General features: G+C 38.2%; 7 protein-coding genes across 11 annotated transcripts; 2 read left to right on the forward strand and 5 right to left on the reverse strand.

The window, feature by feature from the left end:
* Positions 1-443: 443 nt before the first annotated feature.
* rsf1a (remodeling and spacing factor 1a) lies at positions 444-26,887 on the reverse strand. 2 transcript variants are annotated; one of them, XM_028464234.1, is made up of 18 exons: positions 26,733-26,887; positions 16,393-16,484; positions 15,325-15,417; positions 15,042-15,247; positions 14,355-14,473; positions 13,910-13,981; positions 12,593-13,640; positions 11,873-12,041; positions 8,948-9,124; positions 8,448-8,552; positions 6,276-6,355; positions 6,040-6,088; positions 5,132-5,244; positions 4,960-5,015; positions 3,436-3,592; positions 2,786-2,994; positions 2,442-2,633; positions 444-1,874 (listed from the first exon to the last, which is right to left on the reverse strand). In XM_028464234.1, exons 3-18 carry the CDS (start codon positions 15,355-15,357, stop codon positions 1,393-1,395), a joined length of 3,267 nt encoding a protein of 1,088 aa, XP_028320035.1. In that variant the 5' UTR covers positions 15,358-15,417; positions 16,393-16,484; positions 26,733-26,887; the 3' UTR covers positions 444-1,392. The 2 variants fall into 2 exon arrangements, with proteins under 2 accessions (XP_028320035.1, XP_028320034.1); XM_028464233.1 differs by lacking the exon at positions 26,733-26,887 and adding an exon at positions 20,475-20,687.
* Positions 22,310-32,467, forward strand: LOC114474161 (pannexin-1-like). 2 transcript variants are annotated; one of them, XM_028464235.1, is made up of 8 exons: positions 22,310-22,527; positions 25,127-25,363; positions 26,818-26,933; positions 28,760-28,947; positions 30,213-30,491; positions 30,560-30,782; positions 31,959-32,193; positions 32,294-32,467. In XM_028464235.1, exons 2-8 carry the CDS (start codon positions 25,183-25,185, stop codon positions 32,377-32,379), a joined length of 1,308 nt encoding a protein of 435 aa, XP_028320036.1. In that variant the 5' UTR covers positions 22,310-22,527; positions 25,127-25,182; the 3' UTR covers positions 32,380-32,467. The 2 variants fall into 2 exon arrangements, with proteins under 2 accessions (XP_028320036.1, XP_028320037.1); XM_028464236.1 differs by having other exon boundaries at positions 25,154-25,363.
* A 4,756-nt stretch (positions 32,468-37,223) lies between these two features.
* On the reverse strand, positions 37,224-44,516 carry LOC114475051 (galactose-3-O-sulfotransferase 2-like). Its single transcript, XM_028465751.1, has 4 exons — positions 44,252-44,516; positions 43,507-43,614; positions 39,359-39,713; positions 37,224-38,695 (listed from the first exon to the last, which is right to left on the reverse strand). Exons 1-4 carry the CDS (start codon positions 44,263-44,265, stop codon positions 37,736-37,738), a joined length of 1,437 nt encoding a protein of 478 aa, XP_028321552.1. The 5' UTR covers positions 44,266-44,516; the 3' UTR covers positions 37,224-37,735.
* Positions 44,517-48,118: 3,602 nt separating this feature from the next.
* Positions 48,119-52,721, forward strand: aamdc (adipogenesis associated, Mth938 domain containing). Of its 2 annotated transcripts, XM_028465008.1 has the most exons (5): positions 48,123-48,157; positions 48,245-48,306; positions 49,639-49,778; positions 51,103-51,198; positions 52,163-52,721. In XM_028465008.1, exons 3-5 carry the CDS (start codon positions 49,647-49,649, stop codon positions 52,301-52,303), a joined length of 369 nt encoding a protein of 122 aa, XP_028320809.1. In that variant the 5' UTR covers positions 48,123-48,157; positions 48,245-48,306; positions 49,639-49,646; the 3' UTR covers positions 52,304-52,721. The 2 variants fall into 2 exon arrangements, with proteins under 2 accessions (XP_028320810.1, XP_028320809.1); XM_028465009.1 differs by lacking the exon at positions 48,245-48,306 and having other exon boundaries at positions 48,119-48,157.
* Positions 52,722-53,518: 797 nt separating this feature from the next.
* ints4 (integrator complex subunit 4) lies at positions 53,519-76,998 on the reverse strand. The gene is made up of 24 exons (XM_028465007.1): positions 76,882-76,998; positions 74,305-74,499; positions 73,013-73,130; positions 71,488-71,594; positions 70,555-70,669; positions 70,398-70,483; positions 70,275-70,325; positions 68,480-68,568; positions 68,237-68,357; positions 67,157-67,228; positions 66,896-67,070; positions 66,214-66,419; positions 64,347-64,489; positions 63,321-63,436; positions 63,101-63,234; positions 61,664-61,830; positions 61,008-61,101; positions 60,850-60,930; positions 60,642-60,772; positions 60,080-60,139; positions 58,194-58,353; positions 57,019-57,162; positions 54,530-54,650; positions 53,519-53,854 (listed from the first exon to the last, which is right to left on the reverse strand). The coding sequence occupies exons 1-24, from the start codon at positions 76,933-76,935 to the stop codon at positions 53,667-53,669; spliced, it is 2,928 nt and encodes a 975-aa protein (XP_028320808.1). The 5' UTR covers positions 76,936-76,998; the 3' UTR covers positions 53,519-53,666.
* A 2,243-nt stretch (positions 76,999-79,241) lies between these two features.
* On the reverse strand, positions 79,242-95,246 carry LOC114475071 (beta-1,4 N-acetylgalactosaminyltransferase 1-like). Of its 2 annotated transcripts, XM_028465776.1 has the most exons (13): positions 95,097-95,235; positions 93,445-93,533; positions 89,726-89,871; positions 88,554-88,697; positions 87,853-87,959; positions 87,735-87,772; positions 85,651-85,714; positions 85,417-85,530; positions 85,227-85,313; positions 84,399-84,580; positions 81,780-81,923; positions 81,359-81,587; positions 79,242-79,841 (listed from the first exon to the last, which is right to left on the reverse strand). In XM_028465776.1, the coding sequence occupies exons 3-13, from the start codon at positions 89,869-89,871 to the stop codon at positions 79,654-79,656; spliced, it is 1,443 nt and encodes a 480-aa protein (XP_028321577.1). In that variant the 5' UTR covers positions 93,445-93,533; positions 95,097-95,235; the 3' UTR covers positions 79,242-79,653. The 2 variants fall into 2 exon arrangements, with proteins under 2 accessions (XP_028321577.1, XP_028321576.1); XM_028465775.1 differs by lacking the exon at positions 93,445-93,533 and having other exon boundaries at positions 95,097-95,246.
* Positions 95,247-105,357: 10,111 nt separating this feature from the next.
* On the reverse strand, positions 105,358-114,539 carry LOC114474749 (beta-1,4 N-acetylgalactosaminyltransferase 2-like). The gene is made up of 12 exons (XM_028465254.1): positions 114,486-114,539; positions 113,650-113,795; positions 112,783-112,926; positions 111,928-112,034; positions 110,466-110,503; positions 109,146-109,212; positions 108,410-108,523; positions 108,251-108,337; positions 107,827-108,008; positions 107,580-107,723; positions 107,233-107,461; positions 105,358-105,941 (listed from the first exon to the last, which is right to left on the reverse strand). The coding sequence occupies exons 1-12, from the start codon at positions 114,486-114,488 to the stop codon at positions 105,748-105,750; spliced, it is 1,455 nt and encodes a 484-aa protein (XP_028321055.1). The 5' UTR covers positions 114,489-114,539; the 3' UTR covers positions 105,358-105,747.
* Between the last annotated feature and the right edge of the window lie 10,692 nt (positions 114,540-125,231).

Below are 125,231 nucleotides of genomic sequence, written 5' to 3' on the forward strand. Positions count from 1 at the left end.
TTGGCGATTGAAATTTTTTTGTAATTTTTTCTGCCTTATTATAGCCATACTTTCAATTTTTGGTGTTTGAAATTTTTTTGGTAATATTTCATGCCTTACTTCCATTTTTTGGCGCTTGAAATTTTTTCTCCATTTTTTATGCCTTACTATTTACCTCCAATTTCTGGCGTTTGAAATTTTTTCACCCATTTTTTTTCAGCGTTTGACAATGTTTTATTCTTTTTTTCATGTATTACTGGACTTACCTCCATTTTTTTGGTATTTTGATTTTTTTTCCCTTAATGTTATACTTTAGCCCTATGTTTATTATTTGGCGTTCGAAGTTTTTTCGCCCATTTTTACTCCATACCTACATTTTTTTTACCTTCGAAAACCATGAGTTTGTGTTTCACTGTGTGTATTAAACAATGGGTGTGTGTGTGAGAAAGAATTTGAGTCGGACGTTTGGATCAAACACTCTTTATTGGCCGTGATGAGCCTTTTTTTCTTTTTTTTTTAACTGAACAGTAAGACTCGCACACGACAGACGACAACCTAGGTACACACACACACACGCATACACACACACACACACGTCCGTTAGAGTCTCTCTGAGGACGCCGTCAGCAGCTCTCCTTCATATAGAAAATATAACACTATACTTTACAGAGACCATCGTCAGGCTTTACAAAGCCCAACTTTAGGATTAGTTAATCCTACTCTCAAGCTTAGGTTTAAATGAAAGTGATGGAAATCCCATCATTGAACTGTGAGTTTCAATAAGCAAACACTGGTTTAATATCAGTCACATTTAGCCTTAACTTTCAATTAAAAACTAATGTGGACTTTTATTTTGAAAACTAAATGAATAAGAATCAGATTCAGTGGTTCTTAATCAGATTTAGTCAGACTGAAGAGAATTAAGGTTTTAATGCAAATTATTAAGTCTTTATATCTGAGAAACCTTAAAAGTGGCAAAGATTGAATTTAAGGTTTGAAAATTTATTCTATGTCTGACTTTTTTTTTTCAAAAAGAAGAAAAGAAAGAAAAGGAAAAAAAAAAGTGAAACTTAATATGACGTGTTAAGTTTAGGAATTATTGTTAAAGAAGTCAAGTTAGATTATTTCTTTATTCTTTTCTGTTGCGTCTCGTCTCGTTAAAGGCTTTGAAACAGGAAGTGATGTCACAGTGACATTAAAGCAGCATTTGGTTGCTTAGCGTCACAGTTTAATGACGCGATGAAGTTTATTTTACAGAGCGTTTGTTTCTGTCCCTGAACGCGTTTGTGTTTATGTTTGTTTACATTTGTTTTAAGTGCTCTGAGAACGACGACGGCTTTAAAACGAGGCGCGAAACGAACACGCGACGATACGACAGCGAGGAAGAGGACATCATCATCATCATCATCATCATCAGGAATCCGTCAGGGGGGCGTTACAAACGTCCTGCAACTTCTCAGACGTCCGATGTTGTTGTTTCTCTGACGGTGTCGGACTGCGACTCGTCGCTTTCTCTGCTGACGACTCTTCATCCTCCTCGTCATCGTCATCCGAGTCGATCCGGTTCAGTCTTTTCCGGATTGGTCTGTCTTCCTCAGAGGAGTCCGACTCCTCCTCTGACTCCTCCTCTTCCTCGTCCGTGGACGGCCGTCGTTTCTTTAACATCTGAGCGAGTCTTTGTCGGCGTCGCTGAGACAGAATCTCCCTACGTCGGCCTCGACCCATCCTCTGCTCCTCCCCCTCCTCTCTGCACCTCCTCTTTAACCTCCATTTGTCCTTCACGTCCTCACGCCGCCGCCGCTTCTCTAATCTGATCTCGTCCTGCTCGCCCCTCCTCCTCCTCACTCTCCTCCGTTCGTCCTCGTCCTCCTCCGACTCTCTGGAAGAAAGAGACGCTGCAACAAAAAAAAACACACAATCACTTCTTGTTCCCGTTATAGGAACAGATCTATTCTATATATGTCTCTGATAAAGGAACAGATCTATTCTTTATACAAGTCTATGACAAAGGACATGAACAGATCTATCAAACCGGTCTTGGCTGCTGTTTATAATAGAATGTGAACACTGATTGCTGTCTATAGTAGAATGTGAATACTGATTGCTGTCTATAGTAGAATGTGAATACTGATTGCTGTCTATAGTAGAATGGGAACACTGATTGCTGTCTATAGTAGAATGTGAATACTGATTGCTGTCTATAGTAGAATGGGAACACTGATTGCTGTCTATAGTAGAATGTGAATACTGATTGCTGTCTATAGTAGAATGTGAATACTGATTGCTGTCTATAGTAGAATGGGAACACTGATTGCTGTCTATAGTAGAATGTGAATACTGATTGCTGTCTATAGTAGAATGGGAACACTGATTGCTGTCTATAGTAGAATGTGAATACTGATTGCTGTCTATAGTAGAATGTGAACACTGATTGCTGTCTATAGTAGAATGGGAACACTAACCGTCGCTGTAATCACTAGACAGTCGTTCTCTCCGAGGTTTCCGTTGTTTTTCCGTATCTCGTGGAGCAGACGCAGACACGTCCGATGATTCCGACTCCTCCCTGTAGTTCACCTGCTGTCTCTGACCCCGCCTTAGGCCACGCCTCTTCCCATCAGAGTCGCTGTCGCTGAGGTCGCTCAGCTGGTCTGTGTCTGAGAGAGACAACGTTCTTCATCATCTTCATCATCACCACACATTTGTCACTGTTTTCAGATGTTTTAAATTATTTGGTGATCATGTCAATGAGTCACAGTTTATTATTTGTATTTTCTCATGTTAAATATCACATTAGATTTCAGCTCACCCAACTCTTCCTCAGTCTCTCCCTCCTCTTCCTCAGAGGAGCGTTGCCGTCGTCTTCGCCTCCTCACGTGTTTTCTCGCCCGCTGTGGCATCCGGCCCGGTTTGTGTCTCTGTGGGCGGGGCCTTCTGTCAGGGCTGCCCACCTCACTGCCTGCATCTTCATCCTCATCGTCCTGGTCCTCATCGGCACCGAGCTCTTCGTTCTCCGAGCTGGAAGAAGAGGAAGAGGAGGAGGAAGAGTTGGTGCGCTGTGATTGGTCAGAGAGCTCTGGGCCAATCAGAAAGCTCTGTGCGTGCATCATAAAGGACGACCGAGGAAGTTTCAGAAAATACAAAAATACTGATTTAAAAAAATAAATAAATTATGGTCTAAAAGATCTCAGACAAATACGGTGGTACCGGTGTTACGGATCAAAGAGTGATCATGTTTACTTGTGACTAAATTCAAATCATAAAGACAGTTATTGGACGCGGTGCTGTTACAGTTTGACTGGTGATCACGTTATCCTGTGACTCATTTCGAGCACAGATGAACAGCGACTAAAAAACAGATAAACATAAACACTCAACAGTTTAACAACAGGAAGTAGTGTCACCAGATGACACTAGAGCACTGTTGTTCATTACACCTCCAGGCTATGTGGTGATCACCTGTTGCTCAGCATGAACTCGTCCTCACTCTCCACCACCGTGCTGTCGCTCTCCAGGTCGTTAAGACGCCGACGCTTCCTGTTGCGTGCCGACACCGTCTTGGTCCTGATTGGTCGACGCCCATCCTTGGCGTCCTCCGGCAACACGGTGGCATTTTCTGAGAGATGTCAACGTAACGTTCACATTAACTGTATCCATCACAAGGTTTATATAAAACAAGTATTTGAATGTTATCGCAGCATCTTTTTTATTATTATTATACCTTTAATATTTACAACATTTAAAGAAGAGATGAGACAAGACAGGATTAGATAAATAAAGATTAGACAAATAAGGATTAGATAAGCATAAGATAAAATAAAGATAATATTAGTAAATAAGTATAAGATAAGTAAAGATGGTAAAGATTAGGCAAGTATAAATTAAGTGGGATTAAAATAAGAATAACATGAATAAGGCTTAGATAAATAAGGAAAAGATGAGTATGTGTAAGTAAATAAGCGTAAGTATCAGTATATTAGATAAGTAAAGATTAGATAGTGAGGATTAGGTAAGTATAAATGAAGTAGGATTAAGATAAGAATAAAATAAGTAAAGATTTAAAAAGTATAAGATGTGTAAGATAAGTAACCCCCAGTTTTCACTGAATGTGGCTCCACTGCGTTACGTCAGCGCCGCGTCACCGTAGCTGATGTGTTTCCACTTTATTCTATGTGTTAATTTCCAGCAGGTCCACTGTGCTGCGTGTCTGCTCCTTCACAGATGTGGTAGTCCGGTGCCCTCTACCAGATATACGCAGAACTTCTATTTCTGACGGATACCGGAGCACAACGTATCAATCACAGAGAAAATGAAGCTAAACAGGAAATTAAGCGCTTACTCCGCAATAAAATATCGGGTTACTTTTCAAAATAAAACACTTCAGATTATATTTCAAGTAAATACATCATCAAAACGTCATAATGTGTAAAAACAAATTCACATCCACTATATTGATTCCTCTCATACTGTAACTCACTGTAAACTGAATCAACTTTGATTTAGTTCATGTTTTACTGGTTTTATCTCTTCTCTGTTGATAAAAAATGTGTCTATGACAAAACAAGAGTCCAACCTTCTTCTTCTCCTTCGTTAAGAACACTGAGCTGTTTATCTGTTTATTGTTGTGTTTAGAACACAGACATTTAACCCCGTTCTCACGCGATTATATAAATATCGTGAACCTGCTCTGTCTTGTGACGTCACAGTCCTTTAAGCAGAGCGCACCGCGGCGTACTCAAAACGCAACCGTGTGAATTACCGGACGGCAGTGAAAAACTGGATCGTTGCCGTGGCGCAGCGGAGACGTATCCAGTGGAAACCCCGGGTTAGGATAAGAGCTGTTTTTTATAAAAGGATAAAACAAGAGTTTATTCATTCCAAACGAAGCATGTGAAAATCAAACTAAAACACAAACACAGAATAAAGACTTAGTGATGACATCAGTCACCATCAGCCAATCAAATCACAGTATTCAGACTTTACCTCCGCTGAGGTCGTCCTCGATGGCCTCATCGATCGCATCATCAAAATCATCAAACCTGCACGTTCACAAGAAGGGAATTTAGATTAAAAATACTCATTATTAAAATATAAAACATAATTCTGATCATTCCATGACTTTATCTCAGGCTCTGATTGGCTGGCGGTGACCCACCTGTAGCTGATGTGCTTCCTGGTTCGTGTTGATCTTCGTCCCAGATTTTTGTTCTTCTTAGGATCTTTTTTCTTGGTCGACTTTTCCTCTTCCTCCTCCTCTTCATCGCCCTCCTGAGGAAAACAAGACAGACACAGACACGCACGCGCACGCGCACGCACACGCACACACACACACACACACACACACACACACACACACAGAAAACAGTATCGTGAATTGAATCGTATCGAGAGTTGAGTAAATCGTTACATCCCTAACATTTATGATAATAAAGTATTACCTTTTTTTATTATATTGAAATATAAACAACATTTTTGAAATATATCCAAAACAACAACAAAAAACACAAAATAACAACAAAACACACAAACATGAAAACAATGACAGAAAAATACACCAAAGGACAACAAAAATAAACAAATTTAGTCCAAAAACACACAAGACTCCAGAAATACATACACAAAAACAACAACAAAATGACTCCAAAAACACACAAGAACCCTACAAATATACACAAAATTACAAGACAAATATTAAAACCAAAACAACACAAAATAATAACAAAACACACAGAAAAAAACCCATGGAAACAATTACAAAAATATATATTAAAGGTCAACAAAAATAAACAAAAAATACACACAAAACAAGACAAAAATAAACAAAAATGACAGGAAAATATAGAACACAACAACACAAACGGCTCCAATTGGTCAAAATATCTAATGTTGATCATGTGACCTTCAGATCAGATACAATCACATGTTTGAGGCTCCGCCCCCTGTAATTAAGGTTGTGTCTCTCATATGTAAACATGTTGTTTGTTTTATTTACTTCCTGTTGCATGTTTGACAAATATTTATGATCTGTTTATTAATGTTTTATTATTATTGTTTTAGACTCACAGGAATGATGTTCTCCACACTGATCCCGACGTAAACCAGACGTTCCCTCCTGCACCAGAACAAACACAGTGTTACAGTTTAATACTGGTAACGCTCCTACAAAATAAGAGCATGCTCACACACTAAAATCTGGTGAACAATCAGTCTCTTTATTAACACACACAGATAATGTGAGTGACTATGTATTGGTTCTACAGATTGTTTCTGATCACTGAGCTGTGTGTGTGTGTGTGTACCTCCTCTCTGCTCGCTCTCTTTTCTTCAGAGCACTGTCTAAGCTCTGGAGCTGCTCCTCCAACTTCTCACACAGAAGCTTCTGTTAGAAAAGAAACAAACACACACACACACACACACACACACACATCACTTAGCGCCAAAACAGGATTCACACACACACAAATCACAACTTTTCTCCTGGATTCACATAAACTGGATTAGAAAAAGACAATTGTATACATACATATGTATATATATATATACACAGCATATACACAACACCAGTCAAAAGTTTAAGAACACACTAATATTTTCAGTTATTTATTGTAATTCAAGTCGTGTAAGTCCAATAAACAGCTTGAAATGGTACAAAGGTAAGAACTGAATATCCAGAGGTTAAAAAAAAAGTTTGGTTTCCCAAAACTGAAAAATAATGTACATTTCAGAATGATACAAATAGGCCTTTTTCAGGAAACACAATATGGGTTAAAAATAGATAAAGGCTAACAGACTAAAAATGATCAAATCTAAATGTTTTAAACCACTTTAACTGTAAAGAAAATAGACAACAAAAGGATTGTCTTCCATCAGCAGGAAGTGACATTAAATAAAACAAGAAGACAGTCATCAACATCCCCTCCAGATTAGTTGTCATTATAACTCACAACCTTTTCCGAAATGTCCTAAATCTAAGAACTTACATAAAAAATATGATCACATCAGAATATAAAATGACGATTTCTAGGAAAAGCTGTCCCCTTTGAAGATACCACAAACAGAGTAAAGAAAAACAGAACCAGGGCAAAAACTCCGGGAAATTTCTTTGCGCGCTTCTCATTTTCAAACTCCATCAAGGTATTGATACCCTGAAGACACATAGGAAATGTGGTTATCGTATCTTAAACGGTTTCTGAGAAAAGAACGGACGCATGGACGGACGGAGCTCAAACCTATATCCCCTAATGATGCTGCAGTACCAACTCTGTCCACGTGATGGCAGCGTTACATTCTTTATCATTTTTCAGCTGCTACAGCTTTGTTTTGTGTATTTTACATATTTTATTGTTCATTCTTTGTGTCAGTGCCATTGGGATTTACTTCTTCCTTGCTGAACTAATACTTATTCATGGCTCATTAGTGCAGGAAAAACCAAAGCAAATTCACAAAAACATCATTTTTAGAAAGAGCAGAGCATGAATATATATAGAATATAGAAATCAGACATGGGCAAAAAATCCCCAAAAAAATCAACAAAACAAAACAAAGTTACAATAAAAACAAACAACTAACAAGAATAACAATAAAATGTGTAAATGGACTTGATTTTATATAGAGCTTTATCACCACTGAAACAGTCTCAAAGCGCTTTACATATCAGCTCATTCACCCAATCACTCTCACATTCACACACCAGTGGGACAGGACTGACATGCAAGGCGCTAGTCGACCACTGGGAGCAACTTAGGGTTCAGTGTCTTGCCCAAGGACACTTCGACACATAGTCAGGTACTGGGATCGAACCCCCAACCTCTCGATCAGAAGACGACCCACTACCACGGTCTCCCAAAAAAATATTTGTACAAAAAAATATTTAAAATACACAGACTCAAAAAACTAAACGACAACAGAAATACACATAGGAGAAATTATACAAAAAGACGACACAAAATCATTTTTTAAAATACACTAACAAAACAGCAAAACAATAATATACACAATATGACTCTTAAAAACATTCAAAATGATGGGAAAACACACAAAACGACAACAAAAACAGACAAAATTACACTAAAAACAACTACGAGAACACAAAAAATAACAGAGAAAGATGCAAAACAGAAATACAAAAAAGACATCACACAAAATGACAAAAAAATAACTGAATAAACACACAAACCAACAAAGACATAAAATGAGGGAATAATATCTAGAATGACAAAACAAATACACTAAAGCACTCAAAAAAACACACAAATATACAAAAACGGCAGGTAAATATACAAAACAACAAAATGATTCTAAATGTTGACATGAATGTTGATCATGTGACCAGATAAAATAAATAAAACTTCTGTGGCCCAGCTGTGATAAATGTTGCTCCTCCCAAACTCTGTAAGGATTTTCACTTTGAATGACATAGATTTGAGCTGTTCAGGATCAATGACAGGAAGTAAATGAAGGCGTTTTCTCACGTGCTGACATGGAGGACAGAACCACTGTCCGTCTGGGATCAACATGAGCGGTGGTCGCAGGCACGCAGTGTGATAACCACTGTCACAGGAGTCACACAGCAGGATCTGTTACACACACACAATAAATAACACATCAACAGATTAAAAAACATTTTGAACATCTGAAAGAACAGAATGAGTCCCCACTGGGTGAATCACTTCAACTGGTGACCATTATATCTGGTGATGCTTTGATGCAGTCGTTCACAATGATAAAAACACACTCCTAAAGATACAGAAGAAAAACAGGGGGAGACATTCAAACTATCTGAGAACATATATGGTGCATCAGTTCAGCTGGTGATCATGATACATGGTGACATCTCAGCAGAAGAAGTGAGTGTTTACATGAATCTCAAGCTCGTGGTCATCACAACACAATAAGAGTGAAAATGTCACAAGATAACCTGATCACCAGTTGAACCATAACACCAACTGGTGGACTGGGTGTGTGGACTCACCAGCTCGGGGTGGTTGGGGAGGCCACAGTGTGAGCAGGCGTCCTCACTGGGAAGCTCCTCGGACTTCCAGGAACCCTCAGACTCACTTCCTCCTTTGGGCTCCTCCTCTTCCTCGTTGGGCCGGCGCTTCTTCACTCGGATGTTGGACCACAGCTTGTGTTTGCGCCGCCGTCGGCCCTGAAAGTCCACCGCCATGACAAGCCCCGCCCACACACGTGAGGTCACAGGATAACCATCAGTTCCATGACTTAACTAACAGAAAGATGTGGGAGTGGTCGCTACATGCTAAGCTAACAGAAACATGTGGGACTGGCCGCTACGTGCTAAGATAACAGATACATGTGGGAGTGGTCGCTACATGCTAAGCTAACAGAAACGCGTGGGAGTGGTTGCTACATGCTAAGCTAACAGAAACATGTAGGAGTAGTCGCTACGAGCTAAGATAACAGAAACATGTGAGACTGGTCATGACGCGCTAAGCTAACAGAAACATGTGGGACTGTTCGCTACGTGCTAAGCTAACAGAAACATGTGGGAGTGGTCATGACGTGCTAAGCTAACAAACATGTGGGAGTGGTTGCTACATGCTAAGCTAACAGAAACATGTGGGAGTGGTCGCTACATGCAAAGCTAACAGAAACATGTGGGAGTGGTCGCTACATGCTAAGCTTTACATATTTTATTGTTTATAGCTACATGCTAAGCTAACAGAAACATGTGGGAGTGGTCGCTACATGCTAAGCTAACAGAAACATGTGGGACTGGTCGCTACGTGCTAAGATAACAGATACATGTGGGAGTGGTCGCTACGTGCTAAGATAACAGAAACATGTGGGACTGGCCGCTACACACTAAACATGTGGGACTGGTCATGACGTGCTAAGCTAACAGAAACATGTGGGAGTGGTCGCTACATGCTAAGCTAACAGAAACATGTGGGAGTGGCCGCTACATGCTAAGCTAACAGAAATATGTAGGAGTGGTCGCTACATGCTAAGCTTTACATATTTTATTGTTTATAGCTACATGCTAAGCTAACAGAAACATGTGGGAGTGGTCGCTACATGCTAAGCTACCAGAAACGTGTGGGACTGGCCGCTACGTGCTAAGATAACAGAAACATGTGGGAGTGGTCGCTACGTGCTAAGATAACAGAAACATGTGGGACTGGCCGCTACACACTAAAATAACAGAAACATGTGGGACTGGTCATGACGTGCTAAGCTAACAGAAACATGTGGAAGTGGTCGCTACATGCAAAGCTAACAGAAACATGTGGGAGTGGCCGCTACATGCTAAGCTAACAGAAATATGTAGGATTGGTCGCTAAGTGCTAAGATAACAGAAACATGTGGGACTGTTCGCTACGTGCTAAGCTAACAGAAACATGTGGGAGTGGTCGCTACATGCTAAGCTAACAGAAACATGTGGGAGTGGACGCTACGTGCAAAGCTAACAGAAACATGTGGGAGTGGTCGCTACATGCTAAGCTAACAGAAACATGTGGGAGTAGTCGCTACATGCTAAGCTAACAGAAATGTGTGGGAGTGGTCGCTACATGCTAAGCTAACAGAAACATGTGGGAGTGGTCGCTACGTGCTAAGCTAACAGAAACATGGGGGAGTGGTCGCTATGTGCTAAGCTAACAGAAACATGTGGGAGTAGTCGCGACGTGCTAAGCTAACAGAAACGTGGGACTGGTTGTCACGTGCTAAGATAACAGAAACATCTGGGACTGGTCCATACCTGTCAAGTATCCTGTTTTGGCTGGGAAACTCCCGTATTTTACCCCTCTTTCCCGCCATCATCCCGTATTAGTATATTCCTATAAATATCCCGTATTTTAATGTAATAATAATTAATAGATAAATAAATAAAAACATTCCTCTGCCTAATTAAACTGAACACCGTCACTAGCCTTGTGAGAACTACCACCTGAAATGGCCTCAGTGGCAGTACTCACGAGATTAGTGCTGACAGCGGCAACAAACCCAGAAACAACTCAGAAAAGAGATGATGTAAGAAGAACGTTCCGGCGAAAAAAACAAAGAACTGGTGTAAATACTTTGTAAAATGTGACAGAGTTTATCTTCCTAAAGAGCAGCAGGATGTGACACAGTTACACGTTCTGTTAGATTAATAACTGAGATTTTAACGTCTACCACAGCAGAAGAAACGACGTAAGTCACCATGAAAAATCAGCCAATCACAAGCTCCACAAATATACACTGTTTTTAAAAAGTGTTAAATAATGTAAAGTCTCCAATAAATGTGTAATAAGTCATTAGTGAATACCAGAGAACCACATGAGTGAGCATGAAAAATTATAAAAAAATATATAATGAAAATAAAATGTTAATGTCTAACTTAAAGACAAGCAACGTGAAATTAACAGTAAATATGCAACGTGTTGACTTGTATATGAAATAAACAAATGTGCTTCATATACCCATTTATGTTTTAATTTAGGCTGCATTGTAATTTCGGAATTAGGGACGGGCGATATATCAAGATTCAAAGAGTTTTCTAATTTGGCGATACAGAAAACTACAATATTGCATATATATATATATATATATATATAGCTTATTTTGTATCTCAGAACAGAATGTAAAGCTCAGTTAGATGAATTAATGAGTGCGTACTAACCCAGACCATCCCATAACAAGCCACACTACAGAACTCACTCATACGTGCTGTCCCTTAAGGAGAAAAAGCCAAAAGTAGCACCTTATTTACAAATCTAAAACTTGACAGGGATGGACTGGTCGCGACGTGCTAAGCTAACAGAAACATGTGGGAGTGGCCGCTACATGCTAAGCTAACAGAAATATGTAGGAGTGGTCGCTAAGTGCTAAGATAACAGAAACATGTGGGACTGGTCGCGACGTGCTAAGCTAACAGAAACATGTGGGAGGCATTTACCCTCCGTTTCCTGATTGGTCCAACAGGTAAGACTTTTCTGTCTTTCTTTGTCGGCGAGCTCTGCTCCTCTGCTTCGTCGCCGTCCTCGCTCTCCTCCCTTGCTTTCTTTTGTGTTTTCTTGGTCTCGGACGTCTTGGAGCACGGCCTGGAGGTCGTCGCAGGAAATGATCTTGGAGAGAAACGGAAGCAGAAAGGAAGTGTCTTTGAACTGTTACAGCGTTAAAAGAACCAAACTTAAAAAACTAATGAGAAAACGACACAAAGAAGAAAACACAAGATGACAGAAAATTTACCAAAGAATCAGAAAAAAGATGAAGTTTCTAAGAATTAATTGAAGAATAAAAGCATCACTACATGTTTTTTTACATTCTATAATAAACCTTTTCTAAATATTGATATTGACATTTTCCAACCAACAAACAAACCGACCGTTCGATCAACCATCCATCCATCCAACCAACAAACAAACTGACCGTTTCGTCAACCAACAAACGAACCGACGGTTCGATCAACCATCCAACCAACAAACAAACAAACTGACCGTTCCATCAACCATCCAACCAACAAACGAACTGACTGTTTGGTCAACCATCCAACCAACAAACAAACAAACCGACCATTCCATCCATCATTCATCTCACCAACTAGCAGACAAACGACCATGTGAAGTATTTTCAGTTATCATTAAGTCATGTGACAAGTCTTTGTTTAATTTGGTACCTGCCAATGCGCGAGGATCTCCTGAGCCTCCTCCCCTCCTCTTCCTTCACTTCCTCTTCCTCGTCCTCCTGCGTCTCTTTCTCCTTCTCCTCCGCTCTTCCAGCTTTTCCTCGCCGTTTGTTTCTTCTGTGCGGAGGGATTTTGATCTTTAGGCGGATTCCTTCTTTCTGGATCTCTGACGATGCTTCCTCTCTACGTCGATCCTTGACCTCAGCGGCCGAGCCTCCGTTCACACACTCGTCCTTCTTTTCTGACGCGTCTGTGGCGTCGCACACTTCCTGTTTCTCATCCTTCTTTACTTCACACGCTTCCTGTTCCTCGTCCTTGTGTGGAGCACTGCTGTCTTTGCTTTCCTTTTCCTCCTCTTCCACCATTTCTCCTCTGACTCCTCCTCCTTCAGGCGTGGATGAGTTTTCCTGCTCTTTCGGCGCCGTGTGTTCGCTCTGATGCGAGTCTTTCCTCACCAGCACAGACTGCCGACTCACTTCCTCTTCCTTGGCGATGGCGGCTAGCGTCGTTGGCCCGTTGTGCTCCGGGGGCTCAGCTCGGTGACTGCGGATGACGCCCACGTGTCCGACCTGCTCAATGACGCCGTTCTGTCCGTCTTTGTGCTGGAGGAGCACAGACACTCTCCCATTGGTCAGATCCGGACAGGTCACCGTGACGACACCCGCTGGGAGGGGCGCTGCAGGTTTACTCTCCTGTGATTGGATCACTGAGGGGTTGCACACGATGATGCTGCTGCTGCTGCTGCTGTTGTTGTTGTTGTTGTTAAGGTGGTTGCTATGGAAACTCTCGGTGAGCTTGAGCTCTCTCTTCTTCAGTGGTATCTTGGCCTGCTGGTTGCTCCTGACGACGGCGCGCTCCGCCTCCCCCCCCCTAATGGCTTCCTGTTTGACCACGCTGGGCGCCATGACGACCGACACAGCGTTGGTCGGGGCGACAGAGGTGATGGTGCTGACGCGATTGTCGAAGCCGGACGGCGGGAGTTCCATCTTCTCCTTCTTCACCTCCACCACTTCCTGTTTGATCTGCTCCACTTTCACTGCTGTCAGGAAAGAAAAGAAACTGGTGATTGGTCAGGATGCTGAGACTTTGATTACACTGAGTACCAGCTGGTGTTGTGGTTAGAATGGTGATCATGTTATCTTGTGACAACACATTTACATTTATTGTCACGTGACTGAACAACAGGTGAGTGTAAACACTGAGTGACAGCATTAGTGTCACCATTTATAATGACCACCAGGTGAACTGATACACCTACAGGTGCAGTTATTCCTGCAGTGTTCAGGATGTTGTGGAATCAAGTGATACCTTGTTCGTTGCCAGGGACAACTGTCTTCCTGTCAGGTTCCTCTTTCGTCCCAGAAGGTTCACACTCATCACCTGCACACAGAAACAGGGTCAAATGTCATTCAGACTAGCCACATAGATCTGTTCCTGTCCTTTACCATAGACATATAAATAATAAAACTGTTCCATTTTGTCACAGACGTATAAAGAATACATCTGTTCCTGTATAAAGTCTGTTCATATTCCTTCTATGTACTGTATCTTTTCATATGAGGGTTAAGGAAACTTTAAGATGAATTCTAAAACTGTTGTTGCTTTGTGTTGTTTGTATTATTTTAGGGTGTTTTTGTAATTTTGCTGGCTGAGTAGGGTGAATGGGTGAAGGGGCGGGGCTATGCTATCAGGACCCAACACAGCCTCTGCTCATTGGTCACACGTTCACGTAAACATCAGTAAAAAGTCATACCTGTGTCTTTCTGAGCAGGACTGGAGCTCCTGGACTCAGACTGGTTCTGGTCCAGTTTGTGGTTAAGCTCCACCTGAGCCTTCAGCAGCTCCAAAGCTTCAGCCAAGTCGTTACGAGTCCTGAAAACAACAGACCTCAGTTAATCTGACTGTTGGACAAAATACTGATTCATACTGGGAGTTTCACCCACAACCAGATCCACAGAAATTCCATAAAATTAGAGGTTCGGTCTGTAAACTAGACTCAGACTAAATGTTAAATAAATAACACTGAAACTTGATAATATTCCACCTAGAAGAGAACGACGAAGACAAAGAAGAAAAAAAATAAAAAGAAGACAAAGAAGAAGGCGAAGGCAGTGAAGAAGAAGAAATAACATAAATGTTAAAAACTATTCAAATTGACATCCAGTTTAATTTGATTACATTTTATTTGGATTTAGTCTGATTTACATCAAAATAAGTTTGTTATTTAACTAAATGTGTTTTTTTCTGTCGTTTTAGTCTGGAGACTAAAGACTGCGGATGTTATGGTCTTACTGGGAGAATTGAGAAGACCTGACGATGCATTTCTGTGTAACTTTCCTAAAAATTAGACTAACTATAAATGTATATGTTCACAGAATAGTTACTAACACTGAATCCAGTTTGAGTTTGAGTCTAAATAAACAGTGATCACTGTGATTACCTGACGATGCATTTCCATGACGACCCGTCCAGGTCGTCCTGCTCCTCCGTGTACAGTCGGATGTTCTGATCTCGGTCCCGTTGGATCCAGTACATCAGACCCTGGCGGTCTCGTCCAATCGGCTGCAGACGCATCTTCTCCGGCTCCTCGTCGTTCACCGCCGTCTTAAACTTCAGGTTGTCGTCAAACTGACACTCGCACAGATACTGGGGGTCAAAGGTCATGGATGGTGAGCGTGTGCTGCTGCTGGTGCTGCTACAGGGAGAAAGTGGGCGAGGCTAACCTTTAAAATGCTTGACTTGCACTCCATGGACATCTCCTGGTATCCTTTCTGCTCCAGCTCCCAGGCCCACGTACTGTTCAACTCCTGACACACCTGTGGGACGAGCTTCCATTTCATCAACAACAGAGACACTGATGTGGGCGTAGTTTACGTTATTGTCCCACCCCCTGGACCAATCAGCATCCGATATGTGTGAGTGTACTAAGCGAACAGCGTAATCTTACACACGCTCACCAAACAACAGTTCACAAACAGGTGTTGATTTTAGTCTTTAGTCATCCTATAAAAATATTTAATCTAATAAAGTATAATAAAGCTATCCAAAAAAACGAAACATATAAAAATGCTACAAATGTTATAAAGAGTCAGTTTGTATAATTTTAAAAACTATCCACAATATTTTATAATGCTATTCATTTCACAGGACGTTTTTAGCTAACCTTTTTTTTTTCTTCAAATCTTTATTTAATTATTACTTTTGACACTGCCATATGTTCATGTTGCGGGACTGTTCAATCATGTTTGCATATTGTAATACATGTTCAATGTATAAATGAATAAAGCAACAAATGCATGTTTGGTGTATCACTTCATGTGGTGATCATTAAAATTAGTGTCACGTGTCAGAGCAGAAGTGAGGCTGTAATGGCGTCACTCAGTGTTTACGTTCATCTGTTGTTCAGTCGCAACACAATCCTTATAATCAGTCACATGATAACATGATCACCAGACAAACCAGAACACTAATAGATATGAGAGCTCAATATGAACTATTTTAAGATGTATAACCGTGTGTGTCAGATCACTCACACACAATCAAACCAGGGGCGGGACAATAACAACGTAAACCACGCCCACATCAGATTTCTGACCAATCATAAAAACAGATGAACAAAACTCAGACAGGACAAAGTTTTCTGTTCTCCAGATGCTTTTAAACACAACACTAACTGTTATCATGTTTACATCTATCTCTTCTTTTTCTTTCATACATTAAATTGGTGCGTAGTAAATGTATTCCGAATGTGTGGAACGTTCCAACATGAGAACAGAGGGAGGTGATCTCACCTTGGCGAGGTAGCGTTCCCATTTGTCTGTGGTCACGGTCCGACCCAACTTCCTGAGCAGCTTCACATGGAGCTCAACCAGAGGTTTAGGGACTGGAAAACACAGAGTAATCGCTTTAGTGTGTGTGTGTGTGTAAGAATTTAGTCCAGCAAACACAAATCTTTCTTTTCATCATCACAAAGGCTCTGAGATCAATCATGTACTCATTTATAGCCACACTTTAACACAAACATTGAAAACACAAATCATCTTTTCAAAGGTTTGCCCCAATTTTTTAAATCATATTAATTTATAATGTAAAAGAACACTTTTCATTTATTTTTTATGTAAATAAAGCCAAACTAAGAAGTAGTATGCTAGCAAATACATATACCAAATAAACATTAAAAACGTATCACAAATAATAAATAGCCATTATAAAATTGTATTAGCTAATAGCTTCCTAATTCTTGTATATATCTGTATTATATTTATACATTTGTATTATTATTATTATTATTATTGTTATTTTCTCCAGATACACTTTTTAAGATTTTGGTTGAAATTGTCCTTATGTCCTGACAGAAATTAAGATCTTATGTTCTCTGAAAAAGGAATGAAGAAAATCCATCATCTGTAGCAGATGTAAATCTGTAATAACTTCAACCAATGAAAAAAGACGGTTCGTTTTTTTATTAACCAATCACGTCTCCCTGTCTCCCTGCTCGTTCTCCACCTCTCGTGTGCATGAGCCCACAAGCTTGTCACCGCTGACAGAGTTAAAACAGAGGTTTTAGTCACATTTTTTAACATATATAATGATAAAGTTTAGTGTTTACTAACTGCTGAATGAGACATGAGACAAAGTAGTTTCTACAGAATAAAAGTGATCAGCTGACACCTTTTTGTGGTGACATCATCATCCGGGACATCTGCCTTAGCAAAGCCCTCCGCCATTTTAAGAGGCGTTTACATTTGCCTGACAATCGCTATTTACACTATTTACCGCAGACAACACAAAGGTTTTACTCAATGTTGTATGAACATTTCAGCAGATTAGAGCCAAAGGCCAAACACCGATATGAAGGGAAGTTACATCTGGTTGTTTAGAATCATGTCCATACCAAGAACCTCAAGGTTCATAGAAAAACGACCCGACAACATGGCCAGATCTCCAATGTCCTGATATTTATGAGTAGCTCATTAACAGCCCTGGCATCTACACAATGGAGAAGATGAGGACTTATAAAAGCTTGGATGTATATATTTTATTTAAGGTAGGCTTTTGTATGTGTTTTTGTGTCTATATCGGCCTGTGTCATCATGATAATTGGCTCGTTACACGATGTGGCTATGCTAGCGCCACTAATAATATAATAATAATAATACAGCCTAAATTAAAACATAAATGGGGATATGAAGCACATTTGTTTATCTAATATACTTACAGTTCTAATACAAGTCAACGCATTACATATTTACTGTTAATTTCACGCTGCTTGTCTTCATGTTAGACATACTAGCCATAAACATTTCAGTCATTACTGTACAATTTAAATGTAGGCTAATTCATAATCAATGTCATAAAATCAGTCAGGAATAAATTAGTTCCTCAAAATACACAACCTACCATTAACGTAATGTCTACTGCAAACATACGACCACTTTGATTTTGGGCTCCATGTAGTTCCATCTACGTTTGTTCACCTCAGTGCTTGCATCCATAATTTCAGTTTCTGGCCTTTTTCTGTCGGTATTTTGTAAAATTATATCTTTGCCTTCAGCCAGGTGTGGTAATGACAGTCTAATACTACGCAGGATTTGGGCTTTATACGATAAAAATCTCCATCGTGATATACGTGGTAAATAGCGGTTGTCAGGCATATGTTTACCACTCTTAAAATGGCGGCGCGCGTTGCTAAGTCAAGTGCTGACTTCACGCGAAAAGGTGTATAGGAGCACCGGAGCTCATGCATGTGAATGAGGGGCTTGGCTTCAGAGGGAATGCAGAGGGGAGGGGGCGGGTAAAGGCGGAGCCCTCGGAAGATGCTACATTTAACATCATGCTGGCTTTCAAAAAATACCTACCCTGCCTTTAATGATGTATGTTTTCTAATTTATTTCTTTGTTTTGTGATTATTCTTTTCATCTGTAATATTTCTTAGTCTTCTGTGACATAAGTAATGTCCCCCTGGGATGAATGAAGTATTTCTGATTCTGAAAAAAAATAAATAAATCAGATTAAATAAAACATGTATTAAATTATGTAATGCCACAAAGACATTAAAAATATGCATATTTATGGAGTACCCCAAAAATATCCAGTGCTAATTTAAAGTCTATAATTTTATTGGATTTACAAAATATTTTTGAAATAATTAAAGTGAGTTTTATTTTGAAATATATACATCTAGGGATAGCATATTTGGCCTATTGTGTATATGTATTTGTTTATTCATTTCCTATAAAACTAAAATGACCGAACATTTCTATTAAAAACCTGTTTTTACTGACTCCTAGCACGGTCCGTGAAGCTAGCACACTGCAAATTAACATCATCACTGCGCATGCGCAACAATGACAGCAGTACAAATTGAACCCAGTGTTTACAACAGACACAGTTCGGTTCCGAATGCTTTAAAAAGCCTCAACCATGGCATATGTTAGAGTTAATGTTCCCCCGAACATTCCCGGTGTTAGTCCAGCCCGACTGGATCACCTTAAACCGTTAAAATGTCTCATTAGCCGGGGGAGCTGCTAATGGCTCCCTCATTAAGTTTAACGGATCTAAAACTACGAAACACGAACTAAAACACTCAGGATTAACACCGTAATGTGTCTGAGGGTCCGTTAACACAATAAAACACGGACTAAACCGCGACAACCGGTAGTATGGGCCTTTATCCGGAATTTGCCTTCACCATCCCGGGGAAAATCTGACTCAGAAACGGGCGTTACAAACCTAGCGGTCTGCGTGTCAACTGGTGGCTGACTTCCGGGTCGTTACTGTGGTAACCGAACAAGGAAAGAGACAGCTGCAGGCTCTCTTAGCCTAAAAATCTGGATTATCGGTTAAAATATAAGATTTACAAACTGTACTGACTATGTATTTATTTATTTGTGTAAAAAACGTATTTTATATCAAGAATAAGTTTAACACTCAAGTGACTCGTGTCAAATTTAGGGACTGAAAACTAAGTGTTTTTACAGACAAAAACTCACTGTTTATTCGTTTATATAAAAAACTTCAACGCTTAATATCATCAGAAATTGAATGTTTTATACTTCTTAACAGTTTACAACATGATTCACACACAAACGTGTATTCCTGGTGATGTTAAAACTAGGCCAATAAGGTTGAAATTTGACTTTTAAGGTGAGTTTGATGCTCATGCTTTGGAGGAAAAAAAATAAGACATTCAGCAGCAATTACAGCAAAAACAAACTAAGAAAGAAAAAAATACAACTGTGGATAAATATCAAAGGGCACATCTAGTCAATTGTCCTATTTATTTTCATTCATTTGATCATTGTTTTAGAGGCTAAACTAGTTTCTGTTACATTTTTAATTTGCATTTAATTGTGATTTTAGCGCTCATTCATTTTATAAAGTAGTTTCAAGTTCAATTTTTTATATTTATTTTTCTTAAATCTAAAGGCTCGATTTTTTTTTAAATTCTATTGTGTATTTCAAATTATTTATTTAGTTTTAGTCTAACATTGTTTTCCGCCTTCTAAAGTCGTATTTTTGTCTGCTTTTAAAGTTTCTACCAATAATTTAATCATTCTGGCGTGATAAAACTTTTTAAAAAGGCCGCTGGCCGTTGATTGGTCAGAACGCAACATAACACCAGCTAACAGGGTGACCAGTAGTTTCATAACACCGCCCACTAACGAGCACCGCCGGTGAACGAGTGAAGCATCCCGCTGCCCACGGACGCGATGCGAGGGTCAGCCCGGGTCCGGGTCCCGCTCTCCTCCGGCCCCGGTCAGTCAGCACCGGGAGCCCTGGGAGAAGCGGGCTCTGCTGGCGGTTCGGGGCCCTCCGGTTCCCCGCTTCCCGGTGTCGCAGCTTCACTCTCTACCTGAACCGAGGCGCTCACCTGCCGTCGTGTCCCGCAGATAGCGCTCCATCTGCGGGAAGGTCATGTCGGGAAGGTCCAGCGCGGCTCCGTAGCGCTCCAGGAATGAGCAGACCTCAGCGAAGCTGGAGCAGAGCAGCGGGCCGGAGCTCCTCGACACCGCCGGAGCAGCCATGTTTCCAGGCGGAGGGGAGCGGGAGGGGATGCGGCTCAATGCGGCCAAAATGAATGGAGTGTACCGGTGTCAAGGCATCCGACGGCGGGGCGAGGACACCGGTGCGACCTGCGAAAGTAAAACCGCTACGGACCGCCAAAAACCTATTACAAGACACACGACTATTAACTTCACAGAAAAATGTATTTATTCAATATTTACCAGTGGTCAGACTTAAATTTTAAAAATGGTCATTATCCTGACCATAAAAAAGCTAAAAATGTAAAAATGTATCATTAAAAAGCCACTAATAAATTCATGGCCATTTTTAAATTAGTCAAATTCATATTTGGATAATAAACAACTTGTAATTTTACTTTTTAAATGTTATGTAATGGGTATTTATAAATGTTGCATCTCATGTATATTTTTTCATGTAAATTTAACAGTTGTTTGTCCCTACTTTAAAAAAAAAAAGTTTTATTATAAATGTAACGTATATGTTTTTTTTTTTTTTTTTTTTTTTTTTAAATATATATTCATTCATACAGTACACTGAATTTGAAGAAAGTGGAATTTCAATAAAAGTGTACTATTGTATGAATTGATAATTGGCAAACAACACTTTAAATCTGTCTAAAATCTACAATATTAAATCAAAGTGACAATTTGCAGTACATTTGTTGGAGTAGAAATCTTATTCTAGCTCTAACTACTTTTAATCACATTCCCAGCAATATCCTACTCAAAACATCACAAATAAAGACAAAAAAAAGGGGAACAAATGACTCATAACACATAGAATAGTGTAAAAACACACAAACACTTGTTTCTTTTTTCCTGCTTTAATATTCTGATTGGTATTTATTCTAATGCTGTGTATATGAAATGTGTTGGTTGATACAATGACAATAAAAAATATTCTATTTCTCATACATAATGTTTCTGAGTGGTAGAACTACTTTTCCAATTTTCCTTACTTGTATTTCATGCTTTACTTTGACCACTGATTAAAAATGTAGAAAACTTAGATGTTTTTACTAAACCAACATGTCCTACATTTTTGTCTTTTGACAGAAATTGATTTGAGTTCATTAAAATGTTTTCTATAATTATTTTATACTATAAAAAGTAAAGTATGATCAAGAGATATAAAGCTCTTGATTTTGAGGACTTTCTTGATTTTTCTGGGTCAACGCGACAAAAAACGTAATCACATTCTCCTTCGTTTTATTTTGGTAATCAGTTCTTCCTGTTTCCTCCTTCGCTCTCTCTATTCGATGCTAACTTTATGAATTCGTATTACAATTCCCAGAATCCTACGCGAACGTTTCAGCATCAGCAGCCGCTTTGAAAAGTTTGGAGTTTGAATCCCGAAACACACACACGCACACAATTTACACAACATTTACAATTATTTTAAGTAACTGATAAAATAATTCAAAGTAAGTTTAGTCTCCAAAGACAATTTTGAATTTATTCAACTAAAGTAAATTTTCTGAACGCACCCACTCCAGAAATGTCGGTAACATGTTGTCAAAAGATAAAATCTGTAATTAAATCCAAATTTTTGGTAAAAACAAAAAACAACAACAACAACAACAACAACTAAGATTATAATGTGAAAACTGAGGAAAAACACACAGAAATCTAAATGCCTAATTTCCAAACGACCGTGAATGCATCACCCGGATGTGTCCGTGAAGGCGTCTCTCTGTGTTTTAAGAACGCGCGGCGGAAAAAGAAGCTACCAGTGTTTCACACACACACACAGAACAGTAACAGTTTAAAAACTGGAATACCGTATTACTTTATTTAAAACGTTTTTGAGCTTTTGTCGGACTGAAAATACTGGTTTTCCCCGCAGAAAGAAGCCTTTAAACACAACATGCGTCCTCGATAGAAACAACAGGTTTGAAGGTAAGAAGTTACTTTCACATTTAACACAAAACTCTCTTAAAATACAGATTTTAACTCAAAGAATGCTGGTTTTATGGAAGTATCCGATGGTTTAAGTGTTGGTTATGTAGGCCTACTTTAATCTGAGATATTATTTTCAGGATGGCCGAGTGGTCTAAAACGCCGCACTCAAGGATTCTTCTTTCCGCTAATGTGGGTCGAATCCCTCTTTTGACAATTTTTTTTCATTTTAACTCATTTAACACGGAAAATTCTACCTTTAAAAATGCATATCCGACAAAAATAAACATTTTAAGGTATTTCTTGGGTGAGAATGTGTTTTCTCGATAAGACCCCCGGGGGGTTCAGGGACTCTCTCACTTAGATAGAGAAGAGTTTACCTCTGTACTGAGATTATAACCCTATAAACAAATAAAAGACGTGTCCGTTCACTTTGAAAACAAAAATAAACAACACGGACACGTGTTTTATTTGTTTATTAGGTTATAATCTCAGTACTGAGGTTAGGGTAAAAAAAAAAACAAAGGATTACTAAGGTAGCTAAAAATAAATATGAGCTAAAATACAACTGACGGAACGTGGTGCACCTATCACGTGACCTAAACTGGCCAATGAGGGGCGTTGCGTATGTATAGAGTGGCAGTCTATGGTTATGTTTAACGTATCCGTAGCCACGGACAATTTTATAGGCAGTGGCTATCCGTACGGTTGCCATATCAATATACTGACATTCTATCCATACGCAGCGGCCCTATTTGGTCAGTTTAGGTCACGTGACTAAGACTAAACCTTACCCTAAACCTAATCCTAACCCTAAACGCTACGTACGTGTACTTCGGTAATCGTACCAATAGCACCAGGGGTTGTCCGTACAGCAACCATACAAATAGACACTTTCAGTGTTATATTAGAGATGCTGTTCAGGTATAAACAACAATATATATATATATATATATATATATATATATATATATATATATATATATATATATATATATATATATACATAACACCGTAGTAGTTGTAAATAAATGAAAAATGTGCATTAAGTAAGAAAATGAAGGAAGAATGGATGGGATGCATGTGTTGTGGTGGTAAACAAAGGAGTTGGTCAGTGTTGTAACACACGTTGCGTTCACACTCTCGTGTGTGACCACACGAACCTGCAGAGGAAACCAAAGCTCACATGAACTCAGACTGCATCACACACACACACACACACACACACACACACACACACACACACACACACACACACACACACACACACACACAGACACACACAGACAGAGCAACAAGTCAAGTCATGCAAGTTTATTTTCAGATCTGCACCAGACACCGCCTCACAACAGCTACACAACACAACAGCTGGGTCCAGTAGCTATAATGGGTTCATTGGGTTGTCATGTTCATCTGATTAAACTCAACTTCTGTATGAACTGATAAAAACAGATGATTTCCCTCAATTTTCACTTTTCACTCAAATCAAAGACATTCTTTAACATAAAAGAAGAAAATCAGATTTTGATAAACAAATAAATACCAGGTTATACTGGTTTTATAGTCGTTCTTTAATCCAACATGATGTAGCGAATGAAAATGTCTATAGAGGGTTTTCACGTCGCGTAAACACAGCGTCATCAAACCGGAAGTGGCCATACTGGAGGTACTCAGCAGCTAAACAAAGCAGATCCCTAACGTGGAACTAAATGAAATGGTGAATTATTGCCGTGATTTTGGCTGTACCAATCGGTCAGACCGTGAAAAACATTTTGAGTTTTATAGACTGACAAAAGTTAGAACAAATCAGGGAGAACAATGTCAACAGTTATCAAAGGAAAGGAGGAGCTTGTGGCTAGCAAAGCTAAACCAGGATCTACGAGGCAAACATCTGGACAACATCTGAATGTGTTTGTCTCATTTCTTGTCAGGTTAGTGAATTGTTGATAGCAGCAGCTCTGAACTGATTTTCTAGTGTGATGATAATATAATTCATATCAAGCTGCTGCATGTAGCATTATTGACTTAATATAATCACATTTAATAACCTGCTCTACAGTTGCTAAAATGTAGAGCTAAAATGTAGAGCTGTATTTCTCATTGTATTCCAGGTCAAAGGTCAGAACTTTATCTAAAGGATGATCCAGATTGGGTTAGGGTTAATAGCAGGTAATTGACCATATCAGGATACATAATAGACATTAGAATCTCCGGGTCGTCATTGATCCAAGACGAGGGAGTGACTCCTATGGATCTGCACCACAAATAAACCCTAACTTTTCCAAATATGGTAACCAAGTCCTTCCCTGTGTGCCTTTGCATCTATAACACATTTTGAGGGAGCTTTTCTGTGGTTTTGGACAGTTAAACATCGCAGTATTTACCTCAGAGTGCCGCATATGGTGTCACGGACTGAGTTTACCTCGTACTGAGATTGATTATGAGCATGCGCAATACCGCAATACTCTGCTGTGCTGAGTGAGTGACAATCTGTCAACAACTTGAGTAAAGTAATAGTGTTTTGTTTTATTGTTGTTGTACGTTTTACTTATTTTAATGGATTATTTTGTTTTGTTTTATTTTGAAAACGTCTCATCAGGCTCGGTGAATAAACAGCGTCTCCCAGTGTGTGCAGGTGACCAGCACAGAGCGGCCATGGCCATTGCACACGTAGCCACAGAGTACGTGTTCAGCGACTTCCTGCTGAAGGACCCAAACCAGGCCCGGTACCGCAGTGTTCGCACCGAGCTGGCCGTGGACAAGATGGTGACGTGCGTGGTGGTGGGTCTACCTCTGGTCCTCATCTCACTGGCCTTTGCTCAGGAGGTGTCAGTTGGTGAGTGTGTGACACGCGCACCGTACATGAATACAGGATCTTTGACAGTGAAGCCCCGCCCCCTCAGACCCCTGTTGTTGCGTATTGACTATTTCCCTAGTAGTAAGAATCTAGAGATGTTATAAATCAACTAATGATCATGTTAACTGGTGACTGAGTCTCAAAGCTACTACTTCTGATTATTTTTATTAAATAAAATCACGGTGTAAACCTCATAGATTAATGAATCAAACATCATTTAGTCCAAAAAAGTAAATGGTTAAAAATCACCGCTTGAATATTTTGCACATTGCATTATGGGATGTGGAGCCCTTTTTTATTTCTTTTTGGAATAAATGATTTCATATTAATTGATTAATGAGGCTGACACTATGATTTTTCTGTAATAAAAATCAAATCATGGACAGCAGCAGCTTTAAGTGGGGGCTGGTTGTGCTCATAAGTCAGTCATTAGTTAAAATGAACACCAGTTTGATCAAAACACCAGTGATTCTCCAATTATTACAATTATTTCATTGGATTTTGCATTTGTTAATGGTGAGGAATGGGGGTAGGACTGTTCAAGCCTAGGCTTCTTCTTATCTATTGTCAAACGAGTCAAATGTGTTTTACAGTGGGGCAAAAAAGTATTCAGTCAGCCACCAATTGTGCAAGTTCTCCTACTTAAAAAGATGAGAGGCCTGTAATTTTCATCATCGGTAAACCTCAACTAAGTAGGAGAATTTGCACAATTGGTGGCTGACTAAATACTTTTTTTGCCCCACTGTATGTGGAAAAGGCTTTTTCATTCTTAGAGATTTCTGTTATTTTTTCCATTGTTCATTCATTTTCATCTATTTTAATCATTCAAATAAATAAATAAATTAAAAATACTGAGGAGCTGTGGCTATTCAATGTTTCGGTAGTAATCAAGTATTCTAACGAGTATTCTATCAAATAATTGACCAATAGGATAAAACATGCTTTTGTTTGATTAAAGCTTGAAAGAAAAATATGACCGATCACTGAATATTACAAACAAATTTGTTTCCTTTTAAGGAAAAAATTACATTTAAAAGTTGTATATTTTTTAAAGAAAATATTACAATAAATCTGTTGTCAACCAAACATGACAAATGTAGACATGGTAAAAAAAATAACCAAGGCTTTGAAGCAGAGAACAGTTTAGCACCAGATTGCTAAACAACACCCAGCAATGCTGCAGATTACAGTTGGACATGTGTTGGTACATATTATTACTCATTTAGATAAATTAATTCATGATTTATGGGTTTTCCTACATTCCTGTGTCTGTGTGTGTGCCATTTATGATATTTATTCCTGTTTATTCATGTATTCATGTTTGGTGGGAGGAGCTAATATACAATACCTTATGTGATGTTCACGGCTGCCGAGCCCTGACGATTGAACGTGTCACATGACCAACAGAGGCTGTGTTATTGGTTGTTTCTCAGGGACTCAGATCAGCTGCTTCCCTCCCAACAACTTCTCCTGGAGGCAGGCGGGGTACGTGGACTCGTTCTGTTGGGCCGCCGTGCACGCTCACACCAGACCACTGTGGCTGCATAAGGTACACACACACACACACACACACACACACACACACACACAGCGATTGATTATTACGTTGTACTCGACTACATGATTTAAAGCAGCTAGTGACGATGGCTAACATTTATTAAACTTTGTGTGACCCCCAAATACATTTCTGAGGCTTTCACGTTTGAAAGTTGATGATGAAACAATGGCGAATGTTTATTTGGTGATTTTTTTTCCACAGAAACACCCAAATCTGGACCAAATTTAATGTCTGGAGTGATGCCATATCACGGGAACAGCAAAACTCAATCAGAACAAAAGTGACGTCTAGCTGTGTTTCAATTACTCTTGGAAATGTACAAAATCTAAATAGTTCAATAAAAACTGGTAATAAAAACATCTAAATTTAGAAAAACTCGTGCAAATGTCACTAATAAGATTTTACGCTTTCATGCGGAGGTTTTTCAGACGTTTCCATATTGAAATGTGGTTAAAGATCAATGGAAACACTTTTTCTGCAATTACATGTCACATGACGTGACGTACATGGTCACATGACCACTTCTGTCTGAGAAAACATAACACGGTACGTGTGGACAGGAGAGAAGACCCAGACATTTCTTAGTGTTAGACTTAAAAATTATTAGTGCCACATTAGACGTGAAACAACAAAGGAATGCACAGTGTTCTAAGGAGGTTCTAAGCATCCATCGTCCTGTAGAGAAGTCTCACGGGATGAGATTTAATTGGAGTTACCAAGCTCCACAACAACCTTCCATGGAAACACCTTCAAAACGCAAGTACAGTTTGTCAACATTTAGAAAAATTGCTTTTATTTTGTGGAAATCTGTAATTGAAACACAGTGTCTGTCTTTCTCGTCCAGTCGGAGAAACACAAGAAATGACATGAAAACACTTCTAAAATATCAGAAATGGAGCGTCAAACATTACAGGATTTCCATTCCACAAAATGTTTCAGAAGTTCAAGTCACATGACCATTTGTCCAGCGGCAATTTTAACCTTCAACATTCATTTGTTTGTGAATAAATGTGAGTGAGTGTTAAAATAAATGGGGGCTGCAGAAAGCTTCCTCTGACAGGGTTGTGTGAGACGTGCTGATAAAAAAAAAGAGACACGCCCACGTCTGACAACGGTCAGTGAGTGTGACGTTATGTAAACAAACAAACACACAGAACCATTCTGTCCCATCAATCTTCCTCCAACACACTAATCTCACCTGATCAAACGAGATCTAACAACATCTAATTCTGCGTTCCAAGCAACACAGAACTCCAGGTTTTCCGACCTCCTACTTGAAAAAGTGACCTTGAACCTGAACCACCTGAAGGCAGAGCTCCTACTCGGGGAAAGTCTGTAAAATAATCTAATATTCTCGCGCTCAGCTATATTGGAGATATTTCTTCGTGCTGCTGCTGAATTTGGAGATCAAAATTTTCAACTGGGAAATGGCGAGTTCCTAGTTGCCCTGAACGCAGCATTATGTGTTTCTGAGTCAGCTGCTTCTTGATTGGTTAGATTCAGTTCCACGTCACAAATCACACGGTCATGAGTCAGGAGTTGTCGGCTTTCCTTAAACAAACACGAGGAGTTTAGATCGTAAATATGGAACAGGTTTAATATTTACGATTGTCGATGCAGATTATCAGGACAAATTGATTCTGAACAAACCTCAGAGCAAAGGATCATCTTATGAGATTTAAGATAATCTGGAGTTTACCGTCCTTGGAGGAGGAAAACCAGGACAAACAAAGCCTGATTATCTTTGTGTGTGTGCTGCGCTTTAGTCCAAATGACTGGAAGTACTGAAGTATCATCATTGTCGTCTCTCTGTGCAGTTCTTCCCGTACATCCTCCTCCTGGTGTCTGTGCTCATGTACACGCCGGCTCTGTTCTGGAAGTTCCTGGCGGTTCCTCTCCTGCATTCGGACCTCGGCTTCATCATGGAGGAGTTGGATCGCTGCTACAACCGCGCCGTCACTTTGGCCAAACGTATGGCGACCGCAGGGCTGCGTACGCCTGACAGGTACCAGACGCAGGTCTGACAGACAGACTCAGTCCTGGGTCATTCCATTTTTAGGACATCCAACGCACTTTGGTGCAAAAAAATTCAGAAATATTTACCAATTGTTCTGTGATTATTCAATAGACACACTGTATTTTTTTAGTTTAATTAGATTCATACTTTTTTATATACGGCCAATTTAGTGAGGGTGGTATGTGTCGGTTTCTGTGCGTCATCTTCCAATATCTCCATAACTCCATCACATAGGAAAGGTAAATATAGTATAGTAATAAGCTCCACCTACTCTCTCAGAATATAGAAAAAGATCTGCGATACATCCTATCTGGTGGACATGTCAGCTCCTCAACATTGGAAAAGTTAAAAAAGAAACCATTGCATTAGAAAAACATTTATTTTTTAAAACGTAACATTTATTATGATCAAATTTCTCATCTTCTACATTTTCTACAAATTATATTTTTATGTTACTAGTGAAAAACTAATAATAAATAATTATAAGACAGAGTAAAGCTACAATGGCCTCATGTAAAGGATTTTTAATGTTCACGAGTGGTGAAATAACCCAAAGTTTGGGTCCAAAATAAAAATGTCACAGAAAGAAAAATTGTTTCATATCCCAATAAAGAGTAACATGTATACTATCAATTTAAACATATCAGATTGTTTCTTAAATTCCAAATGCAGTTATGTACCAATGAAAATAGTTTAAAAAGAAGTATGTATTTCATATTTCCAGAGCGTGTGAGCCTAGAACCAATGCATATCTGTGACTAATCATTAGTGATGTGAACAGTCTATGTTCATAGCTCTAAGCTGATCACATTACAGGGAGCTGAGACATATGCTAAGTAGTTTACTGAAGACCCAAACATGTTCCAGACCCAAACACACACTGACTTTGTGACTGTTTAGAGGAGCTGACATGTCCACCAGATAGGATGTATAGCAGATCTATTTCTATATTCTGAGAGAGTAGGTGGAGCTTATTACTGTACCACATTTCAGAATGATTTGAGACCAATGTACGTGGCACATTTATTGAAATGAGCTCCCTGAAAAGTCTTTGATCCGAGGTCTTAAGTTTCAAAGGTCAGAGGGTCAAAATAAAAGATTGCCTGTTGTTTCTGTTGGAATCACTGATGAAAAGCATGCTTGAAAACTGCTCTCTACTAATGAAATACTTAAAAAGTTACGTTGAGTTTATCCACACGTTTATGTTTCAGTGTTCATAATAACCACAGCCTCTTGCTCCGCCTCTTTTGCAGCGACCCCACTGAGGGCTGCTTCAACTACCCACTGGTGGAGAAGTTCCTGATGACCAAGCGCTGCTCGCGGATGCTCTTCTGCTACTACGTGCTGTGCCGCGGCCTGACGCTGGTCACGCTGGTGTGCGCCTCGCTCTACCTGGGCTACTACCTCCGCCTGGCGGCCAACACCGACGAGTTCAGCTGCACGCTGAAAGTCGGCCTGCTCGCCAACGACACCAGCGTTCCAGAGAAGGTTCAGTGTAAGCTGATCGCAGTGGGAGTGTTTGCCCTCCTCAGGTAGGAGATCAGCTCAGCACATCAATAGTTTTTATCTTTAACAACATTAAAGCTCATTTTGTTTCTAGTTTGGTGAACTTGGTGGTTTTCATCGGTCTCATCCCGGTCGTGATCTACGCCGGTCTGCGTCCGCTCTTCTGCCAGAATTACGCCCGCTTCCTGGAAACCTACCAATCGTTGCCCACGGTGAGCGTCCTGCCCTCGCCGGACGGCCAATGGGACGACCTGTCGCTCTATCTGCTCTTCCTGGAGGAAAACATCAGCGAACTCAAATCCTACAAATACATCAAGGTGTGTAAATGGCAACGGATGCTCACCTGCTAATGCTAACAGCGCTACAGTGCTACTTTAGTTCCCTAATGCCTTTGTTCGTTGTTTTACGCTAACCTGGGTCTGAGTCGCAGGGACAGAAGAAATTGTAAATATTATCAGAAGAAGAATGAAAGGGAAAAGTGTAGCAGTAAAATGGACTGTTTTAGAAAATACTTTTTAAATAGAGAATAAAGTTATGATAAATAAAACTAACTAAAATGCATACGATTCTTTTTCATTAAATTAAAAACTAGAGAAAAATAAGGCTTTAAAAGACTGAAATGGTTATTTTAAATATGACTTTAGTCAACTTTACTTTTCCACCTGACTAAAACTGTTTGTACTCGTAAGGTTTCTTTTTCAGGGAGTGTCAGCGCTGCAATAACAACAGATGGATGAGATTTAATACCATTTGTAAAACTCTGAAACACTATTTCCTGCATTTTGAGGCCAAATTTTGTGGAGCTAAAGTTTTTAGTTTTTTTTATCTATGTTCCAGCTTTACTTTAAAGTCAAAAGTGATTTGTTAAATTGGTGAAGGTGATGATAAATGTAGTTATAGGTCCTCCACTAATAAATACTCACACACACTGTAGAGACAAGAAATAACATTTCATTCAAAGACTGATTCCTGGCTTCGGCTTAAAAATTTCCGCGCTCGACCCTCCTAGTTGTCAGCCAATGAATTGATTGTTATTGTTTAGAAGATGAGGCATGTTGTTTATATTGGACGGTGACTATGAGGGCAGCTAAGTGCCTGCAGGGGTCCTCAGGTGAACGCGGGGGCATCCGAGCAGATTGCCTGTAGTAAATGCACAGAGAGGCTGATGTATGTGTTTCTGAGTTATGCAGATTAAAAAGATTAAGTTTCAACAATACATTCACGCCTGAAGTCCCTTTGTGTCCAAGTGTGGAACAATTATTATGATGGTACCAATTAAAAAAAAATAAAACAGAAAAGCCCCCTATGCTGGTTGAATCACACCGTAGGGGCCCTGGTGCTCAACAGCACTAGCGAGATCCCCGATAAGTAATAAAAAGTGTCTGAGGTAATTTCATGTAAATATTTGTGCTTCTGTAGATTTCCTGAGGAACTGTAATAAAAACGTATGAAATGATGACGTCTGACGGCTGTGTGTTAATAATGTTCATCAGGTGTTGGAGCTGCTAAGGAGACGTGGTGAATGCTCCGGCGAGGATTTCGACGCGATGGGTTTGCTGCAGACTCTGTGTCTGGTGAAGACCGACACGCTGGACGGACGCAAAGCCACGGCAAAAAAATATGACGAGGTAAACGTTAGCGACGCCACGAGAAACAACAGCCACGGAAACAGCAACAACTCGGCCGTTGAGAACAACAGGAGCGCAGAGACGGAGACAGAGATGAGAGGTGAGGACGAACGTCGTCACGACATCTTTAACAACAAAGCCAAGTTTAAACTAAAGTTCACTTTGTTGTTCTCTATGTGAACGTTACGTGTTGTTTCCAGAGCTGAAGCCTTTGCTGTCTGAAAACTGTGACGCTACGGGATGCCGAGCCAATGAGGGAGAGACGCCTCGGCATCGAGCGATGTGATTGGCTGTGAGGAGCAGCTTCTAAAACTGATCAACTTCTGCTGCCTTTGGTTCTCATGAGTGTTTGAAATAAAAAGACGACAGTTTAACAGAATATTGGAGAATCTTTGAGGAGAGGCTCGTTTGAAACCTCGACGACACCCGTTACAAATGAAATATTATTCTATTAACTTTTATGTTCTAGTGTCTGCTCTCGATCAGACTACAGCAAAACTCAGTCACTTACGTTGTTTTGTGTAAATCATCTCTGTTCATCCTAATTTATCCTGTTATGCAGTCCTGCACAAATAATAATAATATTTACAAAAGATAACAACAACCAATAATAAACAAACAATGACTAAATAAATGATAATGGTAACGTTTCATTTATTCAGACAACTGTTTTTTAGGAAGTTAACTTTGATCTCCTGACATGTTTTGGCTGTCAGTCTAACGCAGAGGCATCTGCTGATCGTATTATTTAAGATAGTTCACTAGTAGCGCTATTAGCATTAGCAGGTGAACATTTGTTCATTGACTGTTCCAACACCTCGATTTATTTGTAGAGTCATTACAAGAGAAAGAACTCATGAGGACACATCAAAGCAGTCAACAGACACCTCTGAGGAAGACTGACAGTTGGCAGGAGATCAAAGTAAATTTCCTGAAAAAAAAATTGTCTGAATAAATAAAACCATAACATCTCTCTATAAAAGCAAGAAAGTTCTGTATTCGTCTAAACCGCCGCATAGAATTAAACCAGATAAATCACACACACTATTTTACTTTGCACCCACACATGAACCCCTTTATAACAGTACAGAGTATGTACACCTCTTTGTACATCCAACCTTCAAACACATACTCATTTGGCTTCCGACAGGCACTGTACTAGTAATAATAATACATACATAATGCATGTAATAAATAATAATGTAAATGGTTTCACATTTAGTGAGAACATGCAAACCGCTGCCCTTATTCTGTGGGGGAGAAATCAAGTCAAACGTTGCTGCAGATGAAAGCTGATGATTTGTTTTATATTTGTTTATAAATCTGTAGAAAATGTTGTGCTCACCTTTGCCTAATGTTCATCTGTCAGGTGTGTTAACCTGTGTGTGTTTCAACACAAGTGAAATAAAACACGGACTGACCTTAAAGCTGCTCCGTCTGCAGGAAGTCCGATTGTTAAATTTGCAGCGTGGAAATGTCACACGTAGAATGTTGGTGAGTGATGCTTTTATTTCCTGGATCTGAACCATGTGAATGTGTATTTGAATTTCCTACAGTTTGTTCGATTCTAAGGAAGGTTTTTTTTTTTTTTTTTTTTTTTGAGAAATGCATGAAATGTTTTAACGTGACTCTGGGATCCTTTAGATGTCGTTCTATGATCACAGATCTACATGAATGCATGTGTCACTCTCGTAGTTGTTCTCAGGGATGAAACTTCGGTACTTTGAGTTTTTTTGTGACCTCCTTGTTGTATAAACTACATCTGTGTGTGTTTTTTATTTTTACTTTTTAAGTAATAGCAGTGTTAGCTCCTCCGCTGTGCGATGTGTAAAAACTAAAATGTGTGCATTACTGTTGGTGTTTTTAATTCAAGTTTAAAATAAACAAAGGAGATCACACATTTTGGAGTTTCTTTGGATAAAAGTCATCAGATTCAGTACATCTGGATACTGGGTTATAACATGAGGCTTTCTCAGAACAAAGCATCACGATCTAGAGATACATTTCCATCCATGAAACAATCATGTCCCGATACGATATATCTCGATACTAAACAATGCAATAAATGTTGTGATATTTTGCAATATCAATAATTCCAAATGTCACCTTTACAAGTTTTACAAAAAAAATTTCAACTTGTGAGAACAAGTAAATGGTAACTAAATGTAATTCAAGTACAAATATAAAAAAACAAGGGATTATCAAACTGTCTTTCTGTTTTCAAAAATGTTCAACTTTTGCCTCTACAACAGATTCTGATTCTGTTAAGTTCTTAAATTGTTAAAGGCTTTTTCTTAAAGGAAAAAAAAATGACAAAAAGAAATCGATTTGAACATTTATTGGATCAATACGATAATTGCATGGTGAAATATCGCAATGTATTCTGCTGCCCACCCCACCCCCCACTCTGCATCGCAACAATAATAGGGTAAAAATAAAATTCTTTAACTAATCCCAGAATGCACCACTAGAGGTCTCTATTTAAACAGAAATTGTATTCTAGGTATTATGTGCAGTAATCGTAATTTGCTGTGTTACTGATGTGTGAATACATGATTGATTTAATGTCACTTGTTGAAAGCTTTTAACATGTTTGTATTTGTATTTTATTCATATATTTGTATAATGTTATTTAAAATGTATTTTTATTTATTATCTTGTGCATTATCCTTTAGGCCACTATATTGATTCGGTTCTTGTTTTCTAGCCCAATTATATACATATATGCCTAACTAAATAAATAGGACAAAAATATAAATTTATGAACACTGTATTAGACAAAAAAACATTTGCTAAATAAATTACTGTTTTTTTTTCCAACATAACACATTGTAAGTACTGTTTACGCAACTTAATTCCAATGGTTGTCGCAGATTCTGAATGAAAAGTTTGCTAATGAATCAATAAAACCACTAAATACCTTTGAAACGTTGTATTAGCATGCCATGCTAACTCAGAGGAGCAATGTTTACTTCTTCTGTAGTCACACCCACTGCATAGTTTACATTACATAGGGACACAGCGCCACCTACAGGCATAATATATTAATGCAGGCACACGTATATACACCACAAAACCAGTTTTTAAATCCCAAAAATTGTGTATTTGAGCAAATAAATGCGACATACGTCGTTGCAGTTCATCTGAACGTTAGAATCGAGCATCCAAGGTGTTTGAAAGTACCAAAACAGTGGTTTTTATTTCCTACCGTCCACAGCTTCCCGTGTCTGAAACCAACCAATCAGTGAACAGAAATAACCTTTGCTGCTCATTGATTGGACGAGTGCTAGAGTTTCAAACGTAAACTCGGCCGTTATTTTGGCGGGATTGTAAAACCTCTTATAAAAGAATCATAGTAATTATTTTAAGATCTTCGATTATACTAAACCATCATAACATGTATTTAATATGATGGATAATCCTAGTAATTTTATTTTGTTATTTTATTATTAGTTGTGTTAGAGTTTTCCAGCTAACTCTCGTGTTCAGTACCTGAGATTACATACAGAGAGACATAGTCAGAGGTTTTGCTGAATCAATCAATCAAACTATTAGAGATGAACAGAAATTAATCAACAAGTCATATGAAGTCAATAGGAGAACAGTCACTCATCTAATGGTGCATTCACGCTAAACACATGTAAGTAGAAATCAGATGTTCTAAAACCGTTGGCCCTTGTCCTGTGAGGCTTGTTGTCCTGACTGATAATGTATTTTATTAACAGGATTATTGAGTATAAAGTCATATAATTATAGTATTACACACAAAAAGAAACCATGAATAATAATCCATTCTAGGGCTGCCAACTTTGGTCGTTTGGTCGATGTCGTCGTGGTCAACAAAGATTTTCATTGGTCGACCATCAATGCAATGCACTTCTATAGGTGATAAGGATTAATTATCAAATATAAGTTATTTGATGCCTAAACATGATTCTATGTCCAGCAACAGCTGTGTGTGAGTGCGTGCTGTGCTGTCCTCAGAGCAGAGAGGGAATCAATTAAGACATTCACTATTGAATCAATGCCCTTTCTGCACAAGAACATGGATTATCTTTATATTTGATTAGTGGATTATGTAAATAGATCCACTGCTGTCTGTGACACCGCGGGTCACACTGCACACCTGTGTTGACGTGCGTTTGTTTCTCCGTGCACTGATCTAATATTGATATTGGCAGTAGTTTATTAATAAAAGCAGGCTTACCACTAAAACAAATGTAAATATGTCATTAGTATGAGGAAAAAATAGGTTTTAATTGTTGGTTTCAGGTCGGGCTCTGATATAAATATATAATGTCTGTCTGACCTGTAGGTTTCACTTTTGCTTTGTCGGGTTCTGGTCAAAGCTTGAATAAGGCTCATATCATAAATGGTCTGTGTTTAAAAGCAAATTGGCACCACAAAACACCAGAACTAAATATTTGTCTCTTTTTTCTTTCTCCTCGTCCTCCTCTGGACCTGATCATTCATTCTACGTTTTTATTTTTTGGTCGACTAATCACTACGTGAGCCATAGTCTTGGCCGACCAACCACCTCAGTTAGAGAAGAGGCAACTTTTATCACAGCAGGAACTGCAAAACTGTGTTAGTATTTAGAATAATGTGAAATATGAACAATAATACAGGAAAGAACAAATGCTTTTTAAGTATTGTATTTGTCTTTTTCTGTTTTTATTGACTTTTTTTTTTTGGGGTGTTTTTGAAGTGATTTTGTAAGTTTTGGCCACAGAAAATAGGGCCAACAGTTGCCCATGTCTGAATTACAAAGTGTATTTACTGTCAGGCACTCTGTAATTTTAGTTTGAACCATATGAGCGGGCCACAGAGAAATAAACGTATTTCTATAGTAATAGGTATTTCTATGGAATGGGTACCTCCAATCTGGACTAAAGCCAATAAAAAAAAACCAAACAAACCATCTGACGACTTCAATCAGATTAATTGTAGGTCATACTTTCAATAAAAAACTAAAACAAAGACTACATTTATGATTTGCCATTAAAACTAACAAATTTTCTCACAGTCTTTCACTTACGTAACTCTGGTTGTTTCATGTGTCAGTGTGTGTAGATTTAAGTAGAAAAACAAAACAAATGTCGTTCAGTAAAAACAATGTGGAAGGGCTCATAAAGTGAACAGTTATTGTCCTGTTAAAAATCAACCTTTATTTAACCAAACCATCAAAATAACAACAAATAGTTCACAAAAGTTCAAAGTAAAAAAATAAACATGATATAAATTAACCCTTTTCATCATACATTTGAAATATACACATCGTGTTGCACAAGTTCCGTATGTGTATATTAGGCCTGAAGCGACTTAAACAACTAAACTTTAAACCGACTAAACCAATTAAGAAATTAAGTCTATGCATTGTTTAATTTGTGGTACTGAAGCCACTGTGTCTCAGTTTCACTCTTCAATGTGTTGAACTCTGCCCGGAATGATTTTCATGAAACACCACTGCTCTTACTTCCATTATTGCACTGCTACCAAGTTCCCAAAAGAAGCATGAAAACTACACAAAATAACCACGACAAAATACACATGGGACACACACAAACACACACTTGGTGTCTCTGTGGGTCTGCACGTTGTCTGTGTAAAGCTGTGAGTGAGGAAAAGTGTGTATGTTCAATCTATGCAGGCCGGTTGACCTTCTGCTGAGGTTTGTCCTTTTCCTTCTGCTGAGGTTTATTGTCCTTGTCCTTCTGCTGAGGTTTATTGTGCTTGTCCTTCTGCTGAGGTTTATTGTGCTTGTACTTGATCAGTCTCTTGTCCTTGATCAGTTTCTTGTCCTTGATCGATTTCTTGGGCACCTGCTGGTCGTACAGGTAGTACGTGTACTGCAACTCGGGCATGATGAGACGCAAACACTGATCCCGGCTGTGGTTACTGAGCTGAGGGTTGAGGAGGTATCCTTCGATCACGGCTTGTCCGTACTGGAACGGCTTCAGCATGACATCTTTTATCTTGGAAGGGTTGACTGCCTGTCCATCCTTTAGACACTCGCTGGCCTTTTTGGCCCGCAGCTCCCTCAGCTGAGACACCTGCCTTTTCATTTCTTCCCGTCCAAATACAGTGTCCACTTTATGCCAGAAGGTGTCGTTAAAGTGCTGATAAAGCCTCCAGTCCAAAACGTTCCACAGCTTGACTTTCTCCATAGTCTCTGGGGAGATAGAGCGGCGGGTTTTGTTAGTGCGACTGTTGAGTTTAAAGGAAACCACTTCCTCCAGGGACCAGCAGAGAGCGTGCTTGAGTAGGATGATGGACTCGTCGAAGTGCTCATTGATGAGGATGAGATGGAAGTTCTGTTCAATGCTTTTGATGGCCTTAGAGACATTCTCCTCCAGGTCTTTGCTGTCCGCCGTCAATGTGTTGTTGAAGCCAAAGTCGAAGGCCAAGTTGTTGTGGGCATAGTTGTTGTGGAACGCCGCAGTGCTGTAGTTGCTTAGTGAATCGTTAAAGAAGTCTCCAAGGTTCTTGCTGGTTTTGAAGATGGAGAAGCTCTTGTAGTAGGAGAAGATGGACTCCAGCATTGTGGCCGGATGTCTCAGGATGGAGAAGTAGAAGCTGTCGGCCGGCATTATTTTTTCTACCTGAGAACAAAGTTTAAAGAAAAAACATTACTTTAGAAACCCAACACGGACAGATATCATCAATTAAATCATCATATGAAATCAGCTGGGAAATGTTTCGTTTGATGTTGATTGTGATGATGGCAAAGCCAGTAAGCCACACCTAGATGACCTCGTATGATAATATGCTGAGAGGTAAAAAAGGCTGCAACAAGCTGTAGATAGAGGAAGGCTTCTGACAGCTCTGATGGTGGTTGGTGAAGGTGCACGCTGTAAAATTATCTTTCCCTTAGGGGCTTTGTTTGTGTGTTCACACCCGCCCAAAGGTCGTCCACTTTACTGGCAAATCAATCCTAGAGTGGTTAAAATACTCCAGGATGACTTGACACGAAAATAAGATCACATCCTGGGTGGTTGCCCATATTTTACCTAAAACTGGCCCTGTCTCTGTTTGTCTGTGATTCTTGTTTGTAAAAGCTTATTTATAAAGATAAAAACAAACAAACTTCATACTTTAAATTGTAGTTAACAGAAGTTCTTTAGTGCTCTTGTTGTGAAAGGCTACAACAGGCTGAGGTTATCTGTGTGTGCATTAATAAAGACAGTAGTCCTGCCTGTTTAACCCCCAGTAACAGAAAGTAAGTCGTCATGAATGCGAAATGACTCAGTCATGGAGAAACTCGCCTCGGACTTATTGAACCTCATGTGGTTGCAGATGATGTCTAGCTTGGGCAGTGATTTGTTGGCGTATTTGTAGACCATTTTTGCCTTGAACAGTCGAGGGTAGGAAAGCTGGTTGAATCGGTAATTTGGAAAGGCAAATTTCAGATTATTTTTCTCTCCGTAGCGGTACAGGATGTTTAGGATGGTGCTGCTGCCCGTTTTGTGCGTCTTGAGGAAAACCAGGTGAGTCTTCGGGGTGCAGTTGTAGTCCATGGTGGGGACTCTGACGTTGGACGACTTGTCCTTAGTGGGGGAAGGACGAACCTGGATCTCCCAGAAGTTACGCACCGGGGGATAGGTTTCCTTCAACACAGGTCTGCAAGAGTACAAACAGTAAACTCATTATTCTCCTCTAGGTGATCAGACTGACAAATTCATATGACCTGTTAAACTAAGTCTATTGTAAAGATTTGTTAGTCTGAGGCAATAACTTGCACCTTAGAATGAGTCTTAACCTGATCAGAACCAGTTAGTTCTTTAAACTGAGCGTGCCGTGAGCACTAGGGTAGGATAGGCAGAGCAATGCAAATCGAGACCACCAATGTCAACACGAATGACAATTCCATATGTTTCTGCTGACAAGTGTTAATCTAACAAAATCAACATTGTAAAACACCATTAAAGAAACAAACAATTATTCAATATAGCCTCCATACTCTCCCAAGATATATCTCATGACACAGAAGTGCATCCATTGTTTGTGTTGGAAACACAGAAATACGGAGAAAATGACAACAACAACAACAACAACTCAGAATAGCCTCAGTGAGGAGCATCCACAAAGCCAATTCTTCTTTTTGTACCATTCACTGTGGAAAGTACCAACAATGTTCTGACCTTACCTTTGCTGAAGGTCTGGTTGCTCAGGTGTTGGTCTCCCATCTTTTAAAAGCTGTCGCTTTTCCTCAAAAAAAAGTTTCTTTATCGTCTCTAGCACCGTCATCCTGCCTGTAGTGTTATCCTGCTTACAAGCTAGAGAACGTAGCAGCGGCCACGCTGTATCAATTCACTAACGCACTCTGAATTTACGTATAGCATTTAGCGTAGCACGGTTACGTCCGAAGGCAGCTCTATACGCTGTCTTTGGACATAACCGTGCCAATGCTAATTGGTTTTCAGCTTGGGGAACTGACTGCGCATGCGCAAACATAAAAACACTCTATGGTGTTGCATCTTGTGGTGTGGATGGTGATGACAAAAAAAGGTGGTGTAGAAAAAGTCTTCGGGACAACTGATTTGTAAATAATATGCAGTTTATTAATACAATCAATGTCTTGAACAAGTAACAAAAAATGAGACCTGCCGAGCGCTGCGGACCAATCGATGCAAACTCTGAACTCGTTCCGGGAAAGCAAAGCATATATACCTTTGGGGTATGTCTTTAACATTAGCTCATCACCATATAAGGAATCAACTCAATTCTGGGCACCAAAGTAAAGGAAAACAGTCTATTTATCAAATAGAAACTTGACTGGAATACGAGCCTGTCAAACACCTGCGGATACAATGTATACAAACTTGAGGAAAACACGTCTTACATCTGGAATCCTTCTATGTCTTCCTATCCCTCAGGATGTCAAGTAACAAGCTGAATAGACATTCTTGTTCACCAAAAGATGTACACATCCCGTTAGTGTCAACTTGGGGACCTCCAGAGCTTTAAGATTTATTATTCAAAGAGGAACTTTGTGGGCACAAAGTCTAAAGGCATATTGTTCCAACCTTACCATAATACACCCAAATTCTTGTGAAAATCCCCATGGTGTTATTGTTTAAATCAGGGCCTCTTGTTAGCCTATAGTATCTCTCATATGTATTTCGCCTAGAGTCAATTCTTTATTCAAAAAGGACTATAAACCTTTAATATCACGTTAAATGCTTTAATACACTTCAATGGGAACAGAGGCAGAGCAGCAATGTGCTTTTGTGAGAGGGTGTGACCTCCTCCTGATTTACAGCAGCGTGAGACTGTGCAGCGTCTCTACCGTACCAGGAAATAGCAATGTTTAGTCATTTGGGCTATGAAAAGCACAAAATGCGGATTGTAAAATAAAGAATTTACAATTATATTATAATTAAAACAAATAATCAAATCCCCTCATTGAACATCAGATCCGTCTGTATTCACAAGACCAGCAACCGATCAGGGACACTACCTGCAGAATTCCTGCCAAACTGAACTTAAGAAAGAGATTGAGGATATGTTGGCTACAGGAATCATCGAGCCTTCTCACAGTGAGTGGTGTATTCCTGTTGTGTTGGTTCCAAAGAAAGATGATACTACTTTGAGATTTTGTGTAAACTTTTTAAAAGTGAATGCTGTGTGGGCCTTTGACCCCTATCCTATATCCAGGGTTGATGATCTCATCGAACGCTTGGGAAATGCCAACTTTCTGACGACCCTTGACCACTGCAAAGGGTACTGGCATGTTTCAGAGGTTGGTAGATGGGGTATTGAGAGGAGCGGATGATATTGTGGTCTTTAGCCGGACCTGGGAGGAGCATGTGCAACATCTCACTGATGTCTTTCACCGTACTCGGGCTGCTGGTCTTGTCATCAATGGTAAGAAGTGTCACATTGTCAAGCCTGAGGTTCAGTACCTGGGTTATGTGATTGGGGGCGGAGGCATTCGTCCACAGGTAGGAAAAGTGGTGGCAATTGCAACTTCAAAAAAATCCTCCTCCATGATACCTGGTGCTTCTTTTTTAGTACCTCCTTCATTGAGGTTCGAAAAAAAGCAGCCCTGGTCTGAAAATGTGACATAGGCATGAAGCAAACACTAATTGGGTCTGAGAATCATCACAGCGTAGAGTTATCAACTCAAGCACAGAGAGGAAGCTTTTGGCCGCCATTGATTTTTGTTGGCGATCTTGTGAGGACGGCAGGAAATGGAGTCTGGCAGTTTTGTGTGTCAGGTTGGTGCTCAATGGAAATGCTCTGGAAAAACAGTATAGGGTACCGAAAGCGAGGAATGCGGAGCCGTGTAGAGCTGATACAGCCAATGGAAAAGCACCATTAGTGATATGATTATGGTTAGTTTGGTGGTGACATTTGATTATCTAATTATGACTTTTATCTTGTTTTCTCTTAAGAACCAATGGGTTGTATCAATAGTGTTACGAGGTGAGGTGTTTGAGGACAAGGACTTGATCCCACAGTGATCGACCAGGTTGGATTTGAAGCGGTGGCTCTCTGATTACAAGCCCACTTCTTTAACCGTTACTCCACCACCGCCCCCGTCACCGCTGACTAGAACAGAGGGCCGCTTACATCAACTGACGTGGACTAAGAATGCGAATCTCCATCACTGACAATGATTCGATACGCATCTTGATACACTACCAGCAATATGATACATTAGCAATACATTGAATCCCCTGGCAATATGATGCGATACGATTCGCCCCGTTCTCGATTCAATACGATTTGATACTGATTTGATGGCGATTCAATTCTACACAAAGCAATGAAATGCAATTTTGTATGATGTGATTCAACATGATGCAAATAAATTATATCAAAAATGTAAATAGTAAATAAGTAGCTGCGCCGTATCGATAGCAGCACGGCATTCTTTACAAACCACCCGCGTTTGGTAGTTTACCATTTTGATAGGTGCGTTATAAATCTCGTCTATAGCTGCTGCTCTAGCTGATCTCTGTGTTTTTATAACTTTGTTGCGGTACCAACGTGCTTCCCGATTTCAGTCCGTGTTCAAAACAAAACGCGAAGCATTGAAGGTGCATTCAACATGCCTTGAAAACACAGGATAGAATGAAATACAACATGAAAAAACTGCCCCACAACCCTGAAAACAGAAACAGGGGGGTCAGAAAATGGATGGATGAAAAAATTGATGTAACAATTGATTTTATTGATGCAGGCACGCATTGACCGATGCACACTGGATTCATCGACACATTCGCATCAAGCAATCTCAGAAGTTTGCGTATGATCGAAAAAAAACAATGAAAAGTGGGATTCAGTCGTTCTTCGTCAGTGACTCAGCGGTTAGTTATAAGTGACACGTCTTTTCCTACAGAGTTATTTAAGATGATTTGGGGAGATTAGTGTGAACAAGTCTCAGCTAGGGTTGATGAGTTTTTACCTGGAATTGTAGGTGGATAAACTCTGCAGGACAATGCAGGTGGTAAGCAGCGTGACCATCGTCGTTAGGAACCGACGTTTCCGGGCGTGGAGACATCTTCTCAGCCACCTACACGCACGCACGCACGCACACACACACACACACCTTGTGAACCTCCAAGGATTCACCAACCCAGCTTTTGAACCACTTCTTGCATCAGAAAGAACTTGTTGAAAATGATGTACAAAATCTGTACTAACGTGGTTACACTAAAACATGTTGAAAATCTCTTAACAATGAATCATCACACATTCCCATACAACACAATGTTCTGATACTTCCTGTGCAGTTTGATTTTATTGTGTTCTTTGTTTTTTGCTTCACATTCTGTTTTATTTTATTATTTGCTGTTGTTTTGTGTTTACTGGACTTCAGTTGTAATTTTGAAATTTATTTTATTTATTTATTTATTCAGTTCATTTCCGACATGGTTGCATTCACAGAAATTCATTTGACATTCAGAGCAAAATCACATCATTGTTTTTTTTTTTTTGTCCTTTTGCATGCCGGAAAGGGCGACGGAAAAAAGCATTATGCTTATCCAGATCCGTCCCCTAATTTGAACACAGATAATTTTACATCCAACCTCGTTTCTTCAAATAGATGTTTCGTTTGTGTTTTCAACAAACAGGGGAAACGTTCACCTGCCTTGTTTAGGGTTCAAATTCCTCTAAAAGAAAGTCAAATTTGATCAGTAAAGACTCACAGTGAAGAAGGCATCGTCACCAGTCCCTCTGATCCAGATACTGGTCCGGGTTCAGATTCAGGTCCAGGGTTTTGTTGTCTTGGTTCCTGCTTTTTTCACACCGTCGTGTGTCTTTGATTGTGTGTTTTCATGTCTGTGTGTGTGTGTATCTGAGTTTGAATTCCTGTCAGTCCTGTCTCTGCTGATATTCAGGTGTGTGTGTGTGTTTGTGTGTGTTTCTCTCTCTGACGTGTGTATGATGTGCGTGACCTGGAGATGAGGTATGTGCTTTCTCTCCACATTTGTAGGTGTGTGTCCTGATTTGTGTGTACCACATTTCAAGTTTTCTACACTTTTACCGTTATCACATTGTGTAACGTAAATAAAAAAAAAAGAAGTTTGTCCTTCAATTTAGAATCTAAGATCCAGTGTTGTTTTTGGCAGCCTTTTTAGTTTTAGTCTTAACTCTATTTTAAGGTTCTAAGTGAAATCTCCCATAACCTTACGTGCGCCTCCCAAAAATCCTGTGATTGGTCAGCTCCAAACCTCAGCCCCGGTCAGTGCCTTTTCCAGTCACACCTCCATGTTTCAACTTTTAGCGTAGCGATACGAGAGTTGTTTCTACAATGGATTGAGTCACAAAGAGAACCGAGATGAACTAAAAGTACCAGAGTTTTATTATTTCCTTTTATTGCTGCAGCACGTGAAACACCGCCAAACGGAGTCAATCACAGACAAAAGGTGTGTGTTTACTGTTATTATCACTACTACTGTGTCATCTCTGTACCTACAGTGTGTGTGTGTGTGTGTTTCATTAACAGTAAATAATGACCAACATGCTGTGGAGGCTGATAGAGGAGGAGACAGGATGTTATGCTTAAAGTGATCTTTAAACGCTGTCCCGCTCCAACTCCCCACTTCCCGGGCCGTGGACCAGGTTACCTCACTGCGCTCTCTCCGCTCTACAGCGGGGTCGGAATCTCCTCACCCCCGGTATGACTGTTGACTGGAGCAGCCGACGGTCCGCTCAATACACTTTTATACTTTGTTTACGAGTTTCTTATGTTCATATTGAATAATAAAGTGCAAATTTTGAAACTGTTGTTTTAATGTTTGTGTCCAAGCGGCAGAGTGGCCAACCGCATAGCGAGGCATTCCCTCCACGCAGAAGTAAAAGGGCCAACCTCACGTTGTAGGTCCTGACGTAGAACCTTAAACCAGGCTTTATTAGCAAAGTCATTGGACACGGAATGATGGTTGGTTCATTGTGAATGCCAACCTCCTCATGTCTCACTGCGTTTTGTATCCTGCTCCCTGGTTTTCCTCGTGCCGCCTTTGGATTCTGTCATTAAAATTTACCCCAATTTTGAACATTACACCTGTCTGCTGCCTCTGCACTTGGGTCCTCCTTATCCACAACTCTGACATGTGACAGAATGAACCAGCCACAAATGGACCCAGCAGAGGACCTGGAGGAACTGTTCTTTGAACTGGAGAGTGTCCTCCAGGAGTGAAGGCTTCCATTTCTTCAGAAAGGCTTAAGCTGGTATGGAGAATATATTAAACTTTGTCATCAAGACCTCAGGTGTCAGCTCATCCGCCCTTCAGCAACATCTTGGCCACTGTTGATGAGCTGCTTTTCCAGGCTAGCATCCCACCAGTCGCCACCAGTTCCTGCGCCTGACCAGCCCAAGCTCCCCTCACCCAACCAGCACTTCCCAGTCCTGGTCATGGAACCCTTGGCCGGGCCCCTCCTCCTGGACCCCTCCTCCTGGACCCCCTCCACCCTCCCAGTCATAGTTTGGAGCGTGTGGGACCCCCTCCTTAAGGGGGGGTCCTCATGTTGGTTCTGTTTAGTTTCCATTATAGTTCTAGTTTCGTATGTTAACTCCTGTCTTTGTGTTCTTGTGTGACTCATGTTTTGCACCCAGGTGTGGCCTGTTCCCAACCTCACTAATTAGCTCTGTTATGACTGACAGATGCTGGTCTGTCCAGTTCCTCCTCCTCACATTAATGTATTGTTAATATTTCAGGTTCTACAGCATATTACTGCACATACTCACTTTCACACACAATTATACTTTAATACACAAATATACGTCAAACTGAGGTGAAGCTTGTATAACAGCTCCGCCCCTTTCAATAAGCAAAAACAATTAAAAATAAGGGCCAACACTAAATACACAAAATAGATCATTCATCTTTGATATATGAGGGAAAAATAGTGTACAAACAAAGTCCACAAAAAGCAATATCAAAAGACAATGATGATGAATTGCAAATAAAAAAATTAATACAAACTTAAAACAGAGACATGTAAACCCATGTAAATTTGCGATGGTAAAACAGGGGACGGGACATAGGATGAGGTCTATGGACTTTTTGGGAGGGTGAAACTCACAGTTGTGGCTGAACGAGACAGACTTTGTTGCTTTAGTGAGGCGTTACGTGTGTTACAATGAGGTGAACTAAGCGAGTATACGTTAATATAAGCGTAAAGGGTCCCAGGACGGAGCCCTGAGTCACGCCTCCAGAAACAGGATGAAGGATCAGAGCTGGATGAACTGGTGTGATGAGCATATGAAGGGTGTTCTAGGAAGAGGGCGGAGCCACGACTGGAACTGTTCAAACACATAGTTTTAGTCGAGACGGGGCTGAAGTTCAGCATCTAATGTTGGTTCAGGGATTTTAAAGATTATTGAGGACAGAGATTGGACGATACAGCTATTAACATTAAGATTAAGATAGTTCACATGTCGTTAGCAGTGAAAACACAGTGTATTCCAGTACATTCAAAACTCTGAGAGAGAGAAATGTTGGACAATACAGTCCCAATATTCCAGAGCCAATAAAGCTCCAGTGCTGAGTGATGATTGTTTTTTTAGAGTTCACAGGCATCACATGACCCACACACGCCTCAGGGCGACATCGGCCTAAACTCAGACCTCACACTTCTCGTTGTGCAGGATTTTTCAGATACAATCCCAGTGCCTCGCTACATTCTCCAGAATCGCTTTGATGTAACATATTATCACAAACACACGTTCACTAACCAACACACAACTAAACATACATTTGTTAAAAGAGGGACTCAATAACACTACAGCATGTAATATTGTGCCATAAATCTCTAAATTGTCTTTATACTCGCATTTTCATTTTTTATGATTAATTATAATTTTTTTTGCTTATTTAACAATAAATATCTTATAAAATGTATTGATTAGTTTTATTTATTTATATATATTGTATTATATATATATATTTATAATTAATTTATTCATAGCTTATATTTATTTTATAATGTATTAATTTATGATTAGTTTTATTTATTTAAAATTTGTTTTGAAAGCTGCAAATTGTTGTAAATATTGTTTTTCATTGCTGAGCGGATGAATAGCTTCACTGTTATAATTTATAAAACAAATGATAATCAATCAAATTAATTCTACATATATAAGTAAATAAAACCGATATTAAACAACCTATCATTATTTAATGTTTCCACCATAAACAGGAGCTAAAGTAACCTGATCATTGTGAACAAGATTCTAATGGTCTGAATTTTATTGATGAAATATCAAGGATAAAGTTGCTCACATTAATAGAAAGTAGCAGCCCCAGGAATGAGGAGGATTATCGTTTACGTGCTCCAAGCCACAACAAACCAAACAGTATTTTTCAAATTTCTGTTTTTGTTATTTTTTTGCATGAGGCTGGAAGTTTGAGAAAGTAAAAACAAAACAATAATCCAGTATTAAACAACCTGTAAATAACCTATTATTATTATTCTATCAGTCTTTTATGTTTACTTGATTTTGCTTTCAATAAAATGTGTTTCATTATTATCATAATTAAAACGTGTAATTCGGTGTGTTTCCCTTTAAATAATCGAAGCTCCTCCCAGTAGGCGTATCCCTGTTCTCGGTGAGTAGCAGCAGCGCAAACACTTCCTTTATTCTTTAACTTTCTCTTTATTTTCACCTAAAATGACCTTTTCTCCCTCATGTTCAGGTTGAAATGAACAGAAAGTTAAATAACAGGAAGTTGTGGGAAGTTTAAACGTGTCTGCGCAGGTGCGAAATAACTTTCTATTAATATAAACAGATGTATCAGTGAAACTGGTATCCATGTTAACTGGTGACATGTTTACTAAATCTATTGGATCTTTATTTGACACACAGTGAATCTAACAAAATGACAGAAAAGTAAATAAAGTGACAAAAAATAACCCCAAATGACTCCAAAAATACACAACATTTAAATAAACTACAAAAAAATAGCATTAAAGTTTATATATATATAAAGATTCCAAAAGCATTAATGTCTCCTAAAAATAACAAGAAAGACAAACTAAATGACAGAAAAGTAAATAAAATGACATATCATTGCAGAAGTATTTAACTTTGGATCAAGGTTCAATAAATCTGTAACAACCTTTAAAATGTTTAATAAATATATATAAAATGTATATGTACTATAATTTTTTAACTTTACATTATATTAAATAAATACATTTCATTATATTATACATATAATTAACTCACAAAAGTAATGTATGTATTGTTATAAATAATATTATTGGGTTTGAAGTGCAGCGCAGATAGATTCCAAACAGGAAAATAAATGTTTAAAATAAATAAAAATAAAGGTACAGAGATTTTTTTTTACATCCTTGAATGTTCATCTGTTTTTCATCAAATCTGCAATTTTTGTGTCTTATTTAATTAATATTATTTATTTTCAATAACTCCAAAGATACACAAAATGCCTCAAAAACCTAAAAAAATGACTCTTAAGACACATAAAATGACAATAAAAATGTCAGAAAAGTATTTTTAAAAATTACAAAAATATCCCCAAATGACTCAAACAACACACAAAATGTAAATGAAATGACACAAATTCCGTCAAATGACTCCAGAAAACAAAAAAAATGAGCCAAAAACATGAGTCTTGAAATACACAAAATGACTCAAACACAACAATGAAAACAAAATGTACAAAATTATGCCATAAATACACAAAATGTCTCTAAAAATTTTTTTTTTTAAAAATGGCATAATTTATTTTCTTGCTTTTTTACTTTGCTACAATTTCAACCTTTTTTCTTTTTATAGTAAATATTTGATTAATTGATCTATGAGGCCCACACTGGGATTGAATCTAATTAAATTTAAATATCTGCAATAAAAGTTTATTAAAATAATTTGTCCAAAAGTGAAGTGAGATTAACTAATTATTAATAATGTTATTATTCAGAAATGGTTTCTGGTACTTTAGAGGGTTGAAATAATAAGTTCTTAAACAAATGGTGTTAATTTACCAACCACTGGTGTTGTGGATTATTCTGCACCCAATTTTATTAGTGACCCGTTTGTGTTATTTTTAATCTTGGTGTGTTCCAGAGCTGACCATGACGTCTCCAGAGATCTCCTCCCTCTCCTGGGGTCACATGAAGGTCAAAGGATGTCCTTCAAACTATAAGGACTGTAAGGTTTGGCCTGGAGGGAGCAGAGCCTGGGATTGGAGAGAGACCGGGACCGACGTCAGTCCCACATTATTACACACATTACACTGGAATCTGATCGTTCATCACACTATATTAAAAAAATTACTCTTAAACACAAAAATAATACCGAAAATACAGAGAATGACTAAAAAAAGTGAAATCACTCCAAAAATACACAAAATGACTAATGGCTCTTATTTGAAGTCGTCTGGACTACCGTCACGCACTTTACTCAGGCATCAGCCAGAAAGCACTTTCACGCAGTTAGTCCACAACGCTGCAGTGCGACTTTTAACAGGGACCAAAAAACGTAAACGTATCACCTCAATCCTTTGTACTCACTGTTTTTAAAGCTTTGAATGGACTGGCCCCTCAGTACATCACAGACCTCGTCCAGATCCACCGATCTGAGGCCTGAGGGCCAGTTCCAGCTTGAGGTTCCTCGGACTAACCGTAAAACCAGGGGGGACGGAGCCCCTCCACGTCCCAACAGCCCCCACCGTGGAGGGTTTTAAAAATATATATATGTTTTATTTCTATGTGTTCTTTTAATCTGTTTTAGTCGTATTTATTGTTTTTAATGTGTTTTTATTTCTATTTATTGTTTTATACTCATTTAATGGTGGAGCTCGTTTGTATTGTTTTTATGATCTTGTGTTGTTTAAATGTGCCATATAAATAAAGTAAATTGGATAAAAATATCCCCAAATGACTCCAAAAACAAAACTCCGCAAAATGACAAAAGAATGCCCACAAAGATCTCCATAAATACAAAAAATACTCAAAAAGAACTGAAAAGTAAATAAACTGAGAAAAAATACCCCCAAATGACTCCAAAAATACACAAAATGACACAAACGGGAAGTGAAACAGGTGACAGTAAAAACCTTTAGTTTATTCTATATTCATTTTCTGATAGTTCATTGTTGTGTTTTGTGGGAATAAAAGTTTCCCGTCTTTGCTTTTAATAATTTAGGAGAAAACTGAACTTTGTGAACAGAACAAGAAACTAATGAGAGTAAATAATCAAAGAGAAGAAAGAACTGAGTTTACCTGTTGGTGTATCAGTTCAACTGGTGATCATTGTACCTGGTGGCACGTCACTCAGTTTACAAGAATGTGAACAACAGAATAAAAACAAACTTCAGATCAAAGTGTGCTTTAAGTCAGTCACATGATAACATGATGACCAACTGACCCATAGCACCAGATAAAGCTCACGCTGTTCTTTCAAAAAACACACACTTCATCGGCCGAGGGGGCGGAGCATGAACGATACAAACCACGCCTACCTGTCAGATTAGTGACCAATCACAGGACAGTTGATTTGTTTGTTGTTTATTCTACTTCCTGTCGTCAGCATGTTCCTGGGGTCCAACCGTGTGATGTGGAGGAGGTTCTGATGAAGGGAGTGGATATGCTGGTGATTGGACAAGGAATGAACAAAGCTCTGCAGGTACAACTCACACACGTGTTTGTGTTCATGTCATGCTCTAGACAGGGGTTCTCAACCTGGGGTCAGGACCCCATTTTGGGTCAAGAGACACTGGGAGGAGGTTGCAAGATGCCTTCAAGAAACTACGAATATTTATTTTTAACAATTTGAGCCCATTTTTGTTTATTTTTATCCTTTTTCTGCAACTACACCAACTAACCATAATTTAACCTATTTTCATCACTTTTTCTTGCCATATTTTTGCTCCTTTTAATACATTTTTGCTACATTACTCTCATTTCTGACATCAAAAGTTCAGCACTTATAAACCCTTTCCACCTAATGTCACATGTTGACCCATTATTGTCACTTTTAACCACTTTTCACCATATTTCATCATTATTTTTGCCAATTTAACCACATTCACCGTTTGTCACGCCCATTATTTGCCACTTTTTTCAAGCCGAGCCTCCCAGTGTCTCATGACCCCAAGGTTGAGAACCCTTGGGTTAAACGATGGCCAAGGGTTAGCATTGTGGCTAACGGTGCTCTTTCAGTGTAACATCTCGATTTCATAAATCACCTAAAGCTGTGATTCTCAACTGGTGGGTCGGGATCCAAAAGTGGGTCACAGACCTGTACTTGCTGGGTTGCAGACAGCTGGTCAAAAATAAATAAATACTTAATGTGTCATGTTGGACTTGTCTTTTATTTTGAAAGAAACTTTTCTTTTGACAGACATTTATAGATTTATGTTTGAAAAAATATGTGTTTAACAGCTATTTTTGAAAAACTCAATTTGGTTGAATTCTATAAAATGTGGGTCCCAGGATGAGACCAGTTGAGAACCCCTGACCTAAAGCATATAAAAGCATTTGGACTTGTTGGACTTTGACAGAGTTTGTTTGTCACGTCTCATGTTAATTGTTTTTAAATGTGTGTTGAACGTGTGTGACATTGTTGTGTGTAACCTTGTGTGTTGCAGGTTCCTCCTTCCACTCTGGACTTTGTGAAGCAGAAAGGTTCTGATGTGTTGGTCCTTCAGACGGAAAAGGCCGTCGCTGAATACAACAAGATGGCCGCTGGGGGCGCCAAAGTGGGCGGGGTTTTTCACTCCACCTGCTGAAGATGCTTCTTCGCCACTTAGTGTAGTTTATTACGTTACGTTCATGCTTCAAGCTTTAAAGGAAACAAAAACACACTTCTGAAAAATAAAAAATGTGGGTTTGGCACCGCCCTGCAGGAAGACAAATGTAATGCAGAGTTTAATGAAGCTTAAACCTCTTCAGCCAAACCGGACCCACAGACGGGGGCAGCTCAAGCCTCCGGGTCTAAATGTTGTAAAGAATGAATGAAATTCCACATTCTATACCTGTCTGTACTCCTAAGAAACTATAGAAGCTAAAACTGTAGCCAACCCACATTCACAGCATACACACACACACACACACAAGGCCATTATGTTCAATGAGGAAAAAATGGACAACTCCACAAACTCAGCCTTTTTCCACTGCTGTGAATGACAAAATAAACACAGAGCTCTATAACAGCCTACATGAATCTACAGGTCCACCTGAATCCACTGATATACAGGTTGGGTATGTTACGTACAAAAACAACGCCAAACAATCAGAAAATTCACAGCGAAAAAAGTTGTTTCTTATCAAAAATTGCTCCAAAGTGCATAAAACTCCAAGTTTTGATAAATCCAAATCATGTTGTTGCCATTACAAACATTCAGGCATTTTCAGTCGAGAATTGATTGGTAAAAGCATTGCTGAATAACACACATGCGTAACGGCATCAAAAAGTGGAACCAAAAATAGCATTATGCATGCCACAGCAGAAACCTGAATAAAAATGAATGTGTTTATTTCAAGCCAAATTGCAACACCTAGTGGTCAAACATAAGACTAATAATGATTGGAATCAATTTAACTGACATAATGCAGTTACACACTTTGGCACAGTGGGCCTCCGCCTGAACTTTTTTGTACAGAAACGTGTATCTTTGGCGTAATGTTTATTATTATCACCAAACTTGCTGCAGTTCATTTCCATACAATTAGTTCAAATATTTCTGTATTTATAGCCTTCGTTAATGAGAATTGGCTTTACATTTAATGTAAATCTCTATTGTTTTTGGGTGGACAAGAAATTTCTGTATTTAAAACATGTTTTATTGTCATTCAGTTTCATATATTTCCAAAATGTCACATTAACTGTAACCACTAAGGGTCCTACTTCAATCTGAACAAAATTGAGCCATGTAGGTCATGTAGAAGCTGAGAAAAAAGTTATTTGTTATGAATATGTGATTTTTGGAGAAAAGAGGCTGGGGGTGTAAGAGGACGATTTATTTGGAAGCATCAGAAATGTGTTTCTGTTCCACTGTTGCACAAAATAAACGGCTGGATTTGATCCAAAGGCTTTAATTGCACAACAGCTGATGTTTGCGTGTCTACCCTGATGTTTGAGGGGTTGTGAGTTCAACGCCGGGCTGGTTTGGGCATGATATAGACCTTCACTGGTTTGCTGAAGGGAATGGTTCCCTCCACCGTGGCCTCTGATGGAGGAATGACACCATCAGCACCATCGCTCCATCCCAGTCTGGATGAAGAAGAGGAGGAGGAGGAGCTGTAGGCCAGCAGGAGGCGCACCTCCACCTGAGACGGCTCTGAGAAACAAAATAACCCATTATTTAAGATTTTTCAGAAAAAGGATCTTTATTAAAATAATCAAATAAATATAATTAATGTAATTGTTTCTTTTTTTATACATTATTTAACGTTTTTGATATGAGTATATAATATTTCTAAATATATTAATTTGACAAAAAAGTATAAATACATATTTAAAAGTGAAATATTGAAATATACTCAGTTTTACAGTTCTTATATCACTCGACGGCAGTGATTTTTAATCTGAAATTGTTGAAAGAACTCTAAATTTGACCAAAATCTTGCATATTTTCTTCAAATTATTACATGAAATTTCCCCAAAATCAGGTAAATTTTCCTGCAGGGACTGAAATATTCACATACTTTATTATTCATATATCGTTTATACGTGGAAGTGAAAACCATTAATGTTGAATTTGCTTATTTTCCCACAAAAAAATCTGTGGCCCACTTAAGATAAACTAGTCCATATTTGGCCCCTGAACTAAAATGAGTTTAACACCCCTGCTCTAAGGTGTGAAGGTTTTAAACACAAATATTATTATTATATATATATATATATATATATATATATTTTTTTAATTTCTTCTTAAATTCTTTTTTATTTACTAATTATAATAATATATTTAATCTAATAATAGAGGAATACGCATTGACACATAAACACTGACCTGTCCACGCTGTGTGTGAGAGGTAAACCTGTGTAATCAGTCTGTGTCTGTGAGGTCCAGGTTTCCTGAAGTCTCCTGGTTTAGGATGGATCACATGACTCTGACCATCAGGATACAGAACCTGGAGGAGAATATATTAAATATTCTTAAAAAGCTTTTAATCTGAAAAGCTACTTCCTGATTGACATCGATGTTGCTGTGTAAGGAACACAAACCACAAACAGACTCTGTAACAACAAGTAAAGAAATAAAAATATCCCCAAATGACTCAAAAAAAATACACAAAATGTAAATAAACTGACAAAAAAAAACGACTCAACAAAAAGAGCCAAAAAAACTTTAATAATTAATCTTAGAACAAACAGAATGACAAAGACAAACAAAATGAAAAAAGTAAATATATATATAAAAAAATACCCCCAAATGGAAAAAATACACAGATCAAAGTTATCAAATATCCATGGATGACTTTTGGTGTCCCACTTCTCTAGATCAGTGATTCTCAACTGGTGGGTCGGGACCCAAAAGTGGGTTGCGGAGCTATACAGAGTGGGTCGCAAACAGCTGGTCAAAAATAAATAAACTTTTATTTTGACAGTCATGCTGTGAAGTGCATGTTGCACAGGAAAATATATAGATTTATGTTTTTAAAAAAGAGAATGTTTTCATGTTTTTTAAAAAGAGAATGTTTTCAACAGCAATTTTTGAAAAATGTGGGTTGCGATTTAATGGCTGTGGAAAAATGTGGGTCCCAGGGTGAGACCAGCTGAAAACCCTGCTCTTGATGATCTTCAGCGATTATGAATCCTGTCAGCGAAACGCCCTTTTTTACTTGTCTTGTCATGGTCTACTCCTGTGTCAATTTTCATGATTCTATGATGAATTAATTTTTTTGGCAATTCCTATCTCGTAATGCATTTTTGGCGTACTTGGGGGCGCGTTAGATTTTTGCATTTTTAAAATCGGAAATAGCCAGAAATTAGAGAAGCACGCGATTGAATTTTGTTTGAATTTTTGAGACTCTACATAATGGTTCAGTGAAAAGTAGGTGAGTTGGTTCTGACACCAGGAGGGAGAGAGAGAGGAGGGAAGGAAGGAAGGAAGGAAGGAAGGAAGGAAGGAAGGAAGGAAGGAAGGAAGAAAAAGAAAGAAATAATAATCTAACCCAATAACAATGTTTTCCCCTTTTTGAGTACCATGAATTATACATTTTCAGAAAGCACGGGGACACGCCTACGACATGACAAGGTTCCCTGGTCACTGACGGGCACGTGGCGTTCGCATAGGCTCCGCCCCTTCCCTCGTAGTGGGCCACTACGTGAGCAAGAGGCCCTTCACCAGCTCTTGGTGCTCAGGCCTAATGACTCTTAAAACACAAAATTACAGAAAAGTAAATACAATGACAAAAATACCCCCAAATGACTCTAAAAACTTAGAAAATGACTTAAAACACACAAAAGGACAACAAAAACAAAACAATATGATGGAAAAGTATATATGACTAAAAAATACCTTCAAATGACAGAAAAGTGAAACAGATGACAACAAAAACACACTCGGGCTGCCAACTTTGGTCGTTTAGTCGACTAATTGGTCGATGCCATTGTGGTCGACCATGATTTTCATTGGTCGACCATCAATGATAACAGATTCAGTTCCGTTTCAATGCAATGCATTTATATAGGTAATAAGGATTAAATATCAAAGATGATTTATTTAATGCCTAATGATTCTATGTTCAGTAACAGCTGTGAGTGCGTGCTGCGCTTCAGCTGTTACTGACTGTCCTCAGAACAGAGAGATAACGAATTAAGACACTGTTAAATCAATCCTTTTTCTGCACAAGAACATGGATTATCTTTATATTTGGGCGGGGCACACGGCGCACCTGTGTGTGTTTGACGTGCGTTTGTTTCCCCGCGCATTGAACCGATGTTGACAAGAGTTGTTTATTAATAAAAGCAGGCTTACCACTAAAAAAACGTAAATATGTCATGTACCATAGTCTTAGTCAACCAACCATTTCCTTAGTTGACTACAGCCCTACAACAAAAATTTAGTTTATTTTATTCATTTTCTGATCGGTCATTGTTGTGTTTTGTGGGAATAAAAGTTTTCTGTCTTTGTTTTTAATAATTTAGGAGAAAAATGAACTTTGTGGACAGAACAAGAAACAAGTGAGAGTAAATAATCAAAGAGAAGAAAGAACTGAGTTGACCTGTTGGTGTATCAGTTCAACTGGTGATCATTGTACCTGGTGGCACGTCACTCAGAGTTTACATACTCAATAAACACACACTTCAGATCAAAGTGTGCTTTTTAAATCATCATCCCTCGTTAGACAGTCACATGATAACATGATGACCAACTGACCCAGAGCACCAGATACAACGTTCACCCTAAAGCTCACGTTGTTCATTTCCAGGAGAATTAATATCTGTTGGAATGTTCTAGGTGTGTGTTTGTGTGTCTGAGGACGGAGAGCTGACCTGAACTTTGACGGTGTTCTGAGGGTCGTTGACATGCTCCAACGTGGCGTCGATGTCCAGCGCCACCACCAGGCCGGACGTGAACCTCAGAGGGTTGTCGGACTCCCCGGTCGGCTCGATGATGGTGGCTGTGGCTCGATGGATCTGTGGATCAGTGGGGGTCGGATTACATGTCATGTTTCGCATACAGCAGTGGTTCTCAAATGGGGGTACGCAATGGCACTACAGGGGGTACTCGACAGAGAGAGAGAGTGTTTCAGTGTTTCATTCACTTATTTACAAAATGAGATTCTTTAAAATGTGTATTATCACAGTAGACTGTAAAAACAATGGACAGGACAATCTCCCTGGTGGAGTGAAGCTTTTATTTTTAGAGCTCCCCCTGCTGACTAGCTGCAGTATAGGTCATAAACCCCACCTCCTCAGATGGGATGTGGGTCAAACTGTAGTTTAAATACTCGTCACATAATTTTTTTCTAAACCTAAACTCTGCTGTGATCATTAGTTATTATCACCCTACATTGTGTTCAAATGTTAATTTTTCTGTGAAGTTTGTTTTAAATGATTAATTATTAAATAAAGTTATTTGAGGTTGAAAAATGGGATTTGACATCATATATGACGATAATTGACAGCCGCAGATCTCGCGTAGCTCTCTTTGTGAAGAGCAGTTACATCATGAAGGAAAGCTGAGACACCATTAAACTTTTCCTTTCAGTTTTTTCATCTTTTTTGATCTGTCAAAATAAGTTATTCTGCAGAAAACTGTTCTAAGCGGGAAAGATACTAATGTTCTTGGCGTAGCTGGGCTGCGTAAGTCATCAGGGCAGTATGCTAAATGGGAGGGGTGTGTCACCAAACTCTACTGCACAGACTCTGGTTCCAAATGATGTCAAATTTGCAAGATGAAAGCGCTCCTAAGCGCCGTATATTGGCTTCAAGTACATTGAGTGGGAACAGCTACAGGACACGCCCACTGGTTGTCACTCATTTTCACAGAATTTTGAACAAAATGTAGTTGTTGAACAAATTAGGGGGACTTGGATTCAGAAATAAGAGGAAATGGGAACTTGAGCCAAAAAGGTTTAATAACCACTGGCATAGAGGGTGTGTATGGTAACTGGTGCTTTTTATTTTGAAGGAGGTTCCAGGAAGGGGCAGTAATAGTACTGTACCTGTTCAGGTAGGCTGAGCTGTAGCAGGCCGCTCTGTCTCAGCGTGCTCTGGAGGATCTTCACCATCTCCACTGGTTTACAGGACGTGAGCCGAGGCAGCAGCTCACACACTCTGTCCATGAAGCTGTCCTGGAGATGAGGGAGCTCTGAGAGGAACAGCCTGGGAGGTGACACACACACACACACACAGAGACACACAAAAGAAAGAAAAAATAATAATTATTGATTTATTTTCTTAGAAAAGAAAAGAGAAAAAAAGAAAGAAAAGAAAAAACTTTATTTTTTTATTTATTTTCTCAGAAAAGAAAAGAAAAGCAAGAAAAAAGAAAGAATAATTATTCCGTTTTTCATTGAATGTTTGCGTGTGATAATATTAAAGCTGCTGCAGACGATGGTTTTATAAATCAGATAAAGACAAAGTGTCGCCTCACAGATCAATACATCAAAGATATTTTGGTTGGCTTGAAAGTTTGTTTTGATCTTCCACTGTAAACACTTTCCTTTTTTGTATTTTTTAATTCTTTATTTATGAGTTTTTATATTTTGACACAATAAAACGTACAGAACATTGTGGAACAGGGAGTGACCAACAGATACCAACTAGTTTCTCAATTAAAGATGTCAAAGATGTATAGATATCAACTATAAAGAAGAGAGAGAGAAAAGAAGGACGAACCACAATCTACATTATCAGTATAATTGGGCCTTTTTGCATTGGTGTATGTCACCCACTTATCCCAACAGGAGTCAAACCAACCATATTTATCATTAACAAAAGCAGTCAACTCTTCCATCCTATAGATTTCCAATGTGGTTTCCCACCATAATGTTAAAGTTGGTATGTCCAAGGACAACCATTTCTTAGTTATAGTTTTTTTGCTTGCAACCAGCAAGGCATCAAGCAAACACTTATCTTTTCTTCTCCAGTTCTGTGGTACACATCCAAAAAACAGTCTTCATTTCAAAGGCAAATGTACAGTTAAAAATGTCCTGCAGTGTTCCATGAATGTCTGTCCAGTATTGCTTGATGAAGGGGCAGTCCCAAAAAATATGTGTATGGTTTGCGCGTTGGTTTCCACATTGTCTCCAGCAAACAGGGGTATTTCCTTCATAGTGAGCCTTCTGAGATGGAGTGATAAAATACCTGATTACGGTTTTCCACCAGAACTCTCTCCATCTTGTAGAAGCAGTACATTTCCACGGAGATTTATATATCAAAATCCATTCATCTTCTGATATATTTATTCCCCCTTCCTTCTCCCATACCGCCTTGACATATGTAGTTGAGTGGGGTTTAATGTTTATTAGACATGTATACAAACTTGAAATAATTTTCTTATTGGTGTTTCGTAAACACATTCCTATTGACAAGATTGGTGCATTGCATTGTGGGATGTGGAGTCCTGTAGACAGAAGCATTGAAGTGTTTTTACTTCATTTTTACTGTGATTTCTTGTGTTTGACCCAAATAAATCTTCCAAAGTGCCTTCCAAACGCATTTCTGATGTTTTCACTGAAATTTGCTCCAAAAAAACTGGAGGATATTTATTTTCAGGTTTACACAGAAAGATATGAATCCAAAGTTCAAACATGAACAGAAATAGAGTCAAACCAATTACTTTCCTCCTCGTGTGAAGAAGAAACACAATAAATCACAGTTAGAGTGAAGACGCATCTACAGGACTTCACATCCCACAATGCAATGCACCAAACTTGTCAATAAGAGAGTATTTACAGTGGAAGATCAAAACAAGCTTCCAAACCTTTTACATCTTGCTTTTTTGAGCAAATATTCATTGATTTATTGATCTATGAGGCATACACTGTGTTTTTATCTGATAAAACATGATCATCTCCTGCAGCTTTAGAGACAGACGACCTCTGACCTTTGGAAAGACTCCACGTCCTGTAGAAACTTCTCACAGCAGCTGATGAGAGGATCCAGCCTGCAGAGGAACACACACACGCGCACACACACACACACACACACACACACACACACACACACACACACACACACACACACACACACACACACACACACACACACACACACACACACACACACACACACACACACACACACACACACACACACACACACACACACACACACAAAATTAAGTGACTGCAGGGTCTCAGGTAAAGACTAGAACATCTGAGCAAATCGCTTGTATGTATTAAATAGATGATGCGGCTGAAGTATGTGTTTATGCATGTTTCTGGGTTATGCAAATTAAAAACAGTTTAAACGACACAGGCACGCCTGAAAGTCCAAGTGTACAACATTTATTACAATGGTATCGATTAAAAAAAGCAAGAAACAACAGAAAAGCCCCCTACGCTGGTTGGAATATAACGTGGGGGATCAAAATTACACAGTAGGGGACCCCTACGCTCAACAGCACTGGCAAGAAGAACCCTGCGTGTGTGTGTGTGTGTTCTCACCCCTGTCTGCTGCGTGCGTAAAGGATGAGCTGCAGAGCTTTGGCCTGCAGACGCACGTGATGGATGGTGGCGACCTGTCGGCTCTCCAGACCACTGTAGAGGAACTCCAGCTTGTAGGTTTCCTCCAAGATCTGTGCACACACACACACACAAACACACAGTGTTTAATATATGTGTGTGTGTGTGTGTGTGTGTGTGTGTGAGAGACCTGCTGAGCTGCCGCCGTTGCCGTCACGTTCTGTTTGAGGCACAGAGGAACGGCTACGTTCCACAGTTTCTCCTGCAGAGCCTGAGAAAAGCACATGGGCAGGAATGCAGGCATTACTATGGAAACGAGACAGACCTTCCATCCATCATCATCCTCACCTTCATCAACAGCAGCTGGCAGCGCAGGAACGTGGCGCAGAAGTCTGCCGCTCCGGCCAGCTCCGTCTGCAGCTCACCCAGTCTCTGGAGGTCTCTGAATAAATCAACATGTGGTAAGTTTTAAAAAGAGAAAATGTACAAAACTAACTTTTCTACTGATTATCTCATCACTAGATACAGAAAACACTTGAATTTAAAGAAAAGTAACTAATTACTGCCATCTAGTGTTAGAAGTGTGACAGCATTCTGTTAAAAAACTAATTCCCTTCAGAATAAAAGCACAAAAATACACAAAACGAATCCAATAACAGATAAAAGGATGACAAAATGCAATAAATTCACACAAAAGGCCAACTACATAACACAAATCAGCAACAAAAATCTAAAAACAAAAAGATAAACCAAATAACAGTTTCCTAAAGAAAGTGTTTAGAAGCTTCAGAAATACACAAAAGGAGCAAAAAATCCCACACAATAACAAAGAAATACATACACATTCGTTCTATGCTGTCAGTTTGTACTTAAATTATGTTTATCATGTTATATTAAACTTAAAGTCAAAATGTGGGTGAAAACATGTGAGTATTCTATTGGTTATTGGTGGTCTGTGTGATGGATGAATGGGAGCAGAATCTAGTGTCACTAGGTGAATTTACCGTATGGTGAAGTTGAGCAGTTCCCGGGCCTCGGGGGCCTCCAGGTTCTGGATGGTACTGACTCTGTGGAGACTCTGCTGGAGGAAGAGCTGAGCTGACTCCACTGAAGCAGAACCAGAGCCAGAATCCACTGAGTCCAGACCGAAGACCTGCTTCCTGCCAGGCAGCTGCAGCACAGACAGGACACAGAACCACTGATGAGACACTGTGATTATCTCTGTTTAAATAGGATCAGATCCTTCTTCAAAATCATTTTCCACTTGACTTTGGAGGTCAAAATGGGCATTTATTAATTCTCTTTAAGGTACGTTCACACCGAACGCGACTGCAGTCTCTTCAATCACCCGTGATGAGGCACTGCAATATAGTTCACAAAGTTAACCGCTTTAATTTTGCCCCAGTAAGTTGAGGAAGTGTACAGCCCTCCCTCTGCAGCCGTCTCACTGTTGCGGGGGGAGGGGCAGCGGCCTCGGCTGTGCAGACAGTGATGGCCGGGGGAGTTGTCGCTTGAAGTTCGCTTGAAAAGTTCAAATTTTTCAACTTTGGGAGACAAAGTCTGTCGCCAGAATCACGCAAGTCATGTCGCTTGAGTTGGCGTCATTGCCATTGATTTTGAAAGTAATCTAGTCGCTCCAGTCACGTCTGGCTTAAATGAACCCTGAGGAGACGTGTGTGCTATTGCTTCAACAAACAACTTCATAACTTTACAAGCAGCTTTGTGCCTCCAATGTATAAAATGTTTTTCTACATATATATATGATAAAATGTATATAGTTGAAACAATATAACTGTTGATAAATATTTAGGTAAGGTTTCTATATTCAGTTTGTTTTTAGATTACATTAGATAGACTTTACATTCCCAGCAACATTACAGAAAAAAAAATAAATCCAGCAAAAATAGAAATACAGAATATAGAAAATATAGAAAATATAATGGCTCAGCAGTAGTGATCAAACCTCAGCACTTTAAAATGATCAGATTTGAAAAAGTAAAAAAGGTAAATTGTTCAAATCCTTTCAGCTTAGGTTGGAAGGATTCTAGGGATTTAAAGTATTTGAAGATACTCCAATAAATGGCATCAGCAGAAATGAGCAGAAATACAAATGTAGGTTCTGGTAAAGCCTTACTATTGGGTTAAAATCAACATTTCAGAAACTGATTACAGAGACTTCTTTGAAGCTGTGATGCTCTAATGTGATTTCATCAACAACATACTCTAGCTGCAGTAAAAAACCAAGTTCAGTGAACATAAATAATCAAATTAACAAAGTAAACAGTCGATAGTCACACCTAAAATGTAACAAAAACTCTATGGAGTTTGGTCTTATTCTGCACAAAGCGGTTCTCCTATTATTTAAACTTGAATATATAAAACCTTTAATATATTACATGTATTAATATATAGTCTGTGCTGTATCTGACAGGGGGTCTTACCCTGAGGGGGGGTACGAGGTGTGACAGGCTGTCCCTGAGGTAGGCGTAGTGTCTGAAGGTGTGGTCAGAGAACAGCGCTGGCATGGTGGGACATGACTTAGCAGCGTTAAACACTAAAACCAGCACAGCGATGTCTGAGAGAGGGGGCGGAGTCAGGAAATACAACCCAGTAAGCGTCACCTCCCCGCTCCCCTGTCCAGGTGTTAAAAGTGAAGGATACACGCTGGGTCGTCCATGTCCGGCTCAGGGGTGTCAAAGTATGGATGAGTGCTGAGCAGCTCAGGAACCAGTGGCAACACCAGAGTAGGGTGACGAGAACCAAGAAATTTTAGACACCTGAGAAGAAGGAGGAGGAGCTAACTCATCAGGAAGTAGAGACGGGCACAAATACTGTATGTCTGACTACTTATTGGTTCTATACAACAGAAAAAATGACAACGCACCAAAACACACTAAACGACACCCACAATGTAAACACAAAAACTACCACAAAAAAGACAAAAAAGAAAAAAGAAAAATAATATAGAGTAATTTAAAAACACACAGCAACAAAAATACACAAAAAACAAAAAAAAGCAACAAAAACACACAATACATAAATACTGTTCTGTATCCCGAGAAGACGCCAAAAAACTGACGACGTTTGAAGGGAATAAATAAATAAAGCTATTTAAAAATAGTACAATAAAATAATAAAACTTGAAATCCAAAAACAACTTAGAAAGTACAATAAAATACTACAATGAAAAAAATTAAATGACTTAAAAAAAGAAAATTAAAAAAAATGCACAAAGACACCCAAAGACACCCAAAAAGCAACGAAAACACACAAAATACCCACTAAATTACACAAACCAGACACAATTTGATGTTTGTGATGGTCATTTCACAATAAAAGCTGATTCTGAGTGCGTACTTCCACACCGAGTTGTGTGTAGCTCAGGCAGTGTGAGTATGTGTGTAGTGCGTACTTCCACACCGAGTTGTGTGTAGCTCAGGCAGTGTGAGTATGTGTGTAGTGCGTACTTCCACACTGAGTTGTGTGTAGCTCAGGCAGTGTGAGTATGTGTGTAGTGCGTACTTCCACACCGAGTTGTGTGTAGCTCAGGCAGTGTGAGTATGTGTGTAGTGCGTACTTCCACACTGAGTTGTGTGTAGCTCAGGCAGTGTGAGTATGTGTGTAGTGCGTACTTCCACACTGAGTTGTGTGTAGCTCAGGCAGTGTGAGTATGTGTGTAGTACGTACTTCCACACTGAGTTGCGGTCTGTGGGGTACTTGTTGAGGTTCTTGAGCAGCTCCAGTAAAGCTAACTGGATACACTCCTTAGTGGAAACATTGGTGTAACAAAGCAGCTCATGGAGAGCTTCTCTGATGTCACGAGATGAGTCCTGAACACACAAACACACACATTTAACCCTAAACGTTATTTAACTCTAACTCTGGATATCATGTGTTTCATGTTTGACCAATGAAACAAAGACCAATGCATTCCTTCAAAATAAAAGAGAAAGCAGGAAAGAAAAATAACGAGAGGAATAAAAAACACCACCACCATAATATATATAACATTTACAACTTCAAGGGCCTGTACTATGAAGCTGGATCAGTATATTCTGATATCTCTCCGTTAGCTTCACCTAACCAATCATTCTCTGTCAAAGAGCAGCTGTACTACGAAGAAGGATATAAATACGTATACTTATCCAGGTGATTTCAGACAGGCTATGTGTGCGCCCCTGTAACGGGGGCGGAGCTTACAGCGTTGGGCCAATCACAATCACGGAGAAATTGAGGAATAATTCTTTAAAATATGAAGAATTAATTCAGACCAAAAACAACACTGTTGCTGCAGGAAAACGCAGGAAGAAAAGAAGACAGACAGGAAGCTGCTGACACACGAAGACTTGGCTCAAAAATGAAGATTTTATTGCTCTTAATGAAGCCAGCCCTCCCAATTATGGTAATCATCATAACTGGTGGCAGTTTTTCGCTCAAGCTTATCAGTTACCCTAAAAAACCAAACTTAACCAAAATTCATTCGAAAGCCTCTCACTTGAAATTTGTAATCCCAAAAACAAATAAAAAAACCCACTTTACTGGTTATAGTTTACCTCCTGGTCCAAATTCAGAGTTTCTCTCTGAATTCCCTGACTTTCTCACTGATCTGGTGCTGAGCACTGATAAAGCTATGATAGTAGGTGACTTTAACATTCATGTTGATTCATGTTGACATGATTTACCTCACTATTAGATTCAATCAGCTTCCCCTGCATATAATAAACATGCAGTGTGACGTAACGAGTTGTTGTGAGTCCTGTTTATAACGTTATTGACCCGCAGACACCTGGATCTCTACAGCGCACACAGTGTTTTACTGAGCATTTCATAGACTTTCTTGTTATGGGGACCATGTCTTTAGCGATATGGAAAGCCACAGCTTTCACTCGTTTTTTCGTAGGGCTTAGTGGCTTTGTGTGAGACATGGACACGGGAAAGGGAGAGAAGAAATAGTAGTGGACTTGCGGCCAATGGAAATAAATGTATTGCTATTTTAACGCAAAATGAACTACCGCTACTTTTTTCTCACGCTTTAAATTGTGGATTTCTCCCCTTTTTATCAGCTTCATGCTGCCACAAAATTGAGCTCTGTCACATTAGACAATGAAACGGTAAGAAGAGCAGATGAAGTGGTGTATCAGTCTGGTTACAGTAAAAAGTGACCATAAAAAGCTGTAAATGGACTGATATGTAGACATGGAGCAGTGAGGAGGAGACTTCATGTAGTAAAGGGAACTTATCAGTTGAAACACAAACATTTCCATGAAACCTAAAAGACTACAGCAGCCCACCTACCTGCCCATTCTGATTGGCCAAGTTGCCTGACGGACACCCTCATCAACCAATAGAGTGCAGCATTTGTGTGGATTTTTCTGAGAAAATTGCTAAATTATTGTAATGCAGCCAATAAAATAGTGCGCTTTACAGCCCGGAAATTACGGTATATCCATATAAACGATGTTGTCCCGTGTGATATCATGCTTATAAATATATCGATATAAATTAAAATATCAATATATCTCCCAGCATTAGTATGTGTGTGTGTGTGTGTTACCTCCAGTACAGCCAGCACCGTGTCCAGCTGGTCCTCTCTCAGTGTGATGTGTGTAGAGATCTCTCTGAGGACGTGGATGGACTGCAGACGAACCTCCTCTATCTCATCATTAAACATGTCGACCAGGAAGTCCAGACACTTCTCAGCAAAGCTGGGGGAGGAACGAGCCAGCTGACAGAGAGCCTCCACCGCCGCTATGCGCACCTCTAGGAACACCACACACTCTCATTACCGTATGTTGGCTCTAACATGTAGAACACGTGTCAAACTCAGGGCCCGGGGGCCAAATCTGGCCCTTTAGAGTCTAAATGGTCTAAAGTGTAGACCATGTAAAAAAAAAAAAAAAAAAAAAGACAGAAGAAAACATAAATTTATATCTAAATTACCAAATAACCCAGTTGTAGATATCTCAGCCCTTCTAAATACACAAATTCAAAGAAACTCCACAATATTTGGAGGATCGCACGCAATGTTCCTAATGCTTTAATCACAACTGAAGTCAGTTTGAGATTTAAATGTGATTACATACTTCATGCATCATTTATACGTTGTGTAAAGTGAAAACTTAAGGACATTAATGTTATAATTGCTCGTTTTCCCACATAGAATCAAACTGCTTTGTATTTGGCCCCTGAGCTAAAAGGAGTTTGACACCACTGCTGTAGAAAAAAAATTGTCGTACCAAACATCTCGTCCTCCAGTCCGTGGACGAAGGCTCCGCAGGCCCCAGAGGCAATCAGGTTCACCGTGTTTCTGTCCAGTTTCTCCTTCGGTGCGTCGTCGGCCCACTTCCTCCCCGAGGAGAACTCTCCTGATGTGAAGAGCTCCTTAGCACGCTCGTGAGCCGTGCGCTTCCTCTGACACACACACAGACACACAACGTCAGGCCACACTGACACACTCTACACACACAGATCTATAGACTGAAGCCCCCAGTACTCACTCTGAGGTCTGACATCAGCTTCTTATCCAACGTTTGGACCAGGAAGTGAGGACTGACCTGTAGCATAGAGCCCTGAGGCAGAGGAACACATCTATTACTATATATACACATCTGTAACAAAGGACAGGAACAGGTCTATTATTTATATGTCTGTAACAAAGCCAGGGGTGGACTGGGACTAAAATTCATCCCTGGCATTTTGTGTCCAGACCAGCCCACTACATTATCAGTGACACCATGTAGAAGCTGTTATTAAGTCAGTGATTCTCAACATGTGGTTCTTTATGTCTTAATTTTAATTATTATTCTCCAGAAAACCTTAAAAGGGGAAAACTTTTTTACCACTTTTTTCCTCTTCCCTTTGGTCATTTTGCAACTTCCTTTGTCCCATTTTTGCTTCTTTTCAAAAAGTTCTGACATTTTTTTCAGATTTTAGCTGCTTTTGCCAATAAATATCCCCTTTTCCCAATTTTTTTGTCCATTTTTGCAAGTTCCTTTTAAGATTAAAGATTAAGATTAATCGGGGCTTTCGCCTTTAATTGGCCATGTAATGTTAGTACATTAATGGAATTCCTCCTCTGCATTTAACCCATCCCTGAGGAGCAGTGGGCAGCCATTTTTGCGGCGCCTGGGGAGCAGTTCAGGGTTAAGGGACTTGCTCAACATCCCACAGTGACGGCCCAGGTGAGGCTTGAACCGGCAACCCTCCGATTACAAGCCCAGCGTCCTTAACCAGTAGGCCACCACTCCACTTTTATCCAATTATTCTCCTTTCTTTGATTTTTTGGCCAGTTTTCCTCCTAACAAGTAAACTTTTGCCCAATAAATACCACTTGTTTCCTTTTTTCCCCCTACGTTTTGTTTCTTTTTGTTCCACATTTTTGCCCTTTTTCACTACTGTTGGCCACATTTTGCTCTTTACATATTACCTAGTTTACCACCTGTTACCATGTCTGCCTCCACTCCTCTATTCTTTATACGTCTGTATCAATATAATCCCACATGTTGCTGATTATTCATCTGTTGTTGTAAAATTGATGTTTTTGTAAGATTGATCCCATTGATTACGTGTTTTCTTACCAGGGTCTTGGCAGCCTGTACTCTGACCATCCAGGAGCCGTCACTGACCATGTGACTGATCTTCCCAAAGGCGTCGTCCACCAGTCGGATCTCCTCATTGGACGAGGGGATGGGGACAATGCTGATTGGACACAAACACAAACATGTTCAGGGAGTCTCTTTAACACACACACACACACACACACACGGAGAAGATGCTGCTACAGCATCTGGAAGACGTTCTCCTCGATGTTGCCGTCTCACCTCTCAGGGTAGAGCAGACTGAGCACCCACACCATCTGTACGGCTGCAGAGCGAACCTGCTCATAGTCATCAGACAGCAACCTGCATGCCTACACACACGCACATGCACACACACACACACACATTTTCAAAGCAACGTTAGCACAAAAATCATTATTATTATTATTTAAAAAAATCTTCACATAATTTCTTAAAAACACCCACATTTCCAAACAAAGAGCCAGAACTCAAAGTTAAAAACATTTAAATATATTTCTTCCCCTGAGCTGTGGCCTCCATCCTCCATAAACAGTTACAGGTTTGTGCGGCCCCCAGAGTAAATGCACAAAATGAAAAATTAAAATACACAAAAGGACAACAAAAATACACAAAACAACAAAATCTAAAGATCGTAAAATATACAAAAAGACAAGATAAATACCCAACATAATAACAAAAATGCAGACAATTACAGATAAATACATAAAATGACAACAAAAACATACAAAATACAAAAAGGGGGTATGCTGCCAAGCTGGATTTCCTCTTGTCGCGCAAACCTCCAGGATTTAATCAGTGTGTGCTGTCCTACGAAGCTAAATCTTCATGGTAACTTAGGCTGAAGGACTAACTTGGTCGAGACCAGGTTTTGTTCTGGATAAGATCTGAGCGAGGACTAAAGCCCCGCCTCCTGACCAATCAGTTCTCTTAGAAAACAACCTATCCAATAAAAGGAGGATCATTGTGAACACGTCTCTGTGTGGATCTGATGTAACGCTGACAGGAGAGAGAATATCTATCCTTTATTTAACATCACATCCTATAGGAAACATATAGATTTTTATCTGATGGACTGATGAAGTAAAATAAGTAAAATAAATCAGCTGATAAAGCCTGCTTGAATCAGGCACTATCAGACCAATTAATTAATTAATTAATTAATTCATCCATGTATTCTGGGGTGATGCAGAGAGCCTCAGTCCTGTAGATAATATAAAATGTAAATATATTCCACCTTATGATGCTGTATGAATGTAACATCAGAGACACAGACAAGGTAAAAAAGAAAATTAAACTGATCATAGTGTCTTTTTATTCTCTGTTTATAATCTCACTAATTTCATTATTAACGCTCATCAATTCCTGCATTAATAACTTTCTGCTTTTACTGCAGCAACAGTGTTCTGAATCATGGATTTTAATTCTTCATATTTTTCAAAAATTATTCCTCAATTGTGACGTAAATTTCTCTCCAGTTTCTCTGTGATTGTGATTGGTCTGACGCTGTAAACTCCTCCTCTGTCACTACAGCGCGCACATAGCCAGGCTGAAATCAACTCGCTTAACCTAGCCTAATCTAGATTAGTAGCACAGCTTCTGTCTGACTGAGAATGTTTGGTTAGGTGAAGCTAACGGAGATAAATCCAGGATATAATTATCTAGTTTTGTAGTACAGGCCCTAAAGCATAATTACATACACAACAAAAAAACAAAAATACATAAAAACACACAAAAGGACAAAAAAATATGTAAGTTGACAACAAATATGCAAAACAAAAAATTAAAGTAAAAAAAATATACAAACTTATTGCAAAATACAGAAAAAAACACAGGACAACAAAAACACACAAAATAATAACAAATACGTAAAGTTACATAAAAATACAAAAAGGACAACGACAATATATGAGGGCAACAAAACTAAAAATATAAATAATAAAAATATACAAAATTATAGAGAAAGACACAAAATGACAACAGAAAAAAGAGAAAAATGAGAGTGGAGTACTAGTGGGCTGTTTGTGGTGTAAAGTACCTGTTCGTAGATCACCTGATGGATCTTCATTCCTCTCTCATGAAGCTGCAGCTGTGAAACAAACACAGAGTGAATAAATGTGATTTAAAATAATCCACATTGTGGGTACGGAGGTGGTCACACCATGGCTTTCAGGGCTGCAGTGCGGACTCGAGGGTCCTGGTCTCCAAAGTAGTCGCTGATGATGCTCTGGACGTCCCTCGCTCCTCCTGAGGATGGACACACACATGCACGGTAAATGCTTAAACCATTGAAGTGGGAGGAGCCTGTGGATACAAACCCTGAGAGGGTCCCGGGGCGGGGCCGTCTCTGTTCACCACAGTCTCCAGAGTTCCTAGGCAGCCCAGCAGCTGCAGACATTTGTTTCTGACTCCAAAGTAAGTGTCGGACAGATGCTGAGACACAAACACAAAGCAGAGACATTACCACATTTCTGATGGGAGGTGTCACCAAGTAACATGATCACCAGCTGAACTGATACACCATAGACGTTCTGAAATAGAAAAAGAAGAAATCACTGCTAAAACCGTACACTTTTAATCAAATTCCCTTTGTGCATGTGCAACATCGAATGTGTACGTGAGGAACACTGACTGGATTTTAATTTTAAAAAATGACCACTAGAATATTAGCATTTTCTCAAAAATATATAAGTAACCTGCATCGTCCAACACTGCATTAGCAGTAGCTTAGCCTTAGTATTAGCATTAACCTAGCAATAGCATAGCATAGCATAGCATAGCATAGCATAGCATAGCATAGCATAGCATAGCATAGCATAGCATAGCATTAACATTAGCATTAAGCTAAGGCACATAGAATTAACATTAACCTAGCATAAGCCCGGCATTAGCATTAACTAACAATCTAACATTAGCATTGCACTAGCCATATATTTGCATAAAATTACCTAGCATTACCCAGCATTAGCTAGCTTTAAAAAACCTGGTATTAGCCTTAGATTAGCATTATCCTAGCATAAACATAAACATTAGCTAAAGATTAGCATTAGCTTAGCGTTAACTTAGCATTAACACTAATCTAGCATTAATCTAGCCAATGAGCCTTCTGTGAAATAATGCATAAGATATGATGAAAATTGTTGAAAAAAGTTGAAGAATTTGAAACAATCTAAATAAGGTGTAATAAAACTTATGGAAGTTGAAAAAAGTTGAAAAAGTCATGACCGTGAGTTACAATGACCGAGCGTTACCTTGCAGGCAACGTGGATGAGCCTGAGTCTGATGGTGGGCGTGTCTGGGAGCTGAGAGCCAATAACAAGCAGAGTGTCCAGGAGCTGAGCCAGAACCTGGTGGGACTCTGTCACACACGCACACGCACACGCACACACACACACACACGCACACACACACACACGCACACAAAACACAAATAAATAAATTCAATCTAAGGCCGGGATGACGTTGACGCAAAATATGCGCGCCAAAGCGCACATAGATGGCGGCGCCGGAGAATAACTAACACGAGTGGTTCCTAAGAGTTTCAAAAGTGCAAGGCAGCGAAGGCACGCATTCATTCGTCGAAGGTAGCTGTTCCCCGTAACCCTCGTCTTTTATCCCGGGTGTGACCGGACAGCAGCGCGTCATGGCGACAAGCAGGAAACACTCGGCGTGACATCAGCAGCAGCAGCAGTGCACGCAAACATATGAAAAATAATAATTTATCCCAGCCCTTTTTTTTTTAATAACAGCAAATCATAACAACAGGTTACATGTATTCTGTTTTTTTATTTTACAGAAATGCTGTGCATGAATTAAATTCAGAGGGTCCAGCTCTGATAGTGGGGTCTCCTAACCCTCTTCTGCAACCTTTACTCTACAAGGAACCATTTAACCTCATCTCACCTGGATTAAAGTCCTCCTGGAGCCATAAATACCTTCTCTATGAAGACAATACAGTGTATTACCACACATAAAACATACATATTTAACCTGTACATTGGTGGTTAAATAAATCTGTTCCCACACAATTAAAATCTCTATTTTCTTCCAGAATAGTGTTTTTGTTGGTTTAGTTTCTTACCAGGGATTTAAAACTTAAGGTTAGCCTGGTATCATAGTCCATCAGTTCTGGTCCCTCCATGCTGATTCTGTTGAGTATTTCTGGATTGTCATTTATATTTTTCTGTCTTGTGTAATTTTGTCTTCTTTTTGTGTGTTTTTGGAGAAATTTTGTGTATTTCTGTTGTAATTATATATAAGTTATATTTCCCCAGTATCAATAAAGCTACTCTCCTCTACTCTATATTTTTTTGTATTGTATAGTTTTGTTATCTTGTGTGTTTTTAGAATAATGTTGTGCATTTTTGAATTGTGAGTAATTTTGTGTAATTTTGTCGTCTTATTGTGAGTTTTTGTAATAATTTTGTGTATTTCTGTAGTAGTTTTGAACACTTAATCCCTATTTTGGGAGAAAGTCTGTGTATTTTTGCAGTTTGGTTTTGTATTTTTTTTTTATAATTCTGTGGGTTTAATTTGGGGGGCGCACAGCATTACGCCTCCAGTTGCCAATGGGGCCATGAGTAGAGCCCTGAGGAGCTTCAGAACACACTATTATTGCCTTCAGAAAAATTAGAAATCCTGCGTTTTCCTTCAAATAAAATAAAGTTATTACTGTTATATTGAAAGTTTCTGCACAAATATTGTGTAAATCAACTGCAAACGTAAAGATTTCTCTGAAAAAAAAAGCAGTGAGAGACAGGTGTGTGCGTGGCTTACTTTCGTTGCTCAGTGTGTTGATGGCGTCGTCCACGATGCAGTCGGGGGTGAAACCCTGAGTTTTGGACAGAAGGCCCAGCAGAGACGCGATCTTCAGCCTCACTGAGTTATCTGTCTCCTGGATCAGAGATCAGCCATGTCAACATCACACTATTAAACACATATCATGGGAGGAGTGGCCTAGTGGTTAAGGACGCTGTGCTTGAGAGTTGCCGGTTCGAATTTTGCCTGAGCCATCACTGTGGGATGTTGAGCAAGTATAAAGTATAAAATACAGAATATGACCAATAAAGCCCTGATTTAATCTTAGTTTTTAATTTCAACCATGTGTCAAACTCACATTTTAATTCAGCCCACAACAGAAAGTAAAAATGACAGAGAGAACATGAACCATTGTGTAAATCAAACTCAACAATATTTGCAGCGGCTCACAGTTTTCCCGGTGCTTATATCACATTATTACAGTCATTTTTAACGTTCTAGAGATGATTTTTGTGTTTTTTTTGGTAGTTTAGATGGTGTTTGAAGTGGCCAGGACGGGAGGGGGGCGGGCGGTGCTTCTAATAAACATTTCCCCATAATAATAATAATTAAACTAAATAAGGCAGACGTATTTCTTCTCTGCTCCTACCCTCCCTATGCTTGTTTTGTGGATCTACGAGACTTTATCTGCATTCATCCAAAACCAAAATCTATGGAATTGGTCAGATGGTCACTTAATGATATTGATCAAATTTTCTCAATGAGAAGACCAGGCCGAGGTGAGCCTGCGTGTCTGAACGGAACATTTGCAGCCGAATACACGATGGATTCCTGGGACAGATGGAAGGTTGGGTGCCTGGCTTTACTTTCCGTGGAGGACGTGGAGGATATTTACATGATTGGAATCATGATAGCAGGGATGTTGCTGATTGGAGCCAGCAGCATTCTGATCTATAGTGAAGTCTGTATTATATTGGCAACTGTTTTGGGAAGGCTGCCTGTCATCACCAGATGTATTAACAGTGGTAGCACATTTATAAAACTTGTCCACATGTTTATGTAGAAGTTAAACTAGGGAGCAATAATGTTGTAATTACTCGTTTTCCAGCATAAAACCTGTGGCCCACTTGAGATCAAACCGCTCCGCATTTGGGCCCTGAAATAAAATGAGTTTGACATTCCTGATTTAAACCGTCAAATCTGACTAGGGATCAGAAGATGAATTAAAATGAGTCATTGATTAGTCCTGGAACAGTATTTCTTATTGAACTATTGTTCAAATGAAAAGATGAGAAAGTTTCATAGGTCACCTTGTAGTAGTGCTCCAACAGGATCCTGACCACGCCCTCCACACTCTCCACCTCCACAGGTTTACGGGCAAACTGCAGCAGGTACTGCAGGGCGTCGGTGGAGTTGGAGGCTTTGCAGAGGTCCACGTGCAGAGCAGCAGATTTACTGGGTTTGGACAGACGCAGCTTTTTAGACGGAGCTTCTTCATGAGGAATCTGAGAGAAAAAACAAGTGACAAAACCTTTAAAGTAGGGCTGGGACTTTTTTTATTCATTACAGGAAAATAACACACAACAAAAACAACAATGCAGTTAATTGCATTTTTTTTTTCCCACTCCAAACAGTGTGGAACCTTTCTTATTTCACAAGTTCCAGGTATTCCCATAATACAGACCACAACACAAGAAACAGGAGAACCAGAGGAAAAGTTGTTGCTATGCTTCGTGGGCGTTAATTTTAGTTTAGATAAAAACACTGGATGGAAAACTAAAGTTGTGTGAAAATTGTACAAGACAAAATTAATTTTCTGTATTGTTGTGTAATTCTGTAGCCTTCTTGTGTGTTTTTGGAGTCATTTTGCAAAATGTTGTTTTTTTGTATATATTTCTGTAATTTTGTATGTTTTTTGGAGTCATTCTTCTGTATTTTCATTGTCATCCTCTGTATTTTAAGTCATTTTGAGTATTTTTGGATTTTCATCTATATTTTTCTGTATTGTTCTGTAATTTTGTAATTCTTCTTGTGTGTTTTTGGAATGAGTTTGTGTATTTTTGTTATTCTTTTGTGTGTATTTTTGTCAATTCTTTTGAGTCATTTTTATAGGCAAAGAATGTGGGCGGGGCTAAAAGCGCTGCTACAGATAATCAACTGCTATGTAGAAAGACTATTTCAAACTAAATTCATCAGCTTCATCAGTTGCTCTGTTTATTTCATGATATCCACAGATATTATAACTATTTCACACTGTTCAGTTTACACAGTTTAATTTAATTTACTTTTTAATTTACTTCTCTGGAATGTTCTGGACTAAGTGATGCTTTTTATTTTCATACAAAAACACATATGTTTTAGAAAGATTACAGAAAATCCAGAAAAGCATGAATATTGTTTAGTTAAATGTAAGTTAGTACTTTGTGAACAATGTTGTCATAATATTATTTATTCATATTACACATTATGTTAGCACTTAGTGATTAAATGAAAAACAATATTTAGTTGATTCAGTCATTTACCAAAATACATTTAAACTAGAAAAACATTGCTTCTCGTGTCAAATATTATGTGATTGCTTTAGATTAATAGAGATTAATTAATTACAAAGTATCTAATTAATTAGATTATTTTTCTAATATTCTTTACCTGCATGTGTAAGCAGCACTTTATTTATTTAAAGAGCTAATACACTTCATATGATCTGAAGCTGATTAATAAAAAGTTTGTCACTAATTGTGTCAGAAATGTCTCTGGATTCATTTTTTAATCAATTTTTAGCCTAAAACACACCTTTGGACTTTGGGTTAAAGTTAATAATACTAACACATTTAATTTAATACGGCGATTAATTCACACCATGACTTCCTTGTCAACAGTATTATTATACTTGGATAATTATTTTTAAACACAATGCAAAATAATCAAACCTGATTTCATTGCATTTCTTAATTCTCTATTACGATATTTTAAATCCCTTAAAATGACAAAAAAAAAAGTTGTTGATTTAAAAATTTTCACGATTTCACGAAACACATCCCCATTTAAATCTGTATTTTACTTTACCATTGACTTATAACCTTTAAAAGCCCTTATGTATGTATTTTACAGCTGCAACTAACGATTATTTTCATAATCGATTAATCGGTCAATAAATGAATCGATTAAATACAATATTATTGTATGAAAAGCGCTTTTTATGAATAAAGATTGATTTGATTGATTTAATGAATCAGATTTGATTTCTTAATAGTTAATGCAAATTTAAACCATGCTTAAACCGATTCAACTGAAATAAAAACACTCAAATCAATAATTAAATTTGTTGCCAACACTTTTAATAGTCGATTTTTATCTATTTGTGGTAGCTTTATGTATTATATATATATATATATATAATTATTTTTTTCCCCCTATTTTCTATTTGTGTGTTTTGTTTCTTTATTTTCTTCCTCTGTGTAGATTGAACTTGTAGTATTGATTTTAAAATGCTATCTTATCTATTGATCGTTGTATATGTATATACTGTGCACTTTTGCTCAATAATAATAATAATAATAATAATACATTTTTATGTGATGACAAAGGGGAAGTATCAGTCAGCGACTGCTTGTGCGGAGAGGATAAAAAACAAACTACAAACTTCAGACAAATTAGATTTGTTTACTCTATTATTTTTATTCATGATTCAAGTGAAGTTTCACAGTTTCTACATCTAACGTCGCACCAGTGACGTCGGTCACTGTTTAGTTTGGTCCCCGTTTGAGCCATAACAGCAGCTAGCTGTTATCCTGATAAGCTAAAGGCTAAATTAGCTTTAACCGCTTCTTTTTAACACTTTTTTGTCGCAGCCTTTGTGTGGTTTTATGTAGTTTTAATCCACCTACCTGCACGACTTTGGAGAATTCCTCGTAAACGCGTTTTTTCAGGTGAGCTGCCATGACAACAGAGGAAAGTGAAGGACAGCTACACAGCGGCAGCACCGGACTGACCCTTGGCGCTTTCCGTACCTACGGAAAGCGAATGGGAAACGCGTTGCAACCACAAGGAAATAAAATCCGTGAATTTTCCCTTTGGCTTTTAATAGATAAATAATAAATATCCATACATACATACATTTACAGCTTTAGAAATAGCATTATTATTATTATTATCATTATTATTATTATTATTAATAATAATAATAATAATAATACTTTAGGAGTAATAAAATAAAAAAGATAAATACTAATAATATTACAAATATACAAATACAATACAGATACTATATACAACGATTGAAGCTGTCAGGTTACATAGATTGTTGCTCCCTCAGAGTTCAATCAAGGCTCAACTTAGTTCGTTTGTATTAAACAGCCATTTATTAACACGTCTTTACATGTCGCATTCCATGCCGTCAGAACTATGAAAATAAAATACAAACTTTAATTAACTAATGAAAAAACACACACACATTACACATTTCACAAATAAAATACCTCATTGGCCGCATCAACTCCAAGGGAATAACTGAATTCTTCTTAAATGACAACCTTTAATGTCGTTTTATCCACATCTCTCAGACACCTTGTGCTGCTCTGGAGTGTGCCACAGCTACATAATTCCCCCAGCAACACAACAAAGCGGAACAAAAAATAAGCTCTCCCCCTGAATCTCTCTGAAACATGAATGTGTAAATATGAAATGTGTAAATGAAATGTACCACTAAACTGAATATGAAAACTACTAACCGCCCTTTATGATAAAAACTCTGACGGCAGCTACATAGATGCAGGCGTGTTCTCTGTTAGGGTCAGAAACAGCCTGGTTTATACCTAAATATTTAACTTTAACCTTAAAATACATTAAACAAATATGTTTCTCTGAAATGTTTGTGTCCTGATTCCCTGCTTCAAATGAGTGCTGGTCCTTGGCACCAGCAGACCCCTGAGACCCTGAAAAAAAAAGCAGTTTGTTTTTTAAATAGATTTAAAATCACTATAATGATTGCCTCCAAAATCTAATCACTTGTTCCTTATCCCATTTCAGATTGATCCTGAACAATTAATCAAAATCCATCAAACAAACAAAAACATAAATAAATGATTGTAATTACTGACAAATACACAAATGATCACAACTCCAAAAAAAACAAAAAACAAAACACATAAAATAATGACAAAACTTAATTAAATTAATTGAAAACACAGAAAATGACGGGAAAATACACATAAGTCTTTAAAGCATTTGTGACCAAATTTGGGTTGCCAAATTTGAACTCATTTTTGCTAATTAATCATTAACCGTTAAATTTACAAAAACTCTTGAACACAGCAGAGATGTCCTGATTATTATGAACGTTTTGATACCCTAATCAAAAAAAGCAGACTTAATTTGTGGGACGACATTACATTATTGACTCTGTTACGGTGAAATTTACGGTTACCTCGTCTTTGACTTGAAAACACACTCTGTGGTGATAAATGATGAAGACCAGACAGGAGAGATTATGAAGTAATAAAAAATTATTTAATCTAAACTAAATAAAAAGGTACAAAGCGGGATAGACAAAGCAGTGGTCTCCTCTGGCCAGAGGAGAGACGCGAAGCAGCAGGAGAAGAAGAAGGACCCAAAAGTTCCTTTCACACACATTTATACTCCACTGTCCCACCTTCCCCCTTCCACAGACAACAAAGAAGAGACCAGGGGGGGGAGGTCAGTGAAAGTTAGATGTGTGTGTGTGTGTGTTGTGGATGAGTGAGTGTGTGTGTGTTGTGGATGAGTGAGTGTGTGTGTTGTGGATGAGTGAGTGTGTGTGTGTTTGTGGATGAGTGAGTGTGTGTGTTGTGGATGAGTGAGTGTGTGTGTATGTGTGTGTGTGTTTGTGGATGAGTGTGTGTGTGTGTTGTGGATGAGTGAGTGTGTGTGTATGTGTGTGTGTTGTGGATGAGTGAGTGTGTGTGGATGTGTGTGTGTGTTGTGGATGAGTGTGTGTGTGTGTTGTGGATGAGTGAGTGTGTGTGTATGTGTGTGTGTTGTGGATGAGTGAGTGTGTGTGGATGTGTATATGATGTGTGTGTGTGTGTGTGTGTGTATGTGATGTCTGGGGAGGGTTTGGACGTGCTCTGGCCTTCGAGATTAAACTGGGGCCAACTGACATTCCTTTAGAGAAGCTGTATCATGGGAGTATACATAATTAATCAATTTTGCCACCACAAACTCAAAAAAACAAAAACAAAAAAAACAAAAAAATCACACACACAAGGACTCCAAAAATGACACTTTAATGGTTCAGAGCAGTTTATAGCTCAGATATCAGAAATAGCATAAAAAAAGTCACAATATTACAACAGTCAAAACTTGTTTTACTGAATTTATGATAAAAATAAACAATGAACCAAAGAAAAAGGTCAGTTTTCATTTCCACACTCCTCATAAATTAAACCTAAAACTAAACTTATTGATGATTTGTTTGTAAAACTTAACTTTTGCTGTCAAAGGTGTAAAGAAGAGATTTCAAAATAAGAGCAAAAGGCTTTTGTTTTTTTTGTTCTTTAACCCTCATTGAAACTGACTCCATCACCAAGTTTTGGGCCCAGACCCACACAATGAGAACCACTATTGCAGTAGAAATATTCAGTAAAGAAGATAAGAAAGACATTGATGATAAGACTGGTTCTCTACAGATACTCTGCACACTTGAGGTGGTTTTTAAAGTAATAAATGTGATGTCTATAATCTGTCTGCTCGGCGTCGGGTAAATCAAAGCTGTTTTCTTGTAGATCTTCGTCCTGAAGCTCAATGATCATCGATGAGGGATCGTCACAGCTGGCAACCATTAACGAGCCCAGACCGTCTATGAAGAACTCTATAAAATACAAATCATGATTATTAGCATTAACTATAGCAGGGGTTCTCAAGCTTGGGGTCACCAGCCTTTAAGAAACTAAGAATATTTTTTGGACAATTTGAGCCCATTTTTGCTTATTTTTACTCCAAACTCAACATATTTTAACCTATTTTCATCACTCTTTTCCCCATATTTTTGCTCCTTTTAATGTATTTTTGCTACATTTCTCCCATTTCTGACACTTCTACATCACATTTAATGCCTTTTCTGCACATTTTCCTCTTTCCAGACATGTTCAGCACTTATAAACCCTTTCCACCACTTTTACACCTAATGTCACATATGTTGACCCATTATTGTCACTTTTAACCTCTTTTCACCAGATTTCATGCTTATTTATTATTATTTTTTTGCCAATTTAATGACATTTACCATTTGTCATGCCCATTATTTGCCAGTTTAAACTAATTGTTCCTACTTTTTAAAATTTCATTACCCCAACCCCCCATTTCTTACACTTTTAAGCCAATATTGACACTTTGAACCCTTTTTATCAGTATTTCTGTCCATTTTGACAACTCTAATTTACAACTTTTAACAAAAAACACAAAAAATGACAGAAAAACACGCAAAATACACAAGGCACCAAAAAAGCAATCCAACAAAACCCAAATAAAAAACACTAAATGACCCACAAATACGCATAATGGCAATAAATGACTATAAAACACATACTGTAGAACATGCAAATAAGCAGAAAAAATACAGAAAAGACAACAAAAATTTACATAATGACACATAATTACTTACGAAATGACAACAAAAACACCCAAAATGACTCTAAAACAGATAAAACGACAACAAAAATACAGATTACTTTTACCATTTTTCTGCAACTGCACTAAACCATACTGTATTTTTGCTCCTTTAATGTATTTTTGCTATTTCTGACACTTCTCCATCACATTTTAATGCCTTTTCTGCACATTTTTTTCCACCTTAAAGACATGTTCAGCACTTATAAACCCTTTCCACCACTTTTCCACTTAATGTCACATATGTTGACCCATTATTGTTACTTTTAACATCTTTTCACCAGATTTCATGATTATTTTTGGTAATATAACAGCATTCACCATTAGTCATGCCTGTTATTTGCTAGGTTAATCTAATAATGTTAATAACTGTTCCAATATTGACACTTTGAACCTTTTTCACAGTTTTTGGTCACTTTGAACCCATTTCATTTGTGATTAAAACAAGGATTTCCATCTTTAAGATGACTATAATAATAATAATAAACGTTTCTGGATAACAGTGGATATTATTCAGATGAATAAATAAATGTGGTTATCACAGATTCATAGAACAATAGACCATCATTTTACTGACTTTATGGATGGACCCCAAAGATCTCTCCCCCGTGGACTGAAAAGGTTGAGAACCACTGAGCTAGAGAATGTGAGCCAATCAGGAGCCAGCGTTTCCCTTAACATCACTGCAGTAAAGTAAGAACTATAGACGTTTTACTCCACCTGGATTGGCCGTCTGATTGAGGTTGGGATCGAATCCCACGGCCATGACGGCGTCCGCCCGACCCAGGAAGAAGTTTGCGACCCCGCTGACCAGAGAGCATTGTGGGTAATGGGGAACTGTATTGAACTTGGAGTCAAACTTCATGTGCAGACACCCTCCGTCCACGTCGTCCCCCTCCTCATAGAGAAGAGTGAAGTAACACTTCTTCCCTCTGATCACACCCCCGAGCTGAGAGGAAAACATGGTATTACACCGGTGGTCCGTGGCCCAAAACTGGTCCAACTGGACCTCTAATAATGTTTTAATAAAAGCTGAGAGTAACTTCACAATAAAAACCATCACATCAATCATTCTGAGGCTGAATGATTTGTTTTTAAAATGTTAAATCTGTTGGTGACGTCAACATGTTGTTGTTCTCACCACGTCCAGCTCAGGGTTGGCCTCCATTATCTCCACAAACTTCTCGATCTTTGTGCTTTCACTGAACTGGAAGTTGTCATCCACCCACAGGAAGTACTTGGTGTTCACCTGAGTCACTGCCAACGACCTGCCAGCAAACCAGCCCTGAGGGAGAAGATCTTAGCACACTTTAGCACATATTAGCATATGTTTGCACACATTAGCACATTGTAGCATATGTTCGCACACATTAGCACATATTAGCATACATTAGCATATGTAGCACATGGTAGTACACGTTAGCACATGTTAGCATACTGTATATTAGCACACGGTAGCATACCTTAACACACGTTAGCATACGTTAGCACACGTTACCACATGTTAGCATATGTTAGCACAGGTTAGCACATATTAGCATACATTAGTATACCCTAGCATATGATAGCATACGTTAACACATGTTTGTATATATTAGCACACTGTAGCACATGTTAGCATTTCTTAGCGCACATAAGCATGCGTTAGCACACGTTTACACGTGGTAGCACACAGAAGCACACATTAGCACATGGTAGCCTACATTAGCACACGGAAGCATACGTTAACACACGTTAGCATATATTAGCACACGGTACCATACATTAATACACGTTAGCATATGTTAGCACATGGTAGCACACGGTAGCACACGTTAGCATGTGTTAGCATACATTAAGCACACGATAGCATACACTAACCCACGTCAACAGGCGTCAACAAGCGTTAGCACACGTTAGCACACATTAACACATGGTAGCACATGTTATCACACATTAGTACATATTAGCTTGCTGTAATGTTACTCATATTCTTCTTGAAAGTAAATACTTCTCACCGGATTATTATTATTATCATCTTCATCAGTATTATTATCATTATTATTCTTAATATTAATATTATTATTAATAATGTGTATTTAATTATTTTTAAACTTTTTAAACCAATGACCCTCTGATTACGGTACAAGCCCAATAAAATAAGACATTAAGTGAAACTTAAAGGGGACATATCATGGTTTTAAATCCTTCCTTTTTACATATAAATCATACAGTTGTGGTCTATATAAAGCGGAACTGCAATGCTTGGGTCTGAATTCCTCATTATTATAGCTCCACCCCTTTTCTGATGTGCTTCTGAGAGCAACTCGTTTTGGTGCGGTCTCTTTAAATGCAAATGAGACACTTCATACCCTGCCCCCTCTCGGTTCAACTCCACCCTGCTCGGCCATTTTTGTAGTTTGATAGAAGAGATACGGCTATGTAGCGGTGCAGAAATTTTTTATTCACACGTTATTTACAAAATGTCAACAACGTTAGACTTGTCCATCCAGCTTTACATGTTCCAGCCAGAGTCTGACCCAGTGGAGCGAGATGAAAATAAAGATGATGAACCTGCAGAACCCTAACAAGTGAGCTAACACAAGCACCGAGCTAAAGCTAGCGCTAAGCTAACGTCACAAAATGCATTTTAATACAGTCTTTTCAAAGACAAAAACGTCAAAATGAAATGACTAATGAAAACTTTAGACTTAAATTAAATCACGTAGGCCATATCATCAAGGATCTAAAACGAGCACACAGCGCTAACATATGAAGACGGTGCAACTGCTAATGCTAACAAAACAATGACAGGGACGTCTTATCATCACACTTTTTAGCGTTATTTACAGCTTACCGAAGTGCTCTGTTCATCGTCTCCAAAGATAGAAGGAATTGAACCCTCAATCAGACAAAGTCTTTCTGTAAATCCTTCTTTATACTGGTGGAGGTTGATGAAGCAGTCATCATTGAAGTGCTTCACACACACAAAAATGACCTTATCCACAGATGTGGTACATTTCTATAAAAATAAAACTCAACCAGACACTTTGAAAAGGTTCTGATGCTGGGAGACGGTGTAATGAAGCGTGTGGGTTACTACATCCAACAACCCAACATTTTGACTTATCCTCTCGTAACTTCTGCATCCTGGAGCTTGGACTACAAAATAAAAGTCAGAAATAAAAATGGCGGATTGCTCGAAGTGTTGGACCTGGAGTTGATGTCCTAATTTGGCAGTTCTGCTGCAAATACTGTGACGTTTTTGTTCAAAAAACGTAATAGAGAATAGAAAAATCAAAACAGATTGAAAAATATGACCAAAACAGAATATAAAGATATCTACGGAGCACCTGAAGAGATTAATTTGACCTTTTCTAAACACGCTAAATATACAACAAAATGCATTTAAGGGCTAAAAAAGTGGATTTAGCATGATATGTCCCCTTTAAACTAAATTAATACAATAAGAAAAAATAAAAGCCTTTTTACGTTTGTGAATTCAATTAAAAACATACAAATGTGACACATTTAATATGTTTTAAATAATTTATTAAATGAAATGTGAAAAATCTACCATTAATGAAACCTCATAATAACATGTTTAAAGGGGTTAAAAAGTCTAAATTAAATTAAGAATTGAATGATAACAGAAATGATTAGATTAATATTTATTAAATAAAAAATAACTGTAACATGTAAAATTAAATGAAATCAAATGAACGAAATAAAACAATCCTAAAACTGAGACGTGTTTCAGCCTCATGCGTCTCAAACTCACCTTCTTTGGAGGCATAAAGTATTGTTCGATATTTACTCCTTTGATTTCTTCTCTCTCCGTGTTCTCGTCGACAATGACGATGGGAATCTTTGGGTAGAACTTACGGATGCTGTCCACCAAGGTTCTCACGGGGGAATATTCCATCTTTATCTTTGTTGCTACTGTCACGTGAGAGTTGATGTCTGTCCGCAAAAAACAAGTGGAATAAAACAACATCAAAACACTGAGACATCCTTTTTTTTATTTCTTTTTTTAAATCTTTTTTTGTGAATGAAAAAAAGGAAAGAAAAGAAGGAAAAGAAATGGAAGAAAAAAAGGAAAAAAACTAAAACAAAAATTAATAATAAAAAATATATATACTGTAAAAAATAAATACTTCAAAATCAAGCAGAAATTAAACAGGTGGTCAGAGAGACAATGTCACACTTTTACACAGTTTTCGGCTGTAAAACCAGTGGCTAATCATGTGTAGCAACTTTAGCAAACAAACGGACGTCTTGTGTAAACTCTTGCGTGATTTAAGCGCATGGTTGGTAAACTTTTACACTAGAGAAAAACTCCATTCACCGTATTAAGCACCTTCAGAATAATGTCGGGAAGTTTATTAGCCTGTAATGAGTTTGATTTGGGAAAGACGATAAAACGAAAACCAAACGGAAATGGGAAAATTGACGCAGAACAGAAGTGAGTGAACTCTAAAACAAAATTTGGGAAACTTGAAAAACGTAAAATGGGAGAACAAGTTAATGCTTCCCCGGTATCTTTAGGAGGAAAATTATGAACTTTGGTGTAGCAGCTCATGTGGTGATCATGTTATCTGGTGACTACCTTTTCCCAGGTCCCTCAAGAAAGGCATCTCAGGCTGTTTGATGATGACAGGAAACACCGCCTCATGCGTCTCAAACTTAAAGCTCACTAGATAAGATAAACACACACACACACACACACACAGAGTAAAGAGGTGAGATAAACCTCAGAGCCGAGACGCGTGGGAATCTGCAGGCTAACGCTCACACACCCAGGTCTCCGTCGTTCACGTGGTACGCTTTACTCTCGTATTTCACCTGAGACAGAAGCTCATTGAGCTGCACGAGGCTACTGGACTTCATCATCAGATTGCTTTCTCCTGAACCTGAGAGAACACAGGTTTTATTATTAACTTACTCTGTTTGTGTTTTATGTTCACAGCAGGTCATCAGTTCACTCCTCTTCTAATTATAAAAGGCTTTAGTGACAAACAGAAGAGTCTGACCTGTGACTGTGACTCCTTCCTTTGAGTCTGTGAAGAAAAGACCTTTGGACGATTTCAGAGACACCTAAGACACACACACACACACACACATATACACACACACACTCAATCAGGCATTTTATTGAATTTGAAGAAAAGAAGGTTACATTGCTGTGGAAAAATGGAAATTTAGAGAAAAAAAAGTCACATTTGTGAGAGACGAAATGAAAATTTGGAATGAGCTGGGTGCACGAGCACACCGCCAAACAAATATTACTCCAATCAAAGTAATATGAAACACAACAAAGGTATTGTTGCATGAGAGGTCGTCCCACAGATTTCTGCAAAAAGGAAAGACTAAAAATGTAAAAAAGGAATAAAAAACGAAATGAACATTCGGAACCCGTGTCTCCGACGCAGGACACTTGTTTGGAGGGGAAGCCTGAGAGCGCAGGAGAAGTCTCAGAAATCCTCAAAGAAATCAGGAAACTTTGCTGAGCTTAAGAAAGAAGTTTCCGCCCTAAAACAGAACTTTGACCATTTAAAAATAAGAATGGACGAGGCTGAACAGAGGATTGTACACAGTCAGGATCAGGGCACGGAGTTAATCAAAGTGCTTTTTCATGTAATGTGCAAACAAAAACAACTTGAGGAGAAATGCAAAGATTTAATAAAGCCGTGCAAGATAAAAAAACTTAAGAATCTACTCTGTAGCAGAGAAATCGGAAGGTGAAAATATGGTGGAGTTTCTCCGGGAAAAGCTAAACATCCAAGAAGAGATTCACATTGAAAGGGTGCACCGTGCTGCTGGCGTCTCCTCCTCAAGACGCACCAACTATGCCAGATCCATAACTGTTCGGTTCTGAAGCTACATGGAGAAACAAAGAGTGGCTCAAAAAGACACTCGCATTAATGACCAAAAGATATATTTCAACGAGGACTTTGCAGCCGGAGTCTTTAAGGAGTGCGCACAGTACCGAAGTGCAAGGAAACAACTCTAGGAGCGCAGCGTCAAGTCCCGCATTCTGTTTTCCGCAAACCTGAAGTTGTTTCTGCAAGATGGGAAGACATTTGATTATCCCCAGGATAAGGCCGTTGAGGGGGTACAGAAGTTTGGAGTGTCGTTGGAACTACCAAAGACGGAGACGGATTGGGAGACCGCCATGCATGCAGCGGGCCAACACGCATGCAGCAGGCCAACACGCACGCAGCGGGCCAACACGCATGCAACAGGCCAACACGCATGCAGCGGGTCAACACGCACGCAGCAGGCCAACACGCACGCAGCGGGTCAACACGCACGAAGCAGGCCAACACGCACGCAGCGGGCCAACACGCACGCAGCAGGCCAACATGCTCCCGCTGGCAAAATAACGATCGGCGTTGGTTTTTTGGTCCAAATGACCTTGAAGAGAAATTATCAGAGCAAATAGTGTCTCTGGATGACATTACTCTGTCACCCAGCACCACAGTAAAAAATTTAGATGTTATCTTTGATACTAACTTATCCTTTAATTCTCATATTAAATAAATCACAAGGACAGCCTTCTTCTACCTCCGCAATATCTCTAAAATCAGGAATATCTTGGCCCAGAGTGATGCTGAAAAACTAATCCATGCATGTGTTACATTACATTACATTATTGTAACTCTCTACTGTCAGGATGTCCTAGTAACTCATTAAAAAGTCTCCAGTTAATTCAGAATGCTGCAGCTAGAAAACTAACAGGTAGTTAGTGGCTTCTCTTCATTGGCTTCCTGTAAAATCTAGAATAGAGTTTAAAATCCTCCTGTTCGCATACAAAGCAGGGGTGTCTTGATCCGACATCGATATCGGTTCGATATTAGCCTGAAAACAATTATCGGATTTAAATTTCTGGATTTTACGTTTCTTTTTTTTCTTTTTCCAATTCATTTTTTAATTTTTTTCAATTTAATTGTAGAATACTGTAGATATTATGTTGAAGGTTAAAATTAATGTAACCAATTTGTTAATAATAAATGGGTCAGTTTTTCTCATTCCTACTGTTGCTGACTATTGTTTTCTCTTTGAATAACATCACATGATCAAACCTTTTCTAACATTCCATGTGTCATTGTCTCACCTCATAACTGCTCTGATCCTCAGCCTGTAGACCTAAATCTGAACCAAACAACAACTCGACTCATCAGTGTGAAGGAATAAACGGGTATTTAGTGACATATATAATGACAGTGACGTACCTGGGATGACAGTCCGGGTCAAAGGTCGCACTACGTAACCCTGAATGGGAAACTGCAGAGGAGAGTTTGGTAGAGCGTGCAGCGGCGTGGACAGAAGAGACGCTGTTCTATGGTCAGAAATGATCACTTAGTTTATATTATTTTCAAAATAAACATCAATGAAACGTTTCCTACACGTTTAAACAGCCTTATTAAAACTTTTAAATAATATTTCAATAATATTTCCCACATTTAAACTCCGGCATCTACTGCCACACTGTGGTATAAAGATGTAATTACACTGCAGATAATCAACAGTAAAAACTGTAAAATATCTTTAAAAAAGCTGCAGTTTGATATATTTCTCATAATGTCATATCAAATATCAAACTCAGCCATTTTTAATACAACCTGCCCCCAGAAAAAAACAAATACATCCAAAAGTTACCGTAATACTACCACCTACTGCTCAAAAGAGGAATTACTGTCATTCTGTAACCAGCAAGTCCCTTTCAAAATAAAAGCATAGACCTTTCACTAACTAATTGCCACATGTGTTTTCCAAAATCAGTAAATAAAGGTCTGCGACACAATTCTGGGCCTCGACCCACCACACCACCACCCTGTGGTATAAAGGTGTAATTCCACACATATTAACCTAGGTCTAGATATTAAATATAGGTGTGATAGTTGTCCTTCCATGGTCGGTGTGTGTCTCTAACCTGATCTTGTAGGTCTTGAACTCCTGAGCTCTCAGTTTGCTCAGATCTTCCAGCTCTTTGTCAGGAATCAGATGTTTGAACATCGTGGCTCCATCAGAGCAGCTACAGGCACCATCTGGAGGAGGCTGAGTGTAGAGCAGCTCTCTGGAACCAGGAACCAGGAGAGGGAAACACATGGAAACACACCATTAGCCCCTCCCTCATCCTCTTTCTACTGATGTTTGTGTGTTTAACACGATTGTCACATGATCCACACATCAGTGATGGTAAACTGAACATACCGTCTATCTATGACAGTGGTTCCCAAACTTTTTGTGCCCATGGTACACCAAAGGACAAGTAAAAATCTGAAGGCACACCTATTGTGCAAAATAGCCTTTATAACATGTGTTATCACTCATCATGTACAATATCTGTAAATGTGAAAAATTATTTACTAATGCCAAATAAAATGTGTCAAAGACAACTATATTACTCATGAAATATTTATTAACATACATTTTATATATATAATAAAAAAATAGGCATAGAGTTTGCCTCTGTATTATGAAATTAGTGCATACTAAGTAGTAAAAACCACTGATCTAAGATCTATCTATCTAGTATCTATCTGTCTAGTATATATCTACTATCTATCTATTGTGTATTTATCTATCTATCATGTTTCCATCTATCTTGTATCTATCTGTCTAGTATCAATCTACCTATCTATATCTATCCGTCAACTATCTAGTATCAATCTATCTATCTTGTATCTATCTATCGATCTACTATCTATCTATCTGTCTTGTATCTATCTCTCTATCTATCTAGTATCTATCTATCGATCTACTATCTATCTATCTAGTATCTATCTGTCTTGTATCTATCTCTCTATCTAGCTTGTATCAATCTATCTACTATCTATCTAGTATATATCTATCTACTATCTATTGTGTATCTTTCTATTTAGTAACTATCTATCTATTTTGTATCAATCTAGTATTTATCGTGTATCTTTCTATCTAGTATCTATCTGTCTTGTATCTACTATCTATCTATCCCATATCTATTTATCCATCCATCCATGTTGACGAAAGTGTTTTTCAAAATAAAAGCACCAGCTGAGGAGCCTATACATGTAATTATGTGTTGGTGTATGTGATGAGTTCAGAGCATCGCTGTGTTTTTACCTTTTCTTTTCTTGTTTTTTGGGGTAAAATTTTTTTTCCAGGAGTGTTTTGGGGTTTTCGATGAATTCCAAGTAGCAGAGAACGATGAGGAGGACAACACACAACAAGGACAGGACTTTGACTTTAGAGCGAAAACACAGCATCATCTGAGGACACACACAGTCATACACATATGACTGGAATTTAGGGTAAAAGTAATACAGGATAGAAGTGCAAATTATAGCGACTACACAGCAGTGGTCGGGGCCAGGTAATTTTATGCAAAATTCTAAGTAGCAAAGGTGTGTCATTCCAACAAATGTTGATGACATCCATCCATCCATCTTCATACCCGCTTATTCCCGTTTTAACAGGGTCGCGGGGGTCTGCCGGCTCTCATAGGGCGCTGGGCGGGGGTACCATCACAGGGCAACAAAGACACAGACAACCATTCACTCTCTCATTCACTCCTATGGGCAATTTAGAGACTCCAATCAGTCCAAATCAGTCATGTTTTTGGATTGTGGGAGGAAGCCGGAGTACCCGGAGGAAACCCACGCAGCACGGGGGGAACACGCAAACTCCACACAGAAACGACCCATGTCCACCCCAGGGCTTGAACCCAGGACCTTCTTGCTGTGAGGCGGACGTGCTAACCACTAAGCCACACATCCCATGCACTTCTGATTTTTTTTTTTTTTTATATACTAAATGTTCCGTAATTATTCAACAGTCACACTGTAAATTATTAATTTGATCTGATGAAACCTTTTTGAGATATGGACAATTTTCAGCTTCCAATATCTCAGGAATTACAGCACAAAGGAAACTGAAATTTGTATAGTAATACAGCTCCACCCACTCTCTCAGAATATACAAAAAGATCTGCTATTATAGTGAAAAACTAATAAACAACAAACGATTATAAGGCACAGAGTAAAGCTACAATGGCCTCATGTAAAGGATTTTCAATATTCACAAGTGGTGAAATATTCCACAGTTTGGGTTCAAAATGAAAATGAAGAAGTTATGTACAGAAAAAAAATTTACATCCCAAGAAAGAGTAACATTTATACTATAAATGAAAACAGATCAGATTTTTTCATACATTCCCACATGCAGTTATGGGCCTATGAAAGTAGTAAAAAAAAGTATTTTTTCTTATTTCCAGAGTGTGTGAGCCTAGAACAATACATATCTGTGACTAATCATTAGTGATGTGAACAGTCTATGTTCATAGCTCTAAGCTGATCACATTACAGGGAGCTGAGACATATGCTAAGTAGTTTACTGAAGACCCAAACATGTTCCAGACCCAAACACACACTGACTTTGTGACTGTTTAGAGGAGCTGACATGTCCACCAGATAGGATGTATAGCAGATCTGTTTATATATTCTGAGAGAGTAGGTGGAGCTATATTACTAGACCATATTTACATTTCCTATGTGCTGGAGTTACAGAGATATTGGAAGATGAACACAGAAAAAAAATAAGGACACACCCCCCCTCACTAAATTGTCCATATCTCAAAAACGTTTTAATTTTTTTCCCTCCTTGCTCTCAGAGGAGACAGACGCTTTTTCCTTTCGCTCCCTCCTATTTTTCCTGCTTGCTGCTCTTTGTCTGGTTTTTGTCTTGTCTTGTCATAATCTAACATGAGCCTCTCTCTGCATCCCGATCCTAAATATAAATCATTGAATTGATCAGCTGGTCAAATTTTCTCAACAATGAGGTCGGGTAAGGGAGAGCCCGTATGTCCTGAAGAAGTGGAAGACGTCCACCGGATTGGAATTATGATAATAGGGCTGATGCTGATTGGCACTAGCATTTTTTTGATTTATCGCAAAGATTGGATTACGTTGGCAGCATTATTGGAAAGCCGCTAGTCATCAACGAAAGGGGCCGAATTCTCGGAACTCTCAGATGGAATCCACTGTGATGAACTTTTAAGGAAGAGTGGAGAGATTGTGTCAAGGGAAACGGCCACATTACTGGATATGAATGACCAGGAACAATAGGGCTGGTAATCAATGGTGTGACTAGCCCTCCTAAAAACATCTTATCTTTATTCGGCCCCCTGAGATGAACAGCCTGTTGTCAAGGTCTGTTTTTTTCTCCACACTCTTCCATGGACGGTATGTTGATTCGACACTGTGACCTTTCCCATAAACACCTGGGATCTTTGTTTCAGCTAATGAACTCTTGAGGTCATCTCATCCGTGTTGTTGTATTGAACTGAATATTGTTTGTTGGTTTTTGTTGCAATGTTTGCTGAGGAGTTTTTTCATGATCCCAAACTCCGCCCCTCTGTACAAGGGCCTAGTTTAGTTTTGTCTTTTTTTTTTTACCTCGTCTTTCTAATCTAAGAAACGCGCTGCCCTGCTGCTCCACAGTTCTCCCGTTCCTGTCCTCTATATGTGATTGTTTTTCATGTTTCTTGGTCGGGACGTAACTGACACTGAATTTCCCCTCGGGGATTAATAATGTATAATCAATCTCAATCAATTAATACATCATGAGAAGGTTGAGTATGACTAGTGTGCCCAACGTGCATACAGTACTTAAAAAATGCCTCCATATAGTATACATCTAGGTATTTCTCACGTACTCAATGTTATCATACTACATACTAATTTGGATGTCACACTTAGTATGGGGCGCACGGTGGCTAAGTGGTTAGCACGTCCGCCTCACAGCAAGAAGGTCCTGGGTTCAAGCCCTGGGGTGGACACTTGGGTCCTTTCTGTGTGGAGTTTGCATGTTCTCCCCGTGCTGCGTGGGTTTCCTCCGGGTACTCCGGCTTCCTCCCACAATTCAAAAACATGACTGTAAGGTTGATTGGAGTCTCTAAATTGCCCATAGGAGTGAATGAGAGAGTGAATGGTTGTCTGTGTCTCTGTGGCCCTGTGATGGACTGGCGCCCTGTCCAGGGTGTACCCCCGCCAAGCGCCCTATGAGAGCCGGAGATTGGCACCGGCAGACCCCCGTGACCCTGTTAAACGGGAATAAGCGGGTAAGAAAATGGATGGATGGACACTTAGTATGAGTAGTACCTTAGGATGAGTATTAAGTTAGTATGATGAGTACGTGAGGATGAGTAGTACATTAGTATGATTAGTATGTGAGGATGAGTAGTATGCTAGGGCGAGTAGTACAATAGTATGAGTAGTACGTTAGTATGAGTAGTATGCTAGGGCGAGTAGTACAATAGTATGAGTAGTACGTAATTATGAGTAGTATGCAGTGTTGTGCTAGTTACTGAAGAAAAGTAACTAGTTACCATTACTAGTTACTTCATTACCAAAGTAACTCAGTTACTGTTTTGACTACTTACACCAAAAAGTAATGCGTTACTGTAAAAAGTAACTTTTGAGTTACTTAGAATTAAAGAATGTATTATTTATTTTGGGTCATTTGTGTCCAAACAGCTTCATATTAGTGATGTAATAATAAAATAATCCACTGTTGATCAACTGCTATAAAACAACCATAAATGATATGCATATAAAGCACAAAACAGCTGTTCCAAAATTAAAACTAATTTTTCAGCCTTAGCACAGTAATGTAAAGTAAGCTGTGCATATTCCAGGTGCACATTCTGCTGCTGAAAATGCTTATGAAAATAAATGTGGAAAAAGAAATTCACAGCATTTTTCTCAGCTACACAAAGCTAAACATATCAGGCTAATGAGCTGCTGTTAGCAGTGACTCAGCAGCAGCGACAGGCAACAACATACCGTGCAATAGTTTGGCTGACCTGTCCCTGGATCACAGTCACAGTCTGTTAAAATCCAGTCGCAGCGTTAGCTTAGCTTCACTGATGCATCTTTTGGAGACAAAAATAATGTGCGTATATTCACTCTGAGAAGCTCGTCCTGCTCTTGCATTGACTCGCCATGATTGGCGAGTCAATGCAGTGAGTTGTACGTTAGTATGAGTAGTACGTTAATATGAGTAGTACGTTAATGAGTAGTACGTTAATGAGTAGTACGTTAATATGAGTAGTACGTTAATATGAGTAGTACGTTAATGAGTAGTACGTTAATGAGTAGTACGTTAATATGAGTAGTACGTTAATATGAGTAGTACGTTAATATGAGTAGTACGTTAGTATGAGTAGTACGTTAATGAGTAGTACGTTAATATGAGTAGTACGTTAATATGAGTAGTACGTTAATATGAGTAGTACGTTAATGAGTAGTACGTTAATATGAGTAGTACGTTAATATGAGTAGTACGTTAATATGAGTAGTACGTTAATGAGTAGTACGTTAATGAGTAGTACGTTAATATGAGTAGTACGTTAATGAGTAGTATGTTAATGAGTAGTACGTTAATGAGTAGTACGTTAATATGAGTAGTACGTTAATATGAGTAGTACGTTAGTATGAGTAGTACGTTAATATTTACAACACAGCCAAGGAATGTATTTTCCTTTGATTATACTGAATATTTTAAGTATTGCCATGATCGAAACAAATAAATGTGCTAAGTTTTTTTTATTCAGACAACTTTTAGTTGGGAAATGTACTTTGATCTCCTAACATGTTTAGACTGTCAACTGTCAGTCTTCCTCAGAGGTGTCCGCTGATAGCTATGATGTGTCCTTCCGGGTAGTAATTCCAGCAAGTAAATATGTTTAAGTTTAATTTAGCCAGACAACTTTTTTTCAGGAATTTAGTAAGTACATTTCCACAAAGCAATCAGCAGACGCCTCTGAAGAAGACCAACAGTTGACTGTTGAAACATGTCAGGATATAAAAGTAAGTTTCCTTAAAAATATGGTCTGAATAAACAAAACCTGAACATATTATTCAAAAAGAAGAGAAAATGGACTTGCTAAATAAATAAATGAATGAATTGGCAATAGTCAGAAATACATTAATAATCCCTAAAGATTTTTTTTCCTACATTATAGGTTCAAATGTACAAAAGTTTCTTCAGTGTTGGGGCTACAGTTTTATAAATATGTAGAACATTTGGTTGATTTGTTGTGAATTTTCACAAATCAACCAAAACAATGTGGGATGGAAATGGATCTTGAGCAACATTTTATGTTTGTATAATATATTAAACATAATATAATATTTTGTATAATATGCACTTATTTCAAACTTATTTTCACTATTAAACCTCATAGAGAGGTTAATCATGATGAGGGGTGAGTATTGGCAATGTTGCAATACGATACGTATCACGATACTTGGGTCATGATACACACGTCCACGAAAATGTGAAATATACAATAAGAAAATAAGAAAAAATCAATTTAAAAAAATAATTAAAATCTATTTAAAATTGGCACCCACAATTTTTCTTCACACCCCTAATCATGAGTTACTAAATGTACTTCAAACACCTCAAATACATAAAAATACATCAAACTCACCTTAAGAAATGAAAAGCTCCCTGTGCTCCTGTTAACGCAGTAAATCAGTAGTAATCTGTGTGTGTGTGTGTGTGTGTGTGTGTGAGTTGTGGAACCTGTCAGATCACATTAGCTTTTTACTTTGAGGAAATGAAACATGTTCTAAACATGTGTTGAAATCAACACTAATACACGTCCAAGATCAGCCTCACCCTGGGCATTTAAAACAGCCTTTCAAAATAAAAGCACAACATTCAGGGATGTAAACAAGACCAATGTTTATTCCAGTATTAGTAACATTTTATAGAAAGATCGAGGATCACTTAATCAATCAGCCTCACCCCCCCCTCCCCCTCCCCCTCGGCAGCTGTAATGATGAGTATTTTACTCTTGGTCGTTTATTGTTTCAGATGAATCTTGAAAAATGTGTATTTCACTCTGAATTGATCAGCAGATACTTCTATAGGAAGTGCTGTAAATAAGTACAGCACTCTTGGGAGAATGTTCATCTTGATTATTTGAATTCTGCTGCCAAGGTCAAGGGGAAGTAGGCTCCACCCATCCATCATAGATTTTTTTTCACCAATTGGTTTATAATTAGCGTTATAAAGCTGTGAAATTGTTTTTGTTAATTGAACACCCAAATATTTAATAATGTTTGAGGCCATCGGATCTGGTATTTATCTATTGATTGTTTTGTAGGACTAAAATGAAATGTAAGGACGTATCCAGAGTATTTCCCGTACCTTTCCAGGGTGGTCATGAGTGGTGGGATGCCTGATTTGGGTTTTTAATTGTCACGAGAATGTCGTCCGCATACAGAAGTATTTTATTTTCTATCCCATCTATGGTTATGCTCTCCAAAGAGGTCTCCTCTCTAATGTTAGGGGGCTTAGGGGACGGCCTTGTCCACATCCTCTTTGTAGTTTGATTTGTTTTGAAAGGCTGACGTTAACTTTTATTTTTGCCGTTGGGAAGTAGAGCGTTCCTATACATTGTATAAACATGTCACTGAAGCCAAATCTTTCCATAACTTGACAGAATCAAATGCTTTTTCAGCATCAAGGTTGAGAATTACTGCACTGGATGCTTTTTTTGAGATTTGATCAACAATATGTTGGGTTCTTCTTATGTTATCATGTGTTTGTCTATTACTTATAAAACTCGTCTGGTCTTCATCAATTAGGGCAGGCATTATTATGCTTAATCTCTTTGCCAGTATTACAGTTTAAAATCAACATTTAATACACTTATTGGTCGATACCTTTTACAGTCCATTTGATCTTTTCCTTCCTTTGGTATCACTGAAATGAAAGCCTCACTCCATGATGGCGGAAGATTTTTGAAATTTTTGAATTGTGAATTTATCTGCTTTGTCTGGTTGCGTGTATAATGCAGTAAAGTATTTTTCAAACGCATTTTGGATTTCCTCCAGTTTGGTAGTTGTCTTCTTTGTTACTGGGTCTTTTATTTTATAGATGCAATAAGCTTGGCTGCTTTAGGTCCTGCTTCGTAATATCGCTGTTTCAGAAATCTGAGTTTCCTCGCTAAGAACTTTGTCTATCCTTTTTAGTTTTGCACACTTTGCAATAATTCTTCCTCTAAGATATGCCTTTGCAGCGTCTCATTGAATTACAGAATTAACTGTTCCATTGTTGTTAAATTCTCAGTATTTTTTTTTTAGTTCCTCTTCAATTTCAGTTTTAAATGCATTGTTGTTCAACAGTCCTACATTTAGCCTCCATTGAGTATTTTTGCATCTTCTAGTTAGGTAAAATTTTGTAGTTAATCCAGAATGGTCAGAGATGTCCCTCTGACCATTTGTGCACTTCTTCATTTTATGGAGATTTCTGCTGAATGCAAAAAAATAATCAATTCTGGAGTGAATGTTGTAAAAGTAAGTTCCTGGTCATGTTTGTGCATTTGTCTCCAGACGTTGATCAGTCCCAATTCTTACAGGATTTTATTAATTTGCTTTTCTGCCGTGCGTTAATAAGTATGTTAAAAACTCCTGCACATATACAGGTACGGTGTGTTTCTGCAGCAATAAGACTAAATATCTCTTTGAAAAAAACAGTTACTACCAGGGGTGCACATATATTATAGGGGAACCTATTCTTGCTCTAGTTTTCCCTTTACAAAGAAAAATTGGCCCTTTTTATCTTTGTGCTCAGAAATACGTTTAAAACAAACACAATTAGGCTGAATGGCTACTCCTCTTTTTCCCTGTTCTATGAGAGGAGAAAAAAGTGTTCTTCGTTAGACAAATGGGTTTCTTGCCAGAATGAAATGTGGGTTCCTTCTCGTTTTAGCTTTGAAATTATTTTTGCTTCTTTTAATAGGATTATTTATGTCATTCACATTCAGCGACTGTATGCTAGAACATTGCATGTACGTACGTTTGCTACTGTAAACATGTCCCTCTGTGCCAGTACAAAAACATTAAACAAGAACAAAAATGAACATATACAGAACTTTTCTCAACCATTGTAGCTCAGATATTTTTATACTGCATTTGATCATTATTAATAACTTGATTTGTATTTTACAAAGTGAAAGTAGTTGTTTAAGAGTATGTTGTTTTAATTTGTAAAATAATAATAAAAATATTATATATATATATATTTTTTAATTGGTAATTTATTTATTTATTTAAATTGATTGCTAGACATTTCAGGTGACCCCAAGGTTGAAAAACACTGCTTTAGTTCATGTGCCTTTTTTCAAGAAGTTTACTTTGATCTCCTGACATGTTTCGACTGTCAACTGCCTCAGAGGCGTCCGCTGATCACTTTGAGGTGTCCTCGTGGGACTCTTTTCTCCAGAGACCATTGAGCGACAGACAGGGGGCGTGGCCAGCCTGACAGAACTTAGAAGTTAAGTTAGGATAAGCTAAATTAAGTTAGGTTAAGTTATGTCAGGATAAGCTTCATTAGGTTAAGTTAGGAGAAGGATGTCAGAGTAAGTCAGGATAGGTTTGTTCAGTTACACCCTCAGTTAATTATTACCTACTGTAAGACACAATGGAGGGTTGGTCTGGATGTACGCACACACACATACACGCACATTGACGTTAAAATGATTTAATAAGCCTTTTCACACTCTCGCTCTGGTTCAGTTCTTCCACATTAGGTCAAAGGTCAGACGGTGTAGGAAGTGAGTCTGACAGACATTTACATTATTTTACCAGTTTGAGCGTTGATTCCCTGAAAGACTTTTTGTGTAAACGTGGTATCGGTCTCCAAGGCATAAAGACTGAGTTAGCTGCTAAAGCTAATGCTTCTAAAGCTAATGCTGCACACGAGCTGAAATTTCTGTTTTTTCCTGACTTTTTAAATTGTTTCAACTGATGACGTTACTCCAGTTCACTTATGGAACTGTCCATCTTGTGACGTTCCTTCAAATCTGTAAATTGAATTCAAATAATAGCTTAAAAATAATCATGGACCTGGTTAGTGAATGGTGGACCTCGTAAATTTACCTTTTCAAAGTGAGAATTCATACTGTCCTTTTCACACTCCCATCATTAATAATAATAATAATAATACATTTTATTCATAAGCACTTTTCAAAAAACTCAGATACTGTACAGTTGTTAAAACAACTACACAAATAAAAAAAAAAGAAACCCAACAACAATAAAGTAAATACAGAAAATACATAACAATAGAAAAGTTAACAGCTTGTAGAAGGAGTGTGAAAGCAGAGGAGGTCTGTCGCTTTAATACTGCTTATCTCATTGGTGTTACTAAAGTGCTCGGATACGTGCATCATTCCCGGGTAGAGTCCAAATCCGCCAATTGGAGATCCAGGTAGTCTGTGTTTTCATTCACCAGGGGTCACCTGTGTGGAAGCTGTGTGGACACCTCCTCGAGTCCAAATATGTATAATATTAAACTTTTGAACACTATTAAAACACTGACAATCTCTGGAAAAACATTACAAACGCTGTTAGGTTAAAAATATCAACAGAGTGAATGCGCTTGTTTACGTTTATATCCCTCTCAACCTTGGACCCCCCCAGGTCACGCATACGCAGTTCCAGAGTGTGAAAAAGCTTATTGGGCACACGGTGGCTTAATGGTTAACTCGTACAGTGAGGAATCCTGTCCGAACGGTTTGTCTGACGTTTGTTTCTTTTCCCTAAGTCATAATTATCATTCCTGACTACATTCCTCATCCTTTCTCACACAGAGCAGCTCAGCAGGTTCACCTGAAACACAAACACAATCAAACTAAAGCCAGCCAATCACAATTAATCAATAGAAACAATGGATCCTGAGTTTCTACCCTAAACCACATATTGAAGATACCTGTGTTAAAATGTTTTAACAGGGTTAAACACAAAGACACAAAAGGTTTATAAGTGCTGAAAATGTCTTGAAAGTGGGAAACGTGCAGAAAAGTCATTTAAATGTGATGGAGAAGTGTCAGAAATGGGATTAATGTAGCAAAATGCATTAAAAACATTTCTCTTCCGCTACTTGATGGAGGTATAGTCGCATTCCTCTTCACTCCCACTTTCCCTCCCTATCTCTCCCTGCTGTTATGTCTGCTGTCTCTGTCTTGTGGATCTAACAGGAGCCTCTCTCTGCATTTATCCAAAAACCAAAATTATGGAATTAGATCAGCTGGTCTTTCTACTCTATTGGAATTTCTTAACAAGGAGGCGGTTAGTCCTGAGGATGTGGAAGACGTCCCCCAGACCAGACCAAATTATGATAACAGGACTTATGCTGATAAGAACTGGTATTTTCCTGATTTATCGCGATTTTGGATTACGATGGAAGCATTATTAAAATCCGCTAGTCATCAATGGAGGGGGCCGAGCTCTCAGAACTTTCAGATAGAATCCACCGTGGAGTTTTAAGACTAGTGGGGAGTTCGGGTCAAGAAAGGGCCACATTATTTGGATTATTGGAATATCAGGGACAAATAGGGCTGGTAGTCAAATGCTGTGACTAGCGCGATTGAAAACAAATATCTTCTCATCATAAATCTTGCTCTCAACCTTGGATGTATGCAGATCTGACGCTCCGTCCCTGCTCCTCTCCCCCTCCCCTCCTCCAGTGCCACTTAAGGTTTCCATCTTCTGAATCAGACTTTCTAAGGTCATCACACCACCTGACTGTCAGAGTGAAAGCAAAGGTTTCATTTTGTCTAATACCTCCACCGGCCCACCACCCACCCCCCTTCCAAGGAAGGTGTCCGTGGAGTGCCCAGAGAGGCTGCATGCCCGCTGGAATCCTCTCCCCCTCTCCGCCCTGCCCAAAAAAACACCCCTCCCCCAGGCCCAACACCCACCCCCTCTGCTATGGTTTTCGTGCTCTTCTGTGACTGTGTGTTTGCTTTGTACATGTTGGATGAGGAGGCTTTTTTCCAAGCTTTACACTGACCTTCACAATAGGGTCTTGACTACAAAGTTGAGAACCCCTGTATTATGGGATTAAAAAATCTGAGAATTGATTTAAATATCAAATAAATCTGAGGCAAAGACTGCATTCAGATTTAAAAAAAAGTTAATTGAGATTAGATTCTCATAATCTCACCTGTGATTAAAAAGTGTTCAACCTGAACCTGTTCCACAGCTCTACATCAGTAATTATGACCTCTGCTGCCACCTTCAGGTTGTTTGGTGAACCTACAGCTGGATTATGAGAAATTGACAGGTTTCTGTTCTCAGAAAAAGTTAAAAATTAGATTTTTGAGATTCTGAGTTTTAGATTTGGATTATAAGAATCATAAAGCTGAAATTAAGATTGTAATAGAATTGAAGGGGAAAAAAACTATTTTTAGTGAAAATTTCAGAATTCTGATTCTAAACACAGATTTGTAACATTCTGAAATTTAGATTCTGAACACTTGGATTAGGTAATCTAAACATTTAAATGAAACAAAAAAAGACATAATACTTATATAAATTTTCTTTTCAGAAAAAAAGTTGTTTTTTTTTTCTCAAAGATTTTTGAAGATTCAGATTTGAAATTATCTCAGCGATTCGCAACTGGTGGGTCGGGACCCACTAGGTGGGTACTGCACTAGGTGGGTCGTGGACAGCCGCTCAAAAATAAATAAATACTTAATGTCTCTCATGCTGGACTTGTTTTTTATTTTGAAAGAAACGTTTCTTTTGACACATGCTGTGAAATGCATTTTGCACAGGAAAATATATAGATTCATGTTTTAAAAACATAATATATGTGTGTTTTCAACAGCTATTTTTGAAAAAACAAAATTTGGTTGGTTTAAATCTAAAAAAAGTCAGTCGCAGTGGCAAAATGTGGGTCCCAGAATGAAACCAGTTGAGAGCACCTTCAATAAGATTTGTGTTTTAATCCCAGATTTCTGAATTGTTATCTCTTTGATTTTGCACATGCATAATTGAAAAGTCAGACTGGTCTATTATGGGATTTAAAAATCTGAGAATTGATTATATCATACGACGGCGTAATAGTACAAGAATCCGTGACCCTTCGTTCTTTGGTTATTTCATTTCAAAACCAAATTAAAATATATAAAAACTGATAGTAAAACAAAAAAAAACGCTTTTTTGGTTTTATTAATTTAAAACCAGAAACAGAAAAACCAAACAAGCAGCGTTTTTCTGTTTTAAAATGAAATCTGGTTTTGTTTGTGTGATATTTGGATATTTACAGTGTTTTAATCTCACCACACAGTGAGGACACACAGACGGACTTTTATTCTGCTGCGTTTGATAAAAATAATCTTGTATCATGTTGTCCACCTCACACTGATGGCAGAGCTGTCATTTGTGTGTCGATGACGTTTTGTTAAATAGTTATTGATGCTGGAAGTCCGAATCTGATAACTTTACCAAACAGTGTTACGGTCCAAATAGTATCCAGATAATCTGGTGACTGGGTGGACTTTGGCTCCTGGACATAAATAGAAGCAACGCATAAGTCACGTTACTGGTGAATTGTAATGTTATTAATACATAAATAAATCAAAACTAAAAAATGGATGTTACCAAAAACATGCACATGATATGTGATTAAAGAAACCAGCGGTGGTGTAATGAATCTACTGGTGCTCCTCGTTTCTTGAGATCAACTTCCGTGTGTGTTGACGGCGGCTGTTCGCGGTATTTATAACGTGCAAAATAAACATTTTTACTGCCCTCAAAAAAGCTGTAATTGTTTTGTGCAAAAGTGTCAAATAGTAGAAATTCTAACATTTATTGTTCCTCACAGTTGATAGTCAGTCACCAGCTTATGTATATACTCTTTGGATCATAACAACCGTGAAACAAAACATAAACATGAGCAGCTTTTTACGAGCTAAAACATCCACAGACTGAATGAAAACAGGAACAGAAAAGTGCTGAAATAAACTCTAAACAGTCCTATTGAAGACTACACTTTACAGAAAAGCTTTTAGTTACTGGATTTTAATTTTTATTTATCCTTTAAAGTTTCTGTTCTTATGATGTTTATGCACTCTTGTTTTATTATTCTATTGTGTTGCACTTGTACTTTTATCACAACTCTGTACTGCACTTTGTGATTCTATCTGCAAAAAGCGCTTCATAAATAAAACTTACTTACTTACTTACTATTGTGTGAGGAGACCTGGTCCAGGACCTGGGGGGTGAGGTGCAGTGGTCTTTAGTTCTACTCTATTTTCCCCGTAAATACCTAAATATCACTCAAACAGAACAAGTTAAAAAAACAAAACAAAACAGAAAAACGTTGCTTATCTCATTTTTTTGTATTTCTGTTTTGGTTTTAAATCAGTAAAACAAAATAACCACACTGTTTATTTGTTATTTTGATTTGGTTTTAAAAAGGAACAACCAAAGAATGAAGGGTATACGGACATCAAAAGTGTAAAACCTGAGGGGTGTTCCATGAAGGAGGTTTAACAAACTCTGAGTCTATCCATAAACTCTGGGTCAACATACCCAGCAATGGGAAACTCTGTGTATCTGATTCATTACAGCTGGTATGAAGTGGGTTAATAAACCCTGAGTATGTAAACCTTGGGTTACTGACGTGCACGCGTGTGATAAAAAGCCATCATCAATGAATCAAAGATTTACTTGAGCTGCCATGGCAACCACCCGGAAGAGAGTGATTTATTCACCGTAATGGGTGAAATAAGCCAGTGTTTGATGAATATGATCCTGTTCTAAAGGTGTGTTCAGTCTTCAGTGATTATAGTGGCTTAAATCACCTGTAATTAGTCACATTTTTTGGTTCCTTGATGACTTTATTGCTTCAGTGACGTGACGAGTGGTGAATAATATGAATAAAATGTGTCTGTAGAGACGTGACAGCAGCATAGGATGTCTACATAGAGAGTCCTCCTGTTACACTGGATATAAAAACAATGATATTACATCATTTACATTGATTTTTAATCTAACATTGTTGCCAAAGTCATCTCAGCGTCCAAACAATATGTCATAAAAAAAGACTGAAGCAGGTATGCTTCCAAGAGCGGTGTCATAATTCACTGCGCCACCATAACTTCAAAGTTACATGATCAATTGATCAAACTGTATTTCAGTAAAAAACAACAATCAAGTCTTAAAAGTGGATCAACTCAGAGAAGAACATACCTCGCATTTAGAAATGGGATACTCAGTTTCCCTCATTTGATCCTGAACATACTCATTGTTTGAACATAACCTGCTTTATGGAATACCCCTCTGAACCTATAGACCCATGTCATATGACGTCACAGGTCACGTGACGTGACGCCCCCCATGTTGGAAGCGCAAGCCACCACAGGAAACGTGTTGAAACCATAGAATGCATAGCGAAGCAGAGGATCCACAGCCATGGATAACGTTTGCGCTGTGTTTGAGTGTTTGAAGGATCTGCTCTGATCATTTTGTTACTCATGTCAAATAAATGATATATACATTTTATATTTTTTATATAATTGTAGCATGTTGTTACCCCCATGAAGGTCCTTAAAGCTTGGGAAAATAAATTATTTTACTTGCATTGATCAAAGTGTGCAGATCGATTGTTAACACAAATTTAGATAATCAACAAAATAGCTCAGATTCTCAAAAACCAGCATTGTACACTCATGTTACAGATGAATTATGAAAAATTAGCCACTTACCCTGGATAACTGGTTGTAAGCTAGCAGTCCTTTAAAATTGTAGGGGTCATCCCCACGATCAGACCCAGTTTCTCCATCTTCTGGTAAAGTGTACACATAATCCGTGGACATATTGAGGCCAAACGGAGACAACCTTCGATAACTGTTTGGAAACGTGGGCTGCTTTCAACAAGTAAAAAAACTAATACTTTTAATTACGTAAACACACCCACGCAGGTGCATCCGTATGGACCGAGTTCTTCCAAGATGGCGCTGGGTCAATGCTCCGTGACGTCAGTCGCAAGGGTCTATTCCCAACACTACATCAGTAATGATGACCCTCTGCTGCCACCTTCAGGGTGTTTGGTGAACCTACAGCTGGATTATAAACATTATCATCATCATTTTCTTCTCGGTGAGTAATGAAACTCTACAATCATCAGGTCACTGTTTATGAAGGTTTTCAGCTTTAGCTTAAAATATGACTTTGTCTGATAACAACATGATAAAATGTACAAACTAGATAATGAAGCTCATTAATGAGCAGCTGCTCACCTGTAGAGATAAAACCTTCTCTTTCTCATCTACATGATTCCAAACATGAGTTCTTCCTCTGAGACTGGGAAGAAACGTCATGTTTGGTTAGCTTAGCATGTAGCAGCGTGGGCTGAGAAGGCCAAAGGGGCGGGGCTACGTTTTAAAAGTCTACTCATTGTGTCTTTGTGCAGTGTTTGTTGTGCTTTAGTTTTTGATTTGTGCAGTTTATGGGATCACCGATCTGGTTCCATTTCACATTCCTTTTTTCCATTAGGAACAACCCAATCCGATTATCCAAATCCAATCAGATTGACTTTGAACAGCCACTCGAACAGACTGAGTTGTGAGAAAAAAGTGCAGAATTCTGAGATTATTGAGAGAAATATCAAATCACAGGCAGGATTTTCAGATTTCAAACAAAAAATCGGACTTTAACTCAACATTTCTTGGAAAAAACCCAGAAATTACAGTTTATTTATGGACAGTAATATTAGATTATTGAGTGAAATACCAAAATATAGGCAGAAATTTCCAAAAGAGTCTGACTTAAACTTAAAAAAACCTAGAAATATCAGATTATGGACAGTAAATTAAGATTAAAGTCATATATATCAGGTTAAATACAGGAGAAAATCCCATTTATATAATTATAAAGAAAAATGTGAGATTAAAGACATAAATCTGATATTTTAGACATAGTCTGGTGCCTGTTGTTGTTTTAAGGAGAGGACAAACATTAAAAGCATCCCATTATTATTTCTGTTGATTACAGTCACTGCAGGTATTGTGTGTTTACTTCAAATGTCCTGGCTTGGTGTGGGGACGCTCCCTGTTGTGTTTCTTCTTCTCTCGTCACATTGTGCGCGTATGCCTGTGAGGCAGCACTTAGTCAGTTGTCATTGTCTGAGAATCAAAGGCCCAGATTCCAATGCGTTGCATATTTCACCAATTCAGTTCCATGCCTTTAAAACGCATAACCGTCCTTCACCATTTACAAAACAGTGTTGTGTAACACAATCGCACACATAAGACACGACTTGGTAGATACTGGTTGGTGCTACAGTCGGATACACTTCATGTGGTTCTTGAAGTAGTAGATGGGGTATCTGTAGTCCATGTACTTGTTGGCCGGGTGTCGGAACTTGTTGTAGGAGACGCCGTTCTCAGCGTGCGGCTGGTGGTTGATGTGCATGTTCTCTGGATCGTCACATGTAGCGACCATCAGGTACCCCAGACCGTCCATGAAGAGCTCTGCAGGAAGAGACTCATGTTTGAATACTTTCAAAATAAAATAAAAACACCATAAATGTACACTTATTCATTAATATACAGTACACAAGGAATAAAAAAAATAAATCATTAAAGTAGTGATGCTGAAGTTTAAAATGTTCAAAATATATCTTAAATTATTTTTAAATAAAAATATTCATTCATCATCATCTAACCAGCTTGTTTTTGATTTTCACAAGAATAACTCTTGCAATTATTTGTGATTACTTTGCAGGACTTGCAAATAACTTTGTCATTAACTTGAGCATTTTTTGTGCTTTTCCGTTTGCTGTTTTTTTTTTAAAATTTGTTGTTTTGTGTCTTCTTAATCGTCAAATGGATCGTAGAATGTTTAAAATGCTCTAGGATCCATCGGTGTGATTAAAGTGTGTGCAAACCTCACTTCACGTGCTAATAAGGAGTACAAACTCTACCTCTACTTGTTTGCTCTGATAGTCCTCCTCGTTTGTCGGTATGAACACGCTAACAAAGTCTAGAGTGGATCAAACAGGAGAATTCTTGAGCGATTGTTTCTGTCGGTCTCGGGACGTTTCCAATCACAGTCTAGAGTGATTAGGAGCGCCTTGAACGCAACTGCTTTTAGAGCAGATCAAACACAAGTGGGTGATCAATAGAACCGGCGACGGCACAAACCAGTGCTTTAGAACTACCAAAAGCACAACAACTTGTTGCGTCTCCATTGGTGAATGTTGTTAAAGAACAAACGGAGAAGGAAGAAGTTTGTGAGAACTCTACAGCGCTGGCTTTGACCCATAGATGAGAACCTCTTCTTCAGGTTTCTGTTTCTTTGCATAGAGACGTCTCTACTCCAGTAACTGGTTACAGTAACTAGTTACAGTAACTGGTTGGCTCATGGAACTAGTTACAGTAACTAGTTACAGTAACTGGTTGGCTCATGGAACTGCATTAGAGGCTTTTTGGAGCGGATCAGAAGTTGTTCTATGAATGCAAACCGAGCCAAACCAAGCTAATAAAATGATCAGATTTTCTCCACCCATTTGGACCGAGTCCACGACTAAACTGGTGTGAAAGCACCCTAAGTCATCTGAAGCATTAGAATATTAAAATAAGAACAGTAATTGATTCAATTATTATTACACAAAGTTTAGTAGCAGTAAAGTCTTTTAAAAAAGGGAAAGATGATGAAACGTTAATGGCTAAACTTTTAAAGTCTGTACACGTTACAGATCGTTATTAGGTACTGTAGTTAGATAATAACAGATAGACCTGAGGTAAATGTGTGTGCGCTCACCTGGGTGTCCCACTCGTTTGATGACTGGGTCAAACCCAATACTGCGAACGGCGTCAGTTCGAGCCAGGAAGAAATTGACCACGCCGTTCACCAGAGAGCAGTTTGGGTAACCGGGAAGAGGGTGAAACTGGGTGTGAAATTTCAGGTACATACAGCCGCCCTCTTCGTCATCTCCTTCGTTGTAGAGGAAAGTAAAGTCCCAACGGTTCCCTCCCACGGAGCCGCCGACCTGACGGGGAGAGAGAAACCAAGGAGTGTTTTAGAGACGTTTGTAGCCTCGGTTGAGGAATGATCAGGAACGGTATGAGGAAAATATGCTGAAGTTTGACCTGAGCAAACATCCTCACCATGTCCAGCTCAGGGTTGGCCTCCAACACCTCCACAAACTTCTCAATCTTTGTCTTCTCTGTGAACAAATAATCGTCATCCACCCACATGAAGTACTTGGTGTTTACCTGAGAAACGGCCAGGTTTCTGCCAGCGAACCATCCCTGGAGACATCAAAGTAAATCAGTACCACTTAAATGCAAGCTCCATTTTAACAAACAAACAACTTTACCAATCCAAACATCTAACTGTAATAAGTGAGAATACCTTGGCAGGAGGCATGTAGAACTGCTCGATGTTCCTCCCAGGAATGGTCTCTGTTCGGATGTTGTCGTCTGCGATGACGATGTGAATCTTAGGGTAGAACGTGCGGACGCTCTCCACCATTATCTTCAGTTTGGGGTATCGCAGGAACGTCTTTGTGGTGATGGTAACCAGAGAGTCGATGTCTGACGCACGGACAAAAAGAAATGTAGTGAAAACATCATGATTATTATTCCTCATCATTATCCTCATCATCCTCATTTTTATCATCATTATCAAAAATCATTATCCTTATTCTCATCCTTATCATTTTCCTCATCTGCTCTACGCTTCCTGTGGCGTTGTAGTGAGAGGAGGAGCTCTTGTAGCTCTCTGAAATGAGATGAGATGAGATGATTGGAGGCCTGTGGGTCAGAGTTTCTCATACCTGCTGTTGTTTTCCAAAGAACAGGAACCTGAGGCTGTTTGATGACGATGGGAAACACAGCCTCATAATTCTCAAACTGGAAGTGAGCTGAAATGAGAGAGAATGAGAGATGATTCAGTATGTGGAGGTTGATGAGAGGACACACTTTACTCCACGTACCCTGGTCTGCAGTCTTTATGTGGTAGATTATGCTGGTGTAGACGATTTCAGACAGAAACTGGTTTACGACCTCCAGGCTGCTGCTTTCAATCATCAACTTGTTCTCATTTAAACCTGTGAGAGTAAAATTATGGTGTTATATTTGTTCTGTGGGAGAAATTTCTGATTCTCATGTTCACAAAGCGGAGCAGGATTTAAAATCAGACCTACCACAGTTAGACAAAATAATTCATTTATTATTCTATTCTCATCAAGTCATCTAAATTCATCTCATTTGATCTGAAGTCATCTCATTTAATGTCCTCTAATGTCAACTCATTTAACTGTATTTCATTTAATCTCATCTCATCTCATTATTTTATCATATTTTATGTTGTATCATCTTATCTTAAGATACCTGAGGTGTAAAATCTGAGGTATGCAGTCCAAATCTTTTGTATCATTTTGCTCTGTTCTCATTGATGAAATAGTTTTCACTCTTTTCTCTGAGTAGTAATTTACACAAAACGTTTGCTGAAATGTCACTTCTGCAGACCAACGTCTCTGAGGAATGTTTTCATCATGTGGTTCAACGTGTGACGCTAAAATGCAAATCAGCCCTAATACGACAGTCCCGTCCCCTCTGAGCTCAACGTAACTGATGAGAACTCACATCTGGAACATTCCTGAGGAGACGCTAATAACGTCCCTCAAATGATTTATTGGAATTTTCTCATCCCACACAGGCTTGACTCACCTGTAACTGTTGCCTCTTCATTCCTAAACTTTGTCTTCAGGACCCCTTTGGACACCTTTAAAGACACCTGAGACAGAAAGAGGCGTATCTCATCACAGGGTTGTCATGGAAACCCTCCAACAAAGGCAACCATGAAGAGGAAGAGACGTCTGACGTCGTAAGTTTCAAATAAAAAACACAAATGTATCCTAAACAAGGGCGTCAGTTTGGTTCTAAAAGTAAGGGGGACGATTAGTAAAAGGGACTTTTGAGAGGCGTTTGGGACGATGAATATAATATAAACTTATTTCATGTTTCATGTGATTTTCATGTATTGAATAAGAACACTTCTGTAACACTTTATAATAACCGTCATCTATAAAGGGTAAATTATGGTAAATAGCATTAGTAAGGGATTATAATCTTTAGTTCCAACTTTATACCCATCCAAATAATGATAATAGATGTTTCATAAAACATTTATAAACCATTAACAAATATCTGGTCCATGTGTCTCTGTAATACTTATAGATGTTTTTTAAACCATAATCAAAGTTTACTAATCATTAACAAACATTTTATATAGTGTATAACATGATATAATGTATAATGTATGCATCAATAAACTGTTCATATAACATCAATTATAGCATTGCAAATTATTAAAAAACATTATTAACTATCATTTCATTGTTTGTTAACAGTAAATAACTATTAACTAAAGGTTAATTAACTATCAATTTACCATTATTGATCCTTTATAGATGATGGTTATTATAAAGTGTTACCAACACTTCTAATGGTTACCACCAGGAGGCGCTGCCAGGGATTTTGGGCCCCATGAAAATAAAATAAATAAAAAAAAATGTGTATACTGTTTTACTTAAAACTATGCATTTTTATGATATTTTTTGACAATTATGAATTGGTAAAGGAAGCACTGAAAATACAATTCAATTCATTTAGATTCAATTTTTTGCTCTATATTTTAAAAACATCTCTTTCCTTAAAAACAAAAAACACATATGTTAAAATTCATGGAAATATTGATTGATTTATTTGACTGAAACATTTCAGTTCCAAACAAAATTACACTATTCTGGCTAAATTTTGTGTTTTCAGGCTTTAGGGGTTCAAATTGTTCCAAAACTCAGTTTATTTGTTTGTTTCAGTCCAACAAAATTTTCAGACATAAATCACAATTTAAAAATATATAACAAGTCTGAAAGTGGCAGACGCAAAAAATGCTTAAAATGTCTGATTTTAATTTTCTGCTCACTTATTGTGTGTGTGTGTGTGTGTGTGTGTGTCTGTGCGTGCGCTGCTTCTTATCTCACTAACCTTGTAAAGTGGTTTTTCTTCTGCGTGTAAAGCTAAATCTGAAAAGAACAAAGAAAACTTTTTAATATGTGTAACAAAATCACAATCAAACGACAAATTATCTCACACTCTATGAAAGCATTGAATTATTATTAAGGTTGTTTTTTAAATTTTAGCTTTTTCTTTTATTTCATTCTTCCTTTGCTTATATTTGTGTTTATTTATTGGTGCTGTAGTTACAATTTTCTTTATCGTGGCACTATTATCGTACTTTACATTATTATATTTTGGTTTTATCTTGTCCTAAAACTTTCTAAACATAGGTATGACAGTGTGAGATGACTTTGTTGTAATTTGCGCCATATAAATAAAGTTGAATTGAATATTTTTCCCAGGTTTTACGTTTGATAGTTTTAAAAGAGACATATCATGCATTTAAATCCTTCCTTTTTACATATAAATCATACAGTTGGGGTCTATTTAAAGCGGAACTGTAATGTTTGGGTCTGAATTCCTCATTATTATAGCTCCACCCCTTTTCTGCCCCTTTTCTGATGTGCTTCTGAGAGCAACTCGTTTTGGTGTGGTCTCTTTAAATGCAAATGAGACACTTCATACCCCGCCCCCTCTCCAAGCTAACGTCACAAGTTGCATTTTAATTCAGTCTTTTCAAAGACAAAAACGTCAAAATGAAATGACTAATGAAAACTTTAGACTTAAATTAAATCACGTAGGCCATATCATCAAGGATCTAAAACGAGCACACAGCGCTAACATATGAAGACGGTGCAACTGCTAATGCTAACAAAACAATGACAGGGACGTCTTATCATCACTTTTTAGCGTTATTTACAGCTTACCGAAGTGCTCTGTTCATCGTCTCCAAAGATAGAAGGAATTGAACCCTCAATCAGACAAAGTCTTTCTGTAAATCCTTCTTTATACTGGTGGAGGTTGATGAAGCAGTCATCATTGAAGTGCTTCACACACACTAAAATGACCTTATCCACAGATGTGGTACATTTCTATAAAAAATAAAACTCAACCAGACACTTTGAAAAGGTTCTGATGCTGGGAGACGGTGTAATGAAGCGTGTGGGTTACTACATCCAACAACCCAACATTTTGACTTATCCTCTCATAACTTCTGCATCCTGGAGCTTGGACTACAAAATAAAAGCCGGAAATAAAAATGGTGGATTGCTCGAAGTGTTGGACCTGGAGTTGAAGAACTAATTTGGCAGTTCTGCTGCAAATACTGTGATGTAATAGTTCAAAAAACGTAATAGAGAATAGAAAAATCTAAACAGATTGAAAAATATGAGCAAAACAGAATATAAAGATATCAACGGAGCACCTGAAGAGACTAATTTTACCTTTTCTAAACACGCTAAATATACAACAAAATGCATTTAAGGGCTAAAAAAGTGGATTTAGCATGATATGTCCCCTTTAAAGGATTAAGTGAATAAAATGAGCCAACCTGGTATGAGGGTGGGAGTTAGAGGCAGGACGATGTATCCGTGGATGGGATACTGCAGTGGAGAGTTGGCCTTAGCGTGCAGCGGCGTGGACAGGACGGAGAACTTCCTGTTGGAGAACAAAGCGTCTTCTTTCAAATTATACCCAGACTTAAAGTGGCTAAAGCAGGACATCCACCGTATAGAGATTTACAGTTAGTAAAAAAAAAAACCTAGGAGCAAAGTCATGAGCAGCATCTGATGCTCCAAGAAAATAGACTTACACAATATAAATGTTGTTGTTGCTGAGTCATATTTGAGTGTGGTTGCTGAGTCATGTTTAAGTATTGTTGCAGAGTCATTTTTTAGTATTGTTGCTGTCAGGTAATTAATGTTGCTGAAACATGTTTGAGTATTGTTGCAGAGTCATGTGTGAGTATTTTTGCAGTCATGGTTAAGTTTTGTTGTAGAGCCATGTTTAGGTATTGTTGTAAAAATGTGTTTGAGTATTGTTGCTGAGTCGTAGTTGAGTGTTGTTGCAGAGTCATTTTATGTATAGTTGCAGTATAGTTGAGTAATGTTGCTGTTATTATTGAGTACTGTTGCTGCGTAATGTTTGATTGTTGTTGCAGACTCATGTTTGAGTATTGTTGCAGAGTCATGGTCAATTTTTGTTTTAAAGTCATTTTTAAATATTGTTGCTGAGACAAGTATTGTTGGGGGTCATGTTTCAGTATTTTTGCAGAGTCATTGTTAGGTTTTGTTGTAGTCATGTTAAATATTGTTGCCAAGTCATTTTTGAGTATTGTTTCTGAATTATTTTTGTGCATTGTTGCTGAGTCGTGCTTGAGTATCATTGCTGAGTCATGATTGAGTACCTGATCTTGTAGCTCTTGAACTCCTGGGCGCGGCGTTGGACCATGTTGCCGTAGTGCATCATGGGAACGCGGGAGCTTAACGTCACGGCGTCAGGGTAACAGAGGCAGGACGAAGGATCCAAAGATTGCATGGAGCGCTGGGACCTATACACCCCGTAACACAGAACTGATGCATGATGGGAAGTCATGTGACAGCTACTTTTCCATTTGTTTGCTATTAATTAACCAAGTGTTATGAAAAAATAATGTGTAAATGCACGAATTCTGAGGCTATAATATGTCATATTTCCATTTCCACCTGAATTTTTATTTTTTTTCACTTAGTTTTTCTTTACTTTTCAAGTACTAACGTGCAGGTGTAGAACACAACAAACATAATATAAACAAAAGGTAAACATAAACATTTACAGTACATACACTGGTGTTAATAACTATTCTACATTCTTCGTCCTTTCTCTCTATGACTTGTGAAGGGATTTGTACTTGGTCCATTTCTGCCATTTCACTTCACAAAAAACATGAAATATGTAAATTTTTCCATATTGTTTAATTCTCCAATTGTTTCCATCCAGTCTTTTAATGTGGTAGAGCATTTTCTGCATCACTTCCTGGTTACGGCTTTCTTTGATGAAGCACTGCCAGGTTCCCAGGTAAACGATGGCTGGTTTTGTTGAAACAAAATAATAATAATAATAATAATAATAATAATAATAATAATAATAATAATAATAATACATGAATTATGATTTATAATATCAAATAATGCTGTTTCCAGAGGTGAATTCTGTGCTAAGCTGACATGATAAACGTTGTTACTGTAATGCTGAGTAATGCTTAGTGCTGAGAAGGGTCTATAGGGTGATTTACCTGATGTACGGTTCATTGTGTAAAGTCAGGATCTTCCTGGGGAATCTTTCCAGACTCACGGAGAACATCACCACATACATGGACGTGACCATAACCAGACAGGCCACGCCCAGAACTTGAAACTGGGACCGACTGAGAACAAAGTTCTGTGAACATTGACACACAAACACACCATCATTCTGTTAAAGAAGAAGAAGAAGAAGAAGAAGAAGAAGAAGAAGAAGAAGAAGAAGAAGAAGAAGAAGAAGAAGAAGAAATGGTAAATAATAAATAGAAGAACCCTATTAAATGGCTCATGCTTCTTGATGATCTGAATATTAATAAATGATTAATGATCATTTCTTGTCTAAGTTCTGCTTCCTCCTCTTTCCCTTTCACAGCTATGACTCAAATTTACAATACATAACTAAATAATTGGGAGAAAAAAGACCAAAAAGCACATCATAACAGTAAAATCAAATTCTAAAGGTATGTTTGATTAATTATGACCCAAAACTACATATTTAAGCCAAAATTGGACAAACATCTGATTAATTCTGATTAAAATTGTGTATTTTAAGTGAAATTGTTCAAACTTATTGTGATTGAATAAAGCCATGCTCCTGAAAGTGATGTAAATAAATGAATATTATCACAGAAAAGCTTTTCGTTTGTCTCTGTTTTCACGTTAAGAGACAAGTTTCTCTCCTTTAAACGTGAAACATGCTCGTTTCCTTTGAACCAGGGAAGTTTTTAAATTAAAAACCCACTGACAGAGAAATTTCCTTTGATATTTCAAACAAACAGCACTGATTGTAGTTTAATCTGGTGATTTAATTTAATTTATATGAACTCACCATGTTTCCACTGCAGAGAGAGAGATTCCTAATATCTTTGTTCACAGGTCGTGGACAATCCAAGTCTGTGTGAAAATGCAGACAAACCGGCTTCATGTTCTATTGCACTGATAACTATTTTAGGCCTAAAGAGGGCGGTATGAAGGTTCAGGTGTGTTCCTCACATTGACAGGTGTCTTCAAACATAAACTGTACCAATGATAACGACATGTGGAGATGGTTTTAATGAAAAGTCTTTAGGTTTTAGGATGAGTCTGAGCCACGTGTGCAACCTGGCCATGGACGTCAGTTTTTCTCTCTAACGCTGTCCGACCTGTCGTCATATCTTCACAGAGAACCTACAGCTCCATCTGAGTCACTTTGTTACATAATCTCACATTATTAGTGTTGAATTTTACACCGATTGGTTTTAATAATGATATTTAGACTCTTTGTCTCAGTATTGAATGATTTTCACACACAAAACTCTTCAAACTAAAGCAACACATTTTTTCCCCCTGTCAGATGATTCTCAAACGTTACCAACAGACTAAATCCCAACGTACAGAATGTTTTCAGACAAAATCCAAATGTACCAAATCCTTTTGGTCTGAATCCCAACGGATAAAGTTCCTTTAGACTAAACCATAACAAAAAAAATCCCAATGGACAAAATCCCTTTAGATTATGTCCCTAATTGGTATAATTTTGTGCTGCCCCCAAAGTAAACACACAAAACGACCCCAAAAACACCAAAAATTCAAGAAAACTACACAAATGGACAGCAAAAATACACAAAATTACTTGAAAAATACACAAGCACAGTATGACTACAAATATACAAAAAAATAACTGAAAAATATACAAAACGACAACAAAAATACACAGAACAAAACACAAAAAAACTAAAATACATAAAATGAAAATATAACCCTTTATTCTTTCGTGTATTAATGCTCAGATCAATTACTATTCCAGTACAGTCACATTTTTGCTGCGCTGCTTTTTTTTAATTTTTGCTGACGTGTGTCACACAGAACAAAAGGAGGGGCAGATCTCACTTGGCTTTGTTTCATTCTTTATAACAAATGCCTGTGAAAACAACGTTCAATCATCCCTGAATATTTTAAACAGGAACAATAAAGAGGCTCACACCCTAATATAGCAAAACCATTCAATTATATAGGACAAAAAAACAAGCCAAAACATTTGGAACATTTGATTATGACAGCAAATATTTTTATTAATTATCACTAATAAAATCTATCTGGGGAAAAATAGACACATCTTTGCTTCACATCTGATTATTTAGGACTTGATATCACAAATGTGGGGTAAAATTGTAACATTTAATTACATTTGTCACATTTAGTGTGATAAAGTAGATCCTCATCAGGTGTAGGGATACATACAAACACAGGGTACATTTGGTGGGAACTTTATTTTGATAAGTTTCATGTCAGAAGCAGAAGTTCATGCGTAAGTCTCAGATTTTTGACATTTTTCTCTGAAACAACTTTTTTTCTGAGAATTTCACATGTTTCCTCAGAATTTTGACATTTCTAACAAGTTTGGATGAACTATAGCCGGGCCCTGGAACGTCTCCGCGCCGAATAGCATCTACCACGTTCCTGAGAATTCAGAGAATTCAGTGAAATGACTCAGAGAGGCTTTTGACATCCTCTCATAGAATATCCATGTCACATTACAGCCTGTTTCAACCAGCACTAACGGAGGAGTAGTCATTTGAAAAATGGGCACATGCGGAGTTATGGCTCCCCATTCATTTATTGTATGTGTCAATGATTTGGAACCACCAACTGTCGCAATATTTGACTCACAAATACTGTAAATGAGAAATCAACTTTAATGGAAATTGCTGAAAAAGGGGGGTGGGCCCCCGGGTTCCTAATCGAGTTTTTCGAGGCATAATCGTAATCTATGTTGAATTACCTTTGAAACGATATATCACACGACTATGTTCCCACAAATTTGGAAATTCAGATAAAAGGCTCCGAGCCTCTCTTCATAATCATTCATAGAGTATTCATACCAAACTGCATTTTGATCTAACGAGAACTAACGGAGGAGTAGTCATTTGGTGTCCCCGTGACACGTACGGGGTAATGGGCCCTATTTATCTATTGGTATGTGCCAATGATTCGGTACCAACTGACTTGCAAAATAAATGAGAAATTGATTTTTGTTTTTATTTTATTTTGGGGCCCCAAATCAAAAATCGGGCTCTGAGTGTCGATGCGTACACATCCATAGATTATAACTACCAAATTTCAGCCCGATTCGTTCATTAATAACAGAGTAGCAGTGATTTTAACTAGACAAGAAGAAGAAGAAGAACAAAGTGAGGGCATTTTGAGTCTGGTAGCCTGACTTAAAAACTGTTTCTGTGAATTTTTATTTTGTTTCTCAGAAATTTGATTTTTCTCTCAGAATTCCAACTTTTTGCAGTATTATCATATTTTTCTCTGAATTTGAACTGTTTTCTCAGAATTTTGATAGGCAAGGCAAATTTATTTGTATAGCGCATTTCATGCAACTCATTGTGCTTTACATGATAAAACATTAAATTGTTTAAAATAAATAAGAACATTGAAAATCATCAGTAAAATCATTTAAAATCATCAACAAACACATGACATCATCAACATGACCATAAATCTCTCTCAATCATAGAGAAAAAAAAGTTCCTTTAACTTTGATTTAAAAATGTTCATGTGATGCTGACTTCAGCTCTGCTACAGTTTGTTCCACTTTCTTTACAGCATAACAACTAAAAGCAGCATCACCATGGTTACTGTGAGCTCTGGGCTCCACTATCTGACCTGTGTCCATAGATCTGAGAGACCTGCTGGGTTCATACCTGACTAACATCTCACTGATGTATTCTGGACCAAACCCATTCAACATTACTTTAAAACTGGACTAATGACCTGGTTCAGACCTGAACTGCAGCGTTCTGAACCAGCTGTAGATGTTTGATGAAGACCATTACAATAGTCCAGTCTGCTGGAGATAAAAGCATGGACCAGTTTCTCCTGATCTTTCTGAGTCATTAAACCTTTCACTCTGGAGATGTTCTTTAGGTGGTAGAAGATGTTTTTGTGATAGATTTGATCTGATGGTGAATGTCAGATCTGAGTCAATCAGAACACCAAGGTTTTTGACTTGGTCTTTATCTTCTAAAGATCCAGACTCAGATACTTGCTGACAGCAGTCCTCTTTTCCTTGTTACCAAAGACAATCACCTCCATCTTGTCATGGTTTAGTTGAAGGAAGTTTTCACTCATCCAGCAGTTTACTTTTTCTAAACAGTCACACAACACCTCAATGGGACCATAGTCATCTGAGTTCAGTGATAGATATAGTTGTGTGTCATCTGCATAGCTCTGATAATCAACCTTACAGTTCTGTAAAATGTGTCCTAAAGGAAGCATATAAAGGCTAAACAGAAGAGGTCCAAGAACAGATCCCTGAGGAACCCCACAGGACATTGGTAATCTGTCAGATTCAAAGTTTCCAATGTTTACAATATAACTTTGATCCTCCAAGTAGAACTTAAACCATTGCATTACTTTAACATTTAGTCCAACCCATGTTTACAATCTGTGCAATAAAATTGTATGATCTACAGTGTCAAATGCAGACTTAGATCCAACAGAATGAGAACAGATACTTTTCCTGAATCAGTGTTCAACCTTATGTCATTGATCACTTTGATCAGATCAGTTTCTGTGCTGTGATGAGAACAAAAACCTGACTGAAATTTATCAAATATTTTGTTGAATGTTAAGAATTGACTCAGTTGGTTGAAGACCACCTTCTCAATGATCTTGGCCATGAATGGAAGGTTCTGATTGGTCTATAGTTAGCCAGTATAGAGGCATCCAGTGTTCTCTTTTTTAACAGAGGTTTCACAGCAGCTACTTTCAGGGATTTTGGTACGGTGCCTGATATGATATTTACACAAATTGTGTGCGTGTGTGTGTGTGTGTGTGTGTGTGTGTAAGAGTTTTGACATTTTTCTCTTCAATTTAACTTTTTCCTACGAATTTTGACATTTCTAAAAATGTAACTTTTTTTTCTGAATTTTGATTTTGTTTCTCAGAACACACACACACACACACACACACACACACACACACACACACACACACACACACACACACACACACACACACACACACACACACACACACTGTTCCTGTTATTCCAGATTCCAGTTTAGGTGGATAGGGCAAGCACTTCAATCTCAAACTATTTCTGAATTACACACACACACACGCACACACACACACACACACACACACACACACACACACACACACACACACACACACACACACACACACACACACACACACACACACACACACACACACACACACGCACACACTGGTTATTCTGTGTCATGTGGATTAGACAAACATTTATTTAATTGTGGTAATATAGGGAATTTGCATGCCTATGTGCATACGCATACGCACACACCCAAACACACCCACGCTAATGTGTTCATGGGATCAATACGATGCAATATTTTGAAAAGGGAAAAAATAAAAAATAAAACCCTATAGTGGCTGCGCAGCAAGAGTTGGGGCCAGGCAATTTTAGACAATTATGAATTAATGGTAAATGTATAATAAACTTAATTTAGATATAGAGCTTTTTATGACCAAGTCGTTCCAAAGTGTTTTAGAATATGAGCTCATTCCTCCTTGGCTCTCATTGGTTGTTGCTGGCACGGGAGGTCTGGCGTGTCCTGGGCGGAGCCTGGGTTCACAATAGCGGCTCACTCAGGCACATCAGCCGTGGAAATACTGGCACATGGTTTTATGCTTTGGGATAAGTTTGCATTGAGCCTAACCTTAGATACTGTATGTACAGTGGGTGTTAGCGCTAACCCTCTCCCACCACTCACGCCCTGGTGTTGTGTCACCATCTTTTTGTCACTGTACTGGATTAAGAGATTACACCCACAACACATTATACACAATAGTAGCATCACATTATACTGTTATCACAACCAAAATAGCCGATTGCAAACCACTCCTTCCATTGTCACACCCTATCTCCCTCTCCCCTGTCCCTGCCCTCTCTAATTAAACCTTCCCTATAATGAAGGTTTTCTTTCCGTTCCTGGGGGATGAATCAGAATCAGAACCAATAAAATAAATGTATTTGTTTCATTGCAGTAATAAAGCATGCGCAAACAAGGTGAAAACAACAAATAAAAAACAAAAAAACATAAAAATGTATTGTCACAGCAGAAAGTTAAAAAAAAGTCAGAGAAACCATTGAATCATTGTGTAAATTACCGGTTTTCAATTATTCAGTTGTAGATATCTCCCAAAATAATACACAAATTCGATGAAACTCCACCATATTATTAGGGCTCACATTTTCCCCCAGTTTATATCACAGTCATGTTTAATCTCAAATTGTTAAAAGAACTGTCAATTTTTCCAAAATGCTGCAATTTTCTTCAAATTATTCCACAAAATTTCCCCAAATTACATAAACATTGGCCACAAAATCAAAAAAATAGAAAGTGAAGATCCTCCAGGGACTGAAATCTGTCACTTATTGCTTTGATATTATCAGTTCTGAACATATTTTATCATTTATTTATATGTGGAAGTGCAAACTAGAGCACAGTAGTGTTTAAATTACTCATTTTCCTGCCTGAAATCTGTGGCCCACTTAAAATAAACTGTTTTGTATTTGGCCCCTGAAATAAAATGAGTTTGACACCCCTGATTTATTTATATTCTAGTTTCTAATGTTGTCACCCTGTTTTTGATTGTTGGCATGAGAGTGAAATTCAAAATGCTTTAAATACGTTATAATACTTATTGGATTCCAATTTTTTAGATTTTGAGCTTTTCAATTATCAAACTGAATATCAAAGTAAATGTATGTTTGTATGCATATGTAAGATTAATGTTATCCCTATATTTAATATCTATTATAGTAGTAAATATAGACCTATATAGTTTAATGTCATTAAAATGTCGCTCTGAGTTTATGAAGCGTTCACATCAGTCACGAGTTGACAGGAAATATTGACAGATCAGATTGTTCCATTCTGTGAGTCATGTGAAAATGTGCTGAGTCACTGCTCAGCTAGCATTCCTGTCCATAACGTCATTTTTATTTTTCCGTAGAATGATTGAATCGTTGATATTATCAGATGTTGGACGATAGCCAGAGGTCACGATACAAACAGGAAACAGAAATAAGACAAAAATGTCTCGAAAGAAGCCGTTAGCATACAGGCTACTCTCCTTAGCCTAGTTAGCTCATGTTAGCATTGTGTTAGCATTGCTCTCTGAAGCACAGTGTGCGCTATGAGAGCTTTAACACTCTGCCCTAAACAAAGCTATTGCTATTAGTATGCTAACAGCTAGTTAGCATGCTAATGGCCAGTTAGCAGTGAACAGGCTGAGACAGTTTTTTTTATTGAGTTCACAGTACGTACAGATAACAAGGCACTTAAATGTCATATACAATGATCAATAAAACAATAGATAGGATAGCTTATAGCATACACAAAATTAATGCCACAAGTTCATTTACACAGAGGAACAAAATAAAGAAAATGTAAAATAAATCATACATACATTCTATCAATGTAAACGTGTTTATGAAGTTGTTTTCTTTCTTTTTGTCTTTTTTTTTTCTTTCGCATTTTAAGGGATTTAAAATATTGTAAAAATGATTTGTGAAAGGCAGTGATAGGAGGTTTGATTTTTGAATAATTTGCTTTGTGTATAAAAGATAGTATAATAATATTGTTGAAATGAAGCACATGGTGTGAATTATTGATTATAAGACTAAAGATAATGTCCTTTTCTGAAAATAAATGGACTTTATGGAGAGTCAGTCATTAATATCAGATTCCATTCAATATCCCAAAATCTTTCAATTTTGGACAAATGGGAAAGTAATGGTTTCATAATGTGGTTATAGAAGTCTTGGTATATTGAATATTTATACGAAATGAATGGATTTGAGATATGATTGAAAAGATTTCTGATCATTTTATTTTTTCACCAATTGTCATTTTAGGTCAGGAGTAATATTTGAGTATTTCATAGTTTCATGTGTAGAAGATAAAATACATTTTGAAATATCTTATAGATTTAAATACATTTGGACTGTCACTAAGGTTGTATTTATTACTAAAGTTTTCATGAGATAAAAGGGAGCCGTCAACGCCACGACCAAATACGTGAAATAAAGATCAACCTTTAATTCGTTTATTTAGTTATTTATAACATCTTCTAATATGTTTGAATATATTAAATATAGCTTTAATACTTCTGGTTGTACATTATGTAGAGTGGGAAGTGTTATAAATACAGTACACGTTGAAGGTGTGAAGATGTTATTAAATAATCCTACAGAACAACACACACACACACACACACACACACACACACACACGCACACACACACACACACACACACACACACACACACACACACACACATCACAGTTATTTGTATGTTTTTGGAGTCATTTTGTGTTTTATTGTTTGTAACTTCCTGTGTACAGGCGCGTCCTCGTGGTTCCACGCCGTGACCCTCGCTGTGAGCAGATCACTGCCTTGCTCATGGAATGAGGAATGCAAACATGCAGCTTTATCGCAGAAATCACAAGATTTGAATATTACAATAGAGATGTCTTGTGTTAATCCCCAGTGAACGATGGCTCCACCAGTGAAGCGTGGGACACCATAACGTGTTGGGACCTGTACTATGAAGCGGGATAAATATATCCTCTTACCTCTCTAATAGCTTCCGTTCTCTGTCACAGAGCAGCTGTACTATGAAGCAAAATATCAACACGGTCACTTAACCCGTAGATTAATTGGCTGCATGTGTGCTCACATAAAAAGGGCGGAGTTTGCAGCGTCTAACAAGCGTCTGTCACAAACAAGGAGAAACCATCGAGAGCATCTTATATGTACCATGCAGAGGTGAAAGTAATGAATTACAAATACTCACGTTACTGTAATTGAGTTGCTTTTGTTGGTACTTGTACTTTTTTGAGTATATTTCTAAATCAGTAATTTTACTTGTACCTAAGTATGTTTTAGAAGAAATAAAGTAAAATTTGTTTGATTTCTACTCCCAATCGTCACTGAGTAAATTATTTTTTAAAAAGTGGTACCTTAAACCAGATTATTTCCAGCACATTGAACATAATCTATATGTTCTTAGTCGTCCCATTTCTGATCAATGCCACTTTATTAGGTTCAGGTTGTGATTTCTACCTATTACATTGTTACCCACAAGGCCACATGTTTTAGAGTTCATAAATGTAGCTATACTTAGAGCCTGGTAATTTACTTATTTTTAATTTAATTCAGTGGTGGTATTTTATTTTAAAAAGAATTGTACATTTTGACAAGGCCTTTGTGGAAAATTCATTAAGTTTCAATTGTGGTAGAATTGGTCTCTTCCTTTTTAAATTTATACATGAGATATTTACTGTGTGCAAGGGAACCGAACCAAGATTTATTAACAACAATAAACTTGGGGGCGGAGCTTAATTTGGGCCAGATCCTGCCGGAGCAAGAAGCACCTCATTTTTTTTTTCAGCACCTCATCTGCTTTTTGGTGTTTTGATTACCTTTTGTTTTAGAACTCAATTTTTATTATATTTATTCATAACATTGTACAATACAATCATTATTATCACACTTTATAAGTGTGTGTATGCCAATATACAGATATTCAAGAGCATTGCACAAATAATTAGACAAAAAAATATAAATATAAATAAAACAAAATATTTACACAAAAAATACACAAAATGACTCCAGAATCACACTACAGTGGCAACAAAAACAATAATTATATAAAAAATTCACAAAAACACAACAGAAACATACAAAAATACACATAATGACTCCAAAAAACATACATTACAGAAAAATACACCAAACAAAAAAATTATTAAAGTGAGTAAAAAAAACCAAACACATTTATCATGCACATGTCCCATAGAATTAAACCAGGAAAATTGCACCCACATTTTGCACCCGCAAATATACCTCTTATGCTCCCATATGAATGCATACTTCTGAAGGTCACTGTACTAGTGGATTATAATGATGAGTTAGAGATATTAAGGTTAACAGGATCTCAGAGAAAGGAACTGTAAGAAAGGAGACCATACCTCTTTAAAAAAAAAAAAAGATTTATTTATTATTTATTTATTTATTCAGTTTATTTCCGACATGGTTACATTCACTTTTTTTTTTTTTTTTTTCTTTTTTGTACATGCCGAAAAAGGAGACGAGAGAAGCAGTTTGCTTATCCGGGTCCCGTCCCCTGTTTTACCATCGCAAATTTACATGGGTTTACATGTCTCTCTGGTCAAACATTCTTGAGTTGTTGAACAGTCTTGTTTACCCTTTTTTGTGTATTCTCATCTGTGTTGTCCTCCTCCTCTCTATCGTTGTTCGTGTTGTGTATCTTATCTGTTCTAAATGGAGAGTATTTGTAAGTTCAGCACGCCACATTTTTATATGTGGAGGTTCTTTCTTTTTCCAATGTGTGAGAAGCAACTTCTTGGCAGTGATGATGCTACAAGAAAGAAAACATCATTTTTAAAGGGCCCATGTTACGCTAAATGAACTTTTCTGTGCTTTAAACATGATAAAGGTCTATTAGGGCTTCATACACATGATCAAAGTGTTTTTTTCATTGATTCCCTCAATCTTTAGTTAAAGGGTGATTTGCTCCTTTCTTACTGCAGGGTGAGCCCAAACACCTCGCTACAATTTGATGACATGTTCCCACTTTGATGAATAATATGACGCGGCAGAAGCCACTCCTCCAGGAAGCTCTGTACCGTGGTTGACATGTAAACAGACACGCCCACACGTGCGGTTTGAGCATGAGCTCGGCTACGGAGTGGGTGGGAGGAGGGCGGGCCGTCCTCCGGCCCTACATCCCCGTGCGGAGAGGAGGAAGTCAGTGTCCCGTCTATAGACACGTCCACTCATAAATGTGCATATGCAGGCCACAAATCAGCCTGTTTGTGTAGAGTTGATCAGAAAGTGACTTTTCAGAGGCTAAAACTCTAGAAAACAGGTGAGTTTGGGAAAATAAACCTCAAATACTATGTTTTTGGGGTTTTTAGGGCAAAAATGAAGATGGGACCTTTAAGATAACCTGGTTGCATAAACATGCACACTCTAACTAATACTTTGTTGCTGCACCTTTGGCTTTTTTTTACAGCACTCAGCCTTTTTGGGTCAGAGTCTATCAGTGTGGAACATCTTGATGAGGCAATATTTGCCCACTCAAGTCTCACACTTTGGGCATGAGGTACGCATTTCAACCTGAGTGCGTGCATGTGTATGACGGTGAGCCCACGGAGGAGAGATGGACAGGTAGCGACACACACACACAGCATGATTCTTAGATTTGTATATTAACTACTAACCTTGGATGATACTCACCCCTGCACTAAGAAATGTTAAATGCTAAATAAATAGTTTTATTTGTACGAATCAACCGCTGCATTGGTGCAAACTTAATTTATACATTTATCATGCGCATGTTCCATAGAATTAAACCAGGGAAATCACACACGCTATTTTATTTTGCCCCCGCAAATAAACCCCTTTATTACACCACAGAGTATGTACACCTATTTGTATATCCAACCTTCAAACGCATACTCATTTGGCCATAATTGAAAACTTTAAGCTCCTCCCACTAAATGAA

This window comes from Gouania willdenowi, chromosome 13 (genome assembly GCF_900634775.1).
Source record: "Gouania willdenowi chromosome 13, fGouWil2.1, whole genome shotgun sequence".
In the NCBI taxonomy this organism is placed as follows: domain Eukaryota; kingdom Metazoa; phylum Chordata; class Actinopteri; order Blenniiformes; family Gobiesocidae; genus Gouania; species Gouania willdenowi.

Excerpts from the sequence above, each read along its gene's own strand:
- LOC114474161 (XM_028464235.1), top strand. The coding sequence starts at position 25,183 with ATGGCCATTGCACACGTAGCCACAGAGTACGTGTTCAGCGACTTCCTG. Across the intron at positions 26,934-28,759 it reads GACCACTGTGGCTGCATAAG|TTCTTCCCGTACATCCTCCT; the intron begins GTACACACACAC and ends CTCTCTGTGCAG. Across the intron at positions 30,783-31,958 it reads AATCCTACAAATACATCAAG|GTGTTGGAGCTGCTAAGGAG; the intron begins GTGTGTAAATGG and ends AATGTTCATCAG.
- LOC114475071 (XM_028465775.1), bottom strand. The coding sequence starts at position 89,871 with ATGATGCTGTGTTTTCGCTCTAAAGTCAAAGTCCTGTCCTTGTTGTGT. Across the intron at positions 81,588-81,779 it reads CCAACCCTGAGCTGGACGTG|CTCGGGGGTGTGATCAGAGG; the intron begins GTGAGAACAACA and ends TTTTCCTCTCAG. Across the intron at positions 79,842-81,358 it reads CAATCAGACGGCCAATCCAG|AGTTCTTCATAGACGGTCTG; the intron begins GTGGAGTAAAAC and ends TGTATTTTATAG.
- ints4 (XM_028465007.1), bottom strand. The coding sequence starts at position 76,935 with ATGGCAGCTCACCTGAAAAAACGCGTTTACGAGGAATTCTCCAAAGTC. Across the intron at positions 66,420-66,895 it reads ACTGGAGGACGAGATGTTTG|AGGTGCGCATAGCGGCGGTG; the intron begins GTACGACAATTT and ends TGGTGTTCCTAG. Across the intron at positions 54,651-57,018 it reads AGAACACCGTCAAAGTTCAG|GTTCTGTATCCTGATGGTCA; the intron begins GTCAGCTCTCCG and ends ATTCTCCTCCAG.
- LOC114475051 (XM_028465751.1), bottom strand. Across the intron at positions 39,714-43,506 it reads TTATCCACCTACAATTCCAG|ACCTGTGTTGAAGGAAACCT; the intron begins GTAAAAACTCAT and ends GTACTCTTGCAG. Across the intron at positions 38,696-39,358 it reads TGAGGTTCAATAAGTCCGAG|GTAGAAAAAATAATGCCGGC; the intron begins GCGAGTTTCTCC and ends CTTTGTTCTCAG.
- aamdc (XM_028465009.1), top strand. The coding sequence starts at position 49,647 with ATGACGTCTCCAGAGATCTCCTCCCTCTCCTGGGGTCACATGAAGGTC. Across the intron at positions 49,779-51,102 it reads GGAGAGAGACCGGGACCGAC|CATGTTCCTGGGGTCCAACC; the intron begins GTCAGTCCCACA and ends TCCTGTCGTCAG. Across the intron at positions 51,199-52,162 it reads GAATGAACAAAGCTCTGCAG|GTTCCTCCTTCCACTCTGGA; the intron begins GTACAACTCACA and ends TGTGTGTTGCAG.
- LOC114474749 (XM_028465254.1), bottom strand. Across the intron at positions 108,009-108,250 it reads TCTTTGGAAAACAACAGCAG|ACATCGACTCTCTGGTTACC; the intron begins GTATGAGAAACT and ends TCCGTGCGTCAG. Across the intron at positions 107,724-107,826 it reads TCTACATGCCTCCTGCCAAG|GGATGGTTCGCTGGCAGAAA; the intron begins GTATTCTCACTT and ends TGATGTCTCCAG.
- rsf1a (XM_028464233.1), bottom strand. The coding sequence starts at position 20,628 with ATGGCTGCTCCGGCGGTGTCGAGGAGCTCCGGCCCGCTGCTCTGCTCC. Across the intron at positions 13,641-13,909 it reads TGTCCCTGGCAACGAACAAG|CAGTGAAAGTGGAGCAGATC; the intron begins GTATCACTTGAT and ends CTTTCCTGACAG. Across the intron at positions 8,553-8,947 it reads TCCCCAACCACCCCGAGCTG|ATCCTGCTGTGTGACTCCTG; the intron begins GTGAGTCCACAC and ends TGTGTGTAACAG.